This window comes from Cibotium barometz, chromosome 58, assembly GCF_041138505.1.
Source record: "Cibotium barometz isolate CiBa-2024 chromosome 58, ASM4113850v1, whole genome shotgun sequence".
Classification (NCBI taxonomy): Eukaryota; Viridiplantae; Streptophyta; class Polypodiopsida; order Cyatheales; family Cibotiaceae; genus Cibotium; species Cibotium barometz.
In genome coordinates, this window is record NC_141103.1 from 13,102,438 (window position 1) to 13,246,616 (window position 144,179).

The 144,179-nt window shown below is 40.3% G+C and overlaps 3 protein-coding genes across 7 annotated transcripts; 1 reads left to right on the plus strand and 2 right to left on the minus strand.

The window, feature by feature from the left end:
• Positions 1–46,898: 46,898 nt before the first annotated feature.
• LOC147605919 (uncharacterized) lies at positions 46,899–106,685 on the minus strand. 5 transcript variants are annotated; one of them, XR_015265021.1, is made up of 8 exons: positions 106,129–106,685; positions 105,924–105,965; positions 72,998–73,123; positions 72,844–72,904; positions 72,459–72,652; positions 72,208–72,358; positions 47,188–47,255; positions 46,900–47,097 (listed from the first exon to the last, which is right to left on the minus strand). XR_015265021.1 is itself a non-coding variant. In XM_086792412.1 (6 exons), exons 1-6 carry the CDS (start codon positions 106,642–106,644, stop codon positions 72,293–72,295), a joined length of 936 nt encoding a protein of 311 aa, XP_086648538.1. In that variant the 5' UTR covers positions 106,645–106,685; the 3' UTR covers positions 71,980–72,292. The 5 variants fall into 5 exon arrangements, 3 of the variants coding, with proteins under 3 accessions (XP_086648538.1, XP_086648537.1, XP_086648539.1); XR_015265020.1 differs by having other exon boundaries at positions 46,899–47,255; XM_086792412.1 differs by lacking the exons at positions 46,900–47,097; positions 47,188–47,255 and having other exon boundaries at positions 71,980–72,358; positions 72,459–72,583.
• Positions 60,106–61,289, plus strand: LOC147605920 (uncharacterized). The gene is made up of 2 exons (XM_086792973.1): positions 60,106–60,596; positions 60,651–61,289. The coding sequence occupies exons 1-2, from the start codon at positions 60,387–60,389 to the stop codon at positions 60,759–60,761; spliced, it is 321 nt and encodes a 106-aa protein (XP_086649099.1). The 5' UTR covers positions 60,106–60,386; the 3' UTR covers positions 60,762–61,289.
• Positions 61,606–62,453, minus strand: LOC147605921 (uncharacterized). The gene is made up of 2 exons (XM_086792717.1): positions 61,847–62,453; positions 61,606–61,792 (listed from the first exon to the last, which is right to left on the minus strand). Exons 1-2 carry the CDS (start codon positions 62,054–62,056, stop codon positions 61,682–61,684), a joined length of 321 nt encoding a protein of 106 aa, XP_086648843.1. The 5' UTR covers positions 62,057–62,453; the 3' UTR covers positions 61,606–61,681.
• Positions 106,686–144,179: the final 37,494 nt, after the last annotated feature.

Here is a 144,179-nt window from a genome sequence, read left to right on the forward strand (position 1 = left end):
CATACCGAGGCTGGTCAAGACCTGGGTAGGCTTTGTCACGTGAGCCATCCTTTAAACACTCCCCGCCAGCTATTACAACCGAACTTCCCTTAGAAAAACATATACCAAATACTCCCTCCAGCATTCTGGCGTAAGACATTCCTTTAAGAAAACAGGGTTTCTATGCAAGCTTTCAGTTTGATTTTCTTTTGAATATAAGGAGTATTTCTTGAATTAGTATCCCCAAAACTTCTTGATCGGAATTCTGAACTTCATACCAGAATTGATCTACAGATCAATTCGAAGGGTCTCAAACTTAGTTTCAGATTTTGTGGAAGTTTTAAGAGTATTTTTCTAAACTGGTCACATCTTCTTTCCTCGAAATTGACGAAAGAGTTTGGTCTGATTCAAGGTTCCATTCCGATAAGATTTTTCCTGAACTATCTTTCTCGAAAAGGTTTGATAATTCAGTTACTATTTTACGAAATTTCTTTCTTTGAATATACACTTAACTGATTTCTAAATTAATTCCAATGAGGAATAAAATTAATCATTTATCTGAATATTTCGATCTCGATAGATTTCCTAAATTTTCTTTTTACAATCCGTGTGAATATAAAACGATAGAAATTTCTCTCTTAGAGTATTTAATTATTCATTTATCAAATATTCATAGAATTTAAACATAGAATTTAAGAGAATTCTAGTTTTGATATAAAAATTCTTTATGCATCTATTTATGCATAAAAATCAACTTCAATGGGAATAACACTTTTATAAAAAAAATCCTTTTATGCATCTCTTTATGCATAAAATCAATTTTAATAGGAATAACACTTTAAAAATAAAAAGATTTTTTTTAATGCATCTACTTATGCCTAAAAATCAATTTTTTTAAGAATAACGCTTCTATAATTAAAAAATTCCATTATGCATCTTTCTGTGCACAAAATATAAGTTAAAAAAATTCCTTTATGCATCTTTCTATGCATAAAAATTAAATTTAATAAGAATAACACTTTGGTAATTAAAAATTTTCCTTTATGCATCTTTCTATGCATAAAAATTAAATTTAATAGGAATAACACTTTTGTAATAAAGAAAATTCCTTTATGCATCTTTCTATGCTCATAAAAATTAAATTTAATAAGAATAACACTTTTGTAATAAAAAACATTCCTTTATGCATCTTTCTATGCATAAAAATCAAATTTAATAATTAATATCAGTGATATCCATGCATATTCATAGGTGAATATGTACATGGAGTAATTAGAATATTTCTTTAAGATGCAAAAAATGGTGGGAATTACTCTTTTGGAATAACATAAAAACAAATTTTCTTTTCCATAAATTCTGTAAAATTTTACCGTAACCTCCTTTGTATAGCTAACCATTTCTCATTTTTATCATTCTTTATTTAACTTAAATTAACCCAAATTAGATTCATAGAACTCTGTTCTATAAAATTTTCTAAATTCAAGAGAGTAAACACAATAAGAAGAGTTTAATTAATCCCTTACTTAATCTTTCTAGGATTAAGAAAGGCTAGAATTACAAGAAGAGAAGGGGGTGGCCTTTTCCTCAAAGGCATAGCATTTGAATTTAATTCAATCAACTGTAAAACATAAAAATCAAGAAAACCATAGATTTAAAATTTGTAAATAAGTAAGAAAATTAGCTTACATGAAGTAAAAATTAACTTCAATGGGAATAACACTTTTATTAAAAAAATCCTTTTATGCATCTCTTTATGCAAAAAGTCAATTTTAATAGGAATAACACTTTAAAAATAAAAAGATTTTTTTAATGCATCTACTTATGCCTAAAAAATCAATTTTTTTAAGAATAACGCTTTTATAATAAAAAAATTCCATTATGCATCTTTCTGTGCTTTAAAATTAAATTTAATAAGAATAACACTTTTATAATAAAAAAATTTCCATTATGCATCTTTCTATGCATAGAAATTAAATTTAATAAGAATAACACTTTTGTTAAAAAAACTCCTTTATGCATCTTTCTATGCATAAAAATTAAATTTAATAAGAATAACACTTTTGTAATTAAAAATTTTCCTTTATGCATCTTTCTATGCATAAAAATTAAATTTAATAGGAATAACACTTTTGTAATAAAGAAAATTCCTTTATGCATCTTTCTATGCGCATAAAAATTAAATTTAATAAGAATAACACTTTTGTAATAAAAAACATTCCTTTATGCATCTTTCTATGCATAAAAATCAAATTTAATAATTAATATCAGTGATATCCATGCATATTCATAGGTGAATATGTACATGGAGTAATTAGAATATTTCTTTAAGATGCAAAAAATGGTGGGAATTACTCTTTTGGAATAACATAAAAACAAATTTTCTTTTCCATTCTGTAAAATTTTACCGTAACCTCCTTTGTATGGCTGACCATTTCTCATTTTTATCATTCTTTATTTAACTTAAATTAACCCAAATTAGATTCATAGAACTCTGTTCTATAAAATTTTCTAAATTCAAGAGAGTAAACACAATAAGAAGAGTTTAATTAATCCCTTAATCTTTCTAGGATTAAGAAAGGCTAGAATTACAAGAAGAGAAGGGGGTGGCCATTTCCACAAAGGCATAGCATTTGAATTTAATTCAATCAACTGTAAGACATAAAAATCAAGAAAACCATAGATTTAAAATTTGTAAATAAGTAAGAAAATTAGCTTACATGAAGTAAAAATCAACTTCAATGGGAATAACACTTTTATAAAAAAAATCCTTTTATGCATCTCTTTATGCATAAAATCAATTTTAATAGGAATAACACTTTAAAAATAAAAAGAATTTTTTTAATGCATCTACTTATGCCTAAAAAACAATTTTTTTAAGAATAACGCTTTTATAATAAAAAATTCCATTATGCATCTTTCTGTGCACAAAAATTAAATTTAATAAGAATAACACTTTTATAATAAAAAAAATTCCATTATGCATCTTTCTATGCATAGAAATTAAATTTAATAAGAATAACACTTTTGTTAAAAAAAATTTCTTTATGCATCTTTCTATGCATAAAAATTAAATTTAATAAGAATAACACTTTTGTAATTAAAAATTTTTCTTTATGCATCTTTCTATGCATAAAAATTAAATTTAATAGGAATAACACTTTTGTAATAAAGAAAATTCCTTTATGCATCTTTCTATGCGCATAAAAAATTAAATTTAATAAGAATAACACTTTTGTAATAAAAAACATTCCTTTATGCATCTTTCTATGCATAAAAATCAAATTTAATAATTAATATTAGTGATATCCATGCATATTCATAGGTGAATATGTACATGGAGTAATTAGAATATTTCTTTAAGATGCAAAAAATGGTGGGAATTACTCTTTTGGAATAACATAAAAATAAATTTTCTTTTCCATAAAATTCTGTAAAATTTTACCATAACCTCCTTTGTATGGCTGACCATTTCTCATTTTTATCATTCTTTATTTAACTTAAATTAACCCAAATTAGATTCATAGAACTCTATTCTATAAAATTTTCTAAATTCAAGAGAGTAAACACAATAAGAAGAGTTTAATTAATCCCTTAATCTTTCTAGGATTAAGAAAGGCTAGAATTACAAGAAGAGAAGGGGGTGGCCATTTCCACAAAGGCATAGCATTTGAATTTAATTCAATCAACTGTAAAACATAAAAATCAAGAAAACCATAGATTTAAAATTTGTAAATAAGTAAGAAAATTAGCTTACATGAAGTAAAAATCAACTTCAATGGGAATAACACTTTTATAAAAAAAATCCTTTTATGCATCTCTTTATGCATAAAATCAATTTTAATAGGAATAACACTTTAAAAATAAAAAGAATTTTTTTAATGCATCTACTTATGCCTAAAAAACAATTTTTTTAAGAATAACGCTTTTATAATAAAAAAATTCCTTTATGCATCTTTCTGTGCATAAAAATTAAATTTAATTAGAATAACACTTTTATAATAAAAAAATTTTTCATTATGCATTAGAAATTAAATTTAATAAGAATAACACTTTTGTTAAAAAAATTCCTTTATGCATCTTTCTATGCATAAAAATTAAATTTAATAAGAATAACACTTTTGTAATTAAAAATTTTCCTTTATGCATCTTTCTATGCATAAAAATTAAATTTAATAGGAATAACACTTTTGTAATAAAGAAAATTCCTTTATGCATCTTTCTATGCGCATAAAAATTAAATTTAATAAGAATAACACTTTTGTAATAAAAAACATTCCTTTATGCATCTTTCTATGCATAAAAATCAAATTTAATAATTAATATCCATGATATCCATGCATATTCATAGGTGAATATGTACATGGAGTAATTAGAATATTTCTTTAAGATGCAAAAAATGGTGGGAATTACTCTTTTGGAATAACATAAAAATAAATTTTCTTTTCCATAAAATTCTGTAAAATTTTACCATAACCTCCTTTGTATGGCTGACCATTTCTCATTTTTATCATTCTTTATTTAACTTAAATTAACCCAAATTAGATTCATAGAACTCTATTCTATAAAATTTTCTAGATTCAAGAGAGTAAACACAATAAGAAGAGTTTAATTAATCTCTTAATCTTTCTAGGATTAAGAAAGGCTAGAATTACAAGAAGAGAAGGGGGTGGCCTTTTCCTCAAAGGCATAGCATTTGAATTTAATTCAATCAACTGTAAAACATAAAAATCAAGAAAACCATAGATTTAAAATTTGTAAATAAGTAAAAAAATTAGCTTACATGAAGCTTGTAAGTATCCATCTAAAAATCCAGTTCAATTTATGAGTTCTCAATTTATGAAATTCATTTCAAACATAATCTTAACAAGTGAAAACATTATTTTCCAGATTTACTTTAAAGTTTTAGGCAATTTCTGCTGCTATTTTGTAAGTTTACAACAGCGCTCTGATACCAGCTCTGTGGGACCCCTCTGCCCCCTCCGCGCACTGGATTCCCGGTTGCTAGCAGAAGGGAAGTAGCTTCCTCTTGCGTGGGGTAGGGTTTCCCACTCAGGGCCTCGTCCTCGAATGTCCGGACACCAGACTAAACTGGTGGTCATTCCGAAATCAAAACCGGGGAAATTTTCCTTTCTCGGAAAACGGGGGCAATTCCACCTTTTTTATTTTCTTAAACGAATTTTCTAACGTGGTCAAGAGACTAAACTATCCTTCACCTGATTAAATCAGATAGAAGGAAAACTATTACTAACTTAATTTGAGGAAATCAACGCTTTTTTCCTAACCAAAGTCACGCACACCCGTTGATCTACTCATTTGAGAAATTCTTCAGGTTTTTATTTAACTACTCGAATTCTAAGCGTATTCCTATTATTTCAATTTAATTATTAAAACTCCACTGATTCCAGCCTAACGGCCCATGGGTTAGGCACCACCCAACCACTAGAATCGGTAGAACCAGACAATTACTCACCCACCCAAAACTGAATGCCTTTCTTAACTTTTGCCCATGGGTTAGGCACCACCCAACCACTAGAATCGGTAGAACCAGACAATTACTCACCCACCTAAAATTGAATGCCTTTCTTAACTTTTGCTTTCGAATACAGATACGCACACACTCCTCTTTAAAACTTTAATATATAAAATAATCCATTGACAAGCAGTTATTGGTTACATATATCATAACTCAAAATTTCTGTCCAGTCCCATGTTTCTCAAAAAATAGTATCACTCTTCTGGACTCTCTATTGAGACCCACTGTGGTCAGCACAACGAGATCCAGTAAACAGATTACAATAATCATTTTGTCCATCATACATATCTTCCACGACATATGCATGGGTGTCCTAGGCACCGCGAGCCTGTGCATCGCCTGGTCAAAACCCTCCAGGATCCTCCTTAGGTGTCTTGACACTTCACTCAGGGATCGCTTCGTCGACCCTTGCCCATCGTACCGAAAGCACACCATTTTTCAACCATACCGAGGCTGGTCAAGACTTGGGCAGGCTTTGCTGCGTGAGCCATCCTTTGAACACTCCCTGCCAGCTGTTGCAACCGAACTTCCCTTAGGAAAACATATACCAAATGCTCCCTCCAGCATTCTAGCGTAAGAGAGTCCTTTAAGAAAACAGGGTTATGCAAGTTTTCAGTTTGATTTTCTTTTGAATACAAGGAATATTTCTTGAATTAGTATCCCCATTGGAATTCTAAATTTCATACCAAAATTCCTCGAATTCTGTAACGTTGATCCACAGATCAATTCGAAGGGTCTCAAACTTAGTTTCAGATTTTGCGGGACTTTTGAGTGTATTTTTCTAAACTGGTCACATCTTCTTTCCTCGAAACTGACGAAAGAGTTTGGTCTGATTCAAAGTTCCAGTCGGATAAGACTTTTCCTGAACTATCTTTCTCGAAAAGGTTTGATAATTCAGTTACTATTTTACCGAATTTCATTCTTTGAATATACACTTAACTGATTTCTAAATTAATTACAAATTCCAATGAGGAATAAAATTAATCATTTATCTGAATATTTTGATCTCGATAGATTTCTTAAATTTTCTTTTTATAATTCGTGTGAATATAAAATGATAGAAATTTCTCTCTTGAGTATTTAATTATTCATTTATCAAATACTCATAGAATTTCAACATAGAATTTAAGAGAATTCTAATTTTGAGATAAAAATTCTTTATGCATCTATTTATGCATAAAAATCAACTTCAATGGGAATAACACTTTTATATAAAAAATCCTTTTATGCATCTATTTATGCATAAAATCAATTTTAATAGGAATAACACTTTAAAAATAAAAAGAATTTTTTAATGCATCTATTTATGCCTAAAAATCAAATTTTATAAGAATAACGCTTTTATAATAAAAAAAATCCATTATGCATCTTTCTATATGCACAAAAATTAAATTTAATAAGAATAACACTTTTATAATAAAATAAGAATAACACTTTTATAATAAAACAATTTCCATTATGCATCTTTCTATGCATAGAAATTAAATTTAATAAGAATAATACTTTTGTAATAAAACAAATTCCTTTATGCATCTTTCTATGCATAAAAATTAAATTTAATAAGAATAACACTTTTGTAACTAAAATTTTTTTCTTTATGCATCTTTCTATGCATAAAAACTAAATTTAATAAGAATAACACTTTTGTAATAAAGAAAATTTTCTTTATCCATCTTTCGTTGCATAAAAATTAAATTTAATAAGAATAACACTTTTTTAATAAAAAAACATTCCTTTATGCATCTTTCTATGCATAAAATCAAATTTAATAATTAATATCAGTGATATCCATGCATATTCATAGGTGAATATATACATGGAGTAATTAGAATATTTCTTTAAGATGCAAAAAATGGTGGAAATTACTCTTTTGGAATAACATAAAAATAAACTTTCTTTTCCATAAAATTCTGTAAAATTTTGCCATAACCTCCTTTGTATGGCTGACCATTTCTCATTTTTATCATTCTTTATTCAACTTAAATTAACCCAAATTAGATTCATAGAACTCTAATCTACACAATTTTCTACATTCAAGAGAGTAAACAATAAGAAGAGTTTAATTAATCTCTTACTTAATCTTTCTAGGATTAAGAAAGGCTCGAATGTAAAGAAGAGAAGGGGTGGCCTTTTCCTCAAAGGCATAGCATTTGAATTTAATTCAATCAACTATAAAACATAAAAATCAAGAAAACCATAGATTTAAAATTTGTAAATAAGTAAGAAAATTAGCTTACATGAACCTTGTAAGTATCCATCTAAAAATCCAGTTCAATTTATGAGTTCTCAATTTATGAAATTCATTTCAAACATAATCTTAACAAGTGAAAACATTATTTCCCATATTTACTTTAAAATTTTAGGTAATTTTTGCTACTGTTTCGTAAGTTTACAACAGCGCTCTGATACCAACTGTGGGACCCCTCTGCCCCCTCCGCGCATTGGATTCGTGGTTGCTAGCAGAGCGGAAGTAGCTTCCTCTTCAACGGGGTAGGGTTTCCCACTCAGGGCCTCGTTCTCGAATGTCCGGACACGAGACTAAACTGGTGGTCATTCTGAAATTGAAACCGGGAAAATTTTCCTTGCTTGGAAAACGGGGGCGATTCCACCTTTTTTATTTTTTTAATGAATTTTCTAACAGGGTCAAGAGACTAAACTATCCTTCACCTGATTAAACCAAATAGAAGGAAAACTATCATTGACTTAATTTAAGGAAATCAATGCTTTTTTCCTAACCAAACTAGGCACACCCGTTGATCTACTCATTTGAGAAATTCTTCAGGTTTTTATTTAACTACTCGAATTCTAAGCGTATTCCTATTATTTTAATTCAAATATTAAAACGCCACTGATTGCAGCCTAACCCCATCTGGCCCATGCGTTAGGCACCACCCAACCACTGGAATCGGTAGAACCAGGCAATTACTCACCCACCCACCCACCATGATTGAATGCCTTCTTAACTTTTGCTGTCGAATACAGATACGCACACACTCCTCATCATTAAAACTTTAACATAAAAAATAATCCATTGACAAACAGTTATTGGTTACAGATATCATAACTCAAAATTTCCATCCAGTCCCGTGTTTCTCAAAAAACAATATCACTCTAGACTCTCCGTTGAGACCCACTGGTCAGCAAACGAGATCCAATAAACAGATTCCAATAATCATTTCGTCTATCATACATTTCTTCCACGACATACGCATGGGTGTCCTAGGCACCGCGAGCCTATGCATCGCCTGGTCAGAACCCTCCAGGATCCTCCTTAGGTGTCCTGACACTTCACTCAGGGACCGCTTCGTCAACCCTCGCCCATCGTGCTGGAAGCACACCATTTTTCAACCATACCGAGGCTGGTCAAGACTTGGGCAGGCTTTGCCGCGTGAGCCAGCCTTTGAACACTCCCCGCCAGCTGTTGCAACCGAACTTCCCTTATAAAAACATATACCAAATGCTCCCTCCAGCATTCTAGCGTAAGAGAGTCCTTTAAGAAAACATGGTTTCTATGCAAGTTTTCAGTTTGATTTTCTTTTGAATACAAGGAGTATTTCTTGAATTAGTATCCCCAAAACTTCTTTCCGAATTCTGAATTTCATACCAGAATTCCTTGAATTCTATAACCTTGATCCAGAGATCAATTCGAAGGGTCTCAAACTTAGTTTCAGATTTTGCGGGAGTTTTTAGTGTATTTTTCTAGTGTATTTTTCTAAACTGGTCACATCTTCTTTCCTCGAAACTAACGAAAGAGTTTTGTCTGATTCAAGGTTCCAGTTGGATAAGATTTTTCCTAAACTATCTTTCTCGAAAAGGTTTGATAATTCAGTTACTATTTTATCGAAATTCTTTCTTGAATATACACTTAACTGATTTTTAAAATAATTACGAACTCCAATGAGGAATAAAATTAATCATTTATCTGAATATTTCGATCTCAAAAGATTTCTTGAATTTTCTTTTTACAATCCGTGTGAATATAAAACGATAGAAATTTCTCTCTTAGAGTATTTAATTATTCATTTATCAAATACTCATAGAATTTCAACATAGAATTTAAGAGAATTCTAATTTTGATATAAAAATTCTTTATGCATCTATTTATGCATAAAAATCAACTTCAATGGGAATAACACTTTTATAAAAAAAATCCTTTTAAGCATCTATTTATGCATAAAATCAATTTTAATAGGAATAACACTTTAAAAATAAAAAGAATTTTTTAATGCATCTATTTATGCCTAAAAATTAATTTTGATAAGAATAACGCTTTTATAATAAAAAAATTTCATTATGCATCTTTCTATATGCACAAAAATTAAATTTAATAAGAATAACACTTTTATAATAAAAAAATTTCCATTATGCATCTTTCTATGCATAGAAATTTAATTTAATAAGAATAACACTTTTGTAATTAAAAAAAAATCCTTTATGCATCTTTCTATGCATAAAAATTAAATTTAATAAGAATAACACTTTTGTAATAAAAAAAATTCCTTTATGCATCTTTCTATGCATAAAAATTAAATTTAATAAGAATAACACTTTTGTAACAAAAAAAAATTCTTTATGCATCTTTCGTTGCATAAAAATTATATTTAATAAGAATAACACTTTTGTAATAAAAAACATTCCTTTATACATCTTTCTATGCATAAAATTTAAAATTTATAATTAATATCAGTGATATCCATGCATATTCATAGGTGAATATGTACATGGAGTAATTAGAATATTTCTTTAAGATGCAAAAAATTGTGGGAATTACTCTTTTGGAATAACATAAAAACAAACTTTCTTTTCCATAAAATTATGTAAAATTTTACCATAACCTCCTTTGTATGGCTGACCATTTCTCATTTTTATCATTCTTTATTTAGCTTAAATTAACCCAAATTAGACTCATAGAACTCTAATCTACACAATTTTCTAAATTCAAGAGAGTAAACAATAAGAATAGTTTAATTAATCCCTTAATCTTTCTAGGATTAAGAAAGGCTCGAATGTAAAGAAGAGAAGGGGTGGCCTTTTCCTCAAAGGCATAGCATTTGAATTTAATTCAATCAACTGTAACACATGAAAATCAAGAAAACGATAGATAAACTTTGTAAATAGGTAAGAAAATTAGCTTACATGAAGCTTGTAAGTATCCATCTAAAAATCCAGTTCAATTTATGAGTTCTCAATTTATGAAATTCATTTCAAACATAATCTTAACAAGTGAAAACATTATTTTCCAGATTTACTTTAAAGTTTTAGGCAATTTCTGCTGCTGTTTCGTAAGTTTACAACAACGCTCTAATACCAGCTGTGGTACCCCTCTGCCCCCTCCGCGCACTGGATTCCCGGTTGTGCTAGCAGAGCGGAAGTAGCTTCCTCTTCAGCGGGGTAGGGTTTCCCACTCAGGGCCTCATCCTCGAATGTCCAGACACGAGACTAAACTGGTGGTCATTCTGAAATTGAAACCGGGAAAATTTTCCTTGCTTGGAAAATGGGAGCGATTCCACCTTTTTTATTTTTTTAACGAATTTTCTAATGGGGTCAAGAGACTAAACTATCCTTCACTTGATTAAACCAGATAGAAGGAAAACTATCACTGACTTAATTTGAGGAAATCAACGCTTTTTTCCTAACCAAACTAGGTACTCCCGTTGATCTACTCATTTGAGAAATTCTTCAGGTTTTTATTTAACTACTCGAATTCTAAGCGTATTCCTATTATTTCAATTTAATTATTAAAACTCCACTGATTCCAGCCTAACCCCATCCGGCCCATGGGTTAGGCACCACCCAATCACCACTGGAATCGGTAGAACCAGACAATTACTCACCCACCCATAATTGAACGCCTTTCTTAACTTTTACTTTCGAATACAGATACGCACACTCCTCATTAAAACTTTAACATATAAAATAATCCATTGACAATAGTTATTGGTTACATATATCATAACTCAAAATTTCCATCCAGTCCCGTGTTTCTCAAAAAACAGTATCACTCTGGACTCTCCGTTTTGTTGAGACCCATTGGTCAGCCAACGAGATCCAGTAACAGATTGCAATAATCATTTCGTCCATCATACATATCTTCCACGACATACACATGGGTGTCCTAGGCACCATGAGCCCGTGCATTGCCTAGTCAGAACCCTCCAGGATCCTCCTTAGGTGTCCTGACACTTCACTCAGGGACCGCTTCATCGGCCCTCGCCCGAAAGCACACCATTTTTCAACCACACCGAGGCTGGTCAAGACTTGGGGAGGCTTTGTCGCGTGAGCCATCCTTTGAACACTCCTTGCCAGCTGTAACAACCAAACTTCCCTTAGAAAAACATATACCAAATACTCCCTCAGCATTCTGGCGTAAGATAGTCCTTTAAGAAAACAGGGTTTCTATGCAAGTTTTCAGTTTGATTTTCTTTTGAATACAAGGAGTATTTCTTGAATCAGTATCCCCGAAACTTCTTGATCGAAATTCTGAATTTCATACCAAAATTCCTCGAATTCTGTAACCTTGATCCACAAATTAATTTGAAGGATCTCAAACTTAGTTTTAGATTTGGCAAGAGTTTTGAGTGTATTTTTCTAAACTGGTCACATCTTCTTTCCTCGAAACTGACATTGAAACTGACGAAAGCATTGGTCTTGGTCATAGTGTAACTCAAGGTTCGAGTCGGATAAGATTTTTCCTGAACCATCTTTCTCGAAAAGGTTTGATAATTCAGTTACTATTTTACCAAAATTCTTTCTTTGAATATACACTTAACTGATTTTTAAATCAGTTACGAATTCCAATGAGGAATAAAATTAATCATTTATCTGAATATTTTGATCTTCGATAGATTTCTTGAATTTTCTTTTTACAATCTGTGTGAATATAAAACGATAGAAATTTCTCTCTTAGAGTATTTAATTATTCATTTATCAAATACTCATAGAATTTAAACATATAGTTTAAGAGAATTCTAATTTTGATAAAAAAATTCTTTATGCATCTATTTATGCATAAAAATCAACTTCAATGGAAATAACACTTTTATAAAAAAATCCTCTTATGCATCTATTTATGCATGAAATCAATTTTAATAGGAATAACACTTTAAAAATAAAAAGAATTTTTTTAATGCATCTATTTATGCCTAAAATTTTAATTTTTATAAGAATAACGCTTTTGTTATAAAAACAAATTCCATCATGCATCTTTCTATGCATAGAAATTAAATTTAATAAGAATAACACTTTTATAATTAAAAAAATTCCATTATGCATCTTTCTATGCATAGAAATTAAATTTAATAAGAATAACACTTTTGTAATTTAAAAAATTCCTTTATGCATCTTTTTATGCATAAAAATTAAATCTAATAAGAATAACACTTTTGTAATTAAAAAATTCCTTTATGCATCTTTCTATGCATAAAAATTAAATTTAATAAAAATAACACTTTTGTAATAAAAAAAATTTCTTTATGCATCTTTCTATGCATAAAAATTAAATTTAATAAGAATAACACTTTTGTAATAATAAAGATTCCTTTATGTATCTTTCTATGCATAAAAAATAAATTTAATAAGAATATCACTTTTGTAATTAAAAAATTTCTTTATGCATCTTTCTATGCATAAAAATCAAATTTAATAATCAATATCAGTGATATCCATGCATATTCATCGGTGAATATGTACATGGAGTAATTAGAATATTTTTTTTAAGATGCAAAAAATGGTGGGAATTACTCTTTTGGAATAACATAAAAATAAACTTTCTTTTTCATAAAATTCGAGAAAGTTTTACCACCATAACCTCCTTTGTATGGCTGACCATTTCTCATTTTTATCATTCTTTATTTAACTTAAATTAACTCAAATTAGATTCATAGAACTATAATCTACACAATTTTCTAAATTCAAGAGAGAGTAAACAATAAGAAGAGTTTAATTAATCCCTTAGTTAATCTTTCTAGGATTAAGAAAGGCTAGAATGTAAAGAAGAGAAGGGGTTGGCCTTTTCCTCAAAGGCATAGCATTTGAATTTAATTCAATCAACTGTAAAACATAAAAATCAAGAAAACCATAGATTTAAAATTTATAAATAAGTAAGAAAATTAGCTTACATTAAGCTTGTAAGCTCTCCTTTGGCTTGAGGGATTGAGGGTTCTACTCTTGTTTTTGAAGCAAGAGTGGCCACCAATTCACTTTGGAGAGGATTAGGCCAAAAACAATTGAATTATTAAGAAATTCAATGTAGATGGCTCAAGACAGGAGTAGAGTAACAGTGCATAAACACCATTAAGCTTTTACAAAGGGGGAGGCTTCTATTTATAGGAAAAGTGAGCCTCTAACCAAGCAAACTGATTCTAGAATTTTCCACATCAGTTTGGTCAATTTTTGACCATTTTTGGGTCGATTTGGCTTACTTTTTGGAACTAGTTTTGAAATAGGAGAGAGGAGAGATGAAATATCTCATTTTATTGATTAAAAATTGGGGTAATGTGAGAAAAAAGGCGCCTACTTCATGAGGGGAGATCCCCACTCTGAGGTGTCAAAATTCAGTTTTTTTTACTCTTTTCTTTGGTCCTTAGTCCACTCTTCATCTTATGTGAGAATTTGGGGGGTTTTTCTTTTATTCTTCAATTTATCTCCTCCCTACATTTGGATTAATCTTATTGGTCCATAAGAAGCTTAATCCAAATTTTTTAGAAAATCTGGACCCTTAGACTAAGGTCTTTTGTGCACATTATAATTTATTTCTAATGCACCTTAGGAATTTCTTTTTAAACTTCTGTTTCGGGGGAATTTATTTTAATAAGAATGGATATTTTTCCATCCAAAGATATCTAAAAACTAAATTACCTCTCTCTAGAATATTTTCTCTCTCTAGGCCAGGTAGAAACAAGATCTGTTATTATTATGAAAAGGGGATTAATTACAAGGGAAGAAACTGGACATCTTGAGGGGTTGGGAAGGAATCTTACATGTTTAATAAAAATCATTGATTTTAACACCATAAAAACTCATAAATTCATCTATTACAGGGATATTTTTTTATTAATGAAGATGGGCATGTTGCACCCTTCCCCCCTTAAAGAAATCGAAATGTCCTCATCTCGTCCATGAATTGGTTATAATCCTTTAAGAGTGTAGCTTTATCTTCCCAAGTTGCATCCTTTTTAGGGTAGTCTTTCCACTGTACTAGATGTTCTATAAGAGTTCTATTTACGGAGTTGACTTTCTCTAGAATCTATGATCCTACTGGGCTATAATTCAAGGACTCCTTGAGTAGGGATTACAACTTGGTCATCATCAAGAATATGATCGAGACTGGGTACATAAGGCTTTAACAAACTTACATGATGAATACATTGTGGACTTTGATATGGGCTAGGAGCTAGAGTTTATAGACACTTTTACCTAGACACTTGATAACTGTATAGGAACCACAATACCTAGGACTGAGCTTCTTATATTTTCCAAGTGAAAGAGAACTATGTTTGGGTCGCACTCATAGAAGAACTAAGTAGAGGTTTCCTTCATGAGTGGAGTATCCCTAGATTCTTCTCCTTCTCTGAATTTTCCCCTTCTTCTACTAACTTCACCATCCTGTGATAATCTGGATCATGAGATGAGACTTCTTTCACCTTGACCAGTATATGGGATCATTTGGCATCAAAATTGCACTTAAGAGGGCTAATACCACATTATCTTTCCCAAGGAGGAATTTGATGTTGAAGTCATATTCTTGTAGGATTTCAATCCATCTCCTTTGCCGCATGTTGAGGTTAGGCTGGGTGAAGATCCACTTCAGACTTTTGTGGACAGTTATATAAGTTAAAATTTGCCCCCCATCACAAGAGATAATGTCCATAATTTGAACAACTGCTCTAAGAGCTCCAAATCATGGGTGGCATAATTTGCTTCATATTGCTTCAGCTTTTGCGGGAAGTATAAGCAACTGGTCTTCCTTCTTGGCCTAAGACACCACCAAGTTGGCATCAGTAATAACCACTTCAAACTTGGTGAAATCAGAAAGTTTCAGGACTGGGCAGAAGCAATAATGGACTTGAGCTGATAAAAACTATTTTGATGGATTGGCAGCTACACTATTTTTACAATCCTTCTTAAGAAGATCCATCAAGGGTGTAGCTACTAGGGCATAATCTTTAATGAAAATCCTATACCATCCTGTGATCCCCAAAAACCCACGAACTTCACAAACTTATTTAAACACTATATTCGTGAGTTTGGGAATTTCCCAACTCCCATTTTTTGAATGCTAAAAAGGTGGGACCTGGATAACATGCCTATAAGTTTTTCAAAACCATATCATGTGACCTATTGTTGGAAAGCGCTTGGAAAATGGAATCTAGTGAGCTATAGAGCGCTCAATTTGGAGTAACAGTATTCAAGTTATGATTAATCTAAAGATTTGACCATATGTCCCAAACTTATGGGAAATTCCCATATTCCCCAATATGGTGTTTTTAGGGGATGGCCACTCTGATTTAGGGGATGGCCACTCTAGTATATCTTTGACCTTGGTGGGATTTACTAAGATACCATCTTCAGAGACGATGAATCCAAGATACTCAATTTGATGAGTAAAGAAGGTACATTTTCTCTTCTTTACCATAGAGTTTATGTCTACGCAGGCAATTGCAGAACGTAGGGCACATGATCCTCATGCTCTTCCATTAACTTGGAGTAGACTAAGATGTCATAAAAAAAGACAAGCACAAATTCATCCAAGTAAGGATGGAATATATCTTGCATTAGACGGTTGAACGTTGTAGGAGAATTAGTTAACCCAAATGACATTACAGTAAACTCATAGTGGCCATAATGGGTATTGAAGGTTGTCTTGGTGGGTATATCTATTTTTGAGAAAACCTTGGGCCCATGAAGTCTATCAAGAAGCTCATCAATGTGAGGGATAGGATACTTATTCTTGACAGTGACTTGATTTAGCCCTCGATAATCTATGCAGAGGCGAAGAGTGCCGTCCTTCTTCTTTTGGAAAAGAACAGGTGCTCCCCAAGGAGAGCTACTGGGGCTTATAAATCCTTGCTCAATGAGTTGGGAAATTTGCTCCTTAAGTTCAATGGCTTCAGGGAGGGACATTTTATAGGGTGTTTTTGAGATGGGTTGTTGAGCTCCAGGGATCACCTCGATTTCATGATCGACTTCTCAAGGAGGCGGTACCCCTGTAAGCTCGTCAGGAAAGATGTCAGAGAATTCTTAGAGCCAAGAAGGTTCTGTCTCCTTACTAGGTTTAACGGCTTTGTTGAGCTTGACTAGGAAAACTTGTTGTCCCTTACGTGCTCCCTTGAGAAGGTGTTTTGCCTTGACTACCCTAGATTTAGGTTTACCTGTTTTTCCCTAAATAGATACTACTTGGCCATGCTCATTTTCAAAAGTGATAAGCCCCTGGTTACAGTGAATGATGCTAGCTTTGTTTGCAATTAACCAGTCCATCCCAAGGATTCCATCATAAATTCCTAATAATAGGACTCTAAAGTAGCCATGAGTTTGCTCATTACCCAGCTCAAAATCAAGGTTTCCTATAGAGTAGCAAGATACTACTTCTTTTCCATTAGCTAACTCTATAATTATTCTTCTAGTTGTTTTTTGACTCAAGTTTAATTTTGTAAACACCTAGGAGAAAGAAATGAATGGGTACTGCCACAATCAATCAAAAGCTAGAATGGCTTACCATGATGAGTGGATGGGGTTTGGATTACACCAAATTGTTGATTTGGACCTTGATGTTTTACTACCGCATGGACGGTGGTGCGCTCTTCTTTAGCCATTTCCAAGGTTGGTTCTTCACTTATAGTATAGGAGGTTCTAGCAAAACTACTCCTCCGCAGCCTCTGCCACGTCCACACCTCTTGCACCTTGGTGAATAGGGGTTCCATGGCCTTGATTTGCTCTGCCACCTTGGGAAAATGATGTTGCTAGCTTGGGACAGTTGGCCCTAAAGTGTCCCGGCTCATTGCATTCAAAACACAGAGGGCCTTCTCTGGAAGAGGTAGACCCTCTATCCAACCCTCAGCTTCAATTCCAGACTCCAGCTCCTTCCTTCCAGAGTAATCAGGTTCCTTTCCGTCAAAATCAGAGAAATCCCAGAGGTAGACCCTCTATCCAACCCTTAGCTTCAATGCAAAGTAATGCAAAACCTCCGCCTTAGAATAGGGAAAGTCAAAGAGAGATGTTCCTAGATTGGCTGTCCACTTCCAAGGCAGTAACACTGGAAGTGATTGAAGAAGAAAAGGAAAGAGACTATCCTCCAACTGTGAGATGAGGACATCTCGCGTTTTTTAAGTGGGGTAGGATGTAAGATTCCTCCCTCCAGCTTTTGAGGTGTAAAGGTGTAAGAACCTCCCCTTCTGTTCTTGTAATTATGCCCCTCTCTGAAATAGAAGAAAGATCTTGTTTTACCCTGTTTTGGCCTAGAGAGAGAAAATATCTAGAGAGAGATAATTCAAAATTGACATATCTTTGGATACAAAAATCCTCCTAATGTCTAAAATGGATTCCCTTGAAACAAAAGTTCAAAATTAACTTTCTAATGTGCATTAGGAATTAATTAAAAATGGTATAAGGGACCTTAGCCTAAGGGTCCAGATTTTCAAAAAAAATGGATTATGGTCTAATTAAGGTTCTAATGGGCAAATTGGATTAATCCAAGTGTTGGGATGAGATGAATCCAAAGAATAAAAGAAAATACCCAAAAATGAGTAAATGCTCACACAAGATGAAGAGTTGACTAAGTAAAAGGTTTATTAGTTAAAAATTAAGAGATATTAGTATAAAAATAAGATATTTTGGAGAAATAGTGCATTTTTCACACCTTGGTAAGGAGAGGGGGACTCTTGATGTAGGCACCTTTTTCACGTGTGGTTGGATTTTTTAATTCAAAAAAAGGTGATATTTTTATCTCTCCTGTCTCCTAGATCAAACTAGATCAAAAAGGGAGCCAAATTGGTCCAAATCTTGTCCAAATTTAGTCAAACTAAACCTAGAAAATTCTAGAACCCAGTTGGACTTGGTTAGTGGCCTCACCTATAAATAGACCTTCACTCCTTTGTATTTTTTGAGAAAGAATGTGAAAATATCCATCAAGAAAACTTGGATAATTCTTATTCAGAAAAGAGAATTTGGAATCCATGGGAGGATCGAGGATCCAATAAGTAAACGAAAGTTTAGAATTAGTTCTCATTAATGAAGCTTAAGGAATGAAAATACAATACGTAAATGCTCTTTCTGAGTTTTTACTATTCAATTTTGATAAGGTTTATTTTCTCTTTTTAAACCTTAGATTTAATGGGATAAAGAAAAAGTACCTTTAACTAGGTCAAGCAATTGGCAGAAACTTAGAAAAGTCCTATCAGTATTCGCAAGTAGAGAAACTGTACTGAAAGTGGATGTGATAAGATGTGATGTAAATCTAAATAGATGTAGATGGATGTGGATGAATGTGATGAGATGTGAATGGATGAGATGTGATGTGATAGATGTGAATGTGAATAAATGAATGGATGTGGATGAATGTGATGAGATGTGAATGGATGTGATGTGATATGGATAGATGTGGATGGAATGAATGTGATGTGATGTGGATGGAATGAATGTGATGTGATGTAAATGGATGTGAATGGGAGTGATGTAAATGGATGTGAATGGGAGTGATGTGATGTAAATGGATGTGAATGGGGGTGATGAGATGTGAATGGATGTGATGAGATGTGAGTGGATGTGATGAGATGTGAGTGAATATGGTGTGATGTGAATTTGATGTGATGTGAATGGATGAGATGTGAATGTGATGTGATGTGATGAGATGTGAATGGATGAGATGTGATGTGGATCTGGTTAAATATGAATGGATGAGATATGATGTGGATAGATGAGATGTGATGTGATGTGGATCTGGCTAGATGTGAATGGATGTGAAGTAATGTAAATAGATGTGAACGTAATGTGATGATATGTGGATGTGATGTAGATTTGAATGAATGTAGATGGATGTGATGTGATATGAATGGATGAGATGTGATGTGGACATGTTGTGATGTGGATAGATGTGATGTAATGTGATGTGGACCTGGATAGATGTGAATGGATGAGATGTGATGTGGATGGATGTGACGTGATGTGATGAGGATAGATGTGGATAGATGTGATGAGATGTAATATGATGTGATTGGATGAGAATGAATGAAGGACGATGGGAATACATATGACTGGATGTGGAATAAGCAATGTGAATTGATGTAGAAGAATGTGAAATAACGAGAAATGATGTCGAACAATGTGGAAAGATGAGAGTTCGTTAGAAACTGTATTTATGAAACCTATTTTTAAATGATTCAAGAATGCTGGGGAAGCATTTTGACCATCTTGTGAATGAGGTCGTGGAGACCTAAGTGATAAAGTTGCAATAGCTGAGACAGAGAGTCAATGGAGGACGTCTCGCGTAGCAAGGTCCGTCGAGGTCTTGACCAGGCTCGGTTTGATTTAAATGGTGAGCTTCCGGTACGGTGGATGAGGGACCAAGGAAGGGGCCTATGAGTGAAGTGCTAGGTGACCTACGAAGCCTAGAGGGTGCTGACCATACGGTGCTCGGGCTCTAGGTCGTCGAAGATACCCATGCGTGCGTTGGGAAAGAAAATGAAATAAGGAGTTAGAGTTGTTTTCTGAACTCGGGTATGGATCTAGTTGATTGGCCCTGTTGGTCCTCAAAACGGATGTGTCCATGGTTCTTTTATATGGATCTGTTGGTTGATCTTGTTGAGCTTCAACAGAGAGTCCATCTGGATTTTTCTTATGTGATTATACTTACGGGTACTATGAGCTAGGAACTATTGAAAAGGCCCCTGAGTGAACAGGTGATAAGTGTTCTCGTTTGCCAATGATGCCATAGGTACACCAATGAAGGAATGATTGGAAATTAGAATCCAAGCTAGATATTTTGGAGGATTATGATCAGTGATACTATGGTATCATTAAAAGATTATTTTAAAGACTATGAATATCAATTTGTATGAATTTCATCACATTTCTAACTTTTTACTGTTACTTCATAAATTTTTGACATTTTTGGCTTCTCGGTTGATCCACTTTAGCTAATTCTCTCTGATACCAGCTGAAAGATCCCTGTATCCTCTGTGCAACGAATTTAGGGGTGCTAGCAGCGGAAGTAGCACTTCTTGCGCGGGGTAGGGTCCCTCACTCGGGGCCTCGCCCACGTATATCCGGACAAGAGACTAATCCCACGGTTCTTCCAAAATCGAACCCGGAAAAACTTTCCTCGCCCAGAAAACACGGGCGATTCCTCCAGGATATTTTTATTCTAACGTAGTCAAGAGCCTTATCTATCTGAACTGATCTGACCAAACCCGTAAGTCCCATAGTCAGATCAAGGAAAAGACTTGCACTTGGATCATAAAGACCAACACTTTTTTCCTCATTTGAGACGCACAACCGTTGATTCTTTTCCATATAATAATTTTTATCCGGGATTTATTTCATCTATCGTATCATAATAGAATTGAGTCTCGTTTTAGGGATCCATCAGTCCAACCTAACCCCATCCACTCCCATGGGTTAGCCAACCGCCCAACCACTGTAGTGATGGGATCCATTTAAGAATTTGGTTAGGTTTTGTCTTGGGTTACCAGGAAAAAGAGTTCCCAGGCCCCCTAGCCGGATATTCATGCACACTTAAAACTAGTCACACCACTTACACACCCAATATGAAATTGCCTTTTTCACAGATTCAGCTATTTTTAAAACAATGTTTTAATGAAACTATATATAGTATCGCTGACCATAATCCTCCAAAATATCTGGTTGAATCCTAATTTTCAATTTTTCCTTCATCGGTGTACCTATGGTATCATTGGCAACCAGAACGGTCACCACCTGTCCACTCAGGGGGCCTTTTCGTAGCAAATAGTACCCGGTAATATATTCACTTAGAAAAATCAAAATGGAATCTCCGTTGAAGATCAGCAAGATGAACCAACAGATCCATATAAAAGAGCCATGGACTCATCCGTTGAGGACCAGCAAGGTCAATGAACCAGATCCATGCCCGAATTCAGAATACAACTCTTACTCCTTGTTTCAATATCTTCCATGACGCACGTGTGGGTATCTTCGATGACCCAGAGCCCGAGCACCGTATGGTCATCACCCTCTAGGATCCTTCGCAGGTCACCTATTGCTTCACTCATAGGCCGCTTCTTTAGTCCCTCATCCACCGTACTACTGAGAAAGCTCACCATTTAAATCGAACCAAGGGATGGTCAAGACCTCGGCCAACCTTGCTACGCGAGACGTCCTTCACCATTGACTCTCCATCAGCTGTTGTAACTTTATCAGATTGGTCTCCATGACCTCATTCACAAGATGATCAAAATGCTTCCCCAACGTTCTTGACATAAAACAGTCATTTAGAAACAGGTCATAAATACAATTTCTACACCAAACTCTCGTCTTTCCACATTGTTCCCCATCAATCCACATTATTTAATCCACATCCATTTCATATGTATTCCCATTCTCATCCAATCACATCATTTTCATCTCATCACATCTTTTCTCATTTATCCTCATCAGATCTCATCCACTCGCATCTACCCATATCCACATCTCATCACATCACATTCATTCACCTCATCCATTCCTATCTACCCCGATCCACATCACATCCATTTCACCTAACATCTCATTCATTCACATCTATCCTGATTCACATCACATTCATTCATATCCATCACATTCATTCTCATCACCATCCCATCACATACATTCTATCCACATAGCATCACATCACATCTATCCACATCATATCTCATTCATACACATCTCATTTCATTCATCCACATCCATCCAATCGTTCACATGTACGACTACCCACATCTATCCATACATTTACATTTATCACTTCACATCCATTCTTCACATACACATCCACATCCATTCTTCACATACATATTCACATCCATTTTCATCGCATATACATCCACATCCATTCTTTCACATACATCCACATCCACTCTTTCACATACATCCACATCCATTCTTTCACATACACATCCACATCCATTCTTCACATACACATCATATCCATTCTTCACATACACATCCACATTCATTCTTCACATCCATTCTAGTATAAGACAGTTCTTTAAGAAAACAGGGTTTCTATGCAAGTTTTCAGTTTGATTTTCTTTTGAATACAAGGGGTATTTCTTGAATCAGTATCCCCAAAACTTCTTGATCGGAATTTTGAATTTCATACCTGAATTCCTCGAATTCTATAACCTTGATCGATCCACAGATCAATTCAAAGGGTCTCAAACTTAGTTTCAGATTTGGCGAGAGTTTTGAATGTATTTTTCTAAACTGATCACACCTTCTTTCCTCGAAACTGACCAAAGAGTTTGGTCATAGTTTGATTCACTCGAGTCGGATAAGATTTTTCCTGAACTGTCTTTCTCGAAAAGGTTTGATAATTCAGTTACTATTTTACTGAATTTCTTTCTTTGAATATTCACTTAACTTCTTTGATTTCTAGATTCGTTTACGAATTCCAATGAGGAATAAATTAATCATTTATCTGATCTCGATAGATTTTTTGAGTTTTTCTTTTTCAATCCGTGTAAATATAAAACGATAGAAATATCTCTCTTAGAGTATTTAATTATTCATTTATCAAATACTCATAGAATTTCAACATAGAATTTAAGAGAATTCTAATTTTGATATAAAAATTCTTTATGCATCTATTTATGCATAAAAATCAACTTCAATGGGAATAACACTTTCATAAAAAAAAATCCATTTAAACATTTATTTATGCATAAAAATCAACTTCAATGGGAATAACACTTTTATAAAAAAAATCCTTTTTATTCTTCTATTTATGCATAAAATCAAATTTAATAGGAATAACACTTTTAAAATAAAGAATTTCTTTATACATCTATTTATGCATAAAAATTAATTTTTATAAGAATATCGCTTTTATGATTTAAAAAATTCCTTTATGCATCTTTCTATGCATAGAAATCAAATTTAATGAGAATAACACTTTTGTAATTACAAAAATTCCTTTATGCATCTTTCTATGCGTAGAAATCAAATTTAATCAGAATAACACTTTTGTAGTAAAAAAACTTCCTTTATGCATCTTTCTATGCATAGAAATCAAATTTAATCAGAATAACACTTTTGTAATAAAAAAAATCCTTTATGCATCTTTCTATGCATAGAAATCTAATTTAATCAGAATAACACTTTTGTAATAAAAAAAATCCTTTATGCATCTTTCTATGCATAGAAATCAAATTTAATCAGAATAACACTTTTGTAATAAAAAAAATTCTTTATGCATCTTTCTAAGCATAGAAATCAGATTTAATCAGAATAACACTTTTGTAATAAAAAAAATTTGTTTATGCATCTTTCTATGCATAGAAATCAAATTTAATAATTAATATCAGTGATATCCATGCATATTCATAGGTGAATATGCACATGGAGTAATTAGAATATTTTTTTTAGATGCAAAAATGGTGGGAATTACTCTTTTGGAATAACATAAAAACAAACTTTCTTTTTCACAAAATTTTAGAAAATTTTACCATAACCTCCTTTGTATGGCTGACCATTTCTCATTTTTATCGTTCTTTATTTACTTAATTAAACCAATTTAGAATTATAAAACTCTAATCTATATAATTTTCTAAATTCAAGAGAGTAAACAATAAGAAGAGTTTAATTAATCACTTAGTTAATTTTTTTAGCATTAACAAAGGTTGAAATGCAAAGAAGAGAAGGGGATGGCCTTTTCATCAAAGGCATAGCATTTGAATTTAATTCAATCATTTGCAAAACATAAAAATAAAGAAATTTATAGATTTTTTATTAAAATTTGTAAACAAAGTAAGAAAATTACCTTACATGAAGCTTGTAAGCTCTCCTTTGGCTTGAGGGATTGAGGGTTCTCCTCTTGTTTGAGGCAAGAGTGGCCACCAATTCACTTTGCAGAGGACTAGGCCAAAACAATTGCATTATTAAGAAATTCAATGTAGATGGCTCAGGACATAAGTAAAGTAATGGTGCATAAACACCATTAAGCTTTTACAAAGAGCGAGGCTTCTATTTATAGGAAAAAGTGAGCCTCTAACCAAGCAAACTGATTCTAGAATTTTTGAGATCAGTTTGGTCAATTTTTGACCATTTTGGGTCAGTTCAGCTTACTTTTTGGATCTAGTTTTGAAACAGGAGAGAGGAGAGATGAAAATATCTCATTTCATTGATTAAAAATTGGGGGTAATGATGAGAAAAAGGTGCCTAATTTATGAGGGGAGATCCCCACACTGAGGTGTCAAAATTTAGTTTTTTTAATTCTTTTCTTTGGTCCTTAGTCCACTCTTTATCTTATGTGAGCATTTACTCATTTTTGGGGGGTTTTCCTTTTATTCTTCAATTTATCTCCTCCTTACATTTGGATTAATCTTATTGGTCCATAGGAACCTTAATTGGACCATAATCTAAAAATTTCTGAAAATTTGGACCCTTAGGCTAAGGTCCTTTATACCTATTTTCAATTAATTCCAATTGTACATTGGAAAGTTCTTTTTGAATTTCTGTTTCAAGGGAAACCATTTTAGACACTAGGAGGATTTTTATATCCAAAAATATCTCAATTTTTAATTACCTCCCTCTAGACATTTTCTCTCTCCAGGACAAAACAGGGTAAAACAGGATCTTTCTTTTATTTCAGAGGAAAATAATTACAAGATCAGAAGGGGAAATTCTTACACCTGCACACCTCAAAAGCTGGAGGGAGGAATCTTACAATAGCATCCACTTTCTCAGAAGGAGTGCATGTGTGAACTTGTTTTTTTTTAATGGAATATTTTTAAAGGAGTGTGTGTGTGTGAACTTGTTTAAGTGATGAGGGTCAGTAAAATTACAATTTTAATTATGGGTGCATGAGTTTACACTGACATAGGTAGAATCGTAGGGAAAAATGCTAGATCCATGGGATTGGATAGAGCATATGGATCTAGATTAAGAAAAAAAATGATCAAACAGTAGAAAGTGGCTGGTAGAGTGGACTCAAGTTTGTGAGAATTATAAAGAAAAAAATACTTGAAAGAATCATTCACTCTTCCTTATGTAAGGGTTATTTTAGTTAAAATAAGGGGAGTTGATAGAATAGCAAAGTGTTCTTAACTATCTCACTCTGCATCTTTTTTGTTGTCGTTTTCAACTTTTTGGACCCTAGGATTGAGACTTCCCCCAGTCAATGTAATAAAATTTAAAGAAATAAAAGAAAGACTTTCTTGTCCTTAAGAAATCTGGTTATTTAATCGTTGGTAAATATTTTCATACACACAAAGATGGCCCTTGCTCGGCTCAAGATAACTGATATTGCCTGAAATAGTTGGAGAAATTGTATTGAGTCCAACCATTTGAATGAAGATCAACCTTGATGGGAAGATATGAAGACTTACCTCCAATAGAGATTTTTTCCTCCAATATTCCAAGAGTAAAAGATGAATGAGTTCTTGGAATTATCTCAGGCGGGGAAATCCATTGAAGCATACTACCAGTCTTATGCAAGCCTTGTCTACTATGCTTCCACAATGGATGATGAAACTCTTCTTCATTGATTTGTTTAAAGGTTGGGTCTCCACTAGATAGACTAGTAAAGAATGAAAAGCCCTCATCCATAGTTGAGAAGTAGCAGTAATAATGGATGAAGATTTTACACAAGCTTTTCAAAAGGAAGTAACCCAGTAGAAGTCCTTACTGGCCCCTATTTACGTAAATTAAAGAGAAGTCAGGGAAAAGGCTAGAGTCAAGGCTTTGAGGTCACTAGAACTAGAGGAGAAGATTCTTACCCTAGGATGCCATTAGATTTATAGTATCAACTCAAGAAATAATGCAAATGCCAACAAGAACTTGGATAGTGATTGAGAAGCTTCTTTCCATGTGTGCCATGAGACTTGGGCATGATTCAATTCTCTGTAAATGAAAACTTGACTGCATGTAAGTTCAAAACTTGACTGCATGTAATTTCAAAACTTTATCCTTAGGCATACATGGCCAAATTCTTAGAATGGATTAGCTTACTTGGAATCAAGTCGGTAGTACTAAATTCAAAGCTTGACTGCATGTAAGTTCAAAACTTTATCCTTAGGCATACATGGCCAAATTCTTAGAATGGATTAGCTTACTTGGAATCAGGTCGGTAGTACTACCTATTGTCACAAGGAGACTATTTCTTTTATGGATCTTCATGGGAAAAAGAAGAAGGATGTACTGTAGCATGTTTATCGATGCTCTGCCAAAAGATCAAGGTCGAAAGAATACAACTGCCAAGAAAGTTGCATCCTTTAGACATCCCACATATAAAATGGAAATGCATAAGTATGTATTTCATCACCAGATTACCTTTGATAATTGTTGGGTATGACTCCACCCTAGTACTGGTGGATTATATAACAAAGGTTGCTCACCTCTATTGCCCCTCACCTAATCCTAGTGAAAAAGACCTACATTGCATTTGATGTCACTAAAGCCTTTTTTAAGGAGTTACATGGGTTGCCTAAAAGGTAATTAGTGATAGAGATGCTAAATTTACATCCTGATTTTGGACTATTTTCTTCATGGGCACCTCTCTAGATCTTAGTACTACCAACAATCATTTAAAAATATGATAAGATAGAGAGGGTAACCAGGTGTTCAAGGATATCCTTTGAGAATTTTGTGGATAAGAACCTAGGAAATGGAGGAATTATCTACATCTGGTAGAGTTTGCTTATAATTCCTCAAATCACATCGAAGCATCACAATGAGTCTATTTAAAGCACTTTATGGAAGTGAGGCCCCTACTTTCCTACCCTTGGATCCATGAGCATTGTCATGCACGAGTTGCCTCCACTTAGGTCTCATAATTCCTTACTGAGCCCGATGGGTTAATCACATAGTGTAAGAACCTACTCACGTGCCCTTGGGCCCACGACCACTTGGCATGTAAGAGTTGCCTCCACTTAGGTCTGAGAATTCCTTAGTGAGCCCAATGGGTTAATCACATAGCAAAAGGACCTGCATGGCATAAATTTAAAACTCAAATAGCATGGATTTCATTTTTTCTTCACATACAAGAGAATATAGCAAGTAAGAAAAAGTAAACAACAGTGCAAGTATGCTATATTTTGTACAACATGCTCATGCAAGGTTCTTCCAAGGGCTTTCTTCCAAGAGCTTCTTCATTATATATTTTGCAAAAAAGATAAGCATCAGACTCATCAAACCGACACCCATCTATAGGCCACTATGTTGGCCCCATGCTCCTTTTTACTTCACGATGCTTAGACTGTGGGGTCGACCGAGCTAGGGAGCATCATTACTAGGGGGCCTTCACTTGAAGGCCTCTCTCACCAACAATAAGCTTGAACACCCTAAGGTTTCTAATCCTAACCTTCTTGAGAAATGTGGTGCCATTGAGCACAAGGAAGAGGTAGGGAGTGAGTATGAGTAGCCAAGCAAGAGCAATGTATAGCATGAAGCCGCCTGAGCAAAGGGAATTATCCCACATTGATGTAAAAGCCCAAGGGTGTACCTTCTCATATAAAAGGGAGCCATTTCAAGCATTAACATATCCCTTTCACTTATCTCAAGTCTCCTTATGAACCTAAGCTAATTCATCTTGGTGTCTAATTGTACTTGAGTGCATCTTAATTAGCACACACTCATGATGAGTCTTATTCATTTTTATCCATCTTAGATTAGTGTTGTCATTACTGTAGGATTAGTTTATGATTAGATAAATATTTTATCATTAGGAGAGCTTGATCCATGATTCTTAACATGGTATTAGAGCCTAGGTCTAGCTCTCTAAATGCATTGGTTTAATTACCCTTAATTGCTTACTAATCTTCTCCCATTAATCTCTTTACGCCATTCACTACTCAATTCTTCACAAGCCTATTTCACATATACCGTCTCTTGTATCTCCGAGAACTCTCATTGTGAGAGAGGCATTGAGCTTGAAGATTATTAAGAGCTAAATCCTTAACTTGAGGAGCTCAATAAACAAGTGGTGATTTCTTGTAGGAAAGACCAAATAGAGCTCAAAGAAGGTCCCAAAGCGGCACAAAGGTGCTGCCTGCACACAGTAGTAATGTGGGTGAGGAAGCCAGCAAGGGAGGCCAAAGAGTCAGATGCTACAACAGCAAACCAGCATGATCATTTGGGAGCATAAGCACACAGCTGTGAGAGACCTTTGGTAGTGGCCTGTAGCACAAATACAGAAACCTACAATCCTATCAGCCCCGCCGTTGGCGACCTCCACACTATAAGGTATTACTATTTTTACGTTTTGAAAAATAAAATAAAAGCTAAAAATTTCAAAGGTTGAAAACCTTATTATCTTCAACGTGGCTGTTCACATGGTTGCATACATGGACATGCCTCCATGGCAGCTTATTAAATGCTTTCACACCCTTATCATGGGCATCATGTGCTACATTAGCATAGGCTTTATCACCATTGGCACAACCATCATCAATCTAACCTTTGTAAGTCGCCAATATGAGCAGGCATGTGTGATGTGTGAGTTCAAGGAAGAGTGCATCTCTCCAAGTATGTGGGTATCTTGCCTCGACTATGAGTCAAAAACAGGAAATAAGTGTAGCCAAATGAAAATGCAAAAATATGTTGAATATGTGTTAAGTGGCAGCAAACATGAAGGCTACAAGAAAAGATACAACGAGGAAGAAAGAGAAGCGACAAAAGTCTGACATAAAAAATTCATCTCACTACCCATTTCTTAAACAAAAATTTGTTGTAAAAAATCCTACTTCCTATAAAAAATGCTTGTAACCAGCCTCTGGGACCAATGACGTACCCAAGATGAAATTCATCACTCACGTAGAGATAAATTAGCATTAACACTAGTTTGGTAGTGTGAGATCCCACTGCCTTCTCTGCGCACCGAAATTTCCGGTTGGTAGCAGCGGAAGTAGCTTCCTCTTGCGCGGGGCAAGGTTTCCCACTCGGGGCTTTGCCCTCGAATGTCCGGGCACGAGACTAATCTGGTGGTCATTCCGAAACCGAAACCGGGAAAATTTTCCTTGCCCGAAAAACAGGGACGATTCCACCTTTTTGAATTTCTTAACGAATTTTCTTACAGGGTCAAGAGATTAAACTAGCCTTCATCTGATCAACCAGATAGAAGGAAACTATTACAGACTTAACTTGAACAAATCAACACTTTTTTCCTAATTGAATCAGGCATAGCCGTTGATCTATTCATTTGAGAAGTCTCAGGCTTTTATTTAACTACTCGAGTTCTAAGTGTATTCCTATTAATCAATTCTATTATTTAAACTCTACTTATTCCAGCCCATGGGTTAGCCACCGCCCAACCACTGGATTTGATAGAACCAGACAAGTACTCACCCACCCATAATTGAATGCCTTTCTTAAATTTTGTTTTAGAATACAGATATGCACACACTCCTCCTCAAACTTTAATTTATAAAACAATCCATTGACAAACAATTATTGGTTATAGATGTCATAACTCAAAATTTCCATCCAATCCTTGTTTCTCAACAAAAACAGTATCACTCTGTTCTCTCTGTTGAGACCAGACGAGATCCAGTAACAGATTACAATAAACATTGGTCCATCATACAATATCTTCCTTGACATACGCATGGGTATCCTCGGCACCGCAAGCCCGTGCATCGCCTGGTCAGAACCCTCCAGGATCCTCCTTAGGTGTCTTGGCACTTCACTCAGGGACCGCTTTGTCGGCCCTCATCCATCGTACCGGAAGCGCATCATTTTAACCGTACCGAGGCTGGTCAAGACTTGGGCAGGCTTTGCCGCGTGTGAGCTATCCTTTGAACACTCCTCGTTAGCTGTTGCAAACGAACTTTCCTTAGAAAAACACATATATCAAATGCTCCCTCCAGCATTTTGGCGTGAGACAGTCCTTTAAGAAAACATGGTTTCTATGCAAGTTTTCAGTTTTGATTTTCTTTTGAATACAATGAGTATATCTTAAATCCGTGTCCCCAAAACCTCTTGATCATAGGTTTAAATTCCAAAACAGAATTCCTCGAATTCTGTAACCTTGATCCTCAGATCAATTCAAAGGGTCTCAACTTAGTTTCAGATTTAGTGGGAGGTTTGAGTGAATTTTCTTGAACTGGTCACATCGTCTTTTCTTGAAACTCACGAAAGAGTTTGGTCTTGGTCATAGTCTGATTCACGTTTCGAGTCTGATAAGGTTCTTCCTGAACTATCTTTCTCAAAAAGGGGGTGATATTTCAATTACTATTTTAGTGAATTTCATTCATTGAAATATTCACTTAACTGATTTCTAAACTAATCACAAATTTTGATGAGGAATAAATTAATCATTTATCGAAAATTCTGACCTTGATAGATTTTTTGAATTTTCTCATTACAATCTGAGTGAATATAAATGATAGAAATTTCTCTCTTAGAGTATTTACTTATTTATTTATCAAATACTCGTAGAAATTAAACATAGAATTAAAGAGAACTCTAATTTTGATACAAAAATTCATTATGCATCTATTTATGCATAAAATCAATTTAATAAGAATAACACTTTTAAAATAAAAAATATTTTTTGTTATGCATCCTTCTATGCATAGAAATTGAATTTAATGAAAATAACACTTTCATAATAAAAAAATTTTATTATGCATCTTTTTATGCATAGAATTTAAATCCAATGAAAATAACACTTTTATAATAAAAGAATATCCAATATGCATCTTTCTATGCATAGAAATTGAATCTAATAAAAATAACACTTTTATAATAAAAGAAAATCCTTTTATGCATCTATTTATACATAAAATAGGAATAACACTTTTAAAATAAAAAGAATTTCTTTTAGAATGCACAAACGGTGGGGATTATTCTTTTTGAATAACATAAAGATAAAACTTATTTCCACAAAATTTAAGAAAATTTTGCTATAACCTCCTTTGTATGGCTAACCATTTCTCACTTTTTACATACTAAATTTACTTTAAAATTTATCCCAAGATGAAATAAAGCACTCTAATCTAATCAAATTTTCACTTCTAAAGAGTAATCAATAGGAAAAGTTTAACTCAATTTATTTATTACTCATTTTAGGATAAAGAAAGGCTGAAACTATTAATGAAGAGAAGGGGGAAGCCTTTTCATCAAGGCTTAACGTCCATATTCACATTAAAAGCAAAGAATGAAAAAACCATAGATTAGAATTAAAAAAAGTTAGAATTATTAACTTACATGGAGTTTTGTGAGATTTCCTTTGGCTTAAGAGATTGAGGGTTCTACTCTTGTTTGGATCAAGAGTGGCCACCAATTCTTTGTAGAGGAATCAATCAAAAACAAGTGAATTATCAAGTGAATTCAATGTTTTTGGCTTTGGGGAGGAGTAGAGTAACAGTGTATAAACACTATTAAGCTTTTACAAAGGGGGAGGCTTCCATTTATAGGAAAAAGTGAGCCTCAAACCAAGCAAACTGATTCTAGAATTTTTCAAATCAATTTGGTTAATTTTTGACCATTTTTGGGTTAGTTTAGTTGGAACTAGACTTGAATTAGGAGAGAGAAGAGATGAAATATCTCATTTTTTTTTATATTTAAAATGGAAGGCAATGATGAGAAAAAAGGCGCCCTCCACTCTTCATCTTATGTGAGTATTTACTCATTTTTTTGGGGGGGGGAGGAGGAGGGTTTTCTTTATTTCTTCAATTTATCTCCTCCCTACATTTGGATTAATCTGATTGGCCCCTCAGAACCTTAATCTAAAATTTTCAGAAAATCTAGACCCTTAGGCTCATGTCTTTTTAGCAGATTATAATTTATTTCTAATGCACCTTAGGAAATTCTTTTTAAACTTCTATTTCGGGAGAATTTATTTTAATAAGAAAGGATATTTTTCCATCCAAAGATATCTAAAAACTGAGTTACCTCTCTCTAGAATATTTTCTCTCTCTAAGCTAAAACAGGTAGAAACAAGATCTTTTATTATCCTGAAAAGGGGATTGATTTACAGGGAAAGATACTGGACATCTTAAGAGGCTGGAGAGGAATCTTACATTCTCTCCCACTTGAAAAACACGAGATGTCCTTATCTCGCAAACTGGGGATAATCCCGCATCAATTCAGCTTTTTTCTCCTGGGTGGCGTCTTCAAAAGGATAGAACTTCCATTTGACTAAGAATTCTCTCAGAATTCTGTTCCTGAGGACCTTCTCTCGAACATCAAGGATTTCTTCAGGTTGGAGTTCCATCAGCCCTTGGGTTGAAGAAGTTAAGAGTTCATTCATGAAGCTTGTCGAAAAATGCAATCCAGAATCTTGACGTGAACTTTGGATCTTGGTCACTTACTATTCCCCTCAGTAGGCCATGCAATCTGAAGATTTCCTTGAGGAACAATCTGGCCACATCCACTGCAGTGTAGATTTCTTTACTGGAATCAGATGGGTAACTTTGGTTAGTCTAACAACTACCACAAAGATGGAGTTGTAACCTGATTGCACTGAAGGTAGTCCAGTAATAAAATCCATACTGATACATTCCCACTTCATTTGAGGGATGTCTAATGGATGTAACTTCCCAGGCATTTTTACACTTTCTGCTTTGACTTTCTGACAATTCAGGCATTGACTCCTACCATATAGACACAAGGAGTAATTCCCGACAGATGTGGCTTGAGATTCAGAAGAGGTTTGGTGATGTTTCTTTCATTAAGATTACCAAGTTGAAGGTGGATCTTGAGAACATTTCCATCAGTGAATCTAACAATATCACTAATAAGATTGGAGACTTTACTTGCATCAATCCACAACTTGAAGAATATGGAAGTGCAATCAACGACCTAATCCACAATTTTCTTGGTAAATTGCCTCCCTCTTTTGATTCCTTCAAAGATCATATTTACTTTTGCTAGCCTCTTCCATCTTTTGAAGAAGTTGTGAGTTATTTGCATGACAAGTGTTTGATGAGAGGCAAAGGAAAGTCAAAATATACTTTTGTTGACCAAGATAAGGGCAAAAACAAAGGAGGATGAGGCGATAACAACAACAACAACAATAACAACAAAGTTACCAAAGGAAAGGGCAAGAAGGATACTACATAGGCTAAAGGTAACAAAACCTTGGAGTGTTTTTATGTGGAAGATTTGGCCATACAGAGTAATGGTGCTTTGCTCAACACATGATCGTTCTTGAGTAACCAAAGTCAAATACAAAGCCAAAGATAACTCTCAGGATTCCAACAAGGATTATAATAAGAACAAAGGTAAGAAAAAGGTGAAGGATGAGGGCAATGCCAAAGTTGCATATATGGAAGTTTACATATTCTCCCCCTACCTCTCCACAGGATACTTTTCTCATGATCAGAAATATAACTTCTTCCAGACATGATCACAGATATAACTTCTTCCAGAGAGGTTAGTGACACACCAATAGAGGTTGAGTGGGTCAATGACATCGGTATTTCTGCCATATGACCAAACATTCATATATTTTGCAGGATTACTAGCCGCTCTCCTCTTTGGTTGGCATTGGAGATGACTCTTCCTTATCGATTCTTGGTATTAGTAATGTTTTTCTTGGTTCCTTTTCTACTCTCCATGAAGTTCTACATGTGCCTCGGCTTTTAAACAACTTGTTTTTAGTTCACATGGCTTCTCCGAAAGGGACTTGGAGTTTATTTTGATGATGAGGAGGTTGAGGTCATTGGCAGAAAGACACTGTCAGCTATGGCCAATGGAGTTCATGATGGAGTCCTCTACAAAATCACAAATTTCTCCTCATAGATTCCCTCATTCAGCTCTCATATCCTTCAAATATTCTCTCCTTCTCATGCCTTAGCCTCTGTTGATGAGACTTCTTTGTGGCATTCACACTTTGGTCATGTACCTGTTTCTGCTTTGTAAAACATTTCTTCCCAGCAGTTGGTTCGTGGTTTACCTAAGCTCCCTCAACTACCACATATATGCTCCTCTTGCATGTTGGGAAAAACATCACAGAGATGCTTTTCCAAAAGGAGGCTACACATTGGGCTACATGAAAGCTTGATCTTGTACATGAAGACTTGGCTGGACCTATGGAGGTTGAGTCCCTTGGAGGGGCTAAGTATTTCATGCTTTTGATGGATGATTTTAATTGGAAAGTGTGGGTATGCTTTTTGGCTTGGAAGTTTGATGCTTTTGCCAGTTTTAGGACTTGGATAGCCATGGCTGAGAATTAGTCTCACTCTATAGTTTCATTCTTGTGGACTAACAACAAATGTGGTGAGTTTGTTCCCTAGGATGAGTTTCTTGCATCAAAAGGTATTCAATGGGGCAGACAATAGTTCCTTATACTCCTTAGTAGAATGGAGTAGTTAAGAGGAAAAATAGGACCGTGAAAGAGATGACAGGATCTTTATTGCGTCATTCTGGTCTTCCCCCTATGTTTTAGGGAGAATCTATGGCTACTTCTATTTATCTCATAAACCGCTCGAGGAGGCATTTTTTGCATGTAAGCCATATGTATCACATCTTTGTGTCTTTGGTTGTGTTGCTTTTGTTCATGTCCCTGATAAGAAGCAGACTACACTTGCCCCTAAGTCAAAGAGGATGATTTTCATATTGTATAGCTCAAGATCCAAAGGATACTAGTTTTCGGATCCAAATGTGGAGGATATATCTCGAGATGCTTGGGTTGATGAGACACTATTTGGACTTGATTCTTCTTCCATGACCTCTTTTGAGCTGAGTTTGGACCCATTTCCAGTCGATTTTGGTTTTCTCATTCACCACAGTGAGCTTCTACACCCGTTAGTGACTCTGGTGCCTTTAGCACCAATTCTGTCCGTTGTACCCTTTGTTTTAGCCCCAGTATCTGCTATGTCCATCCCCTTACATAGAGCTGGATTGCCTCCTACATCATCTCCATCAGTATGTGTAGCCTCTCCATTATCTTCTCCACATTTGGCTGCTACATCTCCACATTATTTGGACTTGATTCTTCTTCCATGACCTCTTTTGAGCAGATTTTGGACCCATTTCCAGTCGATTTTGGTTTTCTCATTCACCACAGTGAGCTTCTACACTCGTTAGTGACTCTGGTGCCTTTAGCACCAATTCTGCCCGTTGTACCCTTTGTTTTAGCCCCAGTATCTGCTATGTCCATCCCCTTACATAGAGCTGGATTGCCTCTCCTACATCATCTCCATCAGTATCTATAGCCTCTCCATTATCTTCTCCACATTTGGCTGCTTCTTCTCCATCCACTACTATCATAGATGCATCCATTTCTGTAGCAATACCTTATTCTTCTTTTAGATTTGAGAGTAGTTCTTGTCCACCCCAGTGTGTCCAACAATTATTACAGGACTCTGGCCTTTTGATAGTAGCCAGTTGCATTCTCATGCATCTACTTCATCTTCGAAACCTCAGAGATCTTCTCGGCTTGTTTCTTCTAGCCATACCGTGAATCATGCTCTTATACGTACTCTATATGGTATTGATGAGATTGAGTCTCGAGAGGAGGTCCTTGCTTTGCTATAGTGCTAACAAGCTATGTAAGTCGAGATGTATTTTATTGAGTGGAACAAAACTTGGGAGTTAGTTCCATGCCCATGACATCGGAAGGTCATTGGTGTCAAATGGATTTTGAAATTCAAGTTTCATTCTGATGGTACTTTGGATAAGTACAAAGCTCACTTTGTTACTCATGGTTATACTCAGAAAGCTGGTGAGGACTTTGATGAGACGTTTGCACCTACAACCAAGTATACCACCATATGGATTATTTTAGTCTTGGCTGCTCATTTTGGATGACCTGTCTTTCAGATGGATGTTCATCTACTTTTCTGAATGGAGATTTAAAGGAGGAGGTATATGTTGTGAAACCTGTAGGATTTGTGAGTTAGGGACACATAGATCATGTTTATTTATTGCAAAAGGCTCTATATGGTCTCTCAAACAGGCACCTGTGCTTGGTACCAAAAGATTGATGCCTTCTTGATTTCCCTTGGCTTTGAGAGAGGTTATCCAGATTCAAACCTTTATATCTTTCTCTATGATGGTGATATTTGTATCATTTTGCTATATTAGAATAGAAATCTAAGTGCAAACACACGTGAGATTTTGGAGAATGCCACTATGTACATGAAGATAGTGGGCAACTTGATCTACATGATGATCACTAGGCTAGACATGAACTACATGCCACTATGTATAAAAAGATAGTGGGAAGCTTGATCTACATGACAATCATCACCAGGCCAGACATGAACTACATAGTTAGGTTAGAGAGTCACTTTATGCAAGTTTATCCAAATCCACTTTTGGATAGTGTAAAGGCACACACTATGCTATGTGAGTTCTACAATGGATTATGGCCTCTTCTATGAGGCTGGTATACAATTACATGTGTATGGATACACTGATGTAGATTGGGCTCGTATGGATACACTATGCAAATTGGGCTCGTAGCATATTGGGGACAAAAGATCTACTATTGGATATGCACAAATATTACCCGAAAAACAAATTGGGACAACAATGCCATTGGGACACTGAACCAATTTGGTTTGCCCACTCTTTTTATTTTTGCAAGAAACTATTATCTTCACCCACTCCCGTTCATCCTCTATTAGCTTCTGTAGAGCAAAGTATTTGGATTTGCAAGACCAAAATGTTGCATAAGAAAAACTGGTTGAGGTGCATTTGGAATGGTTGGTAGGGCTAGTGGTTGCTTTGGCACTTGGAGCAAGGATTATGGTGCCTTAATCCAGTCTACTGGGTTTCCTTGTTTGGTACCAACAATGGGTTGTATTGTGGCAGTTTGTACACATACCCCTTGATAAAGGGTTTGATAAATAGGACATCAATGCTCCAAGGCAAGGTCCCTTAGCATGTTTCAAATGTCAAGGCCCTCATCACAAAGTGGCTGATTACCCATAATGAAAGCCATCCTAGAAGCTATAGCTAACCCACAGCAACTAGTTTATTATCCTTTAATCCAATAACTCTAAATTCTACAAAGTGTAGTATTGATTAGTGACTACCCTTTTAGTGACTACCTTGTTCTAGATTTCACAAAACCAAATAACATGGAATTATTCTCTGTGTACAAGAACAAGCTAGAGTTCTTGTTCAATGTAGTTGGAATTATTCTTTGTGTAAAAGCTAGAATTCTTGTCCAATGTAGTTGGAATTATTCTCTATGTACAAGTTAGAGTTCTTGTCTAATGTAGTTAGACAAGAATTATTCTTTGTGTACAAGTTAGATTTCTTGTCTAATGTAGTTAGATTAGCATTTGAGGAGCTTATGAGCATCTTACACCTATGCTCATCATCACCATAATAGCTTACATGTTTCTCTATAGCATGAGTTGCATCAACTTTAGTAAGCTCTAGCCAACCACAATAGTCACATTAGATGATTGTAGAACACAGGGAGAAGAGAGACGCATAGTGCAACAAAATAGCTTATAGTGGAAGGATCGACATCAACATTGAGTATATGGTGGCCCCACCACTATATACTTGTTGAGATTTGAGGTGACATGAGAGCTAAACAGAATGTGATGAGAGTTGAGAATTATCCCACATTGATGTACATCACCAAGAGTGTACTTTTCATGAAGGTAATAAAATGTGTAGATCTCAAAAAATCCACAACATTACCTCAACTTGCACAAAGGAAACAACATCACCAACAAAGGTACCAACCTCTACATTGTAAAGTCTAGCAAAAATGAGTGCCTACATACCTACTCATTTCTCAAGGGTATTATGATGGTAACTCCACCATATGGGTGCCCAAAGCCATCAAAGAAAGAGTAGCCTTGCCACGCACTTTTGTGTTAATTTCCCCTATGGATGTGTTTTTGGGAGCACCCAAAACGGACCATAACATCTACCTAGACCAGTGCCATAGACTCAGCCTAGCCCCATCCAATCCCATGGGTCTCCCCTTCCACTCGACCACCACCATTTGTGGAGAGCATATGGAGCCGATGTGCACTAAAACACCCATAATAGAAATTGACATTTAACTCACGACCACTTAATAGAGTTCACACATGCACTCCTATGAGAACAATTCTTTTCATAAAAACATTATATCATATAAATATTTCACATAACATCCATAAGTTCCACATATCAAATCACATACCACAAAGTAACATATCACTGACACATCATCATCACATATCTCCTTACACCACCATGATTGTGATCCTTAATAAGATGGCACACATTGCCAAGCCTAATCATTCTTGGATCTCAAGGGCACTATCGTGCATGGAGGAGCCCCATATATGTCTCACATCTACCATAGTTACCAAATCCCACTATCAAAGAAGCCACTTCTTCACCAAGTCAATTGCCAATCCCAAAGCTCGTATACTCTAATATTTAGTATCATGTGCCACATATGTCTAGTACCGGAATACATACTTAGTCACTATCCACTCTACCCCACAATAAATATGGAGCTACTTTTCTTAACCATCAAACCAATTGTGCCAAGATCCTATCCACGTTCTTCCAAGAGGGGTCAAGGTCTTGGACGACCAACTTCATGTGATGCACCCCATGGATGACATCCACACAACAATCCATAAACATGTGTGGTGTCTTCATAAGCTTTCACAAACAAATAACACATATACATCATATGAATATAATGTCCAAATAGTAAAACTTGATTTCAAGCAATAAGAGATATCACATCTCTCTAGTCCGATACTCTAAGTCGAATTCCTCCAACCATATATATATCCTAGTAAGGTATTCTTAAGACGTTCCTTTTTCTAACTTCTTGTCAATACTCTGAGTAAGTCGAATTCCTTCAGCCACATATATATCCTAGTGAGATCTTCTTAAGACGTTCCTTTCTGATTTCTTGGGATTATATCCAAACTCCCTTAGCATATTATAAATCTTTAACCACTAGTGAATTAAATTTGTACACACTAGTGAGCATAAGATAATTACTCTCTTTAAACTAATGTCTTTAATTAAGATAATTTTCCTCTTTAAACTAATGTCTTTAATTAAGATAATTTTCCTCTTTAAACTAATGTCTTTAATTAAGATAATTTTCCTCTTTAAACTAATGTCTTTAATTAATTAAGATTTAACTATATATAATTTAATTAATTATCTTTCAAGAGTTCATCCAAATCTCCTCTAGCCATGTTTTCATTTTAAATCTATACATCAAGGGTATCATCATTTGTTTTAATGTGGTATACAAAGGGTATACATATTTTTAAATTAAACTAAGGATGTACAATCAATTTAGGACCTTAATATACTACATTCTTGGGAACAATGCAATAAATGAGGGTCTAATTTATCATAAGCTTTCATTCCCGTAGAAATAACAAGCAATTTACAAAAGAAATGAGGGTCTAATTTTTCATAAGCTTAAATTCCCATAGAAATAACTAGCAAATTACAAAAGAAATGAGAAAATTTTGCATAAAAGGGTTGCATTACCTTGTTAATTGAATTACATAGGTGATGTGGAGCCCAATGTAGATGAGATAAAGGCCTCCTCCCTCTAAGAAGCCCATGAGTTATTCTAAAGATCCCAAGGAGCAACACAAGTCCTAATCACACTACTTTTGATGTCAAATGAGTACTCTATGCCTAGGTTATGCACTTATGTACACCAAAAGCTAGTACTGCAGTGAATTCTATGCAAAAAAGTACCCTTCCTTGCAAAAGAAAAATTTGTGTATTTAAAGTGAGCTAGGGGGTATACTTAAAAATGATGATTGGGCACTACCAATATACTCACATGACTAATATATGTAGCCCACCAAAAATCTATGCAACTAGACCTTAATATTCATACAACCAATCTTTTTTCATGCAATTAACTATCCTCACATGCATCGTGACCTCTCTTAAACAAAATTGGAGTTTTCTATTAGTTTCAAAGCTTATCCCATTATTGTGTATTTAATTTGCACCCAAAAATTAAACCTTAGGCTTTACACCTTACCCATTCAACCTTAGTCCGAATGATATGCACTCTCATTTACAAGTGCCAAGGCTATTGTTTTCACACCTAAGCACATGCTTTATTTTTATTTCCATGGAGATTTTATTAAATTAAATTTTCATGGATTAACTCATTTATTTATTTCACAATGTTTTCTAATAGCATTTTTTCTCTCTCTAAACCTAATATGTGATGGGGGGATGTAGATGTCTTAATATGTGCTTGGGTGGTGCACACGTGCGCATGGGAAGGCCCCAATAAATTTATGCACATTCTAGCTTGGCCAAATAAATTAAATTATTTATCAAAATTTATTTTTCTTAGACTCCAAAGTTTTTCTCATTTAAATGCACACCTTCTCTCTTTAGTTCTATATTCTCTCACTAGAATGTGTACCATAGAAAGAGGAGACTACAAAAAGATGAAGCATACAAAAAGTTCCAAAAAGATGAAGCATAGTTAAGTTCTATACTCTCTCACTAGAATGTGTACCATACGAAGAGGGAACGGACAAAAATATGAAGCATGTGAAAATTTCTAAGTTAATTTATTACATATGAAGAAGAATCTTACAAAAGGATGAAGCACAAGAAACATTCTAAGGGTTACCATTTGTGACCTAGTGGGCATCACCACCACCATGAACATGATACTGCTTGAGTTCATCATGGGAAAAGAGTATAAATCCCCAGCCTAATCCCTTACCTCCATCACTCAAGTGCAAGATATACCTAAAAAGATCCCCCTCACATTATTCGATAAGTTATAGCAAGGACAACTAGAAAGCTAGGTCAATCTCCTCATGCAATGTTGAGATAATCATGCCCAAAAAGTCAGCTATGCTGACGAAGGTCTTGTGACATGCCATTGTGACAAAGACCTTACACCACCAGTGTCAAGGTTGAGAAAGTAGATTTCGGATGACTTGCTTCTATTTAACAAGCCAATATTTGGGACTTCACAAACAAAGAGAGAAGGCCAAGAAGGATGGTTCTAGCACTTTTGCCTCTGAAGAGAATGTGCCTTAATATAGCCCACCATTCATTAAGAGCTTCTAATAGTTCAATACCCACTCCCTCTCAAGAAGAATAAAAATAAGAGGCCCTTGCTCAAGAATAGCATCCTCCATCTCCACCGTCAATACAACAAGCAAAATTACACATGCAGCTCCGCCAGTGTAGAAACAATCGCAACCTATCCAAGGGCATCACCTAGAGAGTCCAAATTTACATTCTTGCCTCTACCTCAATGGCCCATACCTCTCAAAAGCCCTCCCTAAGATGCTACTTAAGAGAGGCTCTCCCTGAGATTACTTATTAAGAGAGTCTCTCATCTTTGTCTTTCACAGACCCCCTTTATTTCCAACCATCTTTTTATCAATACTAGGTTGATCACCCAAATTCTTGGAGGTGATGATGGTTGGCCCTTATGAGCCATGTTGTAGATATGTCCAAGAATTTCGTGAGTCTCTAGCACCAAGAATTAAAGGATAAAGGCCATTGGGAGAGAAAGCTCAATTGTTGCTACTAAGCAAAGTTTGATGCCCAAAATAAAATAAGATCAAGATGAATGTAGGAAGCTTCAAGAGGAGGACATTAGAGTCCAAAAAAAGAAGAAGAATCTTGTAAACAAGCTAGTGGCCACTAGAGTAGCCTGGGAGGTAGAGAAAGACAAGGCCATACAACTTGAAGTATAAGTTTTGGCCAACAAATTTGCCAAGCAGAATGACAAAATGATGAGGATGATTGAAGAAGCCTTCACCACCTTGAATCCATTTAAGAAACTTCATGATGAAGACCATATGAAATGGAAAAACAAAGAGGCGGCCTACAAGGCTGACCCCTAGTGAATTGAAAAGACTTGCTAGTAGAAGCTCCACAAGGAGAGCAAAGAATTTAAAGATAGAGTAACACAATCTTGACGAGGACAAGAACCAAAAATTAGACATGCTCCTGATTGTGGTGGCCAACTTGGACTCATTGAGCCATTATATCCCATTCATCATTGGCCCTAGACCTCTCGCACAAAAACCTTGTCCTTTATCTTCTTTAATTCAACATTTTCGTCTTTGACTCGTCCAACATGCCCCTTTCCAAGCCATCACCACCAATTTTGATACCACCACCCACCCAACCCTCACCACCCTCTTTTTTTTTAGACAAAGCCCTCCCCTTCATCAACCACTCCCTTTTGTATTGTCTTCCATCCCATCCTCTTATCATGCACCTCCCCTTCATTGATCATTTCCTTTTATATTGCCTTCCATCCCACACTTATCATGAACCTCCCCTTCTCATCAACCACTCCCTTTTGTATTTCCTTTCATTTCACCCTTTTATCATGAGCCTCCTTAGCTAGTGTTTTTTTATTCCATTGACCTTTTTGTCAAGGAGGAGACCTTTTTAGAGCTCAATTCTCCATCCCCTATTTGTATTGTGTACAAGCACTTGGAGCGCATCAAGAGGACTGATAACGCCACCATTGAAGACATCCACATGGAGTACCTCAAAAGAGCCCACCGATGAAGAAGCCAAGGAAGCCAAAACCTTCATTGCATCTTTTCATCTGCTCACTCTTTTGCTCTTTGCAACCAACCGACATTTGTTATTGAAATCCTCAGCCCTCAGGAGAGAGGCCGAGACAATTGGCAAAGATAACAATCAGGATCAAGTTCAAAGGATTGCTTTTATTATGGTAAACCAAGTCACTTTGCAGCAGAATAACGCAAGAAGCAGTGACATAAAAAGTGGCAGATTGCAACAAAACAATTATGCATCTTCAAGCAAACTGGGGCTGAAGATGGATGTGAGAAGTTTTTTGTTATACAACACATGTTGAATTTAGTGAGACTACATATGTATCTAAAACTGCTGATGATATATGATATATGGATTTGGGAGCCTCTACCCACATGACTAGTCATGGTGAATGGTTTAGAGACGTCAAAATTTTGAAAAAACAAAGTTATGTAGAGACATGGGATGACATGGCTCATCCTATTACTCACATTGGGAATGTGCCATTGGCTATGCAAGATGGCAAGATGTACTTGGTCGATGTACTTCATGTGCCTATTAACATAACAAAGAATTTGGTTTCTATTCGACAGATGGTTGAGCAGGGTGCATAGCTTAAAGTTTCATGCTTGAAACTTTAGGCCGTAACAAAGTTCCTTCCTTGGAACTTTGTTTATATCCTAAAGGCTCAATCTCAGCAAGCTTAAATGTGTAATGGTCCCTTCTAGATTACAATGCTTGCGTAGTGTCCTTTTAAAATAAGGATGCATGGTTCAAATGATATATCTATCATGTCTTCAAATGCGACTACAAGATCCACAACAATACACTTATGCCAAACCTAACATAAAATGTTGGATGACAAACGCAATAGCAAAGAAATTTGCACCTCTCCCAAAGCTAGAAGACTCTAAGAATTGGATGCACATCCTAGCTATCATAGACATACTTCCAAAACACACGGGTATAAGGTTCGCTACGGCTAACGGGTAGGAGATCACATCCCTCCACATGCTTAACGTCGTGTGTGTGCCCGATGTTACAAGCCATAAACTTGTGAGCGTTAAAGAGGAAAGACCATTACAAGAAAACCACTCCTGCAAACCCCATAAATCAAATGGATTCACAGGAAAGGAGGTTTACATCTTCCCGATAGAATCGGAAGAACATTGACTGAGATATGTGAAAGCTATTAACGCACATTCCTACTTCTGCCAAGTTTCGCAAAAGGAGCTCGACAAGTTCCCCATTCCAGTTAACAACATGATCACAAAGAAAGAAGAGTCATTTGATTCCCAATCCTAACCTTAAAAGCTTTGCTGCTCTACATGCAAAGCACGAAACAAAAAATTAGCACTAGCCGAGCAAGAAGCCAAAAAGATAATGGAGAAGGAAAGCGCTAAAGCTGAGGAGACTAAACAAGTCTCCAAACACTTCAGGGCCTACAAGGTAGGAGACTATTTTGTACAATAGGAAAAGACCCAAAGAACCCATGATGGGAAGCCAAGAACATCTTATGATGATCCGGCCACGATCAAGGAAATCAATCTGACATGCCCAGGGGAACATCCAAAACCCATCTATATAGGGGAAGACCACTTTGCAAAAGACGAGAAAAATCTTATCGCCCTCCTCACAGAATTCCAAGATTGCTTTACCTGGAAGTATACGGATATGAAAGGTGTACCTCCTAAAGTGGTCAAACACACCATCCCCATGGTGGTCGTGGGAGCAAGGCCAGTGAAGCAAAGAGCATACCCTATAAACCCCAGATACTCCAAGATGGTCCAAGAAGAAATTGATTGGCTCATAACTGTCGGATTCATTTACGAGATAGAGCACACTGAATGGATCTCACCTATAGTGATAGTGCCCAAAAAGAATGGAAAAGTGAGAGTGTGGACCTCAAAAAGGTCAATGTCGCCACGATACGAGACCACAAACCCCGTCCACCGCCACTGTTCTTGGTGTTGATGGAAAACTTAACGGAACTAATTATCCTCTCTAGAAGTTTAAGCTCTCAAGGTTATCTTATTCTCCTATGAGCTTTGGGACACCGTTATTGGTGTTGATGTTCACCCCCCCACCAATGAGTGGTAACCCTATACCACCTACTACTAACCTTGGCCTAGATTGGAAGGGATACAAATGTTGTCCATCAACCTTGTCCTTGCTTGGAGATGAAGGGATGCAAATACTCTCTTTGCCATTATCACTGGCATGGAAGATAACATGCCTAACACAAAAAAGATGTAGGATAGTCTATTTCCAACCATAGAATAATTTATCACTAACATGGAAGATACCATGTCTAATGCAACAAAGATATAGGATAATCTATTTCCAACCATTGAATAATGTATCAATTTATCGAATTGTGGAGAAACCTTTAATGTAAATACTTTAATTTGACATAAGTCTAGAATAACCCTTAAATTAAATTATGAGTGAAAGGAAGTAATTAAAAGCATTGATTTTTTTTATGAATTTAGGGTTGGCCCTAGGCCTAGAGAGAAAATAACTGCTAGAATTGGTATGTAAAATTCTTACAGATAATAAAGAGAAAATAGCATTCTGATGGAGAAAAATATCTTAGTTCAATTAAAAATTGCTAGAATTGGTATATAAAATTCTTTCTAAGAATTAGTCCAAGTTCAACCAAAGAATTCTAGAGAGAGAACTTTAGAATGAGAATTCTAGAGAGAAGAGAAAACCCTAGAGAGAGAAAGAGAAGTGATCTTCTATGCAAGTAGGATTAAGATCAAGATTAAGTCAAAACCCTAGAATTGACTCTAAAAAATTCAAGTTGAATAAAAAACAATGGTTAGATTGGATCAATCTCTGCCAAGGAAAGTATACTTTTAGAGAACAAATGTTTTGATTAACCCTTAAATCAAGAAATTGAAAATACCTTAATCAAGTGTAAGATTATATATCTCAGAAGCAAAGTCTTATGTATCCCAAAATAAGCCAAATTCAATGACTTTTAATGGTGAATAAGAAAAAGAATCAAAGTTAAGGACATGAAAAGTAGGGATTGATGTGTGTAATTAGAGAATAAATCTTTCAGATTTGTGAACATCAATATTATCATCGATTTTTGCATTCCTGCTAAGTATCATTTCCACAATCTACACTTTGTAATTTTCATATACTTTGCAAGTTTCCATCATCATCTACTTACAGCCATTCCGATTGCATTCAGTTTGAGCTAGTCTTAGACATTGGCTCTTTACTCTTCCCCATGTTCCTCTTCCTCGCCCTAATAGAGAAGATTTGGAGCTTGTTGTTAGTCTCTGCTATTAGACACTTTGTTTCTATGGCTGAAAATGCTTCTGCATGTAAAGTTGGCACCCTTCGTACATATCGAGGAAGGAGTACATGTCAAAGGAGTTTCATGTATATATGTTTGAAAGAGGCATAAAACATCAATGCACAGTGCCTTATATACCTCACCAAAATGGTGTGGCTAAGAGGAAGAACAGATTTTTCATGGAGATGGCATGTTGCATGGTTAAAGACCAAGATTCGCCTCATGCTTTTTAGTTAAAGACAGTTGTGTGTGCCACTTGTGCTAAACAGATGCCCCACCAAGGCCTTGCAAGCAATTATTCCTTATGAAGCTTGAAATGGCAAGAAACCCCCTACGGCTCATTTACATGTTTTTGGTTGTCTTACTTATGTTCTTGTGCATGAGCAGCAACGCAATAAACTAAATGATAAAGACTGTAAAATATATTTTTGTAAGATACAGCTCAAAAAACAAAGGATATAGACTTGCTACAAATCGGATTTTGGTGAGTAGTGATGTTAGTCTTTGTTGAAAACTCAATTTAGCCCATGATGTTATGTAAAAAAATAGCAAAATATATGCTCACAAAACATCTTTGAGACACTCCTGCCTTTGTACAATGTCGAGCAGCCATATGTAGAGCAAATGAATGCTCAAAAATGTACTCCAAATCAACCCATACTAGCTGAAAATCAACTCGAATTTCAATCCATAGATCAACCTATTTACGAAGCAATCATGGATGATGGAATGGATGAGTAAAGAGCAACCATACAAGCGTCCAAGAGTATGCCGAAATGGTTGGCACACACATAGCGGGACAGCAATTAGCTACTCTTTTACCTGGCAAGACACATGTAGGTTCTCATCATGCATCTTATTCTTTTTTAGATTATGCTCTTGTTGCCAGTATATGTAATGAAGAGGAACATGTTTCCTTTCAGAAAGCATACGGAAATGATCATTGGATGCATGCCATGCACGATGAGTACAAGTCAATCCTAAAAAATGACACTTGGAATTTAGCTAATTTGCCTTACAGTAAAAAGGCCATGGATACAAAGTGGATTTATAATCTAAAGCGTAAAGCAGATGTTAACGTTGTGATCACTACAAGGCAAGGCTTGTTACAAAGGATCATACTCAAGAGAAGGGCATAGATTATGACGGGACCTTTGCACCCACGTCTCGTATGACTACAAAGGATCATACTCAAGAGAAGGGCATAGATTATGATGGGACCTTTGCACCCACGTCTCGTATGACTACAATCAGGTGTATTATTGCATTGGCAACGCATCATTGTTGGAATGTATATCAATTGGATATCAAGACTGCCTTCTTAAATGGTGACTTGCATAAGGAGGTTTATGTATCTCAACCTCATGGTTTTGTTGACAAGAGGTAAGAATTTAAAGTATGCAAGTTAAGAAAAGCATTATATGACTCCCATAGTATGGTATGAGAAGATAAAATACATACTTAGTTGCAAATGATTTTTACAACAGTCCAACTGAGAGTACCGTATATGTAAAGAGTAAAGATTGTTTTTGGTCATCATTTTATAAGTTAATGGCATGCTGGTCAGAGGCCCTAATGAGGAGAAGATTTAAGCCTTCAAGGTTGAATTACATTGACATTTGAGATGACAAATTTCACCTCATTGCATTATTATTTGGGAGCACAGTTTATGCAGTGTGATGATGATATTGTGATGTTGCAGTCAAAGTACATACAGAGACTGCTTACACAATTTGGTCTTGAAGACTGTAAGCCTATTGCTACACCAGTACAAACAGGTGTTAAGATTAGTCTCCAAGATGCAAGTGAACCATTTGATGCATCACTTTATCAGCAAGATGTTGTTGGAGTGGTCGTCTCCACTAATCTGGGTGCTTCTCGATGTTTTTGCACCTCAAGGACCTCTGCCAAGCTGGGAAATTTTCCCTTATTTTTTGGGGTTTTTTTTCATTTTTTACACCTTTTTCTAGCATGTTCCCTTTTATGCTCGAATCGGCCTGCTTTATCGTGGGCTCTCTAGGTGCTATATAAGCATGGGCTTTGCCTCCAGTTCTATTATCTCACTTTTCGCATATTCTTAGATCTTGGCTGTACCTACGGTGTGCCTCGTGCTACCTACTCCAGCTTTGTAACCACCTTTTGGTGTATATGATCTTCCTTCTCTTCCTGTGCATCCTGTATTTGTGAACTTCAATTCTCTTTCATTGTTTGGCACTTTGTCATGGTATTAGAGCGGGTTCAAGACTGAGGATTTGCTAGATAGCACCTATATCTATTTCTTCCCAGAGAAGGTGGACTGCGTTTTTAATCTTCAGGCTAAGTTTTCGTATGGAGAGTCGTAACTATTTGGCCCTCCTAGCTCATTTGACATGATGGAACTCATGCCTGGACTCATGGACAGGTTGATGGATACATGGGAACAGGGTTCCTAAAATTGGCATTGGACAAAGCACCATTCTTGGTCAAAAAGCAACAAAAAGCAAAAAGCCAAACTATGTTGACCAAAAGCTGAGGGCACCATTGGAAAGTGGACATCGAATTGGATCAAAAAGCTAAAAGCTGCTTTTTCAAAAAGTAGCTCCAAGGCGAAAAGGCAAGGCCCTGAAGTTGTAAAAGCACAAATCAAGAACTTTGGCTATTATTAATAATATTTAATAAAGAAAAAGCAAAAGCAAGAAGATAAAACAAAAGCAAAGCTTGGCAAAAGCAAGCACCCCTATCAAGTATATAAGAAGCTGTTGGGGTAAAGGCGTTATGCCCACCCTTATAGTGTGTACAAGCCATGGTTAGTTAGTACGAAAGGTACGATACGGTACGGTACGATAAAATACGGTACTAATTGGTACCTTAAAATTTTTTGAGGTACGGTACGATATTAGTACGTTTTTTTTAAAAAAATACTTCCTAAACTTAAAAATTGTAGACAAGAAGTTACAAAATAGTAGAACCATGAACATAATGTCATCATGCCATTAGAGTACAAAATTGCTACAAAAGGATAGGCCAAAAACTCATGGCATGGGCGACCGCCAACATGCGTACATACATGATACAGTATACTACATACTACAATACATCATCGATGGGCTAGAAGGAGATAGATGCCCAATGCCTAGAGAGCTATAACATATCAAAAGTCTACATCATCACCAACATCTGCATGATCATCAACATGATCACTACTAGAGTGTCCATCAAGAGAGTTCTCTGAAGAGGACTCTTCGAAGGTGGACGAGACACTCTAGGGATCATTCTCGCTAAGTAGGTTGCCATCATCATCAAACAAGGGCTCTCTAGGCAGTGGGGTATCATCATGAGGGGGCAATGGAAGCTCACTATAGAGCTCTATGAAGATTGCCTCCTCCTCCTCATCGGGCAATATGATCGCTTGCCTAATATGGCAATGGCAAGTGCACACGCTCCTGACAAACAGCTTCCTATAGGCTGCAAAGGGCGATGAATGGCTCTCTAGAAGACTGAAATTGCTCCACGCAACAACAACAACAACAACAACACCACCACACCCAAAAAAAAAAAAAAAAAAAAAAAAATCCGTACGGTATCGTACGAATACGTACGGTACGGTACCGTACGGCAGGTACGTACGATTTCAGTCGTACGACGTACGGAACTAACCCTGGTACAAGCCCATAAGTTATAGTACATAGTACACTTAGTACTTTTAATGTACTAAGTGCACTATGTGTACTAGTGCAATATACATGTGTGATAGGGGAGTCACACACTCATGCCTCATGAGTTGACTTATCCCCACAACTCTCTCTCTCTCTCTCTCCCTTGCTTCTCTGTGTATGTCTCCCACATGAACTCTTAACCTAACCCTGTTTTCTCCCCATCAACTGGTATCAGAGCTAGCAGCAAGTGACTGGCTTGGGTGTGTACACGCAGGCGGAGCAGGTTTCCTGCAGTACGAATAGCCTTGGTGAGAGCCTTAGCGTGTTCATGGCAGCTTGCCACGCTGCTGCAAAGAAGCTGTGCTTTCAGGATGTCCAGTCGGCATGAAGCGCTACAAGGAGTAATACAGCAGCCGAACAGTAGGCGTCAACAGTAGGCGTCAACGGCAGGCTTGGCGAATACGTGTAGTGCTATCCATTAGGTGGCGGCGTTGCATCACACGCAGGCGAAGGCGCCAGCGCTAAGCGAAGAAACAAGCGAATACTTGAGTCGAGCGTGGAGCAGCGAACTGAAGTGATGGCGAATACGTCAGGCGGGCGTTAAGCGAAGGCAGAGCTACCGACTTCGCCTAGTCGCCATCGCCTAGTCGCCAGCGCCATGTAGCGTTACACAGCACTTCCTCGTGTGGAAACGAAGAAAGCCCCATTACCATAGCCAGCCCACGTGGCTGCCCAGGCTGCCCAACCAACATACGTGGCTGCCCAAACTGCACAGCCAGCACACGTGGCTGCCCACAGCCAGGTGTGGCTGCCCAGCTGCTCCAGAAGCTGCCCAGCACCGAAGTTGCCGCCACCACCGCCTCCATCTCAGCCTGCAAGTCAAGAAACTCAGAAAAATCAGAAATTTCAGAGGTATTTGCCTTTAATATTTTGGGAATTTCTTATCAATTCAAGCAATTGAGCAGGTACAGGTGCCCAATTGCTCAATTTTTGAGCAAAATTGGCAAAATTGGGTGACATTGGTCACAATCAGGATCAATTTGCAGGAAATTGGTCAAATCAGGATCAATTTGCAGGAAATTGGATGTCGAAATTTGGGGCTTTTGATGTAATTGTGCAATTAAGCACTCATACATGCTCTATGATGTGAAAAATCGCACATTTGGGCAAAATTGCAGCAAATTGCAGTGCAAATCAAGGGGCTTTTGTGCCGATTTGGTTGATTTGCATGCAGGCAATCGCATTTGATGCTGTGGATAATGTGTTGATGCCTTACAAGCACTCAAGGTGCCTGTAAATCAAGGGGCTTTTCAAGTTTTCATGCTTGTTGAGCTTGGCAAAGCAACAGGCAAGACATTTCTGCCTTGAATCCTCAAAAATCAGCTTGCAGTCAAGGGGCTTTTGCCCAATTTCTGTTCGGGACTGTTTTATGCAGTGTACAGGACTGTAAAAGTCTGATTTTCACTCATTTGGACAGCCAGGAGAGCATTTATTGCTACTGTACCTGCTGGTACAGATTTGGCACAGCTTTGTGCATGTTTTGGCATGGCTGTACACTATTTTGAGTGACCAAAAGGTTCAATTTCAGCTGCTGAACTTGCCGGTACAGGTTTGGTACATCATTGGTGAGCACTTAGTACTGCTGTACAGTACTTTGGAAGGGCAAAAGAGCACATTTAAGGTGCTGTCCAAAATCTGCAGCAACCAGATTTTGGTGTTTTCATCACATAAAGTGGGAGAAAAGTTGCATTCTTGCTTCCGCAGTGGGAGATAAAGCTTGGGAGAAAAACTGTGAGCACTTTGTGTGCTTTTGGTGCAGTGTTTGCACATTTTGCAGGGAGTCAGGCATTGACAGGTTGCATATTGCTATGGCAACCACAGGTGAGAGCTCTTCATTGCTTCACATCAAGAAGCTTGAAGGCTCGCATAATTATGATATTTGGCAAACCCAGTGCTACAATGTGTTGCTCCAGAAAAAGCAGCACAAGCCTATCAAAGAAAGGGGTGTAATGCCCGCTTCTCTTACAGCTGAAGAGTGGGAAGATATGGATGAGCTGGCAAGATCTACTATCATGTTGTCTGTGTCAGATTCATTACTTTTCAACATTCGTGAAGAGAAGACAGCTTGGGGAATGTGGCAGAGATTGCAGGACTTGTATGCCCAACAAAGTGCCTCAAGCAAAGTGTATTGGTTGAAGAAACTCATAGGCCTTCAGATGAAGGAAGGGGCGTCTGTGACAGCCCATCTCAATGAGTTTAATGGTATTGTCAGCCAACTTATAAATCAAAAGTTGGCAATGGACGATGAGTTCAAAGCCACTTTTTTGTTATGCACTTTGCCAGAGAGTTGGGACACATTCAGGACAGCCACTAGCAATTCGAATGCTATGCTGTCATATGCAGATGTTGAGGGTGCTCTTCTTCAAGAAGAGATGAACAGGAAGAACAACTCTGTTGGAAAGTCCAATGCAATGAATGCACGTGGGAGATCCCAGCAAAGGGGTAAAAGCCAAGAAAGGGGAAGGAGCAAGTCTCGCTCCAAAAAGGATTTGGAATGCCATTATTGTGGCAAGAAGGGACACATTAAAAAGCAATGCTACAAATGGAAAAATGATCAAAAGGAAAAGGGAAAAGGCAAAGACAAAGAGAAAGATGAAGCCAAAGATGTAAAGCCAAAGGGCAAAAGTGGAGTCAAGATTGAAGAAATCAATGTGTCACATGCAGGTGGCAGTGAGGATGAGGTCCTCTTTACGTCTTCACTTGATGCCCATTCACTTCTTACAGGTGGTCATGGTATGCACTCATGGATCATTGATTCAGGTGCCTCCTTTCATGTCACAGGTTGCAGAGACTTGTTTGTCAGGTATACTGCTGGCAATGAAGGAGTGGTTTATTTGGGTGATAACCATGCATGCAAAATTCTTGGCAGAGGTGATGTGAGGCTTGTATTTTCAGATGGCTCACAGCTTATGCTCCATGATGTCAGGCATGTGCCTGAGATCAAAAAGAATCTGCTTTCTACTGGACAGCTTGATGATGCTGATTATGTTACCACATTTGGTAGTGGAAAGTGGAAGATTTGTAAGGGCTCACTGGTTGTTGCCAGAGGCTCCAAGGTGGACACTCTTTATTTCATGCATGCAGGTGTTTGTCACCATGCTAATGTAAATGCAACCGAGCTGCCGGAAATTTCTATGTGGCATAGCCGGTTGGGACACATGAGTGTCAAGGGAATGGAGCAATTGTCTCGTTTGGGTTACTTGCCTTCTCTAAAGTTTTGAAGTTTTCAGTTTTGTGAGCATTGTTTATATGGTAGGCAACTACAGTGCCCCCACAAGATAGCTTGTGCATACAGATGTATGTGAGATGCCTCAGCTTTCTTTGGGAGGGTCAAAATACTTTGTGTCTTTTATTGATGATGCCACACGTAAGGTGTGGGTTTATCCTCTTCGTTTGAAGAGTGATACATTCTCAGTGTTTCAGAAGTTTGTTGCTCATGTTGAGAATCAAACAGGCAAAACACTGAAGGCTTTGCGTTCCAACAATGGTGGAGAGTACATGTCCAAACAGTTTCAGGACTTTTGTGATGCTAAAGGCATCAAGAGGGAGCTCTCTACTCCTTATGATCCTCCACAAAACGGGACAGCAGAGAGGATGAACAGGACCATACAGGAGAAGGTCCGTTCTATGTTGTCACATGCTGCATTACCTCATGGTTTTTGGGCTGAAGCTGTTATGACAGCCGTTCACCTTATAAACAGGTCACCTAACACGAGGCTTGGTGGGAAAGTGCCAGAAGAAGTATGGACAGGGAAGCCTCCGTCATACAAGCACTTGAGAGTGTTTGGTTGCGTTGCGTACGTGCACATACGCAGGGAAATGCGCACCAAACTTGATCCTAAGTCTCACAAATGCATATTCCTAGGATATGGTGACAGAGGTGAAATGGGGTATAGACTTTGGGATCCCATGAATAGAAAGATCATACGCAGCAATGATGTCATTTTTGATGAAACATGCATGTATAAGGAGCCTGCAAGGCAACAGGAGCCTGGCCGAGTCATCTTTGATGATGATGGACATCATGGACAACAACAAAGGGCTGTAAATCAGCCATTACAGCAGCAAAACCAGCCCTTAAATGGTGCTGAAAATGGTCCAAATGGACAGCCAGAGATGGCAGAAGATATCCCTATGGATATACCACAGTTGGAGGAGATACCGGGCATGATTTTTCAGCCTTATGGCATGGAACAGGAGCCACCAATGAGTGATATGCAGGCTGGACAGCAACCTGCAAATGATGGTCATTGGGTACGGAGGTCCACTAGACCCTCCAGAGTCCCTGACAGGTTTGTTCCAGGGGTTGACTACTTGATGCTCACTGACTGTGGGGAGCCCTCATGTTATAAAGAGGCTTTACAGAGGGCAGACAAGGCTCTATGGGAGCGTGCCATGAAGTCAGAGATGGATTCTCTGCATAAAAATGGAACATGGAAATTGGTGCCTTTGCCTGCAGGCAAGAAGGTTTTGCCATGCAAGTGGGTTTACAGGCTCAAAATTGCACCAGATGCAAAGCCAAGATACAAAGCCAGGTTAGTGGCTAAGGGCTTCAAGCAGGAATATGGTGTGGACTTTGATGAGATCTTCTCTCCAGTGGTCAAAATGACCACACTTAGAGCTGTGTTGGCTTTGGTTGCACATGATGATCTGGACTTGATTCAGATGGATGTGAAGACTGCTTTTCTTCGCGGTGATCTCCATGAGGAGATATATATGCAGCAGCCAGAGGGTTATGCAGTAAGTGGAAAGGAGAAGCTTGTATGTAAGCTGAAAAAGAGTCTTTATGGGCTCAAACAGGCACCAAGAGAATGGTATCATAAATTTGATACATTCATGAAATCTCAGAAATTCAGGAGAAGTGACATAGATCACTGCTTATACACCAAGAAAGCTTTGGATGGCAGTCTACTGATCCTCATCTTGTATGTTGATGATATGTTGATTGCCGGGAAATCTCGTAAAGAGATGGATGCCTTGAAGCAGAGGCTGCATCAAACCTTTGATATGAAGGATTTGGGTGATGCAAATCACATCTTGGGTATGCGGATACTTCGGGACAGAAATCAGCATGTGTTGTATTTGTCTCAGAAGGAATACATTGGCAAAGTCTTGCAGAGGTTCAATATGGACGGGGGGAAGAAGACTAGTACTCCTTTGCCTCCATATGTGAAACTCAGTGCTATGGACAGCCCACAGTCAAATAGAGACAGGGCTGATATGGCCAAGATTCCGTATGCTTCAGCTTGTGGCAGTCTCATGTATGCCATGGTTGCTACTAGGCCGGACATTGCATTTGCAGTGGGAGTGGTTTCTAGATACATGGCCAACCCTGGCAAGAAGCATTGGGAAGCAGTGAAAGGTGTCATGAGATACCTGAAGGGCACACAGGATATGTGCATTTGCTTTGGCAAACAGGATGCATTAGTGCATGGCTACACGGATTCGGATTATGCCGGTCATCCAGATAACCGGAAGTCTACTACCGGTTATGTATTTACATTCACAGGAGGTGCTGTGTCATGGATATCCAGGATGCAGAAGTGCACTGCCTTATCTACTACAGAGGCCGAGTATATTGCAGCCACAGAGGCTTGCAAGGAGGCATTATGGCTATCTCGGTTAGTGGTTGATTTGGGCTATACAGGGGATATTCCATTGTTGCATTGTGACAGTCAGAGTGCCATCCAGTTGGCAAAGAACCCTGTCTTTCATGCAAAGACGAAGCATGTGGATGTGAAGTATCACTTCATCAGAGAGGTGATAGAGAACAAGCAAATTCAGCTTGTTAAGATTCATACGGATGATAACCCGGCTGATCTGTTGACGAAGAGTTTGCCTCCGGAGCGGTTTGCTCATTGCAGACACTTGATGGGCATTGGATGAGGCCATTTTCAGCCTTGATATGGCCTTGTATATTATCATGTACATGCTGATTTTTTCTTTTCCTTTACTTAAGGGCACTTTGCCTTTAAGTGGGAGGTTGTTGGGGTAAAGGCGTTATGCCCACCCTTATAGTGTGTACAAGCCCATAAGTTATAGTACATAGTACACTTAGTACTTTTAATGTACTAAGTGCACTATGTGTACTAGTGCAATATACATGTGTGATAGGGGAGTCACACACTCATGCCTCATGAGTTGACTTATCTCCACAACTCTCTCTCTCTCTCTCTCTCCCTTGCTTCTCTGTGTATGTCTCCCACATGAACTCTTAACCTAACCCTGTTTTCTCCCCATCAGAAGCTTGTACTCTCTTGCAAAGATCATAAAAATTTTGGAGAGCCATCTTGGAAGGCTTGATCATCATCTTCATCATCAAAATCTCCCTCTCCACCCTCAGCCTTTGCCCTGTCTGTAGAGCTGCCTTTGCCAGCTGAACCACTAGCAGTGCCACAGCCCCAGAGCCGCTTGTCGCCTACCGCCGGCACCCAGAGCCCGCCGCTGCCGACGTTTCCATTGCCCTAGAGCTAACCCCAAAGCCATCTCCGTCGCCTGCTGTTGGCTGCCGCCCTCTTTGCTACGTCCATCAACACCACCTTTTAGCCGCCTTTTTTGGAGGGTTGCCACCCTTTGAAGAAGCACCACCTCCTCTCTTGCGGTGAAAGAAGCTTGCACATGGAGAGCTTGGACATGGAGAATTTGGGCATGGAACTTGAACATGGAATTTGGGCATGAAACTTAAACATGGAACTTGGGCATGAAGCTTGGACATAAACATGGAACTTGGACATATAGCTTGGGCATGAAGCTTGGACATGAACATAGAACTTGGTCATGGAACTTAGACTTGGATTTAGATCTGAACTTGGATTTGGACTTGGATCTGGACTTGGATCTAGACTTGGATTCATTGGATTTGGATTTGGATTTGGATCTGGTACTAGCCCGGTGAGAGATACTTGTGGGTTATTCCCGTGGTGTGCTTGGCATCAGAGATCTTGTGCCTCGACTTGGATATCCTACATCGGCATATTTGTTTGTTTTGTATTCATTGATTGTACTGGTCCTGGCCAGCATGCCCGTGGATTGTTCCTGAATAAATTCTTGAGAGTGGACGGGGCCTATTCCTCGCTTATTGTAGTGTATTGTGCAAGATCCCTATTCCCTTCTCTCTCTATATCTTTATGTCTTGGACACATGGTTGAGTCTGTCACTACACGCCCCACTAGGCTTACAAGAGTTGCCACACCCACCCAAACTAGAACGTCAGGTTCTAGTTGCCACACCCACCCAAACTTCATCGCGCATCAGGAGACTCTCGTCTTCACACCTCTACTTTTACCTCAGCTTATGCTTTGGCTAGTGGTGGTTGGTTTTTGGTTGTGTTTGTTGGGGTAAAGGCGTTATGCCCACCCTTATAGTGTGTACAAGCCCATAAGTTATAGTACATAGTACACTTAGTACTTTTAATGTACTAAGTGCACTGTGTACTAGTGCAATATACATGTGTGATAGGGGAGTCACACACTCATGCCTCATGAGTTGACTTATCCCCACAACTCTCTCTCTCTCTCTCCCTTGCTTCTCTGTGTATGTCTCCCACTTGACCTAACCCTAATTCTCCCATCAACTGGTATCAGAGCTTAGTGATCCCTCCCTCTTCCCTCTTCTCCTTGATAGCTGAACGAGCTGCTTGCTTTGCTGCTGTCATACAACAGGGCATCAACACTCGCAGCAAGGCCTGCAGGGCATCAACACTCGCAGCCATTTCTACGTGTAGCATAAGCCACAAGTCTGCAGTCGTGTCAGCGTTTCTGCAGTACAGGCACGCAGGCGAGTGTGGTAGCTCTACACGGTGAAGCAGCGCTGGCCCTTCAGCGTGAGCAGCGAGTGGATACACAGTCGACTACAAGCGTGTAACGCACGGGGTGTAGAAGGCGCTAGGCGAAACTGAAGCGCCAGGCGTTGAGCGAAGGCTGCTGGGCATATGGAGTCGGCCGGCCACCTAGTCGTGTAGGCGCTAGGCGAATACGTCAGGCGGGCGTTAAGCGAAGGCGAAGCTGGAGGCGAGCTCGTAAGCGTGTGTGTAAAAGCATCAGGCGGGTGTGTATACGCAGGCGGAGAAGGCTGCGTACCACAACCGGCGCCACACACAACAGCCGCAGAACTGCAGAACCCTTCCAGGGGGCCCTTTCGCTCGCTGGGGAACTGGTGGGGCTGACGCCTTCTCTATCTATACGACGATGCCTTGGAAAGAAAGGCTTCTTCGAGCTCGCTTTCTGCGCAGTTTTCCAGGGCACAAAGGCTCTTCACGACTGCCCCAGGCAAACGTCAAACCGCAGGCGCATCAAAGCATCAGATTTCTGCACAGAACAGCAGCAGCATCATTCTCCCTTTTCTGCAACAGCATCAAATTTTCAGCAAATTGAAGAAAAATCAAAAAATTAGAGGTATTTTGCTTCAATTTCGGGAATTTTTATGTCCATTATTTGCAATTGAGCAGATACAAGTGTCGAATTGCTCAATTTTTGAGCAAAATTGGCAAAATTGGGTGACATTGGTCACAATCAGGATCAATTTGCAGGAAATTGGTCACAATCAGGATCAATTTGCAGGAAATTGGATGTCGAAATTTGGGGCTTTTGATGTAATTGTGCAATTAAGCACTCATACATGCTGTATGATGTGAAAAATCGCACATTTGGGCAAAATTGCAACAAATTGCAGTGCAAATCAAGGGGCTTTTGTGCCGATTTGGTTGATTTGCATGCAGGCAATCGCATTTGATGCTGTGGATAATGTGTTGATGCCTTACAAGCACTCAATGTGCCTGTAAATCAAGGGGCTTTCATGTATTTGATGTATATGTGGCCAGGGGGAAGCATCGTGAACACTCTGGATGCCTTCATGTGCGTCAATGTACCATGTATGATCAGAAATTGATCTCAAATCAAGGGGCTTTTCAAGTTTGTATGCTTGTTGAGCTTGGCAAAGCAGCAGGCAAGACATTTATGCCTTGAATCCTCAAAAATCAGCTTGCAGTCAAGGGGCTTTTGCCCAATTTCTGTTCGGGACTGTTTTATGCAGTGTTCGGGACTGTAAAAGTCTGATTTTTACTCATTTGGACAGCCAGGAGAGCATTTATTGCTACTGTACCTGCTGGTACAGATTTGGCACAGCTTTGTGCAAGTTTTGGCATGGCTGTACACTGTTTTGAGTGACCAAAAGGTTCAATTTCAGCTGCTGTACTTGCCGGTACAGGTTTGGTACATCATTGGTGAGCACTTGGTACTGCTGTACAGTACTTTGGAAGGGCAAAAGAGCACATTTGAGGTGCTGTCCAAAATCTGCAGCAACCAGATTTTGGTGTTTTCATCACATAAAGTGGGAGAAAAGTTGCATTTGTGCTTCCGCAGTGGGAGATAAACTTTGGGAGAACAACTGTGAGCACTTTGTGTGCTTTTGGTGCAGTGTTTGCACATTTTGCAGGGAGTCAGGCATTGACAGGTTGCATTTTGCTATGGCAACCACAGGTGAGAGCTCTTCATTGCTTCACATCAAGAAGCTTGAAGGCTCGCATAACTATGATATTTGGCAAACCCAATGCTACAATGTGTTGCTCCAGAAAAAGCAGCACAAACCTATCAAAGAAAGGGGTGTGATGCCCGCTTCTCTTACTGCTGAAGAGTGGGAAGATATGGATGAGCTGGCAAGATCTACTATCATGTTGTCTGTGTCAGACTCATTACTTTTCAGCATTCGTGAAGAGAAGACAGCTTGGGGAATGTGGCAGAGATTGCAGGACTTGTATGCCCAACAAAGTGCCTCAAGCAAAGTGTATTGGTTGAAGAAACTCATAGGTCTTCAGATGAAGGAAGGGGCGTCTATGACAGCCCATTTAAATGAGTTTAATGGTATTGTCAGCCAAGTTATAAATCAAAAGTTGGCAATGGACGATGAGTTCAAAGCCACTTTTCTGTTATGCACTTTGCCAGAGAGTTGGGACACTGTCACGACCCTGTGTTTTCCTCTGGACAAGATGCAGATGTGCACGGGGACATGGTGGACAGTGTGAATGGCATCAGGTGGGAGTGAAGATGGAAGCCCATGTGTGGATAACCCCATGTGTGAAAGGGGGCAAAAGAGACTTTAATTTAAAAAGGTTTTATAACCTTTGGTGGGGCAAAATTAAAGTTATGAAGGTTTCAAAGCCTTGAGAGACCCCAAGGCAATTTTTAGAGACTACTCCACTTTTGGAGGCTCTGGTCTCTCTCTTGCTTCTCTCTCTTGCTTTTGGGGAGGCGTGCAACTTCTCATGCGTGGAAGGGAGGAGAAGTGGGTCGACTGCATGTTTGCTGCAGGAACAGGCTGCGCATATCAGGCTGCTGCTGGTACAGGCGGCGCAGGCAGGCCTGTACGACTGTACGGACAGCTGTACGGACAGGACAGAAACTGGTGCTGGACAGTTCTGCTACAGGCGGCGCTGGCCAGATTTGGTTGTGCAGGTACAGGCGCTTACAGGCAGGTGTACGACTGCAAGTACAGGCGCTTACAGGCAGGTGTACGACTGCATGCACAGGTGTACGGACAGGTACAGCTGGTACAGGCGGTTGCTGTGCGACAGCTGATACAGGAGACAGCTACACACGATTTGGTACGGGTGGTTGCTGGTGTCGACCTGTTCGGATAGTTGGTGGCAGGCGTGTGCTTTTTGGAGGACGCCGTGCTTTTGCAGAAAAGTAGACAGAGGCTGGTTTCTCTGGACATAAAGGTGAACAAGGGCTGGTTTTCCATGAACATAGACATCATGTCGATGGCGTTCAACTGATGGAACTTTCAGCTTCTATTTGCTTTGGATTCGGGACTGTTTTGGGACAGTTTATGGGCTGTTTTTGTTTGGTTGCAAATTCAGCTATGTGCTTGGGTTTTTGGCTGCAAGTACAGGTCATGTGGTTATGTTTCTTGGCATGGGAGTGAAGCAAGCTCGCATGGCTGTGTGCTCATGGAGCAGATTGTTTTCTCTTGCTAGAAAGGAACAGTGGGAACTACAGCTATGGGCATCTCTATGTTGCCAGATGTTTCATGAGGGAACAGGTAACTAGATGTGTGCCGTTGTTGGCGAGGAAACATGTTTGTGGGTTTCTCCAGGAGATAGGTCACATGCAGGCAGAAGGTACAGGAGTGAACACATGTATGGTACAGCCTTGCTACTGATAGGACAGGGGACAAGAGATCCATGACAGAGATGGATAGTACCCTTGGAAGGTAGAGAGGGTTTGTACAGGTGTGTCAACTGTATAGTATGCTGCCATGCGAGCTTGCTTCACTCCCATGCCAAGAAACATAACCACATGACCTGTACTTGCAGCCAAAAACCCAAGCACATAGCTAAATTTGCAACCAAACAAAAACAGCCCATAAACTGTCCCAAAACAGTCCCGAATCCAAAGCAAATAGAAGCTGAAAGTTCCATCAGTTGAACGCCATCGACATGATGTCTATGTTCATGGAAAACCAGCCCTTGTTCACCTTTATGTCCAGAGAAACCAGCCTCTGTCTACTTTTCTGCAAAAGCACGGCGTCCTCCAAAAAGCACACGCCTGCCACCAACTATCCGAACAGGTCGACACCAGCAACCACCCGTACCAAATCGTGTGTAGCTGTCTCCTGTATCAGCTGTCGCACAGCAACCGCCTGTACCAGCTGTACCTGTCCGTACACCTGTGCATGCAGTCGTACACCTGCCTGTAAGCGCCTGTACTTGCAGTCGTACACCTGCCTGTAAGCGCCTGTACCTGCACAACCAAATCTGGCCAGCGCCGCCTGTAGCAGAACTGTCCAGCACCAGTTTCTGTCCTGTCCGTACAGCTGTCCGTACAGTCGTACAGACCTGCTTGCGCCGCCTGTACCAGCAGCAGCCTGATATGCGCAGCCTGTTCCTGCAGCAAACATGCAGTCGACCCACTTCTCCTCCCTTCCACGCATGAGAAGTTGCACGCCTCCCCAAAAGCAAGAGAGAGAAGCAAGAGAGAGACCAGAGCCTCCAAAAGTGGAGTAGTCTCTAAAAATTGCCTTGGGGTCTCTCAAGGCTTTGAAACCTTCATAACTTTAATTTTGCCCCACCAAAGGTTATAAAACCTTTTTAAATTAAAGTCTCTTTTGCCCCCTTTCACACATGGGGTTATCCACACATGGGCTTCCATCTTCACTCCCACCTGATGCCATTCACACTGTCCACCATGTCCCCGTGCACATCTGCATCTTGTCCAGAGGAAAACACAGGGTCGTGACATACCCCCCTCTTGAAAAATGGCAAGCGTCCTCGATTGCACTCAATGGCACAGTAAAGCATCTCGTGAGCAAAGATACCCCATATGGCAGAAACAATGGCCTTCCAATGCATCTGGATGATAGAACAATCATCGTGCACAATAAGCCACACTGTCCTCTTGCTTGTTCCTTCAGAACCTACAGCAAAAGTCTAAAACCAAATGGAAACACGTTACCTGTGTTAGCCAAAAACAAAACCATGCATCATTCTACATATGACACACATATGCATGACACACATACATGCATTCGCAAACAATATGCTCCTCAAAATGCTCTACCTACTCCAAAGTAACAGTCTAAGGGCTGCTCGCAAGCCTTACGCCCATGGGCATCCCGCAGGACCCACGACTGAAGGTACAACATGAGCATATGAAAGCACGCAATGCATCCAAACACTACATCTACCAAGTACTTTCCCACATATGTTCTCATGGCCATCCCGCAGGAGTTACACCCAGTGGTGCATCCATGAACATAATAAAGCACTTGATGTATCATACCAATATACATGCAGCACATGACACAATGCAGAGTATTTCCCAATGTATTCTCAATGATACCAGGATCCAATGGCACCAGAATACAAAAATACCTCTACCTCAAAAAGTGTATGCGTACATGCACAAATAGAGTTCGATCCATATTTCCATGAACCAAACCAACTCTAGGACTGCTCGCAAGACTTATGTCCTCCATAGAGTTGTCCATAGTTGCAGTTAGAGTTCCAGGTGCGCGCGACTGTGAACCATACCCAACTTTACCATCTCCTGTGACTAGTACACAATATCATAGAAGTCCCATAAGCAGATGTACTGTCAGCCTCAGTACCTTCGGGTGAATACAAAGATGTCACCAAGCGACTCCTAGATAACAAATGAGCCTGTCTGTAACAACAAGGGAGCGGAGGTGCTACCCCCCTCTTGAGCATCAGGCAATGCTCCAGACCTATGCTCTGCTGAACCTGAATGAGCCGTAACAAGAGTCGACTCCAACTCATAGGCATCAAGATAAAGCTGCAACTCCTGAGGTGAATCTGCTAAGTCACCCTCCTCCATCCACTTCGCATCCATCAGTGAACCTCCTCCATCCACTTCGTATCCATCAGTGAACAGCTCTTGAACTTCACAGGATAGCGACGGAAACTTTACCCTGTACCTAATGTGCCAGAATATGCTCAGGAATAAGAACCTCGTCAAGTTCCTCCACTTCCATCTGAGCCTCATCTGATACATCCTCAGGCACCCAAAAATTGCACTCCACCCAAGTGGTAAGCACAAGTCTTCGATGAAGCATAGTAGATCACCACAAACTGTCTTCCGAACCCATGAAGCCTCTATGAAGATACGACTAGTGACTAACTGTCGAATGCCATAGCCTTCAACGCATCTCCTGCACCATAACACTTCAACTGCTTCTTGTTCCTGGCCGACTACTTCTTGTCCTTGGTGTCTTTTCTCCTGAACTTCATCTTCAGCTCTTGCTCTTCACCTCATATAGGCAAAGACACAAAATCCTGTACTGTGTCCTGCACTTCCTTTTCACTTTCCTCATATTGAAGCTTTTGATGTGACTCTCATGAGACAACCACGAGCTCACCCCCTTAGGAAAGTTGGCGATTGTCCCGACCAAAACAACCACGGACTCGCCTCCTTGAGAAAGTTGACGATGTGTCCCGGCAACGGAACCTTGTAAACCGGCCTCTAGAAACCAAAGGGCGGTGGAACAAACACTCGCACATAAAACACTTCAACACCATTGAGGACCTAGAAAAGGAAAACAAACAGGGGGAGCTAGAGTGCTCCTGCAAAAAGTACACGGACACCGATTGGCCCCAAATCGCAGTGGCGCCCCTTGCGGTATTTCTTTAATTGATTATAAGAGCTTTGATTACAATATAAGGCTGGGAACTCAACCGTCCCAGTAGAACTCCTGAAGCCTGCAAAGAACCTGCATCTGGCTTCTAATCCACACGGCATCCACAAATAAATCCAGCCATTGTTCACATCGAAAGACTCTTTCACATTGAGTCTGCATACAGAAGCTTTCTCCCATGATCAAGGCTGCCACAACCATCCATAGCCTCTCACACTATGAACAGCATCACACCCTGACACATCCAGTGCTCCTACATCACAACACAGACTCCCAAACTGTCTCTCAGAAGAGAACTCACATCACAGCACTGTGTGCTCATGGAGCAGATTGTTTTCTCTTGCTAGAAAGGAACAGTGGGAACTACAGCTATGGGCATCTCTATGTTGCCAGATGTTTCATGAGGGAACAGGTAACTAGATGTGTGCCGTTGTTGGCGAGGAAACATGTTTGTGGGTTTCTCCAGGAGATAGGTCACATGCAGGCAGAAGGTACAGGAGTGAACACATGTATGGTACAGCCTTGCTACTGATAGGACAGGGGACAAGAGATCCATGACAGAGATGGATAGTACCCTTGGAAGGTAGAGAGAGTTTGTACAGGTGTGTCAACTGTATAGTATGATGTGCTGTGATGTGAGTTCTCTTCTGAGAGACAGTTTGGGAGTCTGTGTTGTGATGTAGGAGCACTGGATGTGTCAGGGTGTGATGCTGTTCATAGTGTGAGAGGCTATGGATGGTTGTGGCAGCCTTGATCATGGGAGAAAGCTTCTGTATGCAGACTCAATGTGAAAGAGTCTTTCGATGTGAACAATGGCTGGATTTATTTGTGGATGCCGTGTGGATTAGAAGCCAGATGCAGGTTCTTTGCAGGCTTCAGGAGTTCTACTGGGACGGCTGAGTTCCCAGCCTTATATTGTAATCAAAGCTCTTATAATCAATTAAAGAAATACCGCAAGGGGCGCCACTGCGATTTGGGGCCAATCGGTGTCCGTGTACTTTTTGCAGGAGCACTCTAGCTCCCCCTGTTTGTTTTCCTTTTCTAGGTCCTCAATGGTGTTGAAGTGTTTTATGTGCGAGTGTTTGTTCCACCGCCCTTTGGTTTCTAGAGGCCGGTTTACAGACACATTCAGGACAGCCACTAGCAATTCGCATGCTATGCTGTCATATGCAGATGTTGAGGGTGCTCTTCTTCAAGAAGAGATGAACAGGAAAAACAACTCTGTTGGAAAGTCCAATGCAATGAATGCACGTGGGAGATCCCAGCAAAGGGGAAAAAGCCAAGAAAGGGGAAGGAGCAAGTCTCGCTCCAAAAAGGATTTGGAATGCCATTATTGTGGCAAGAAGGGACACATTAAAAAGCAATGCTACAAATGGAAAAATGATCAAAAAGAAAAGGGAAAAGGCAAAGACAAAGAGAAAGATGAAGCCAAAGATGTAAAGCCAAAGGGCAAAAGTGGAGTCAAGATTGAAGAAATCAATGTGTCACATGCAGGTGGCAGTGAGGATGAGGTCATATTTACTTCTTCACTTGATGCCCATTCACTTCTTACAGGTGGTCATGGTATGCACTCATGGATCATTGATTCAGGTGCCTCCTTTCATGTCACAGGTTGCAGAGACTTGTTTGTCAGGTATACTGCAGGCAATGAAGGAGTGGTTTATTTGGGTGATAACCATGCATGCAAGATTCTTGGCAGAGGTGATGTGAGGCTTGTGTTTTCAGATGGCTCACAGCTTATGCTCCATGATGTCAGGCATGTGCCTGAGATCAAAAAGAATCTGCTTTCTACTGGACAGCTTGATGATGCTGATTATGTTACCACATTTGGTCGTGGAAAGTGGAAAATTAGTAAGGGCTCACTGGTTGTTGCCAGAGGCTCTAAGGTGGACACTCTTTATTTCATGCATGCAGGTGTTTGTCACCATGCTAATGTAAATGCAACCGAGCTGCCGGAAATTTCTATGTGGCATAGCCGGTTGGGACACATGAGTGTCAAGGGAATGGAGCAATTGTCTCGTTTGGGTTACTTGCCTTCTCTAAAGTTTTGAAGTTTTCAGTTTTGTGAGCATTGTTTATATGGTAGGCAACTACAGTGCCCCCACAAGATAGCTTGTGCATACAGATGTATGTGAGATGCCTCAGCTTTCTTTGGGAGGGTCAAAATACTTTGTGTCTTTTATTGATGATGCCACACGTAAGGTGTGGGTTTATCCTCTTCGTTTGAAGAGTGATACATTCTCAGTGTTTCAGAAGTTTGTTGCTCATGTTGAGAATCAAACAGGCAAAACACTGAAGGCTTTGCGTTCCAACAATGGTGGAGAGTACATGTCCAAACAGTTTCAGGACTTTTGTGATGCTAAAGGCATCAAGAGGGAGCTCTCTACTCCTTATGATCCTCCACAAAACGGGACAGCAGAGAGGATGAACAGGACCATACAGGAGAAGGTCCGTTCTATGTTGTCACATGCTGCATTACCTCATGGTTTTTGGGCTGAAGCTGTTATGACAGCCGTTCACCTTATAAACAGGTCACCTAACACGAGGCTTGGTGGGAAAGTGCCAGAAGAAGTATGGACAGGGAAGCCTCCGTCATACAAGCACTTGAGAGTGTTTGGTTGCGTTGCGTACGTGCACATACGCAGGGAAATGCGCACCAAACTTGATCCTAAGTCTCACAAATGCATATTCCTAGGATATGGTGACAGAGGTGAAATGGGGTATAGACTTTGGGATCCCTTGAATAGAAAGATCATACGCAGCAATGATGTCATTTTTGATGAAACATGCATGTATAAGGAGCCTGCAAGGCAACAGGAGCCTGGCAGAGTCATCTTTGATGATGATGGACATCATGGACAACAACAAAGGGCTGTAAATCAGCCATTACAGCAGGAAAACCATCCCTTAAATGGTGCTGAAAATGGTCCAAATGGACAGCCAGAGATGGCAGAAGACATCCCTATGGATATACCACAGTTAGAGGAGATACCGGGCATGATTTTTCAGCCTTATGGCATGGAACAGGAGCCACCAATGGGTGATATGCAGGCTGGACAGCAACCTGCAAATGATGGTCATTGGGTACGGAGGTCCACAAGACCCTCCAGAGCCCCTGACAGGTTTGTTCCAGGGGTTGACTACTTGATGCTCACTGACTGTGGGGAGCCCTCATGTTATAAGGAGGCTTTACAGAGGGCAGACAAGGCTCTTTGGGAGCGTGCCATGAAGTCAGAGATGGATTCTCTGCACAAAAATGGAACATGGAAGTTGGTGCATTTGCCTGCAGGCAAGAAGGTTTTGCCATGCAAGTGGGTATACAGGCTCAAAGTTGCATCAGATGCTAAGCCAAGATACAAAGCCAGGTTAGTGGCTAAGGGCTTCAAGCAGGAATATGGTGTGGACTTTGAGGAAATCTTCTCTCCAGTGGTCAAAATGACCACACTTAGAGCTGTGTTAGCTTTGGTTGCACATGATGATCTGGACTTGATTCAGATGGATGTGAAGACTGCTTTTCTTCACGGTGATCTCCATGAGGAGATATATATGCAGCAGCCAGAGGGTTATGCAGTGAGTGGAAAGGAGAAGCTTGTATGCAAGCTGAAAAAGAGTCTTTATGGGCTCAAACAGGCACCAAGAGAATGGTATCATAAATTTGATACATTCATGAAATCACAGAAATTCAGGAGAAGTGACATAGATCACTGCTTGTACACCAAGAGAGCTTTGGATGGCAGTCTATTGATCCTCATCTTGTATGTTGATGATATGTTGATTGCCGGGAAATCTCGTAAAGAGATGGATGCCTTAAAGCAGAGGCTGCATCAAACCTTTGATATGAAGGATTTGGGTGATGCAAATCACATCTTGGGTATGCGGATACTTCGGGACAGAAATCAGCATGTGTTGTATTTGTCTCAGAAGGAATACATTGGCAAAGTCTTGCAGAGGTTCAATATGGACGGGGGGAAGAAGACTAGTACTCCTTTGCCTCCATATGTGAAACTCAGTGCTATGGACAGCCCACAATCAGATAGAGACAGGGCTGATATGGCCAAGATTCCGTATGCTTCAGCTTGTGGCAGTCTCATGTATGCCATGGTCGCTACTAGGCCGGACATTGCATTTGCAGTGGGAGTGGTTTCTAGATACATGGCCAATCCTGGCAAGAAGCATTGGGAAGCAGTGAAAGGTGTCATGAGATACCTGAAGGGCACACAGGATTTGTGCATTTGCTTTGGCAAACAGGATGCATTAGTGCATGGTTACACGGATTCGGATTATGCCGGTCATCCAGATAACCGGAAGTCTACTACCGGTTATGTATTTACATTCACAGGAGGTGCTGTGTCATGGATATCCAGGATGCAGAAGTGCACAGCCTTATCTACTACAGAGGCCGAGTATATTGCAGCCACAGAGGCTTGCAAGGAGGCATTATGGCTATCTCGGTTAGTGGTTGATTTGGGTTATACAGGGGATATTCCATTGTTGCATTGTGACAGTCAGAGTGCCATCCAGTTGGCAAAGAACCCTGTCTTTCATGCAAAGACGAAGCATGTGGATATGAAGTATCACTTCATCAGAGAGGTGATAGAGAACAAGCAAATTCAGCTTGTTAAGATTCATACGGATGACAACCCGGCTGATCTGTTGACGAAGAGTTTGCCTCCGGAGCGGTTTGCTCATTGCAGACACTTGATGGGCATTGGATGAGGCCAGTTTCAGCCTTGATATGGCCTTGTATATTATCATGTACATGCTGATTTTGTTCTCATCTACAGGCATATTTTTGCCGAATTAACAGCCTCTTCTACCTTTTCCCACCCTTTCTCTCCCTCTTGCTTCTGAACCCTCTCTTTCTTGCCTTCATCGCGCAACGGGAGGGACTCCCGTCTTCACCCCTCTACTTTTACCTCAACTTATGCTTTGGCTAGCGGTGGTTGGTTTTTGGCTATGTTCTCATCTACAAGCATATTTTTGATGAATTAACAGCCTCTTCTACCTTTTTCCCACCATTTCTCTCCCTCTTGCTCTGAACCCTCTATCTGCAAGCTACGTTCTCTTACACTTCCCAGGAGTTTTCATGCAGAGGATGGCTTCAAATACTTTCACCATTCCCCACTTGGAGAAAGACTCCAAATTTATTGGCTCCAATTATCTCCAGTGGAAGGATGCCATCTTTAACCTTCTGGTGGGTCTTGATCTTTGGCGGTTCGTTAATGCTTCTACTCCAAAGCCCGACCCCACAACTAACTCATCAGACTGTGAATTCTTGGACCGGCATGGATCTTCGGACTCACACAGTCATCTCCTACAACTTGAACCATCAATCTCTCTTAGAATTTTCCGGTATGGATAAAGCTAGCCCAAACCTCTGAGGAATTATGGGATGCACTTGCATCTCGTTTTCAGCGTAACACTTATAGCCGCAAGCTTCATTAAAAGCTCAACTCAATGAGTTGAAGATTACCGAGACGGATGATGTCATGGCCACAGTGCAAGAACTCAAGAAGATCTGTCAACAACAAGCCAACATTGATGTATTATCAGTCAACTTAGAGTCCAAAAGCTCCTCCTTGGTGCACAGTGGCAATCTTAATCTCGATACTTCGGCATTGGAGAGAAGGAAAATGCTCAAAGTTTCTACAATAATGAGATACACCAATGGAGCTAAGGGGTATCCTTGCCATAAAGAGCGAGAAATCTAAAAGCGCTCACCTTGACATCCACAAGCAAGCGGACTAGTGTGAGCTTCTCGATAAAGGCAAGATACACCTTTGATCCAATCTTGAGAAAATCACATGCATGCGAGAGTACCCTCCACGAATTCCCAATCCACTCTATCATAGGCTTTCTCGTAGCAAGATTGCCAAAGCTGATTACTTGTCTTGGCCCACTCTACCACCTCCCAAAAGGAAAAGATTTTATCAAAGATGCTTCTTCCTTGGAGGAATCCATTTTGTGTGTCATGAATGACTATCTGTAACACTGGCAGCAATCTCATGCTCACTGCCTTGGCAAGAATTTTATATACAATCCTAAGCAATGTGATAGTCCTCGAGAGACTAGGCAATGTTAGTGGTGGATAAGACCCTCGGTAAGAAAAGGAGGCATAGAGCCCGCGTTCCACATACCTTGTAATGCCATAGTGATCTCATCCTCAATGTCATCCCAAAAACTCAAGAAAAACATGGGAGAGAGGTCATCATTCCTAGGACATTTACCATGTGGTGATGTCTGAATCGCATGTTGTTAACCCTCTCTGACAACCTTTCAGATGTAGATGTCGATCACCACACCAATTTTCACCTCATATAGCCATGGACGTTGGGATTGCAACCTTTCACTCTTATAAGCCCTATTTTGTATATCTAGCATGCGCGATCGACGATTGTCTATGAAAGGAATGCCACGCGATTAGTCAGTGAGAGTACATGCTTTAGACTAGGTGTTTACACAAGCCTGGGCAATCTTGGGTACCCAAGATCCTATTTTTTAACTATGACCAGCCATGTATGAACACTATGGGCTAGGTGCTCTGCTGCCTAAGGGCTTGCATCCCTCAAAGCCCCCTAAGGATGAACTGAGCTCGGACCTGGGAGGGAACCACCAGAGGCGGTCTCCTGAACTAGTGCCGAGGACAAGCTCTGGCAAGATGTCCCATCTACCTGCATATGAAGCATTGGCCTAGAAGGCCAAAGTACTCTAATCTCTGCAGAATGGGATCTCTCCGAAGGCAAGGAAGAGATCTAACGTGCGGCAATGTCTCCGGAGAAGCAACACAGATGCGAAGGGATGGAATCCCGGCTGCCCGAGTGAGGGCCGAAGCAACAGTGGAGGGGGATTCCATCACTCTCCCAATGGCTCCACCAATCACCGCGAGAAGAAGAAGGTATTCCTTCCTGAGGCCTAGGAAGCAGATTGTCATGGGAAAGCTTGAAACGCCAACCAGTGGGTCAGATGCTGGGTCAAAGCCGTGCTGCCACCTCACAGAGAAGGCATGGGCCGTACGCAGTGCACTGGGGCTCAACTGCATGACCCTATACTCTATCTGACACCATTGGCGAGTCAAACTCAACCTAGTAGTAGCCACGCCCCAAAGGATGAATATCAGTAATCTTTACAGGCACTCCAAGAAGGCTAGCCTGTAAAAGATCCCTGAGATCTCCACGCACCGGGCAGCTACCAACAATCTTGCACACTAGAGTGGAAGCCTCTAGGGATGCGATTGTCGAAGCGAGGAGCTAGAGGTCCGCTTCTAAGAAGGATAGGCAAGCGATGGCGGCCTCGATGGGGGATGACGGAGCAGCTGCCATGGAGTCATCCTGAGGGGTGAAGACCAAAAGAGGCCGAAACTTGCTGAAGGATAAAATGCCCAAGAACTGGAAAAAAAATGCCAGCTGAAAACGGAGGGGACAAGGCGAAAAAGGAGTGGCAAAGCCGAAAGGGAGACGGGGGAGAGGGACGGGAGAGGCTGCGGGGGAGGGAGAAGGCAGGGGAACAAGGGACAGCGGGTAGGAAAAGAGGAGGGGGGGGGGGCGCTCACAGCTCCAACGACCAGAGAGCTGTGCTATTTGTACTTGTTTTGACATACCATGGATAGCATTGTATCACTTTGGTCTCATAGACCCACTGGGTCTTTAGGAGACAATATCTCTCTCTCTCTCTCTCTCTCTCAATAGTCAACAAGGCCTCAAATGTTTTAAGAAAATCTCTTTTTCCTAATTCAATCATGTGTTCCCCTCAGAGGGATAAGGAAACACCCATGTAGGTGTAGATTTTTCTTCACCTAGAGCAGCTGAGAAAGAATAAGTCTGTTTCTAACAGCAGCTAACCAGAGTGCCATTTTCTGTGCAGCACAACCCTCAGCTTAACACATTCATCTTGATAAGCCTTTGGTGATATATCCACCAGAATTAGGAAGTTACCTCACTGAACCAAATAGTTGTTTGCTTGACCTCCCTTGTATATCAAACAAAAAAGAATGTGGCAGCAGGCTATCCCATAGCTGGTTCAAGCTAAAGGCATTTTTAGCATGTCTGTGCGCCCAAAAATACCTTGAAACTCAAGAAGGTCCAACTGCCACAAAAGGAGGCATAGCTTGTTAGAGTTGAGATAATCCACTGAAATTTCAATCGAAGCTACAGCGGGGAGGATTGAAACTGACTTCTTTAATTACCTGCCCATCTTTATTATGATCAAAAATGTCTATCATATCTATAATCTCCTGCTTGCTCCAGGTGAAATCATGTGAGAGTGCGACACGTTCCAAATCTGCCACTGATAACTTGCCTTTTCCTTGTTCTGAAACATAAGTGTAGGAACCCATTATAGCTAAAATAGTTCCAATGCCAACACTACTACCCACTTTACCTGTACCCGTAGAAACTATCAGCTTATACTTCAAAGATCTCACGTACATCAACAGAACACAACTCCCTCAAAAGCACATGTGACTGGGAATGTGAACCATACAGTGTAAAAGGTAAACAGCTGCAAGCCACGTTACACCAAATAAGATTTTCAATTAAGAAACACCAACCAATACAAAACATAGAACTCACCATCAATAAGTGAAAATATTGCAGCTATGTCATCATTGGTAAATTGCTGCTCCAGTCGCCCCTGCCATCAACACACATAGAGGAATGATGACTGGCTAGAATAACACTCACGTTCATCATTTTAGTGTCAGAAAAGACTTCAATATGCAAGTACCTTTTTCTGCTTCTTCATCTTGTCATTCTTATCAGATACTTGTCTCTTATTTCTACGAGTTTGCAAAACTCTGCTCCTTACACCAGTTATGTCATCCACTGGTGCTTCTAGAGAAAGTGCCAACGCCTGTAAAGTTTTTAAACTTTCTTTCATTCATTGATGTCTTCTGAGAAGGGATCAAAACATGGGTACAAGAAAAGAAACACGGATATCTACTATGCTTTCTTCATTGAAATAAATAGACCATAATACATAGGCAAGATTACAGAAAAGCACAAAATAATGTGTAACATGCAGAAGCTTGATGAATAGACTCAATTACTTCAATGGACAGAATTCAGCAAGCTTTCGTGATGAAGATAACGCACAAGATAGAGAGATATGTGCAGAAATAGAGAAAGAGAGAGAGAGGGTGAGTCGGACACAGTATGAGGTTGTAGGGCCCCCACTACAGATGGTGTATTTGCTTTATTAGAATGATGAATCAATAACGCAAATTCTGTAGATCTTCTGATCTGATTCTTGACCTTCAACCTTCATCTTGGCTGTAGTTTTCTCCTTGGCTGTCCTGGCCCTTGGAATGCTCCAGCCCTTTGTGAATTATGAGATGCCTCAAATGAATTCTAGACAATGCTTATATAGTTCTTTTTATGATGATCGGTGGGTTCATGAAAAGAGTCAGCCTGTTAATAAACTACCACAACCTGAAAAAAGTGTCTTTTTAATGTGAGCTTTTCACACCTGCAGCTGGCCGCTTATGCTGTGTGCTCTGGCTGCCTTCTGCTGCTTCATGTGCGGGCAGGACCAAGGTGGAAAGGTACATAAGGTACGGTATGAATCATGTACGTAAGGTGTTGGGTTTTATGCTGTGTATGCACCCACAGGAGTGCTAGTGATCATCAGTAGGTTACTGGGGCACTTTTTACTTCAGTTAGTGGAGGTTTTTTCCCCCAGTTTAGTTCATTTTCACTTATATGCAGTTTATAAGTGTTTTGGTCCACCCGGCACATTTATGGCCGGTCATGTGAACACTTATCCTTGAGGGGTCACTATCATGTGGCTTGTACTTCATATTTTTCTATCATTGAGAAATCTACAGCAGTCGTGTTCACTCCCTGCTTGTTTTCCATGTCTGTTTTCTTTCTGTAAACCCTAACCCTAACCCTGTGTAGTCTTCAATTGGTATCAGAGCAATTGAAGTTTGGCCCTTGCCCATTGCTGTACACTGCCTGCGCTCAGCTCTACCCGTACATCAAACGTACAGCATCCGTACAAGCTTTGTGTTGCTGCAGCCCGTACAACTGTACCAGTCCATATCTGAGCCGCCATCAGTCACACGTGCGCACTTGCTGTCCGTACTCCCATCGGGCGCCGCCTTCAGCTTCAGCCGTGCGCACAAGCTGCCCGTACATCCAGTCGCACGTCGCCTGCAGTTACGTATGTGTACCAGCCCCGTACTGTATGCGTACGTGTACCAGCCTCGAATAGTCAGCGCCGCCCTCCGCTTCAGTTCCAGTCAGCGCACGTGCATCAGATTCGAAAGACTGCGCCTGTCATCAGTGCTGTTGTACCTGCTACGTACGCTTGTACCTGCATACAGCTCGACTGCAGCTGACGTGTACCTGCTGTGTATCTGGTGTTCCTGCTCCGTACCTGCAGCTTGTCAAGCCACCGTACGCCTACGCCTTCAGCGCCAATAGTACAACTGTGCGCCACCTTTTGTGCAAGTCGAAACCTGCTTCGAAGTCTGCGCCTCTGTACAAACCTGCGCAGGACAGTACCTGCTCCGTACCTGCACAGTACAGTCGAACAGAACCTGCAACTTCAACATTAAACTGCAGTTTTAGTCTACTGCTTTCGTACATGCTTCAGAACAGCACCTCGACTGATTTGCTGAGTACCTGCACAATACAGAAGTGGTAAGCATTACATATTTTGAATACTGGGCATTCTTATTTTTCTCTGTGAAAAATACAGGCACAAAAGGCAGATTTTCTAGCAAGAAAATATACAGATTCTAGCACAGTTTGGGTGCAGCAAATTTGGGCATTTTTGGGGCATTTTGGCATTGTGTACGCCATTTGCTGCCCTACTCAGTCATTGGTGCATTAAGCTGCACATTCAGAGGATTGAGAGTGCAGGCAGATTTGGGTAAACTGTATTTAGTGGAGTACAGTTGTTATCAGGGTTTTTGCTTTTGGGTTTTTTGGTAAACAGGTACAACATTGTGCGTAAAGCATAATGGCAAATCAACAGCAAAGTGATGTATTCACATATTTGTCTAAGGAAGACAAATTGGATGGCACGAACTACTCCTTGTGGAGTTTTATGCTGAAAAATGTGCTTGTGGCAAAAGGTCTTTGGGATTTTGTTAGTGGTGATGAACCACGTCCAGGTCCATTGGCTCCAGAGACTCCTCCCCAAGGGGGTGCTCGTGGACGAGGACAACAGGTACAGGCTCCAGGACAGCCATTGCCTGTTCAGAGAACAAATGCTCAAAAGACATGGGATGCCAGGGATGCACAAGCATTGTCACTCATTGCATTGTCAGTTCAGAGGTCCATTATACCTCATATTCGTTCAGCTGGCACTTCACAGAATGCATGGGTGACTTTGGAGCAGATGTATGCTGCTCGTAATGAGGCTAGGATCTCATTTTTGAAAAGAGAGCTGGAAAATCAGAAAATGAATGAAGGAGATGATATGTCGAGCCACTTAAACAAGCTGCAGGATTTGAGAGAGCAACTCATCAATGTGGATGAGATTATTCCTGAGACACAGCTTGTGTCCACCATTTTGCACTCTTTGCCAAGATCTTACTTGGCTTTCCATACCTCTTTGAACCTCAGCATGAGGAATGCTGTTGAACCCCTCAAGTATCAGGAACTTGTTGCTCTCTTACTACAAGAGGAGCAAATGAGGAAGAATATGAATATGAACACAAATGCTGAACAAGCATTTACTACAGGTCAAAAGGGAAAAGGGAAATCTCAGCCAAAGAGTGCAAATCAAAATTCAGGTGATGGTGGTTCTTCACAGGATACCAAGAAAAGTAATGGACAGCCCAAGAAGAAGGGCAAATGTCATTACTGTAAGAAGCCAGGTCACTACATCACGGAATGTAGGAAGAGGATTGCCAAAGAGAAGGCAAAAGAAGCTGGGATGTCTGTTAATGATGCTCCTAAAGCTCCTCCTGAGACTGCTTCTTTTGTTGAGGACAGGGATTACTGTTTCTATACATGCAGCTATGATGCCTCTTGGTCTTCACAGGCACTCAGTATGACAGAGCATGCATGTACTTGGTATTTTGATAGTGGTGCCTCAAAGCATATCACATCTCGCAGGGATTTGTTTAGTCATGTTGGCCCTGCCCCTGTTGGCAAAACTGTTCAGTGTGCCAACAATGCTTCATATCCAGTGTGTGGCATTGGGGAGATTCAGCTTACAGCCATTGATGGCTCCATTCTCCGCCTTACAGATGCCTTATATGTACCAGGGATAAAGAAGAATTTGTTGTCCATTTCTTCTTTAGCACATTGTGGAATGCAAGTCCATTTTGATGATGATAAATGCATGGTCAGAGACAAAGCAAATGCCTTGACCTTGATACTTACTGGTACATTATGTCATGGACTTTATGAGTTGGATGCATTTCAGCCAGTGGATCAGTCTGCTTATCATGCATTCACTCTTACTCCAGCTATGGTTGATGCGGAGTTATGGCATGCTCGCATGGGGCATGTAAATTTTGGTAGTCTTATGCTTATGCAGCGACATAATATGTTTACAGATCTACCTCTCATGGAGAAGCCTCCAGATCACATTTGTGAAGGATGTATTTTGGGAAAAATGCACAGGTTTTCCTTCCCACGTGATCAGGCTCTAAGAGCAACTGCAAAGTTGCAACTTATACACAGTGATCTTTGTGGTCCCATGCAGACAAAGTCATTAGGTGGTTGCTTTTATTTTGCAACATTTATTGATGACTTCTCTCGTATATGCTGGGTCTATCCTTTGACACAGAAATCACAGGTATATGATGCATTTTTGGCCTTTGTAGCACTTGCTGAGACAGAGTCTGGATGCAAGGTGAAGACTCTCCGTTCTGACCGAGGGGGGGAATATATGTCACATGTGCTGAATTCTTTTCTTGGGAGTAGAGGTATAAAACATCAGTATACTACTCCTTACACTCCACAGCAGAATGGGGTTGCAGAAAGGAAAAATCGGTCACTCGTGGAGATGGCCAGATGTATGCTAAAGGCAAAAAGACTACCACATATCTTTTGGGTGGAAGCAGTAATGTGTGCTTGTCATATTTTGAATCGATGTCCCACAAAGGCATTGGTTTCTATTACTCCTTTTGAGGCTTGGCATGGCCGCAAGCCTTCTGTATCGCATTTTCGTATCTTTGGGTGCCTTGCATATGCACACATACCCAAAGAGTTGAGGAGGAAGCTTGATGATAAAGCCACAAAATGCATTTTTGTTGGGTATAGCCGTGAGAGCAAGGGCTACAGGTTATATGACCCACTATCCAGGAAGATATTTATCAGCCGGGATGTGATTTTTGATGAAAAATCAGAATTATCCATGGCTGGTTATGAGGCAAATCAAGCTGAAAATGATGTATTTGAAGGTCTTCTACCCATGGAGTTTCATTCCACAGTTGGTGATCCAACTCATGAGGGTAATGGACAGCCAGCAAATGATGTAGGTGGTGCAGAAATTCAGCAGCCAAATGAGCCAGAAGCTGAACCAAATATGGGACAGCAGGCACCACAGGTCAGACATATACCTAGATGGTATTTGAGGACACTACAGGACAGCCATTTAGAGGGTCCTCTTGCTGGTCGTACTCGTAGGGAGACAAGGACCAATGAGCATGCACACATCATAGATTTGAATCTGGTTATGGCAGCCAGTTTACAGGATGATGATGAGCCTGATTCATTTGTGGATGCACGAGATAATGTGCATTGGAACAAAGCCATGCAGGATGAGATTGATTCTATTAAAAAGAATCAAACATGGGATTTGGTTGATCTGCCCAAAGGCAAGAAAGCCATTGGTACTAAATGGGTCTACAAGTTGAAAAGACATGCAGATGGATCCATTGACAGGTACAAAGCCCGTCTAGTTGCAAAGGGCTATGCACAGAAGAAGGGCATTGATTATGAGGAGACATTTGCTCCTACATCCCGTATGTCGACACTTAGGTGTGTCATTGCACTTGCTGCACATCGTGGTTGGGTTGTTCACCAGTTGGACATAAAGACTGCATTCCTACATGGAGACCTCGAGGAGGAAGTTTATGTATTTCAGCCCATGGGATTTGCAGAACATGGTCATGAGGGGAAAGTATGCAGGCTGAAAAAGGCCTTGTATGGTTTGAAACAAGCTCCACGAGCTTGGTATGCAAAAATAGATGCTTTTCTACTCACTCAGGGATTTGTGAACAGTCCATCAGAGACCACTTTGTATGTGAAGAAAGAAGAGACAGATCTGCTGGTCATCAGTCTTTATGTGGATGATCTCTTGCTCATGGGATCAAATGATGACAAAATTGCAGCATTTAAAGAGATACTGCAACAGACATTTGACATGTCTGACTTGGGCCTTGTACATTACTATTTGGGCATACAGTTTGTGCAGGATAACAGAGGCATTGGGTTGTTGCAATCACGTTATGTTGCTAAACTTCTGGAGAAGTTTAAATTTCAGGATTGCAAGCCTATTAGTACTCCTATGGAGCCTGGGATGAAACTGTCACTACAAGATGACAGTGTTTCCTTTGATGCCACTATATATGCTCAGGCTGTTGGGTGCCTCATATACTTGTGTAATACAAGGCCAGATATTCAGTATGCAGTCTCTCAGTTGAGCAGATTCATGCACAGCCCACGGTTGTCACATTGGCAAGCTGTGAAGCGTGTATTCCGTTATTTGCAGGGTACCTTGTCTCTTGGGTTGCTTTATCCTGAGGGGGGTGACATGCAGCTACATGCTTACAGTGATTCAGATTGGGCTGGTGATTTTGATACCAGACATTCCACTAGTGGGAATTGTTTCTTCCTTGGCGCTTCATGCGTTTCTTGGCTAAGCAAGAAACAGACCACAGTGGCCACTTCATCTTGTGAGGCAGAGTACAGAGCAGCCTACACTACTACTGTTGAGTGTGTTTGGCTGCGTCGTCTTATGACTGATATGGATATTTCAGTGGAGGAGCCTACACCTATCTATACTGATAGTCAGAGTGCCATTGCTGTGGCCAGGAATCCTGTGTTTCATGCTCGCACGAAACACATTGAGATTCACTATCATTTTGTTCGGGAGAGACTCCAGGCAAGAGATATCAGTCTGATCTACTGTCCTACAGATCAGAATGTGGCAGACATCTTCACCAAGGCATTACCACGTCCGAAATTTGAAGCATTCCGCAATGCTTTGAATTTGTTTCCTTTTGGTGGATGATGTACAGTGATCACATATCACTCCAGGGGGGTTTGTTGGGTTTTATGCTGTGTATGCACCCACAGGAGTGCTAGTGATCATCAGTAGGTTACTGGGGCACTTTTTACTTCAGTTAGTGGAGGTTTTTTCCCCCAGTTTAGTTCATTTTCACTTATATGCAGTTTATAAGTGTTTTGGTCCACCCGGCACATTTATGGCCGGTCATGTGAACACTTATCCTTGAGGGGTCACTATCATGTGGCTTGTACTTCATATTTTTCTATCATTGAGAAATCTACAGCAGTCGTGTTCACTCCCTGCTTGTTTTCCATGTCTGTTTTCTTTCTGTAAACCCTAACCCTAACCCTGTGTAGTCTTCATAAGGTACGCATTCAAGTACGGGTTGAGATCTTGAGGTACGTTAAATACGTAAAAAATATACTATATAGTGTATATATATATACAGAAAAATGAATGCAAAACTGCAAACTTTAAATTTGAAAAACAATTCATTTTCATTTCTAAACAACACAATTACCAAAATGAAAGCTATCAGTAAACAAAAGCATGAATAGGTTTCATGAAATGGAATCACTCAAACGTTCAGTACCCATTACTCAAATGCCACGGGTTACATATTATAAGCAATCAATCAAAATTTAAAAGTTAAAAGCTAGTTTACTATCTAGAGAAGCCAAAAAACATTAGTTGTAGTCACTAGTGTCACTATCACTGCACATTGCAAAGCGCTCAATGATCAATCCACTTCATTGCATTGCCTACGGGTGGATAAATAAGCAGCTACAAGCGGCACCTATGGGCGGTGAAAAATCGATAGCTACGGAAGGATCTTGGACCAAAGGCCAGTCAGAAAGAAGGGGGAGGGGAGGGGGATAAAAAAATATTTTTAAAAAAAATGCCACGTATGGATCCGTACAGTACCATACTATACACTAAAACGTACCTTATCATAAGGTACGTACGTACGGACGCAATCTTGTGTGGGACTTGCACACCTGACCAAGACCATGTACAGGACTTGGACACTTGACCTTGGATGTCACCATTTGGCCACCCAATTGGTCCACCCGTGCTTTCTCATCATGTATGTACATTGGACTGGTGTCCATGGTAGTTGTATATGCCGTGGATTGATGCCACTCATGTGATACTGTGGACTTGGCTTTCCGTTGGGACTTGTGCCTCCATGTACATGCCCGGAAACGCTTGGTGGATTGGTGTTCCATTGGGTCTGGTACCTTGTGTACTTGCCTAAAGCACGTCTATTTTGATATAGTCTCATGAACGGGGATTGTCCATACCAATGTTGCATTGCATAGCATCTTTATGTGCTTACAATTAAAATTGCATTGCATAGCATCTTTATGTGCTTGCTTGCAATTAAAATTGCATGCTGTTTTCATGCTTGCTTGACCAATGTGTAGTTAGCGGTAAGGGGACGCCCGCCCGCAAACCGTGCGTGTGAAACTGTCTGCTAACATAGTTATGTGGCATGTGATAGGTGGTAAGTATTGGTCATAAACCTAATCTTAGGAGTTAGCACTAATTTATAAGTGAGTGTGTACACACTTCATTAAGTTTTGGGCGACCAAAACTCACTTATAAATTATGACCAGCCCGGTATTCATACACACTGATGTCGCGAGGTGGACAAAACCCAATGTCAAACGCCCAGACTTTATCCCCTTTGTACAAGGAAGTAACCAGCCATGTGTCCACTCTAGCTTACTCCACAAAGCACCTGCATGCCACCTACACTGGACAACTCACCACCTCACTCCTCCTCCTCTCTCTAGAGATTGGCACCTCCTTCATGAGGGCTGTTGGGCTGCATTTTCTGCACATTCTCCTTCCCTACTCCATATCCAAGCTTGCTAAGGTGTTTCTCAAGCTTCCAAGAGTGTTTCCGGGTGCTAATCACTCTCCTACATACTCCCAATGATTGAAATTCAGCAAAACAACTCTCTTTATTGCTGTAATTTCTGGTCTTTTTGCTGAAAAACCTAACTTCAGCCCTCCTTTCTCAAGTTGAACCATAGGGGAAGCTTTCCCAAGGTTCCCTTCATCCTCTTGAAGACTTTTGTCGCGAAGAAATGCGACAAATCGAAGATCTCGTCACTCCAAGGACTTAACCGAATTACAAGATCACATACCCTGTGTAGTGTTCTCTTGTCCTACACCAACAAGGTCTAGTCTAGTGTTCTCAATCAGAGTCACTATTCCCTTCCTACTCAAAGCATCGGCCACAAAATTGGCCTTTCCTAGAAGGTACTCGATCATGCCACCAAATTATTGATAATTTTGGCTCCAACGGTACTCATGATCACTCCGATGTGCACTTGGCATAGTCTGAAAATAGCGCAATGCCTGATGGTCAATGGGAACCTCAAATTCTCGCCCATAAAGGAAACGCTTCCAAAGTTTTAGGGCCTGAATCACTCCGAGGATTTCTTCCTAATCATAGACCGAGTAATTCTTTTTTGCGAGTAGCAGCTTATGAGACATGTAAGCTACTCGATGGCATTCTACTATAAAACAACTCCAATCACGATGTTACATCAATGATTACCTGAAATGGCTCATCCCACGAGGCCAGTGCTAGACAAGGAGCCTATAACAAAGCCGCCTTGAGATTCTTGAATGCCTCCAAAGCTCCTAGCGTCATTCGGATCCACTGCCTTCTAGTCTTGACACCCCTAAGCAAATCTGTAAGATCTGCCGAGAGGTCAAAGAACTTGTCAATGTGGGCCTGGCATATGTCCACAAATGACCGAATACCATAAGCTGTCTGCGGTATCTCCCAATTGACTATCTCGATTATGTATCCAAGGTAGTGAGAATCTCGAAAAGATAAAACTGGGACTTTTTCTCATTTACATAAAGATCTTTGCTTTCCAGCAACTTCAAAACCTTCTCCACATCAATGTCATGCTGCTCTACCATAGCTAAAAATATAAGTATGCCGTCCAAAAATATGAACATACACTTCACAATCAAGTCCCGAAATATCCGCATCATCATGCAATTGAATGTGGCCGGGGCATACGTCAAGCCAAAAGGCATGACCACAAATTCATAGTGGGCCCGTTACATATGGAAGGCTGTCTTGGGAATGCCCCCCTCAACAATCCGAACCTGGTGGTACCCACTTTCAAATCTAATTTCGAGAATACCTTGGCTGTAACTTGGTTGAACACAATGCTAATCAATACACTTAAATACACTAAGATTTTAAGGACACTTGCTCAAGTACAAGAAGTAAATTGCTGAATTGACAAGAGACACGCAATGAGCCGGAACGGCCGACCCCTCCCTTGAGTAAATTGTATTACTATTGGAGAAATTCAATACATAGCTTCACGGGCATCCATTGCCAAATCCTCCATGCCAATGCATATGAAATTCAGCAATTAGAAAACAAGGGTATGTCGATGTAGATCACCAAGGAGCTGCCTTGATGCCCGGCCCGACTTCAGTGCCCATATTCTCTACCATTGGCTCTACGTTCTACCAAGCAAGGTAGCAACATCTTCAAGAGCACATAGGACAAGAGAGATACTACACAGGGCGGCTAAACAAGGAGTCCTGCCCTTCTACTGAGTAAGTAATGACAACACATTGTCCAATTAGCTTACCAGTCTTCATAGAAGTTGTTGCAAGCGGAAGCCTTCGCGTTGGAAGCTTTAGAAGTGTTGATATCTTCGATTTGCCGCAATCCTTCGCGACAAAAGTCTTCAAGAGGATGAAGGGAACCCTGGGAAAGCTTCCCCTATGGTTCAACTTGAGAAAGGAAGGCTGAAATTAGGGTTTTCAGCAAAAAGACCAGAAATTACAGCAAAAATGAGAGCTATTTTGCTGAATTTCAGTCATTGGGAGTGAGTAGGAGAGTGATTAGCACTTGGAAACACTCTTGGAAGCTTGGAAAACACCCTAGCAAGTTGGGTATGGCTATGGAGAACTTGGAAATGGAGAGAAATGGTGGAAAAACAGAGTTTTCAGCCTCCAAAAATCCTCATGAAGAGAAAACACGAATTTTCTCTTAATAAGTAAGTGAATTGGGGTCCAATCAGGTGAGAGGACATGGGGAGATGCCCATTTATGAGTAAAAGGGGAGGATCAGGTCCTGGACATTGAGTCTTGTCCGCCTCGGGACTTCAGTGAGTGTGAACTTGGAAGCGGTCATAATTTATAAGTGACTTTTGGGCGCCCAAACTTTAATGAAATGGGAACGCACTCACTTATAAATATTGGCTAAGTCCTAAGGGCTATTTGAGCCTAGATTGGGTAATACTTACCACCTGTTCACATGCCACACAACCATGTCAGCAGACAGTTTCACACGCACGGTTCACGGGCGGGCGTCCCCTAACCCGAAACTACACATAGGTCATGCAGGCATGAAAACAGCATGCAATTTCATTTGCAGGCAAGCACATAAAGATGCTATGCAATGCAGCATTGGCATGAGCGATTTCCGTTCATGAAACCATATAATACCAGGCGTTTCCAGGCAAGTATATGCGATACCAGACCCAGTGGAAAGCCAATCCTCCAGGCGTTTCCGGGCATGTACACAAAGGCACAAGTCCCAGCAGAAAGCCAAGTCCTCCAGGCGTTTCCGGGCATGTACACAAAGGCACAAGTCCCAGCGGAAAGCCAAGTCCTCCAGATATTCCGGGCATGATAACATCAAGTCCCAGCGGAATATCATATCCAACTATACAGCATGACACATGTCAATCACATGCATAGGCACATTCCATAAGCCATGGACACCAATCCAATATGTACATAGTGTGAAAGCAAGAGTGAACCATTCGGGTGGCCAAATGGTGACATTCCCCCCCGCTTCTAAACAGTTGTCCGCAACTGAAATGCATCCAAATATGTCTGAAGCACATGCGGGCAATCTTTGAAGAACTCTTCATCTACCCATTTAGCATCAATGGGAAGATAGTTCTTAAACTTCACAAGATAACGCCTCACAACTTTGCCAGCAGCAAGCTTGCGTTCCTTGTGATACACAATCTGCTCTGGCTGCAAGATCTCCTCAAGCTCATCCACTTCTGGTGGATCCTCAATGACCATTTCACTGGGCTCCGGCCCTACATACTTTCGAAGGAGACTCACATGAAAAGCATTGTGTATGTGCCAATGACTAGGTAATGCCAATCTGAAAGCCACTTCATTGATCTTCTCGATCACTCGAAAAGGCCCATAGTACCTGGTTGCAAGCTTAGGATATGCACCCTCTTTGCCAGGCCTCTTTGCAAGTCTTGCTTTCTCAAATTTCAGCGATACCCAATCATTCTCTTTTGCTTGTCGACAGCCTTTTTATGCTTGTCTTGTGACCTTGCAATGGCTGTCCGCACCTGAGCAAAAGCAATATCCAAGTCTCTTACATACTCATCAGCTGCAAATATCTCATCCTTTGTGCGAAGGATGGGTGGCAAAACCACCTTACCATAAACAATCTCAAACGGGGCCTTTCCCGTAGATGCATGCACTGTGTTGTTGTATGCAAATTCCACAAGCGGTAAGTACTTCTCCCAAGAAGACTTCTGATCCGCCACATAACATTTCAAGAGATCCAACACAGCTGAATTTGCAGCTTCACTTTGTCCATCCGTTTGAGGGTGATAAGCTGATGAGAAGTCCAATTTGGTGCCCATATTATCAAATAAGGCCCGCCAAAAGAGACTTGTAGTCCTGGGATCTCTATCCCCCACAATGGGCTTCGGCATTCCATGATGTTTGAACACTTGTGCAAGATATATTTTAACCATATACTCAGCTTTGATGGTCTTTTTGACCGGCAAGAAATGAGCTTGCTTGCTAAACCTGTCCACAATTGTCCAAATTGCATCATTACCTTGTTGGGTACGTGGCAAGTCCATAATGAAATCCATTGTAATACTTTCCCATGGCTGCGTGGGAATAGGCAATGGCTGAAGCAAACCTGGTGCCTTTTGCCTATCAAATTTGACCTTTTGACAGGTGATACATGCACGTACATGTGCCTCTATGTCCTTCCGCATACCTGGCCAAAAGAAATACCGCTCAATCATGTGCGTAGTAAGCATTATGCCTCTATGACCAGCATATGGAGGAGCATGGCACTCATCCAAAACCTTTTGCCTCATGTCACACACCACACATAGGCAATTATCTTTCATGAGATAACCCTCTTTGATCACATATGAGGCATGTGCATGACCAGCCATCAAATCAGTCCAAATAGTGGCAAAATCAGCATCCGTATGATACAAATCACACATGGTAGACAAGTCCCCATGAGAGGCAACCAAGATAGCTGCTACATACGGCTTTCGTGACAATGCATCGGCCACTACATTCTTCTTTCCCGGGGTGTGCAAGATCTGAAAATGAAACATAGAGAGGAAATTGGCCATCCTCATATACTTCTCTGATAACTTAGTTTGAGTAAGAAAATACCTCAAACTCTGGTGATCTGTCTTCACAGTGAAATCAGCCCCAAGAAGGTAATGTTTCCATATAGTAAGTGCATGAATTACAGCCAAGAGCTCTTTCTCATATATGCCAAGAGATAGCTCCGCATCATGCAACCTACGACTCTCATAAGCCACGGCATGTCTCTCTTGATTGAGGACAGCCCCTATGAAATTTCCAGATGCATCACATTCCACACAAAAAGGCTTTTGCAAATCCGGAACGATCAACACTGGACCGTGAGTAGTTGCATCTTTCAATTTGAGGAATGCATCTCTCTCTACATTAGTCCATTTGAACACGGCCTTCTTCTTTGTCAAATCATGCAAAGGAGAAGCAATCCATGCAAAGTGCCGAATGAACCTGCGGTAGTAAGAGCATAATCCAAGAAAACTACGGATCTCATGCACCGAACTCAATTTGGGCCAATTCCGAATTGCATCAATCTTTGTAGGATCCATCCGCACTCCATCTTTGGACACAATATGCCCAAGATAATGTATCTCTGACAAGAAGAACTCACTCTTCTTTGCATTTATGAAGAGTTTATGCTTATGGAGCTCTTCAAAAACCAAATGAGCTTTATGCTCTTCTTCGGTCTTCGAGAAGACTAGGATGTCATCAAAGAAGACACCTGTAAATTTCCTGTACCCACGGAATATGCGATCCATCATTCTATTGAATGTAGCCGGGGCATTTGTAAGACCAAAAGACATAACAAGATACTCATAAAGCCCAAATGCTGTCCTGAAAGCAGTTTTGTGTACATCCTGAGGCACTACACGCACTTGATGATATCCACTCTTGAGATCAATTCGGCTAAAGCATGCCGATCCATCCAACTTGTCAAGGATGTCGTCTATGCGTGGAATCGGAAACCGATTCTTGATGGTAAGCTTATTCAAAGCTCTATAATCCACACACATACGAAAGGATCCATCCTTCTTTTGAACTAAGAGGACGGGTGAACAATATGGAGAAGAGCTTGGCTAAACCAAACCCTTCTCAAGAAGCTCATTCACTTGCTTCATGATCTCCTCTTTTTGGGATGCACTTACACGATAGGCTGGCCTATTAGGTGGTGAGCTACCCGGCACAAGATCAATGCGATGATCTTCCGGTCGTGCAGGTGGTAACTCATTTGGTAACTCATCAGCAAAACAATGATTGTGCTCTTGCAAAAATTTCAGCCTATCATTACAAAGAGTGTTTACATGTACATTATTTTTCTCAACAGGATCTCGTACAAAAATCAAGTACGCAAAAATACTCTTTTTCATTACTTTCTTAATTTGTACATGAGATACAAGGGGAATGGTATCACCCTCTTCACCAGCATCAATTACATGTTCTCGGCCTTTATGCATGAAGGTGATCCTGTTAGTCTTGTAAGCCTTGCACGGATCAATACGTGTATGCCAAGGCTTTCCAAGCAATACATCACAGCCATTCAAAGGCGCCACAAGAAAATCCTCATGATCCACATAGCCTTGAATGTGTATGCGCAACTTGCCAAAAATAGGCATGACCTGCACTTCTCTACCAACAAAGGCAGCCCCTACTTCAATTTGAGGACCCATGTCCTCCACTTCAATACCCAAAGCAGCTGCCAACTGAGTGGATATGAAATTTTCAGATGGACAATCATCAAACATGAACAAAGCGGGCTGATCCTTGAGTTGTCCCCAAGCTTTGCATACAACCCTATCTTTGCTATCATGTGAAGTGTTGCCCTGCACATCTGGAACCATATGCACATTAGGCTTCGGTACATTAGCATTTTCAGCTTTGTTCTTCTTATTTGGGCATGCTCTTGCCATGTGCTCAGTGCTGCCACAAGTAAAGCATTTGCCTTCACGCATATATTGCTCCTTCTTCTCAGCACTAAGACCAAAGTTTGCCGGCTTATAAGAGCGCTTTTTAGCAAACTTATTTTCAGCTTTTGGACCTGATTTGGCTTGGTTTTGGTCCCTTTTAGGTGGCTGTCCATCATTTTGCAGGTTTTGGACAGCCCTCTCTTTGCCTTGAAATGAGGGTTTAGCCTTATTGGATCGACTCAATTTGAGTTCCAATTGCTCGGTGGCGGTGGCGGCTGCGATTAATTGGTGTAAGGTATGACTAGGATACATTTGTAATCCCGCTTTGTACACGGGTTGCAATCCCGATTGAAACCTTCTCTTCCTTTCCGCCTCGGTGACATGCATAAATGTAGAGACCTCCAAAAGCACTTTCCAAAACTTTTGTACATATGCATTTACCGATTCCCCCTCATTTTGCTTTACCCAATCCCACTTCATTGTTATCTCATTCAATGCATTGAGAGGCAAGAATTGAGCATAGAACCTCTCCTTGAACTCTTCCCATGATCTAACAGGATTTGGTGAGAGCTTCTCCGTGAGCCACCAATGGGCAGCAGTGCCTTTCATGAACATGCTTACATGCCGGATCATGGATTTTTGAGTGAAATCCTCATCACTGAAAGCAATATCAAACTGGGCAATAAAAGCAAGAACCTTTGATGCATCGTATTCCCCATGATATGTGTCAAACTTCACAGATTTGTCTCCCGCTTTGAAGTCACGAGACTTTGATGCATGTGTGTGCATCTCAACATGTTTTCCCCCATGTTTGTCCATTGGGACAGCCCCTGTGACTAGCATCATTTTTGGACCAAAAGGTGATACATAAGGCATAGATACATGTGCCCTGTAAGCACGAGGCATGGCTGGCCCCTCAACATGCATTGATACATTTTCAGCCATAACTTCTCCCTCACGAGCACACTCGAAGGCATGAGTGGCATGAGAGATATGCGGAATACCTGATACGCGGAATACCTGCACCAACAGAAAATTGCAGCCCATGTTGCATGTGTTGTGCATGCACATTTTCAGCCGGCAATGGCATTTGACATACATTTTGACCACTGCCATAAACATTGTATCCTTCACGGGCTACATGAGGTATTCCTGCATGGCGTGAAGTCACTGATTGTTCCTCTCCCATCGCATGGAGATTCATCCTCTTAGACATAAGTTCTTGTTCGGGCACTTGTCGGGATTCCAAGACATGTGGGATGGTTGCCTTTTCTGCATAGGCATCCTCGGTACGAGCCAAGTATGCACGTGCTGCATCCCTCGGTTGCATGTGCAACTCTTGAGCAATCATTGTCATTGCATGATCCATATAAGATTCAGCTTTCTTGGCCTTCAAACGATCATGTACCAATGGATCCTCGCGGCGATAGAGATTCAATTCTTCTTGTTGTGCATGGAGAAGAGCCTGCATACGAGTAAGTTCAGCCCTCAAGACTATGGACTCTTCTTCTTACATCTTCTCTTTGCCACGGGACGGCTGTCCCACATATTCATGTTCCCTATTGTGCACCACATGAGTTTGCTCATCTTGTAAAGCATTGGAGGCATGCATTTCATTGTCCCTGCCTCTTGTATTAGCATCTCCAACATTCATTGTATGGCTGTCCATAATATGGACTCCGACGCTTCATCATCTTCGAGCGAGGAGGCAGTTGGCTTCACCGCGAAGGATACCCGGGAATGGATTCTTGACAGTGGTGCTTCAAGGCACATGACTCCATCCCGTGACTTCTTTCTGGATCTGAAACGGCAGTCAGGTCGCATCTTTATTGGTGGCGACAACTCCACTATTCCGATACATAGTGAGGGCCGGATGGAGATTATTCCCGACGGCAAGGGAGGCAAGCATGCTTCCCGTGTTCTTTATGTCCCTGCTCTGGGTTTTCATCTTCTGTCAGTGCATGAAGTATGCAAGACTGGCTTTCGGGTGGAATTTGAGGAGCATTCAGTTGCTCTACGGGACCGTGAGACAGGCCAGGTTGTTTGGGAAGGCGGTGTGGAGAATGGTATCTACAAGCTCTCTGCACTCTCCTCGTTGACAGGTTCTCAGGTCGGAGATCTGTGGCACTTTCGTTTTGGCCACTTAAATGTGGATGCATTGAGGCGAGCTTTCCGAGACCAGATGGTGGTTGGCTTGCCAGATGTTGGCAGTAGGCAAGGGCGTTGCAGTTCTTGCATACGTGGTAAGCAACACAGGGAATCCTTTCCGAAGCAGGCTTCCAGGCGGGCTTCGAAACCATTGGAGTTGATTCACATTGACTCAACAGACACCATCTTTGGGAGGATCTCTCTACTTTATGCTGCTTGTTGATGATTGTACCAGATTCACGTGGGTCTACTTTCTTTCTCAGAAGGACCAAGCTTTTGCACGGTTCAAGGATTGGCACGTGATGGTGGAGAAAGAGTCTGGATTTCAGGTCAAGACTCTCAGGGCTGATAAAGGAGGTGAATTCTCCTCGACTATATTTCTCAGATTTTGTGCAGATCATGGCATCAAAAGGGAACTGGCCAATACAGGATCGCCTTCGGAGAATGGAGTTGTCAAACGCAAGAACGGGACTGTGGTAGAGATGGCGAGGACCATGCTGGAGCATCGTGATCTTCCTCGTCCACTTTGGGGAGAGGCTGTGGCAACGGCTGTCCATATCCTCAACCGATCTCCGACGACTTCAGTACCCCATATGACTCCATTTGAGGCATACTTTGGCAGGAAACCTGATGTCTCGCACTTCCGTGTCTTTGGGAGTGACGCGTATGTACATATTCCCAAGAAGCAGAGGGGGAAGCTTGACTCCAAGTCCCGCAAGCTTGTATTTGTGGGGTATAATTCTCTTTCCAAGGGATACAGACTGTATGATCCAAACAGGAACGAGATTGTTGTCAGCCGGAATGTGGTCTTTGACGAGCATGTTCCAGTATCCATTGTCGAGGAGCCGCCACTTCTTGGAGATCCAGAGGAGTCTGATGATGATTCCCATACCATTATTCCAGTTGATCAACCTCAGTCAATACAGGAGGTTGAGCCCGCAGCTGGAGTAGAGCCCCCGCGACCACCCACAGGAGGCTCCACGATCTGTTCGAGTACCTAGGTGGTTGTTAGACACCCTTCGAGAGTCAGGTGTCACGGAGTTACCCTCCGAGTGGACCACAGAGGACGGCCCTCAAAGATCACACAGAGTCCGAGATAAAAGCAATACAACGGAGCTTCTTCAGGTGAACTATGCTTTCATGTCTCGTATTATGCGGGACAAGGAGCCCACTTCTGTCAGAGAAGCCCTTTCACAGGATACTTGGAGGAAAGCCATGCAGGTGGAACTTGATGCCATCAAGAAGAACAACACTTGGGAGTTGGTTCCAAGGCCGTCAAAGCGGTCAGTCATTGGTGTCAAATGGGTCTTTAAGACCAAATATGCGTCTAATGGGTGGGTCAGTGGACAAACACAAAGCCAGACTGGTGGCTAAAGGTTATGCCCAGCAGCCAGGCATCGACTACGAGGATACCTTTGCACCGACAGCACGGATGTCCACGATTCGGACCGTTCTTGTCCTTGCTTCTTCTCAGAGGTGGCCCGTATATCAAATGGATGTAAAATCTGTGTTCCTTAATGGTGACCTGCAGGAGGAGGTGTATGTTGAGCAGCCTCCAGGCTTTATTGTTCCAGGATCTGAAGGGATGGTTTACAGGTTACGTAAGGCCTTGTATGGTCTTAAGCAGGCTCCCAAGGCTTGGAATCAGAAGATTGATTCCTTCTTTGTTCGGACTGGATTTCAGAGATCGGTTGTAGATCCAAACCTGTATCTCTTTCGGGAACGCGGCATGGTCACGATTATCATCCTTTATGTGGATGATCTCATTCTCACTGGCGGTCATGTGGAGCACATTGGAGTGACGAAGACTGCCTTGTCAAAGGAGTTTGAGATGACCAACTTAGGCTTACTCCACTTCTTTTTGGGATTGGAGATCTGGCAGACCCAGAGGGAGTTTTTCGTCTCTCAGCAGCGGTATGTTCATGAGTTGCTTGAGGCCAAGCCTATTACTTCGCCGATGGACCCGGACACAAAGTTAACCGTTACTGATCCTTGTGAGCCAGTTGATGCCTCGCAGTACCGGAAGTTGGTTGGTTCATTGATCTGGTTGCTGAACACCAGATTGGACTTGAGCTTCTCCGTGGGGCTGTTGAGCTCTTCCATGCAGACGCCATTGAAGTCTCATTGGGACGCAGGATTGTAGATCTTGCGGTATCTGCAGAGTACGAAGGATCTAGGACTCTTTTACACAGGAGGGGATGGAGTCAGGCTCCAAGGTTGGAGTGACTTAGATTGGGGAGGAGATCCAGACACGAGGAGATCTACTTTAGGATACAGTTTTACCCTCGGCTCAGGAGCAGTTTCTTGGAGCAGCAAGAGGCAGCCAACTATTGCCCTCTCTTCGACAGAGGCAGAGTACCAGGCTGCTTGTGGTGCTGCTTGTGAGGTTGTGTGACTGCGGAGGCTGCTAGGCGAGATTGGGTTTCCACAGAAGGAGCCCACAGTCATCCAGTGCGATAACCACAGTTGTATAGCTATTGCTCGGAACCCGGTCTTCCATGCCCGGACCAAGCACATAGAGATACAGTATCACTTTGTACGTGAGAAGATCTTGGCTGGTGACATCTTGCTACTTTATTGTTCGACGGAGGACAATGCGGCGGACCTCTTCACGAAGTCTCTACCTCAAGCTACGCTCAGGCGGCACTCCAGCTCCCTTGGGTTGATTTCACAGCCAAGAGCTGAGAGGGGGTGTTAGAAGTCATCTCCTATCTATTTTTATACACCAGGGCCTCTGTTGTGGGTGTGCCCGCCCTGTATAGGTGTTTTATCATTTTTTCTCACTCCCCGTATTTTTCCCCTATTTATCCCCATTTTTCGGTGGTGCGGATGGATGCCAGATGTTGGCAAGAGCTTCTGGTGGCTAGCCGACTGTCCATTCAGCAGTCGTATGGCTGGCCGACTGCCCAATCAGCAAGCGTGGAGTATTTACTGCTGGCCGACTTGCTTTCTGCAGTCGTGGAGTTTTCTACTGCTGGCCGACTGCTTCATGCAGTCGTGGAGAGCCTGTTGGGTGTTGGACTCACACACTCACACACACAAACCTGCACATTAGGGTTAGGTGCAGGGTAGAGAAGCTCACACACAGAAATGAGAGAGAGAGAGAGAGAGAGAGAGAGCCAAAAGTGTGGTATCCACAAAATGCAAGTCAACCCTTGCATGTGTGCCACATCCATATAATATAGAAGTACAAAATATTATATGTTAGAGTGTCCTTTCACACTTGATGTCCAAGGGGAAAAACCACATGGGAAAAAGTGCCCTTGGTTAAGCCCTGTTCACACATAGCACTACCATAAGTGAGCATATGCCTACAAATCCCCCCTGTAGTGGAAGTGTGAACCTGTACAAGGTAGCAGATCACTCTCTGTATGAGAGTAAGCCCAAAGCTTTGCGGAAAGCTTCAAACTTTTCTCGAGGTAAAGCCTTTGTGAATAGATCTGCAACATTATCCTGTGTAGGGCAATAAGATAAACTGATCTCCCCTGCATGTAGCCTCTCTCTGACATAGTGATAATGAATCTCTATGTGCTTGGTACGTGCATGAAATACTGGATTTCGTGCCACGGCCATAGCACTCTGGCTATCAGTGAGAATGGTGGTGGGTGTCTGCTGACACTCACGAAGATCAGCCAATAGTCTCCTCAACCATACACAATCTACTGTAGCTGTAAAGACTGCCCTGTACTCAGCCTCACAAGTAGATGTAGCAACAGTGGGTTGCTTTTTACTCAACCAAGATATGCATGAGCTGCCAAGAAAAAAAACAATTCCCACTGGTGGATTGCCTGGTATCATAATCACCAGCCCAATCTGAATCACTGTATGCATAAAGCTGCAAGCTGCCCCCCTTGGGATAGAACAAACCAAGATCCAGGGTACCCTTAAGATATCGAAAAATGCGTTTGACTGCTTGCCAATGCTTTGTGCCTGGGCTGTGCATGAATTTGCTCAACAAAGACACCCCAAAAGATATGTCTGGCCTCGTGTTACACAAGTAAATGAGGCATCCCACTGCCTGGCTGTAAAGGCCGGCCTCAAAAGGCTCTCCAATATCATGCATAGTAAGCCGTACACCTAATTCTACTGGAGTAGAAATGGGCTTACATTCATCCATGTGAAACCTTTTTAGCAAACTTTTTATGTACTTAGTTTGCTGCATAACAATGCCATCTCTACTCACAAAAATCCTTCGTGTAGTTGGATTATAAAGACGGTATCCTTTGCTTTCATTGCTGTAGCCCACAAAAATGCATTTAATTGCTTTGTCTCATCAAGCTTTGTTCGGAGTTGTTCTGGCACATGTGCATATGCCAAACACCCAAATGTACGCATATAATCCACTGTTGGCTTTCGGCTATACCAAGCCTCAAATGGTGTTATGGTTTTCAAAGCTTTTGTTGGACACCTGTTCAACACATGAGTTGCACACATTATAGCTTCCATCCAAAATTTGTGAGGCAACTTTTGTGCTTTCACCATGCATCTTGCCATCTCCATGAGAGATCTATTTTTCCTCTCAGCTACACCATTCTGCTGCGGTGTATAAGGCACAGTACATTGGTGTTTGATGCCCTTTTGAAGCATATAATCCTTGAATGCATTTGACATGTATTCTCCACCTCTATCTGAGCGGAGTGTTTGGACTTTACATGCACACATATTTTCAGCCATTGCTACAAAGTGTCGAAAGCATGTAAACACATCTTCTTTTGCTTTCAAAGGGTAAGCCCAAGCAAACCTGGAGTAGTCATCAATGAATGTGACGAAGTAAAGATGCCCCCCTATGGATGGTGTCCGCATTGGACCACATACATCACTATGTATGAGCTGTAATTTATTTTCAGCTCTAACAGCTCCATCTTTGGGGAATGGTTTTCGTTGCATCTTTCCCAAAATACACCCCTCACATACATGTCTTGGTGGAGACTCAAGAGGTGGCATATTCTGCAAAAGCATCAAACTCTGAAAATTTACATGCCCAAAACGAGCATGCCATAGCTCTGCATCATGCATAGCAGGAGTGTGGGCAGCCACTGTATTTGCATCATAAGTGCGCTTGTCATAGCTGTCCAGCTTATACAAGCCTTTGTATCGTGTTCCAGAAGTGACTATTTCATAACCCTTTGATGGGTCTTTTACCAAACACTTCCCATCTTCAAATTCAACCTTTAAACCTTGGTCGTTTATGGCTGAGACGGAGAGCAGATTTTTCTTTATTCCTGGAACATACAATACATTTTTCATACATATATTGGCACCATTGGCTGCAATAAGTATGACATTACCAATTCCCTTTACTGGATATGTGGTATGATCTGCACATGATACAGTGCGGCCATTTGAAGCATAAACCAAGTGCTGAAATACATCTTTGCATGAAGTGATGTGGCTCGAAGCACCACTATCAAAATACCATGATGCATTCTGTCTGTCAGATGCAATGCAAGACATATCAGTGTCCGAAGCACTTGGTGTGTCACTAGTGCATGTGACCAAAAAAGTGTACTCTTCCTGGATTACATTAGCTGATTGCTTTGCTTTGTCATCCGAAGAGTCTGCTACTACTGCATTGCCTGCTTCTTTCTTTTTCTCTTTTGCAATCCGCTTCCTACATTCACTGATGTAGTGTCCAGGCTTATGGCAGTAGTGACATTTGCCCTTCTTTTTGGGCTTGTTTGCATCCCCTCTGTCAGACTTTTCACCACTAGAAGAGGGCTGTCCATGACCAGCCTTGCTAGACTGTTGTCCCCCATGCTTAAAGCTCTTTGCTTTACCCTTATCCTTGGCTGTAAATGCCTTTTCTCCACCACGGTTGCTCGATATGTTTGCTCTTGTTTGCTCTTCCTGCAAGAGTAAACCCACGAGCTCTTCAAAAGTGACGGGATCACCACCTCCTCTCATCGAGAGGTTGAGAGAGGTGTGAAAGCCCAAGTAGGAAGGCGGTAAAGAATGAAGAGTGTTGGTGACCATCTGTCTGTCTGGGATAACCTCATCAATGTTGAGCAATTGTTCCTGCAAATCTTTCACTTTGGTGAGATGATCTGCCATGGAGTCACCCTCATCCATAGAAAGAAGATCCAATTGCCTCTTCAAGTAGGCAACTCTTGCTTCGTTGCGTACCTGATACATTGCTTCCAATGTGTCCCATGCAAGTTTCGATGTCTTGCATGAACGAATGTGCGGAATAATAGTCCTTTTCACTGAAAGGGCTATCAATGACATGGCCTGTGCATCTCTAGAGTCCCATCTCTTCTGCTCTTGTGTGGGAGCAGGATCTACATCAGGAGCTCTTTGAGCACCTCCCCTTTGAGGCGTAGCTGGCTAAATGGTATGTGGGCGTGTGTCATCACCACACACGATGCCCCAAAGCCCTTTGGCTACCAGCAAATTACGGATCATAAAACTCCAGAGGGAGTAGTTAGATCCATCCAGCTTGTCCTCCTGGGTGAGCACACCAAATACATCCGTAGCATTCTGTGCCATGTCAACAAAGTATAGCTGCAAGCAAACCAAGCACCAATGTGCACTGCCAGGCAACCAAATGTCCTGCGCAAATGTATGCCTGCAAACCAAAGCAAGTGTAAACCTGCACCAAATTGTCCAATTACACTCAATGTATATACATACGCGACAAATCGCAGCTGTAATGCCCAATTACATGCTCCAATCAGAAAATCCCCAATTTTTATGCACTCCAATCGCTTCAATGTGCATCTAATTGGCCAATTTTCACAAAAGCCCCAAATTTCTGCAAATGTAAGAGCTCCAATTTGCCAATTTTGACCTCAATTTTGAAAACCCCCAAATTTCTGCAAATAAGAGAGGTTCAATTTGCTGATTTTGACCTTAATTTCGAAAACCCCCAAATTTCTGCAAATTAGAGAGGTTCAATTTTTCCTGAAATTGAGAAATCCCCCAATTTGCCTGAATCCACCACCTGCAATCTTTCAAATTTTCCTTGCATTTTTTTTTTTTTTGGGTTTGCTGAAACACAGGTACCTGGGCAGCCGGGAAGACCTTGTTGAAGGTATTCGTTGCAGGTGAAGGCGTTGGAGGGAGTGTTGTTGTTGTACGTTGCAGAGGACGGATGAGAGCAAACGACCAACCAGAGGCGGGCAGGCGTGCTGGGCTTAGTCGGAATGTTGGGTGTTAGAGCAAGCGTGCTGGTGGCGTGCAGGCCAGGCAAGCGTAGGTAGAGACGGGCGCTGGGAAGGTGCCGGACGAGCTAGGCGGAGGGTGCGAACACGGCAGAAGCGGAAGCGGGCTCAGCGCTGGAGTCTGGCAGGGTGTGCCGGCGGGCTGGGACCAGCGCGGATGCGTGGAGGCCGAGGCAGAGCAGAGACGGCCGGCGGGCCTTGGACCAGCGCGGGTGGCCGAAGTCGTCTGGTGCTGGTCGAGACGGAGCAGGACCGGCGAGCGAGCGAGCCGGCGGGTGGAGACGACCTGAACGGAGAGGCGTGGACGGAAGTGGTCGGCCGGAACAGAACGGCGGGTCGAGACGACGCTGGGTGAGGCGACGGCGACGGAGGCCGAACGGGACAGGAGCTGGGGCGCATTGGGACGGCGTGGCGGCTAGTCTGCAGGCGTCGACGGAACGGGATGGAGGCGCCGGAGCAGGACCGTGACGGAGCAGAACGGATGGAGCGCTGACGGCCAGGGTGCTGGAAGCGTGTAGGCGCCAGCACTGGGACGCCGGCTGCAGAGGAAGCGCCGCCTGGGAGGCTGGGCGGAGGTGGTGGGCTCCCCACTAGTGCCGCCCGATTCTGGTGGCTGGAGGGAGGAGCGTCGACAGAACCGGCGGACGGAAATCCACAGTCGACGGAATCCGACGGACGGAAAAACGCAGGCGACGGAATTTGGCAGCCTGTGGACGGAATTTCACAGAAATTTTTCCAGCAGCAGTTTTCCAAGGCCAGCTCCCAGCTCCCAGCTCTGATACCAAATGTTGGGTGTTGGACTCACACACTCACACACACAAACCTGCACATTAGGGTTAGGTGCAGGGTAGAGAAGCTCACACACAGAAATGAGAGAGAGAGAGAGAGAGAGAGAGCCAAAAGTGTGGTATCCACAAAATGCAAGTCAACCCTTGCATGTGTGCCACATCCATATAATATAGAAGTACAAAATATTATATGTTAGAGTGTCCTTTCACACTTGATGTCCAAGGGGAAAAACCACATGGGAAAAAGTGCCCTTGGTTAAGCCCTGTTCACACATAGCACTACCATAAGTGAGCATATGCCTACAGAGCCACTAGCGCTGGCCGACTACTTGCATGGGGCATATAAATAGGCCCCATACCCCCCACCACTTATTCATTCAGTTATTTGCGGGATCTTGTGTGTAGAGGAGAGTTTACACACCTATTTCTCTGTGTTTCTTGTGCTGTCTATTTTCTGCATTCTACTTGCTCTTGTCAACCCAAGTTTGGTTATCATTTCCGCTGCATATTCTGACAGAAACAACTAGGTTTAAGAATGACAATATGGTATTATAAAGCTCAGTGAAACATACATCTGAAACGTAAAGAGATCAACTAGCAAATAAAAACTGCAAACAACGAGCATTGAATAATGCACCTTATGGTTGCCTCATAGAGCTTCACCTCTAAAGTTTGCTATCTTTCCCAACATACTGATGATATTCAAGTGGCACCAAATAATGCCAAAGAGCAAACATGGAGCCATGATGACTAGAGGGAGAAACTTGCTTAAGTAAATAAAAATGGAATTAGCTAAGCTATTATGCACTAAAAGATACAAGGCTGTGAATAAAGCAAGAAAACCTTTTCTAGTCCTCTCTCGACTATTAAAGTCTGCTGCACGAAGCCCTGGACTGATCTGTGTTGATTGCTGCTAGTCAGTCTGCTTATGACGAGTTCCATTCAGTGGTGCATATGATGCAGCAGCATTATGAAATGCAGTTGTTGATGGAGAGGCAGTGGGCACCTAGAAGAACAGAAACTTTGGGCAAAAGGGTAAAAACTTAGAGAAAATCCAGCAGCAGCAAGGAAGCAAGCTTGATCTAAACTTGCAATGTTTGAGAGACAAGACCCTCTTGTTATAAGGAGGCTTTACAGAGGGCAGACAAGGCTCTTTGGTAGCGTGCTATGAAGTCAGAGATGGATTCTCTGCACAAAAATGGAACATGGAAGTTGGTGCATTTGCCACAGGCAAGAAGGTCTTGCCATGCAAGTGGGTTTACAGGCTCAAAGTTGCACCTGATGCAAAGCCAAGATACAAAGCCAGGTTAGTGGCTAAGGGCTTCAAGCAGGAATATGGTGTGGACTTTGATGAGATCTTCTCTCCAGTGGTCAAAATGACCACACTTAGAGCTGTATTAGCTTTGGTTGCTCATGATGATCTGGATTTGATTCAGATGGATGTGAAGACTGCTTTTCTTCACGGTGATCTCCATGAGGAGATATATATGCAACAGCCAGAGGGTTATGCAGTTAATGGAAAGGAGAAGCTTGTATGTAAGCTGAAAAAGAGTCTTTATGGGCTCAAACAGGCACCAAGGGAATGGTATCATAAATTTGATACATTCATGAAATCCCAGGATTTCAGGAGAAGTGACATAGATCACTGCTTATACACCAAGAAAGCTTTGGATGGCAGTCTATTGATCCTCATCTTGTATGTTGATGATATGTTGATTGCCGGGAAATCTAGTAAAGAGATGGATGCTTTGAAGAAGAGGCTGCATCAGACCTTTGATATGAAGGATTTGGGTGATGCAAATCACATTTTAGGTATGCGGATACTTCGGGACAGAAATCAGCATGTGTTGTATTTGTCTCGGAAGGAATACATTGGCAAAGTTTTGCAGAGGTTCAATATGGAGGGGGGGAAGAAGACTAGTACTCCTTTGCCTCCATATGTGAAACTCAGTGCTATGGACAGCCCACAGTCGGATAGTGACAGGGCTGATATGGCCAAGATTCCGTATGCTTCAGCTTGTGGCAGTCTCATGTATGCCATGGTTGCTACCAGGCCGGACATTGCATTTGCAGTGGGAGTGGTTACTAGATACATGGCCAACCCTGGCAAGAAGCATTGGGAAGCACTGAAAGGTGTCATGAGATACCTGAAGGGCACACAGGATATGTGCATCTGCTTTGGCAAACAGGATGCATTAGTGCATGGTTACACGGATTCGGATTATGCCGGTCATCCAGATAACCAGAAGTCTACTACCGGTTATGTGTTTACATTCACAGGAGGTGCTGTGTCATGGATATCCAGGATGCAGAAGTGCACTGCCTTATCTACTACAGAGGCCGAGTATATTCATAGTTGTCACGGTACGAAAATACGATACGGTACGGTACGATACCGTACGGGAATATTCGGTACGATATGAAATTTTGGGATACGGTACGATAAAATACGGTTTTTATTTTTTACACTTACAAGCTATGGAGCTTCAAGCTTGAATGTGAGGGAAGGTTGGGAGGGGAGGAGTCTACAGTGCTTGAGAAACCAGTACATGGATATGTCACATGTGTCTCTCCCGGTTGGATCTCCCGATTGTCTCCAAAAAAGAACCTGGATGGGTAATGCAATACCAAAGGACTCCCAGTGTAGCGTTTATGACTAAGGGACCATCCTTGCACAAATACGAGGAGTGCATCTAGGGTGATAAGTTTAGGGACTCCTCTCTAGATCAAAATGGCCATGTCCAAATGTTCTCCCTTGTGCATAACTTGAGAATCTAATTGTCTAGCCTACCTATACCAGGGATCCCCAAGTGATGTAGCAAGATTCTCTCATCCTACCAATCAAGTGTACACTACCAGTCTACCTCGCCAGATTTTTTAGGTCTCTCCACAACCCCATATGGAATACTGAGTGGACACGAAATACTACACAGGGTGGCTAAACAAGGAGTCCTGAAAACAATCACTCGCAGGTATAGATAACCTGGTGTTCCATACGCATTTCTGCTACACATAGTTTATAGGCATTTCGGCCACCAACTCACACTACCCTCTCAAGTGCCCATGTTCCCTTCCATCTGCTCTCTATTGTTCCACCCACACATGGTAGAAACAATCTTCAAGAGAGCACGTAGGACAAGAGAACACTACACAGGGTATGTTGTGCTTGTCACTACCCTTTGACGTGCCCATGGTTCCCTTCCATCTGCTCTCTATTGTTCCACCCTCACATGGTAGAAACAATCTTCAAGAGAGCACGTAGGACAAGAGAACACTACACAGGGTATGTGAATCATGAGTTCCATAAGTCCAATGCATCCCAAATAAAGGGAGCCAAAAAGAATAATCCATCCCAGTAAAAGGGAGCCATAAACATAATCCATAAACCTGAGGATGGATCCAAATTCCTAGAAAAGAAGTCCAGGAATCCATACACCTGTATACCATAATCCTTGTATACCAAAACTCTTACCACATACTCCGTGCTAACCACACACCTTGGAGTAGAGGCGGACTTTATCCATAAAAGCATCATATCCATGAGATATCCAAAGATTTCTTCTCTATAAACTCGGACAGATTCGTCCATAGAAATTGCTTGTGAAGCCCAATATCTATATAAATCTCGTCCAAGAAAGAAATCTCCATAGATATAATCCATCCCAATAAAGAGAGCCATGAAAAGAATTCATTCCATTAAAGGGAGCCATGAAAAGAATTCATCCCATTAAAGGGAGCCATAAACAATGTTTCCTTGAAACCATCTCAAGGCAAACAACAACACCTTTCTCCTTGCATAGCTATACAAGGGTTAGTGAACATCAAAAACACTTCATAGTAAATAGCCAAAGCACCAACTTTGCAAACTCAAAGTATACTTAGCTTTTCTTTGCCAGGTTGGTCATGAAGCCAGAAGAAATATCTCGTCACCATATCCTTAAGATATCCTAAGATATATCTCCATATAGCTTGCCTGTAAGCTTGATAATATAATCCACAATATCCATATGGAAAGAGTGCTAAACGTGTGCGCATAAAGCCAACTCCATACTTCCAAGATAAATTTTGTGAATTCATAAATCCTTAGACCAAGCTGTCTATTGCTCATGCTCTTGCTTCATAGGCTCTGAAGTGGCTGGCCATGCTTAATAGCAATGATGGTAAGTGTGGTCCCCACTCCAGATCTTTTCTCTTCCTTATTGATAGAAGGAAGCCTCCGCTTCCAAGAAAGCCTATGCTCGGATACCAATGAAACTCGCAGCGGGTGCTCGGGGGACTAAGGCCTTTGACACACTTGTTGATACCATCAATGCATATTAAAACATTTAAACATCCTGGAGTCCACCAGACCTCTTTCAGACTGGGAAATGTCCAGGCTGGTGACACATTGTCTCTTTGTGTTTGCCGCCGCTTGCTCAACAAGGCGTTTCTCCTTGTCAAGCATAGTGGTCCGCAAGGTTTCGGAGGATGGAGGTGTGTAGTGAGGACCGTACTCGCCAATCTTCTTCACCATCGTTTTGAAGTAGTCGGACCTATTTATCATTTCAAAAAAAAAGAGGGTAAGTAATTAGAATGGCAAAATGGTGACCCGTGAATCGTGACTCGTGAGACATGATGATGAAACTGCTCTCTATTGCTCCACCTACAAATGGTAGAAACAATCTTCAAGAGAGCACGTAGGACAAGAGAACACTACACAGAATATGAGGACAAGAGAACACTACACAGGGTATGTTGTGCTTGACACTACCCTCTGAAGTGCCCATGTTCCCTTCCATTTGCTGTCTATTGTTCCACCCACATGGTAGAAATAATCTTTAGGAGAGCACGTAGGACAAGAGAACACTACACATGGTATGTCAAACATGAGTTCCATAAGTCCAATGCATCCCAAATAAAGGTAGCCATAAACAATGTTTCCCTAAAACCATCTCAAGGCAAACAACAACACCTTTCTCCTTGCATGGCTATACAAGGGTTAGTGAATATCAAAAAACACTTCATAATAAGTGGCAAAAGCACCAAATTTGCAAATTCAAAGTATGCTTAGCTTTTCTTTTCTAGGTTTGATCCTGTGACATGAGGATTATGAACATTGTCTTCACACAAGAGTGTGAAAAAGCCAATGCTCTGATACCAATGAAGCTTCCAAAGGTCCCGGGGGTTTCGCGTAACACTTGACCATTCATGCAATTTAACACTGAAATCGGCCACAGCCTTAAACATATGCCACTTAATCCACAAAACTGTAAAAGAGAGATGTGCACAACTGACGCCGCATAGAGGCCAAAATGGACCGACCCCCCCCCCCTCCTCCCCCCCCCTCCCCCCTTCCCCCCTTGGAGTATATGATTACCCAAGGAGAAATATAACATGTACAAGGTTTGAGGGCCTTACTCTCCCCACGGGAGATGCCAGATTATCCACATACAAACCATAACACAATCCAACACGAGGCAACCATAAAATTCAGCTGGTACACAAGTTGTAGAAATGCCGAGCCAACAATATAAACCATATACCTCCGCGTGGGTACTGATTCTTCCCCAAAAACCACGGGTCTTCATGCAATAGAGTTGGTACAGCAAGTACAACTCTCCATTCAACCGGTACAAGTACAAGGACTGGTACAACACAAGTGCAGTGGCTAGTACAACCGGTACATTGGCTCGTACAATGGCTGGTACAGTAGGTACAATGGTTGGTACCATAGGTACAAGGGCTGGTACAGTAGGTACAAGGGATGGTACAACAAGTACAGTAGCTGAAAATCATAATAAAATGATTAACTGCCCTTGCCTTCGGTATTTCTTTGCGATGGAAGCCTTCAAAACAGTCGCCAACAGCCGGTATACTTCATGGGCAGCCTTCAAGAGAGAGAGAGAGAGAGAGAGAGAGAGAGAGAGAGTAACCATCATTAGGGCAGCCTATAACGGTGGTGAAACAAGAGAGCCTCCCTTAATGAAGAGAGAGGGCTCCAATTTATAGATTTGGGCCTCCCATGAGCTAAAATGGTAAGAGAAGCTATAATGACAAGTGGAGAGACACAATAGCTAAAGTAAAAAGTGTGAGGCCATTTGTCTCACTTTGATCCACTTTCTAACAAGTATGAGGCCACTTGTCTCCGTTCGATCCACTTTCTTGCCACATGTCCCAATCTAAGAGATGGGTTCTCCCATAATCTTTACCTTTAAAAAATACCCCAACTGGCAGACCTTCTGCCAAATGTGCTTTAGCATGTCTTCCCATTTGCTCAATTCCAGACATCATGACGCGAACGGAATTTCCATTGGAGTCGGGCCAAAAATAGCAACCCTCCTAGATTTTAGGAGTATGATCCTTTGTATTCCAAGATAATCCCCCATTCCCAAAGCTTATACTTTCCAAAGATTTAGACGTCCTAGAGTCCACCAGACCCCTTTCATACTAGGAAATGTCCACGCAGGTGACATGGATTGTCAAAGGGGACATCCCGAAGACAGCCTTCCGCACTGAATGGGCCCACTATGAGTTTATGGTCATGCCCTTCGGTCTAACGAACACCCTGGCAACATTTAACCGCATGGTGATGCATGCATTCAGGAACTTGATCAAAAAGTGTATCTTTATTTTCTTGCATAACATACTGGTTTTTTCAGCTACAGTTCAGCAACATGACATTGACTTCAAAAAAGCGATAAAATTGCTAGAAAGCAATGAGTTTTATGTCAATGAAAAGAAATCGGAGTTTTATTTGCTCAAGGTTCATTACCTTGGATATATAATTAGGGCCGAAGGCATCCGATTAAATCTCACCAAAGTGTTAGAAATTCTAAATTGGGAGATTCCAAAATTAATGTACGATGACAATGTACGATGTACGATCATTTATGGAGATTTACCGAGCATATTCCATCCACATCGACAAGTTCTACAATCTCTCAACAACAGTTGTCACAAATCTGCTCAAGGGTGTCAAGACCCGTAGGCTTTCAAGGATCTCAAGATTGCTTTAGCAAAGGCTCCTTGTTTAGCGCTTGCCTCATGGGGATAATCCATTCCAAGTAATCACCGATGCGAGTAACATCGCCATTGGAGCTGTGTTACAACAAAATGGTCATCCAGTTACTTACATGTTGCGTAAGTTGATTCCTACATAGATCAATTACTCAGTCTATGATCGGTAACTCCATGGAGGTGCTGAAGCATTGGAAACATTTCCTATATGGGTGTGATTTTTAGATTCACAAGGATTATCACTACTTTGCCCTGGCTTCAAACGATGCCAAGTACGCAATGGAGTAACCAATAGCACCGCTGGAGCCATATCTTTCAACAATTCAGTACCATGATTGCGTATCTTCCAAGCAAGGCCAACCCCATGGCCGATGCATTAAGCAAGAAAGGAACGACTCCATATGAGGCGGTGTTTGGAAGATCGTTCCAATCATTATTGACCAAGACATCATCTTCAGTGCTCGACACTAACTAAGTGACAAAGACTTACCACGCCTGCGCGAAGGCTAGGAGGACCAAAGCACAGGAGGCCTATTCTTGACAAGCCAACAAGGACAGAAGGAACGTGGAATTCTCCGAATGGGAATTGGGTATATCTTATGTACCTAGCACTAACCCTCGGATTAGGGACTAATCCAATAGGGATAGGAGAGCCCTGGGATCTTGTTTATGCCTGTGTATTAGATAATCCTTTGGGGAGTCCCTCATAGTATATCTTAGGATTACGAAACAAAGGCTGAAAAATGTGGGCAAGCAATGCCCCAAGTTGTTGTTTCAGAAGTCACACATCACATAACAATTATCATAAAAATTTGAAAGGACCATGGCATCTACGCCATGATCCTTGAATTTTTTATTTTTATTTTTTGGTCTTCTATCACAAAACTACTCATGAATTCGTAATGCGTTTGGTTTCATGGACCAATGTCCCCATAAACATTAAAATCTCTCTCTCTCTCTCTCTCTCTCTCTCTCTCTCTCTCTCTCCATGTTTCCCTGTATCTACTACTGCCTTGTTGAAAATGTAGAACCCAAGAGATACTAAATAAGAGGGTAAAGGTGGAGGCTGAACCTGTTGAAGAGCCTGATCTTCGTCATCATCAGCATTGGCATCCTGCCAAGGCAAAGCACAACATTATTTCGTTGAAGGAAAAGCACATGCATCTCAGATTACGCCCCGGCAATGGACAAAAGAAATTAGTTCAAATAAAACGATTTAATGAATCTGCAAATCAGTATATGGCACATGTATCAAACAAGGTTAGAAAATGGGGAACCTGCTGGATGCCCGGGCATGTTTCTTCTTCATTGTTGTTGGAATCATCAGTATCAAAGCCACTGCCATTGTCGCTGGGCATGTAGTCGTCATCCTCCTTGCTCTTCCTTTTGCTTGATCTTTTCTGCCGCCGCCCGGGCGACGGCAGGGACCGGAAAGAAGAAGCTAGGGTAGGGAGATTGAGGGCTGCAAGCTTTACAGCATTCTCTTTGATTCTGTGATCTCTCTGCTTCTCGTAATCTGTTAACAACAGATGCCCTTCATCGCCATCTCTGTCAACTTCTTCTTCTTCTTCTTCTTGTTCTTCTTTCTCTTCCGCTTTGCCTTGACCATTAGATGGTTCTTCTGCTGCTGCTGCTTCTTCTTTCTCTCCCGCGTTCTCCTGTGGGAGCCGTTGCGCTGGGTCTTCTGCTACTTCTTGCTCTTCCTGCTCCGGCTGCTGCGCTCTCGCCTGTTGTGCTCTCCCCGAGCGCCTTCTCCCTTGTCTTCTCCTTTCTGTGGCCCTGGTTCTTGTCATCCTGATGAGGCCCCTGAACGTAACGTTGCTTCGAAGTTACCTGTGAAAGAATAACGGGGAATTTTTCTTGTATTTTTAAAAACCAAACCTAGGGTTAATCTTGATTTTCAAGGCAGCATTTTAATATGGCTTGAGGTTTAGGGGGTAGCTCTAGATATGTTACAATGTAGAATCTAGATTCTAAATAGATAATATTACTACATAATAATAATATTAAGCTTGGGATTTTCTAGCAAATCCATGGATCCCTACATTATCATTTGAAGTCAGGAGTCGGGACATGGAGAAGGTTAAGAGAAGATAGTGTAGAATATAGGAGGCTAGAGAGACTCGAGAGTGCGCTCAACATTGTCCTCCATAACCAGCAAAGGGTAGGAGCCGCGGTGTTGTTCCATTACGCTAAGCACTTTATCTTGGAAGCTTGACTTCTTTTTCTATATTAGATGGTAATAACCAAAGCAAGGTGTGCTACTTTTACAGAGGTTGACGCCAGAGTTGAGACGATGATGCAAGGTCACATACTCACAAGTTCTCATATTGTTTAAGACAACAAAAGGCTATGGTGCTATAGCTTGTAAAACTGTCGATTTGAAGTCTTTATATACAAGGAGGCTGCATTGTGTAGGTAGAAAAAGACAAATCAAAAGGAAGGGATTAATCTCGCTATTTCATGGTATTTGTAAATCGTAATGAAGAGAAAGCATTGGAGAATGGAGAATTACTAGATGCCCTAGTTGACAAGATAGCAATGAAGAGGAAGTGTCAGTACTTTAAGACTCAAGCACCGTATAAGTGAAAAGCTTGAAGTTTGAGAGATACACTTGCAATTGGCAGAAATGTAATTAGTCGAGAGAAGTATCCAATGCTATTGAGATTGGCACACATTGTAATGTTACAATGCTCAAGTACAACCGCATGTGAAAGAGGGTTTAATGTATAAAACCTTATCAAAACAAAGCTTTATGATTGCTCGAATAATACAAAGAATGTGGATGCACCTATGTGTGTATCTATTAAAGGTCCACCTTTTAGTGAGTATAGCTTTACTGATACAATTCAGTTGTGGAAGAATACTGCTAAAACAAGTAGCCACATCTATGGAGAAAGTAAAAGGTATTTTCTTTATATCTTATACTACTATTTTTTTATTTTCTTTATATCTTATAAATACTATTTTTCTATGCAAATTCACATTTTACCTTGTATATGATTTGGCTTCTCCCTTTTACTAATTGTAGAGTGGATGGAGTGTTGTGCATTTGAATTCTGTAAATGTTGGTTCAAAGTTGGTGAATTCTCTTCAATTGAAGAGAAGAGATGGTTAGCTTTCTATGGATGCTTTTGGATTGCCAAAGAGGACACCCATTATGTACATTGTTGTTGAGAGTGTGTTGTTACTGCAAATTATTGTTCTTGAGAGTTAGTCTCAGTATTATATCATTTTTTATGATCTATGTGTAATGTTATTTTCACATGCTTGGTTAAGGCTCATGAGCTATGCATTTTAAGTAATTTTCTCTCTTCTTAACATGTTCTTGTAAGTAATTTTCTCTTGTATTAACACGATCTTGAAGAGTAGAGATATTCATCATTCAAGTCTCTCCTTAATATTCTAACATTTAGTATATGCTACACTCTAGAGAGAGTGAATACATTTTATGTCTTGCAAACATTTAGTATATGTTTGATTTCATGTTACACTCTAGAGAGACTAAGTATACAGATTCCATGTTACACTCCAGAGAGATTGAGAATACAATGTACATGTTTTAGAGAGTGTTTGTGATGCAAGTTCTAGTGACTGTTGACATGGCCCTGGAGGGTCTTTTGTTGAAGGGCAGCCAATCTTACTACTAAAAGTTGATTTCGTTGTAGATACAACTAAGCATTATCTTTTGTGCACTCTTACAAGTTACACCATGTATGCACTATTGATAATTTTTGCTATTTTTATTGCTTGAATTCATCCTTGAAAAAAAGAGTGAGATCTTTGGTTGGTTTAATAAAACCAAATGAACTTTTTTAGTTCCTTTAGAAACCGTTTGGCTTTTAAAAATCTCAACTGAGATTCACAGTAGAAGGTTTTTTAATTGGTTTTAAAAAAAAACATTTTTTGAAAGCACTGACATGCACTACACCGACTAAAAAAGGTTGCTTTGAAGCAAAACCTAAAAGCCATGAAAGATTGCAATGTTTCTTGTGATTTGGTTCTCTCTGTTAGATATTTGGTAGTACTTCATTATGAGGCCATGCACTTATGCCATGGGAACTTTTGTCCCACTAGGTTTTTTCCCATGGCCATCCAGGCATAAATGGGCACCTTAGGGTTAGCTAGTATATAAGCAACCTCATTCATAGTTCAAAGCTACTTACGCATTTGTACTTTCTCTTTGTACATGTAAAGAGCTTAATCTCTCTCATTTGAGCTTGCCAATCTCTCTCATTTGAGCTTGCCAATCTCTCTCACCTTCTACAACCTCGTGTTCTTATCTTTGAGCATTGCGTGTGTGTGGGCCCAACTCTCCATTTTGTGTGAACCAACAACAGTATCATAGCAAAGCTTTCCATAACTTGTTTTTTTTGGTTTTCTCTACACTGTGTTCAAGCTTTCCATGGCTTATGTTTAAGCTTTCTATAGCCTTTTGGTTTTACAGCTTAGGTTAGAGCTCTTCAAAAATGGTGGTGCAACTTGAAGCTTTCTTTCACAAGAAGTTTCTCATTCGTGAATCAATTTTTTGTTCATGCTCTTTTAGTTTAAGCAACAACCAATTGTAATTGATTTATACAAGTGATTTAGCATCCATAAATAACTCCGGCATAGTAGCACACAACAATCGACGAGTTTTCATAGGTGGATCATTTTGCTCACAATCGGATCATTTTAGTAGCGTAATCGCCAAGATCTTGGATTGTTCTCTACCAAGGGGTGTGATTTAGAACTATAAGCCTTCAGTGATTCTAGGTAGGGATTATGATACATGACAATCCACATCTGTTTCTTTCTTGGAAATTTGTGTATATCTTGGCTAAGTAAGAAGCTAAGTAAGAAGTAACCAAATGTGACAACATCATCTTGTGAAGCTGAATATAGAGCAACATTCAATGTGACAGTTGAATGTGTATGGTTGAGAAGATTGATGAAGGATTTTTGTGTCTAGCTGAGTTGCATTCACTATGACAGTTGAATGTGTATGAAGATTGATGGAGCATTTTTGTGTCCCTTCAGACACCCCTACTCCTATTTTCACTAAAAGTCAGAGTGCAATGACGGTTGCAAAGAATCTTATCTTTCATGCCAGGACCAAGCACATTATAATGCAGTATCACTATGTCAAAGAGAGACTCCATGCATGAGAGATCAATCTGATCTATTACAATACACATGGAAATGAGGCATATCTTTTCACACTAAAGCTTTGGGCCTCTTCGCTTTCAGAGACTAATCTGCAATCTCTATAAACCTTACAATTGTACTATAAGGGGGTTTGTTAGATATTTGGTAGTACTTTACTGTGAGGCCATGCATTTATGCCATGGCCACTTTTGTCCCACTAGGTTTTCCCTCATGGCCATCTAGGTGTAAACGGGCACTTTAGGGTTAGCTAGTATATAAACAACCTCATTCATAGTTTAAGGCTACTTTCTCTTTGTACTTGAGAGCTTCATCTCTCTCCCCTTTAAGCTTTCCAATCTCTCTCTCACTCTATACCCTTGTGTTTTGATCTTTGAGCATTGTGCGTGTGAGTCTAGCTCTCCATTCTATGTGAGCCACAGCGTAGATCTACTTGAGTTCAAATTAAGCTTTGGTTACAAAATCCTTCAAGGTTTATCTCCTACAATATAAAAACAATAATTCTTCTTCTTCTCCTTTCTCTGTGCTTAGTTTCTTCTTCTCTCTCCCCATACTTAGGGTGAGGGCATTGTGCTCACTCTTTGTCACTTTGCAAAGCACAGAGTGGTGTTTCAAAGGATAGACTCTCTCTCTCTCTCTCTCTCTCTCTCTCTCTCTCTCTCTCTCTCTCTCTCTCTCTCTCACACACACACACACACACACACACACACACAAACTCCTGTCTCTTTTTGCATAGGCACCTCAAACCACAATCTAGGGGTTTCCCTCTCTCTCTCTCTCTCTCTCTCTCTCTCTCTCTCTCTCTCTCTCTCTCTCTCTCTCTCTCTCACTCACACACACACACACACGAACTCTTGTCTCTTTTTGCATACACACCTCAAACCACAATCTAGGGGTTTCTCTCTCTATCTTTCCATGCATAGAAATTAAATTCAATGAAAATAACACTTTTATAATTAAAAAAATTCTATTATGCATCTTTCCATGCAATGTCTGTGGCCTCCACTTTAGGTCTCACCAATAGATTTAGAGGCGAAGGATGGAATGGCATGGAAAGAGGAGGGTAGAGCACTAGGTTTCTCTAACTTTTAGCATATTAATTAAATTTTGAGTGAATAGATATATAAGATATTAAATTTTTATTTAATACTCTTTAAATAATAATATGGAAAAAGAAAAAACTCATTTTAATATCTCCTCCCTCTCCCTTTTTCTCATTTGTCTCTCCCCTTCCTCCCTCCTCTCTTTGCTCTATCTCTCTCCCTCTAGCAGCAAACAAAGGTAAGCCTCATGCAACATTAATGCTAACCAATCTAATTAGCAAGATGATCACGGAGAGATAACCCCAACCACTCTAGAAGGTTTGATTCATACAATTGTTTATCATTATATATATATATATATATATTCTCTCTCTCTCTCTATCTATCTCTCTCTCTCTCTCTCTCTCTCTCTCTCTCTCTCTTTCATTAAAATTTGGGTTCAATGGCAATGCCAAATTATATAAATGGTGATCAAAGGTGATTTTTAAAAGGTTAAAATTGTACTGATTGTAGATTTAAAAGGATGTCATGAATGAGGTGAGGTCATGTGCCACACAAAGTATCCACTTGTGGTTAGACAAGGATGGATAAAGATAGTAGTGGGAGATAAGGCCAATGGCATATATATATATATATATATATATATATATATATATATATATATATATATATATATATATATAGAGAGAGAGAGAGAGAGAGAGAGAGAGAGAGAACTTGGTGTGTATGTAATGTAGGGAAGTTGCTTTTAGGTGTTCTTGATATCGTAAGGCCTCTAATTATTACTGTGATTGGGTGCACATAAATAAGTGCTAATTTTTTGTTGTAAATAAAGTATTTTACTTTTGAGTTTTTATTGGTGTGATATATGTCCAAGAGTATCTGAATGCTAGTCGGCTAGACGAATCTTGAAATGAAGCTTGACAAGGAATATATAGACAAAAGAAGGTAAGCATCACAAGTTTAAATGCCATAACCATCATTTCCATGAAACCAAGTGGCTCCAACTCAAAGTCTATACAAGTGGGGCCACACCCAACATGCCTATCAAAAAATGCACAAGCGCTAAGTAAGAGATGACCAAAAGGAGACGCTCAAGTTAGACAATGGATAACGCATAATGCATGCATGACACATAGACATGGGAGGAAATTGTGAAGTCTCCATCACTTTCTCTTGAATTTTTAAGTAGAGAAGAGTCCATTTTGGAATACATAGGGCTTTGCAAAAGTGTGTGGAAAGTATGTGGGATTTCACCCTCTTTATGCCTCACACTCTCTGGAAATTTTGAGTAGAGAAGAGTCCCTTTTGGAATACATAGGGTTTTGCGAGAGTGTATGGAAAGTATGTGAGATAAAGAGGGTGATGAGGGCATGTGTCTCTGTGCACTGAGTTGGGGGTAAATTGTAGAATGGACAAAGAAATTTGTTCCGTAAAAAAACTTTAAGGTAGATTGCATGTTTAATATCTTGAGCTAAATAAAATATTTTCAAGGACTGTCTTTTACATATGATTTAGGACTTTGAGTAAACGATTTTGGTATGTTAAAAGGGCAAGAATTACAAGTCATACCTTTGAAAATCAGAGAATCAAGAGGGCCAAATTAGGTTCTTCTATGCATTCCTACTTTAGAAGCTCTTTATGAGTTTATATCTTTGGCCTTAGAGGTTACTTCATAGATCCATCTTTTGGACCAAAATAAGGGGCATAAAGAGGTAAAATTTGGGGGGAGGGGGTTGGAAGGGGATTAGGTGCATAAAGAGTTAAATTTTGGGGGAGGAAGGGGGTTAGGTGCATAAGTATTTGTAGCAAAACTCCCTTTAAATCATGGCTTTTAAGTGGGGGGAAAAGTGGACATTTTTAAATAGTTTTGGGAAGAGGAAGACATAGTTATCTCATGCCTAGTTTTCCTTGCTTCAAGTGACTTAAGAGGGGGTTTTGGATTGATTAAGAGGCTAATTAATTTCGTAAATCTCTAGTTGTGACCAACATAAAAGAGTGTATTAGATTACTAAAATTGACTAAGACATGTGGTTCACATCATGCATTGTGGACTAGGGTTAGTGCCTTTGGATTAAAAATAATTTAGGGACTTAGATACAATTGTACCTTTTGGGAGTAAAAATCGAAGTTGTGAATAATTGGATAATATGTGTTGAATCCATTGTCAAGGCCCCCATGAATGTGTGAGTGTATTGATGTGGCACAAGAAGATTGATAGACTAATTCTATCCTAATTGCATCAAAATGAACCCTATAGAGTTTGAAGTGTATGTTTGGAATAAAGAACTTGGGGGCTCCACTTGTTGGATATTTTCAGAGGCTAGTAAGTGTCAAGTGGTGTGTGAACACCATTGGACACTTAGGTGTGAACACCCTCTTATTAAGAGACACATAAGGTAGGGCCTTGGTGCCTATATAAAGCATTGTATATGGTGGAAGTATTATTATAATATAATCATTTTTGTGTCATGCAATAACTCTCTCTCTCTCTCTCTCTCTCTCTCTCTCTCTCTCTCTCTCTCTCTTCCACCCATCTATCTTTGTGCACCAAGTCACCAGCCATGGCTTGATCTCTCCATCTCTGTTCCATTCACATTCTCTCATGGTTGAATCCATGTTCACCTACATAGTATCAAAGCCACTTTAACTATGTTTCATTCGCCATCATCACTCCTTGTGAAGCATTGGTCAAAGGCAGCTTACTGTTATGTACCTAGAGCTAATCTTTGAATTAGCGGGCCTAATCCAATAGGGTTAGGGGACCTTGAAAATAGGAGATAGTAGGCAGATAAATAGGGCTAATGTTCATAACTAATAAAACTAGGATACTAGCTATCTATAGTTGGTTAGCTATTTATAGCCACAGTTATCACTATATAATTGATGCCTTGGTTATTATTATGTAGTCAAATGTGCGGTGCCTTCTAATTGGCGTGTTCCTGGACTATAGTTTCTACTCCTGCCATGAACATGGAAGATTGTAGATAGTCTTATTGAGGGCTCTTGTGAATGAGAAGGCTTTGGAAGTATGGGGATGCTAGTGCTATGGTGGTTGGCATGTATTTGTGGCACAGGGGTGGAACCTTAGCCCCTAACCAAGGTTGGATTGAAGTATTGATCTTATGGTTGGGTGGCGAGCTTACCTGCACCCTTTTTATTTAGTTTCTCTAATCCTATGTTGGACTATGTATATGTGATTTTGGTTAGATAGGCCTAGGAGGCATCTTACCCTTGGTATTAGAGCAACCTAAACGCAGAGTCTACAAAGGTATGTGAGTCTTTCATGTTTAATTTCACATCAAGATTCTTATGTATTTCTCTCAACACTATAGTTTGCTTTTTATCTCATAAGAAGTATGATTTTAGGGTTACTATCACGTTTGTGTGTGGATTTTGGGAGAGGGGGAATAGAGATAATCATACGCATAGGAGATGCGCAGAAGACACTAGTTTTCTCTCTGGTTTAACTCCCTGAAGGGCTATGATTTTGTACTTAGATGATATTTCTAACATGTTTTATAAACATGTATGCAAGGGGTTGGGGTTTAAACCTTAAAACCTATAGTCTTTTATCTATAGGTTTCAAGGTTCAAACCCTAAAGGTTGGGGTTTTAACCTTGAAACCTGTAGGCTGGTTATAGCCTGTGCGTAGAAGGTTTGTGTGGGCTTTTGATTGTAGGTTTGTTCAACATTTTAAAGTTAACACACATCCTCCAAGTTTCATCTTTTTTATGCTTCAAATCTCTCCAAGGGGGTTTACTCTATTGAGTATGTCCCATCCGGAGATATTTTGATAACTATCGGGCAATTTCATCCTCTTTAAAAGCACTAGAGCTCCCCAAGGGGATTTACTCTGTTGACGAATATGTCCCATCCTGAGATACTTCATCTCATCCTCTTCCAGTTGGCTCATTATATAAGGTGTAATACTCATAGGTTAAGACCCTAGAATTAAATCAATTATATGGCTAATTGATTGACTAGGCAGTGAACCATGAGGTAACTCTGCATGTCTCCTAAACATTTAACTTGATGTTTGGGAGACACATGAAAAATATCAATAAAATTTGCCTTGATGTTTTCTAACTTATGTGTCTCCCGAACATTAACTTGATGTTTAGGAGACATGTGAAAAACATCAATAAAATTTACCTTGATGTTTTCTAATTTATGTGTCTCCTAAACATCTACCTTACTAGATTTTAAATTAGAAGTAACATTCTGATGAAAGGGAATCAAGAACACACTGAACCACTTTATAAGAAAAATATGAACTTTGTATAATATTATGAAATTCTACATAGTTTACAAGAGTAGAGGGTGGGACACAAAAATCACCCTTGAGATAAATTGGAGCATCTTTCACTAAAAAAGACAATGTATAACTCTTCTACTTTACATGAACATCATGGTTATGAAACCATTCTTTACCTATAATGATATCTAACCTATCTAGATTCATCAACAAAAATCTAGACTATTTGAATAACTCTGTATAGATATAGGCAACTCGGTCACACATTTGTCCCATATCTATCCAAGCCCCATAGCCTAATTCACATGGTAGACATGATCACTTGGCTGGGTCTCCACTCTCGATTTATGCACCAATTCAGCATTATTAAAGTTGTGAGTGGTATCAAGATCAAATAGGATGTGTACAATTTTTTGCAACACTGATTCATATATACATATGAGATCACTGGGTCCAAATATTACCATACTAAAGTTACAATCCATGTAAGAACTATGATCAAGCATTGTGGTATCAAAATGAAAGTACCCTTAGGGTTACTTGTTATCTCGGTCAAGTGAGCTCCCTTAGGCTTTTGCCTTTTCTGTGCTTTAAGGGCATCTCCCTTTCCCAATGGGTCATTTGGCCACAAATAAAGCGCTAGCCCTCCTTAATGTTATGGAGGCTCTGCTTGGTCCTCTAAGTCTTCTTGGAATTGGGTTGACCATAAGTCAAGATTTGATTCTGAGTTGTGGAAGCCTTCACAAACCTAAAATTTTATTTATGTTTGGAATCCGGTTTTGAGTTGCCTGAACTTTTTTGCTTCTATAACAAATGGTCCTTTTACTCTTACTAGTAAGTGTCTCTTTGTAAATCATCTGGTTTTGAGTTTCTTGAACTTTTTTGCTTCTAATAACGAACGGTCCTTTTACTCTTACCAGTAAGTGTCTCTTTATAAATCTTTACAAAATGGACAGCATCTAAGTGTTTTATAAGTGTTGTTCCTCACTTTAAGCTTATGATTTGGTATGATTGCATTCATATATGTCACCTTCTCTGCAACTCTATAAACTTGTGGAAATAGGTGTCAAAAGACATGGTCTTCATAGACAATTTTGTAAATTTGGATACCATATCATACTCATCCTTTGCCAAGAGGAACTCATCCTTGAACATCTGCCTTCTCCACCATGACAAGGCTTTCCCTTTCAAGAGACCTTGTACCATATGAATTGTCTGAGCATCCTGCAAAGGATGGAATTCAAAATGAAAATTTTGACAAGGCTTTCCCTTTCAAGAGACCTTGTAACATATGAATTGTCTGAGCGTCCTGCAAAAAGGATAGAATTCAAAAGAAAATTTCGCCTATTAAGTCATACATCACTTCTTGTGTTCTCTCCTTCCTCTCCCCCAAAAAACCTTTGGGGTGAACATAGAAGAAGTTGTTGAAATATGCCTTACAAGTGCAGGAGTAATCACTACCACCTTCTGCATTATAGTGATTTGCTAATGCAATAGAATGATCTCCTTTCAAAGATTGACCATCTCACTTCCATGGTTCTTTAGGGTAGAGATTTGTGCTTGGAGATTCGTCATCTCATTGTCGTAAGATTTATCCACCACATTGATCTCATCCTCTTCCACCCACTGAGGTATGGTGGGGCCAAGGTCAGTATCATGGCCAAGTTCCCAACATCTATCCCTATGTTCCCACTCATCATCCGATAAATAGTTGGTAAAGGAGAGGTGTCACCATGGATATAAGAGATGGAAGAGAGAATAAAAGCAAGGGTATATTTTTGTTACTATAAAAAGAAAGGAGGTTTGATATGTGCTAATGCTGAACTTTCAACAAAGCAAGGGAAACAACTATATAAACTTTAGGTAAAATCTGATACCATCAAGTAAAACCACTTACTAAAGCTTTCCTTAAGCTCCGTGTACAAGAAGAGAGGTGCAAATCATGCTCTCCATTGTTTTGCCCCACGTGTTTTGACCCATGCTGAACGTATGGAAAGATCTTTGTTGGAAGTATGTTATATACTCAGAGCTAATCCTTAGATTAGTAAGCCTAATCCAATAGGCTTGGGATTAGGAGATAGAATACAGATATAGAGGGCTAAGGTTCATAATTAATAAAACTAGGCTATTGGCTATCTATAGCAAGCTAGCTATTTATAATAAGTGATGCGTTGGGTTATTATTATGTAGTGAGTTGTGTAGTGCACTTCAGATGGCTATATTTCTAGACTAGAGTTTCTACTCCTATCATGGACAAGAGTTTCTACTCCTATTATGGACCTCGGGGGGTTTACCTAAAAATATGTAAGTATACCATGTGAGTTCAAATGAACAGGTTTTCTAATTCAAAAATTTAAGGTAAATTTATAGAAATGCATTTACAGAAGGGGTTTTTTAAATCGATTTTGAAATCAAAAAACTCGTAAGCCCATAAAGAAAAAGGGGTCATTTTATTCATGAAAAATTCATAGGTAAGTGACTTTTTAAATACCCTTGAACGCATGTGATACATAGGGTTTCTTAGTAGTGCACTCCCCGAGTCATGGACATGGCATATCACAGATAGTCTTACTGAGGGCCCCTATGTGGGCACTGATGGTATGGGATGCGAATGTTGATTAGCATATATTATGGAGTGGAACCTTAGCCCCTAGCTTAGGCATGGATCAAAGGATTTATCCTCCTACGGTTGGGTGGTAAGCTCGCTTGCACCCCTTTTAGTTGGTTTCTCTAACCTTGTGTTGGACTGTGTTTAGGAGATCTTATTTAGATAGGCTTGGGCAGGCCTCTTACAGTTGCCACTCCCAAAACACAAGCATCTACTAAAACACAAAATGCAAGCATTTCCTATGTTTAGGAGATCTTAGTTGGACAGGCCTCTTACAGTTTCCACTCCCAAAACACAAGCATCTACAAAAACACAAAATGCAAGCATCTCCTATGTTTAGGAGATCTTAGTTGGGCAGGCCTCTTAGAGTTGCCATTTCCAAAACACAAGCATTTACAATCAGTTCATACTAGCCTTTTAGCGAAGCCTCATAGCTAGATAGAGTAGCCTACCATCCACACTACTGGTTGCCATCTATATTATTGCCACATTATTGGTTGCCATCTATATTACTGCCATCTTTTCCTGTGCTGCATTTTTTAAACCGTGTTTTTCTTGCTATTGCCATCATCTTTGTTGCTTTTTTCTCTGAGCTATGCATCTATGATTCATGTCCTCTTTGATTTTTTCTATTGTCGTCGCCATTATCTTCGTTATATTTTTCTCCCGAGTTGTGCATTTCTCATCAGTACAGCCCTCTCTCTTTACAAGGCAGCTCTCAGCCATAAATGCAAGCTATGGAGAGGTCTATGTGTAGTCGATAGTGCGTATGAAGCAAAACATATGTCTAACGAGCTTGTAGAAGCATAAATATACATCACAAAGCTATCCAACAAAAGCTACATTAGAGGGCTAGCATTCAGTATACAAATGCCACCTCAACATGATCATCTCTTATAGATTCCCTTCAGCTTCATAAGTTTTAGAGAGTAGCACACATATGGTAAAATTAAATCTCTCATTCATCAAGTTTGTAGATTTTTTATTTTATTTTTAGTAACAGGAATGTTGATTAAATCATTAAATTAGAAGCATTGCCTTGGCAAAAATTTGGGGCTTTCACCAAATAGAGAAAAGTTATCAAATTGAAGCTCTGGAAGCCTAATTACAGCTTTTACCCCATCGAGAATTTGGGGATTTTCTTAGTTGAGAAAGTCATCAAATTGAAAATCTTGCACCAAAATTTTTTGGGGCTTTTTCATAAGAAAGCCTTCTACATTAAATTGATCCAATATAACTTCCAAATCGGGCATTAATAGGTACCTTGCCTTGGCCCTTGTTGAGCCTAAAATGATGGCCTAAGTGTCAACCACCTGGCAATGATGTTGAAAGAAGATCTTCATTGAAACTGCACCAACATGTGGAGTTTTTCACAGATCTTCTAATTATGTATGAGTTAACAGTTCTCTTCCTAGGATGTCCCTCAAAATCTAAATATGTTGTAGTCATGGGTTCTTTGCTTGGGAAGTCTCCCTAAATCTCAATATTTTTATGTCTTTTTTGTAAGCCTTGTTTCTATAAAAGACTCGGCTCCTTTTTATTTTACTTTCCCTACTTAGAGCTAGGAGATTGTCTATCAATAGACTGATGTAGGCATTATGTATGCTCAAGCTCTTGTATCAGGCCTGACATGAGAGTTTAAGGTGTTGGCATCATATTAAAGGTCTCTCTCTTAGATGACACTCCTTCACTTTGAAGGGGGGTAAGTAGGATATTTTAGAATCTACAATTGGTGTGTGAATACTTTAGGTGTAAACACCCTCTTATTAAGAGACCATGAGGTAGGGCCTTGGTGCTTGTATAAAGAATTATATGTGGTGGAATTATTATTATAAAATACAATCAGTCTTGTGTTGTATAACATCTCTCTCTCTCTCTCTCTCTCTCTCTCTCTCTATATATATATATATATATATATATATATATATATATATATATAGAGAGAGAGAGAGAGAGAGAGAGAGAGAGAGAGAGAGAGAGAACACATACGTATGGGGGTAGCACAAGTTTGTATGCTCGGTCCCAAACCTTTCTTGTGAATACATCTTGGCCCATAGTATCTTAGTGATAATTTCTTTTACTTCTTTAAGGAATTTGATCTCCTCTTGTTTCAAACTTGAATGAACACCATATTCCCTTATTCAAACTTGAATGAACACCATATTCCCTTATTCAAACTTGAATGAACACCATATTACCTTATTCAAACTCATGGTTGGACCTCTTTGTATCTGCACAAGAGAGACTATCCTTACTCACTCCAAAGTGACACATATTCACAAAATATATATAGCCTCAACATGGGCAAACCATTCCAACATGGATGTGGTCCCAACATAGACATAGCCCAACATGGCAAACATAGCCCTAACATGGGCAAAACATCCCAACATGGACCAAACTCTACAAAGCCACCTTAACATCAACATTAGTAATCTTTACAATACGTTCATATTAACATTTATATAATGCATGAAAGCCCAAACTCGCATCATTATTCCACGAGATCCCAAAAAGGTATACACCACCCTTAGAGATCATATAGTCTAGTAGCCTACTGATGACAAGTCTGATGAACTTGTCAAACCAACCTCTTTTCTTTCCCACAGCATATTGGAGGGGGTTTAATGTTCCTTGGCGGTCCACTTTTTCTTCTTAACTTTGTGATTTTGGAGAATCTCCCCATGTGGTGTAGGTAAACATGGTTTCAGCCAAGACAGAGTGTGAGAGGAAGAAGAGATGGAGAGATCAAACCATGGTTACTTGGTGCATAGAGAAATATATATATATATATACAACAAGTATGTACCTAGACTTGAACATATGTTAGACGACGAACAAGTGTTCTCTCAGCTCAAGGTTAAGTAGAAATCAAACATGAAGCTATCTTAGACGTCAGAGAGAAACCACTTAGAAAATAGAACCCTTTGAGAATGCTTAATCAAATGGAAGCTTTATCTAGTTGAAAGTGTAACTTGGGAAAAGGAGGCATAGTTATTAAAGGACTATCCCTAGCTTATTATTATCAATATGTAAGTGCAAGATTATCAATAAAAAGGTTAATTTCTATGTGTAAAATGGGGAGAGAAAATATTCTAAGGCTAGGAACCTTTAGGAGATATGTGTGTGTGTGTGTGTGTGTGTGTGTGTGTGTGTGTGCATGCATATATATATATGTATGTATACACACACACACACACACACACACACACACACACACACACACACACACACATATGATGCAAAGAGAAATTGGAATCTGGAACCTTAAAAAAATTATAAGGACTCCCAGGGTGTGTATAAGTGCATATGTGCACTCTACACATCCTTAACTCATGTGCTAAGGATGTGCACCCTACATATCCTTAACTCATGTGTTCCTTAAATAGAAGGTTTATATGAAAAGAGATAAAAATATGTGGAGCCATTCACATCCAAGTTTATTTTGTGGTAAAGGGATAAAATCATGGTCATGAGTGGTATGCATGTGGAATCGTGCACATCCAAGCTTATTTTATGGTAAAAGGGATAAAAGCATGGTTAAAAGAGTATTATGTATGTTTATTTGCCAAAAATCAAGGAGAAAAAGCATTGAGGTGGATTATTATGGCAAAGGGCTATTGTGAGCCCTCCAACCACCACTTTCTAGAAAAAAAAAAAGAGATGGGAGGGAAATTTTTCCATGTGTACTTCTACATCCCTTTGGAGCTCAAAATCATCTTGTTTTCAGAACTGTAATTGAATTTGGGAACATCTAGCTTAACCACTTAACCAAGTTCAATTTTGTAATACAACAAGTACTGTCAATACTTTTTCAGCATTGGGAAGAGATTTTATTAGGCATTTTTTTAAAGCAAGAAGGAGGCCCTATTTCAACATTTATTCATCTCCAAACTTAATTTAATCAAAGGTATTTATGCCCTCATTAATTTGTCAATTCCTAACCTTTAATTGCTTTAAAATTAAATTTTTAATATGATATTTCAATCCTTAGTGAATGACTAGTCAAGTTATAATTTTTTACACAGTTACCCAAAACGTAGTGTAACCTTAGAAGCTTTTGATAAAATACTCATAGATGAACCATACCTAGTACTTTTTATTGATTTTGAAGCTCTAGATGAAATAGGATGAGGGAAAATAATATATATTTTTAAATAGTTTAATAATTTTGGGAGTTAGAGAAGAAGCATGTTAATTAAATAGACTCTAGAGAGATAATATATGAATAGAGAGAGACTTTAGCTAAATGACCAAATTATGAGCATAAATGATGAGTTCTCTAAATTGACCTTAATCAACTTAAATAGTATGAGGATCAAGTTATTCAAAATTTTTGGACCATAGACATGATAAACACAAGAGAGATAGAGTAAGAATATATTGAAAAAAGACCTAGATTCATGTAAATAAGTGAGAATAGTTATTAGATGCTGAAGATAAAAAGAATTAACTTTATCAAATCAATAAGAATCAACTTAGCACTTAATTCTAGAGAAGTAAGTTTTAAAATATAGAGAGAGGTTGATCTTTTGTCAAAGGATTGGTGATCTTACTTGCATAGGAACAGGTTTGAAAAGGACACAATTAAGATTACATGAAAGTAAGTAAAAAGGGAAAGAGAATGGGAGATTGGTAAGTAAATCATTCAAAATTTAGAGAGATAAAGGAATGTAGGGGATTTTTTACATGTGCAATGTTCAGAAACCATGAGCTATATTAAGAGTAGCATTGTTAAAAGTATGTAGATTCTTTAAAAGTGTTCATTGAATTAAATGAGATTAGTTTTCAAGACTGCCATATGTATGTACTAGGTTATCATTGATGAACCTTAGAATAAACAAAGTTTTTACAGAGACAAGAGAGAGCATTAATGACTGTATATACTAGTTATAGTAGATCCAAGGCTATGATAAGAATAACCCATGAATATCGAATCATCTAGGATTAAAAGTGACAAGTTTAATGTGTTTGGATTGGTAAAAGTGAAAGGTCTAATGTGGTTGGATTAGTAAAAGTCTTATGAGATAAGCCTTAATGGAACTTACAAACCCTAGAGATGGATAAGAATATTAGATTATGTATTGAGGTGGTTAAGGTGGTTTCCCTAACTAGGTTTAAAAGTGACAAGTCTAATGTGGTCGGATTAGTAAAAGTCTTATGAGATAAGTCTTAATGGAACTTACAAACCCTAGAGATGGATAAGAATATTAGATTATGTATTGAGGTTAAGGTGGTTTCCCTAACTAAGGTCACGAGTAAGGCCAAACCTTATAAGTGGGTACCTAATGGTGGACCCGAGACAATTGAACCAACTAAAGAATTCCAATGCAAAGAAGAGAATACTATGTTGAAAAAAGTCGGAGTGAGATGTATTACTTGTATGCAAATGTTTTTCATTGTTTTCATACTTATTTTTTAAATTGGTTGGTGGCACAGGGTGAACTCCACATTGGAGAATGTAGAATCTATGGGGGTACCACACAAGCTATTTTTTCATGTGAGTTACACCCATGGGTTAGCTCATGTGATGATGGTCGGCCGGGACCTTGACCCCTCCACGATCAAGGTGTTAACAATCCTAAAATGGGATTGATCATGGTGATAGACATAGATTAAGCAACATAATTAAGGTGGGTTATACCACACTAAAAACTCCATATGAGAGAGAGAGAGAGAGAGAGAATGCAGACTCAACACTCAATTCTCTTGCATATTACAAATGAACCATACAATGATATAGGCTTTCTAGCCTTATCCCACTTTACACATCATCATCCGTGTGGCACTCCCTTTTCCACTCTTTTGGTCAACACACACACCATTCAATATTACATGTGGCATTCTCATCTTACCACAATATCTTGCATCTCTAGGGTGCTTTCACACACTCAACCAAATAACCCATTCATTTTACATTGCACATTTCAACACCCCTTCTCAATGTAAACTTGGGTGTCTGCATAAAATCTCTCCAATCAATTTTATCACTCACCTCTCACCTCCAACCAATTTGGCATTGCCAATCTCAACACTCCCCCTCAATGCAAATTGGAGTGTTCAACAAGTGTGTGTGCATGTGTCTAGCCAACCTAGACACAAAGTCCATTTTTAACATACAATCCTTTATATCCTCAACCTTTTAACCGTAGGACCTTCAAAAATGTCTTGAACTTATTCTACCTAGCTTACTTGTGTGCCTACACTGGATTATGACCATCATTGATTGATTTACAAATCACCCAATCCATTCTTTCAGATCTAAGCAGGAGGTGCAGCCTCGTGTGTAGCCAACCTGACCCAGCTGAACCTCTTGCCATGCATCACCTTCTTTAACTTCCTAGCGTGAAGTTTTAATCCATACAAATCTCTCTCTCTCTCTCTCTCTCTCTCTCTCTCTCTCTCTCTCTTATGGAGTACTTAGTGTGGTATAACCCACCTTAATCTTATGCTTAATCTTGTGTCTATCACCATGATCAATCCCATATTAGGATTGTTAACATGGTATCAAAGCTTGGGTGGGCTCTTGGTCATGGTGAATATTTATGTATAGATTTCTTGGTTATGTGTTCATTTGATTAAGCATTATTTTCAGTTTATTATGGAAAAAATTAGCACACACATATTATCTTTTGGATTTGCATTGTGAGGATTTGAGAGAGATTTGGAGATGCCATTCTCAAGTTTGAGAGGAGATTTGCATCAAGGAAGGTGCAAATTGCAGTTGCAACATCGAAGGTTGGTTTGTTTTTTATATTGCCTCAATATTTTTGGTTATTGAGCATGGGATAATGCTCTTGTGGAGGTGCATGCTTGTCAAGATGATGGCAAGTGATATGGTGGACTCAATGGAGTTCACATGTGTGTACATCAAGAAGAGGATGCACTTGTGAATGTTGCTCAAGGAGATGAGCAAAGTGGTGTTGGGCTGATTTGCAGCTCATGTTGGAGCATGTTGTAAGGGCATGGCTCATGGAGTTCACTCATGGAAGATGGGAAATGATCGGTGGAAGTCATGGAGCTTTTACCACATGTGGCATCTCTGTTTCTTGCACGAGACCACCTTGGATAAGCAACCTTGAAGAAGTTGTATGCAATGAGAAAGGCATACACATTGGAGCTCAATTGTGAGCTCATCCTGGCCATAATGGTGGTCAATATGGATCTCATGGAAGAGGTTAAGGAGGCAAAGTTTTGTAGCAAGTAGAAGTTGCATTGACATAATGAAGGCAGGCTGAAGCATTGTGTACCTGGACTGCATATTTTTAGGGAAGGATACAACTGGGCAGAAGGTAGAGATGCAAACAGTACAAACTCCTTGGAAAGGTCATGGCAGAATAAACAATCCCAGCTTTCAGGTCTTTCAATCCCTCATGGTATGGTAAGCTCACAGGCTGTGTGGCTACAGCCACACAGCTGTTGGAGAAGAAAGAAACTAGAAACTTGGAAGCAAATGCAAGGTTTTCTCCAAGACAGAGAGATTTGTATGGATTAAAACTTCACGCTAGAAAGTTAAAGAAGGTGATGCATGGCAAGAGGTTCAGCTAGGTGAGCAGTCGCTCGTTTGCAGAGCACAAGGCAAAGAGGAGTGAAGCTACTGGAGAAGCGAACAGCACAAGAGAGCACACCCAAAGCAAAAACAGCAGTGAAGAGAGAAAGAGCCACAGGTACACTAGTTTAGATGGAAGCAGCACACAAGAGCTTCAGAGAGAAGCAACAAGATGGCAAAGAGAAGTATGAGAGAGGATAAGCTTCAGCAATAAGAGAAGAAGCCAGCTATGGGCAGGTGCGAACTGCAGGTGCAGGGCAGCAGCGTGGAGAAGACAAAGCATGTAGTTAGAGTTTTGGATGAGTTGCAGAAATAGCTTGGCATGCACATCAGCGCATTCAATGCATGGCTTCTTGTCGTTTGGCGTGTAGAGAGAAGGATTCAATGTTCAGCAGTATAGATGCCAGTGAAGAGATTCAAAAACAAAAGATGAGGATATTCACTTTTTTTCTCTTTTCTTTTAAAATGTTCATTTTAACCCTTAGCCATTATAAGGGTGCATTCACACACAACCAATTTTCAAAGTTTTTAAGAAGATGTTCACACACACATCGAGGTTCCCTGGCCGGTTGCGACCAAAATGGATTGTATAATTTTTATTTTTCACCCAAAATTGATGAAGGGCAATCGTCCACAAGCCTACGTGCTCAAAACAAAAATTTTGTAATCACCCATGGTATGAGGGTCGCCCTGCTCGAGCTCACCTAGAAGCTCGAAATGGTTGTTGCATGATGTGTGCATGAGCGATGCACGTGTGAGGTGCATGCGCATGGGTTGGTTTCCACCCGCCGAACTTCTACATTCAAATTGGACTCAGTGGTTCCACTGTGAGCGAGTTGGCTCAAAATGGACTTGGTGTAAGATGGTAGACACGCGCACACATGATTAGTTGATGGACACTCCAATGTATCATTGAGGGGGTAGAGGTAGTGATTGCATTTGTGCAATGCTATATTGATATGGGTGATGGATGATGGGTGAGTTGTGGAACACCTTGATTAAGAGGGGGTGTTGAGAGATGTAATCGTGGTGTTGTGTGTATGTGGGAAAGCACCCTAGAGGTGCAAGATATTGTGGCAAGATAAGAATGCCACATGTAATATTTTATGGTGTGTGAGTGTTGACCAAAAGAGTGGAAAAGGGAGTGCCACATGGATGATGATGTGTAAAGTGGGATAAGTCTAGAAGGCCTATATCATTGTATGGTTCATTGTGAGAATGAAATAGAGATCAAGTGTTGAGTGTGCAATCTCTCTCTCTCTCTCTCTCTCTCTCTCTCTCTCTCTCTCTTATGGAGTACTTAGTGTGGTATGACCCACCTTAAACTTGTGCTTAATCTTGTGTCTATCACCATGATCAATCCCATATTAGGATTGTTAACATAAGCATGGGTAAGATTTTGGTATGTCTAGGGGGGGATAGGGTAGGCGGTCTTTATAAAAAGGGTGAGGTGTGTCGTGAGGAATCTATCCTCCATGGCATCATGGGTAGTAGGTTAATGCAGCCATAGTTGAGGGGGTAGTATGATTGCGGCCAACCCTTCACTCATGAGACGTGCCTTAGAGATGACGAGCTCCTAGGTACTAGTGAATCTAGGACATGTAATGAGGAATAGATGATCATGGTTGGACATTGATTAGCCGAGGATCGAATCCATGGTAGATTGATTAACTAAGGGTTGATGAGATGAGACCATGGGGGGCCATCCCAATTATTGAGGAATTAGAAGAAAAATAATTTATTTTATTTGTAGATATGACATATTATGTAATTGAGATCATTTATATTGCTTTAAATGAGTTGCTTTTCTTTATTCATAGTTGGAATTGTGTGTATGAGTGAAGATTTCATTTTTTGATTGTATGGTTGATTTCTATATGTTGAAGCTGGGTTGAGAAATCCCTTGTTCCTAGGTACATTCCACCCTTAATGCTCTTAAAAAGGGGTTTGAGGGCTAGACTAGATTAGTTAAGTTTGAGAATACCTTAGATTTCACCATAGCTTAATAATAAGTCATGGAGTATTCCTCCTCAATTTTTAAGGTGGTTACTTACTTGTTGAGCCTCGAGGAACCGTCAAGTAACCAGCCTTCATAGAGGTTATAAAGGAAAGCCCTAGGATTAGTGGAAAACCAAAGGAATCCCCCTCTTTTCTTAGATAAGGGTATCTTTTAGTCAAGTATGAGAAGCTGCTAGGATAATCTTTTACTTAGGATATTGTAGTGAGAGATCTTGAGTGAGTTACTCTACCCAAAATAAGAATAACTTCCGTTGGATTTTATAGTACAAATAGGGGGCAGTCCTCGCGGGAGAATCTTGTGAATTTTTCTCTCGTGGGATATGTTGAGATATCGAGCTCATCTAGTGAGGCGGTGGACACTGATGACCCGCCTGGGGGATAGGCCCCACACTTACACCACTGGCATGGTTGGTGAGATCATGGGTGATATGCGGCCAGTGGGATGACAGGCTGTGTGATATCCATTCTAGAGACTGGCATAGTTATAGCACCAGCTCATTTAGTTGGGTTCACACTATAGAGAACCCTAGTATGTATTTGGTTGAGTACTCTTATCTTTTTATATGGTGTGTTGAGTGTTGAGTGAAGATGAAGAAGATTTTCAGCCTCTCACCTTGTGTGTTCTCTTTTAAGGTTTTGTGAGTGTGTGTGTGCTTGCAAGAGCTCAAGCTCTCTTCTCCCCTGTATCTTTTCATGGTATCAGAGCCTGGTTCATGGTAAGGGCTGAGCTGCAAGCAAGAGAAGCATAGGAAGTGGTACGAGGGTAAGAGCTTCATTTACTCTTCCCTATTTGTGTTGGCAACTACACCCTTGTTAGGAGCTCTACAGGTTGGCGAGAATAAAGCTATAGGGCAACTATATCATCCTATTGGACAGGATTTTTCAGGCTGAAAATGCATTTCGGGCACGTTACGACCTCTGTTTTTCAGAAAGCATGCAATTTCGAGCACTGCGGGTAAGTCATCGATTCTCTGCAGAACTTTGTTTTAAGAACTGCAGGAAGACAGATTGGTTGTGCACACATTGTGTGTATTGCAAGGAGGTCAACAGTTTCCATTGGGTTTATGTATGCACATTGAGGTCACAGGTTGTGACATTTGAGTGTAGTACAGTACCGCTGGAGAAAATACAGCAGTTTGTGCAGGACAAACCAGAGTGCTGTTTTTGGTAAATTTGTGTGTCTAGCAAGACGTCAAATGATGGCATAAAGCAGATTGTTGTTGAGAAGCTTAATAAGAATAACTTCCATGCTTGGAGGTTCAAGTTGACAAATTTCATGATGGGAAAGTGTTATTGGGACTACATAGAAGGTGAGCATGAAGAGGCACTGGAGATAACAGAGATCAATTCGACTGCTGTAGATGTGAAAGAGTTCAAGGATTGGAACCAAGGAGCTAGAAAAGTTATGTATTGGCTCTCTATCAGTATATAGGACACCATGATTGGGCACATACAGGATGCCAAGTCCCCCAAGGAGGCGTGGGACACCTTGGTAAAACTCTATGAAATGAATACCAAGGCACGAAAGATACAGTTGAAGAATGAACTTCATACTATGGAGAAAAAGAGTATGTCTATGAATGACTATGCAGCATTGAAGATCAAGGGTATTGTGGAATCCTTGCATCTATTGGCGTTTCAGTAGATGATGATGATAAGGTGGAAGTCTGTCTACGTAGTCTCGGGCCACAATACAAGGCATTCAAGACATCTATTCAGACTCGGGAAAACATTCCCAATTTCACAGATTTGGTGTCTATGTTGATTATAGAAGAGAAGAGCTTGGGTGAAGACCAACGGTCTTCACAAAACAAAAACAGTTCAGAACAACAGGCCTTCTACACAAGTTCAGGAAGAGGATGAGGTAGAGGAGGCCGTGGCCATGGACGTGGCCAAGGAGGTGGCCGAACAGGTAATCAGAATTATGGCCAGCAGGAGCAGCAACAACAACAGTCCCAGAATTCACAACAACAAAAACACGCAGGTGGAAGAGGTCAATTCAAAGGCAAGGGGAGTCAAAGAGGTTGTGAAAATTGGCAAAGGTAGTATAATGATACACGTGGATGCTTTTATTGTGGTAAGCTTGGACATGTGCAGGTAGATTGTTTATAAGAAGCAGGCTGACATGCAAAATGGAAAATTGCAGCAAAACAACTATGCATCCTCGAGCAGAAACAATGAGGATAATGAAAGGTTATTTGTTATGTAGCATGTCGTTAATGCCATGTTTGAAAATGTTGAAGCATCACATAAAGATGATACATAAAGATGATGTATGGTATGTTGATTATTCAGGTGCTTCGAGCAACATGACAAGTCATGGGGAGTGGTTCAAGAAGATGAAAAACCAGGTTTTGTGGAAACAGGGGATGACACTGCTCATCCAATTGCCCATGTTGGAGATGTGCCATTGTCTATGCAGGATGGCAAAGTGAAGTACTATGCAGATGTACTTCATGTTCCAAACATAACAAAGAATCTGGTTTCAGTTGGCCAAATAATTGAGCAAGGTTTGCAGGTTTGGTTTAACCCTGATGGTTGTTATGTTGAAGACTTTAAAGACAAGTGCAGGTTGGTTGCAAAATGCAACAGAGTGGGCAGAATGTTTACATTGAGTGTAAACATGCCTGAAGTGAGTGCTGCGATGCTTGCAAATGGTTCATGAATTGTTGCAGCAGACACAGACATTTGGCATAAAAGAATTGGACATGTGAATGTGCAGAGAATGAAGTCTATGTAGACTAAAGGAATTGTGATAGGGCTGCCAAAGTTGAAAGTTGAAGGTATGCAGAAAATATGTGAAGCTAACCAATTTGGAAAGCAAACAAAGCATGTATTTCCACGTGACAGAAATGTGAGCAGAAATGCACTAGATGTTGTCCATTCAGATATATGGGGTCCTATGAAGACCATGTCTATGGGAGGCTGCAGGTATTATGTGACATTTATTGATGACAACACAAGGAAAGTGTGGGTATACTTCATGAAGGAGAAGAGTGAGGTATTCACTCATTTTCAGAATTTCAGAGTTATGGTTGAAAAGCAAATAGGGAAATATGTAAAGTGCCTAAGATCAGATGGAGGGGGAGAGTACTTCTCCAATGAGTTCTCTGAATTTTCGAAGAAGAATGGTATTCGGAGACAGTTTACATGCAGATACACTCCGCACCAAAATGGAGTTGCTGAGCAAAAAAATAAGCACATTGCTGAGATTGCGCGAGCATTGATGGGAGAGAAGAATATGCCGCATAGCTATTGGGCTGAGGCTATTTTTATAGCAGTTTACATCATGAACACGACTCCAACTGCAGCCATACATGATGTAACTCTAGAAGATGTAACTCTAGAGGAGAGGTTTACTGGCAGAAAACCTAATTTGTCTCATCTGAAAGTCTTTGGATGCATTGCATATGTGCATGTGCCAGATGAGTTAAGAACTAAGCTGGATCCAAAAGCTGAAAAATGTGTGTTTATTGGATACTCCCTTGAGCAAAAGGGATACAGGTGTTATAACCCTGCTACTACTACAGGTGAGTTGAGGGTAAGCAGGGATGTTTTTTATGAGATGAGCAGCTAGTATGCAACTGAAAAAGAAGCTGTTGGGGCTAATGTGAGTGGAAATGTGGTTGCACAGAATACAAGTCAAAGCAATCACAGTCTTTGAGTGGACCAGGATAGTCCTCATCTAGTGGTTCAGTTGATAGACCATGGAGTGGCCAGGTTGCATCATAATACCAGTCCTGCAAATGTGATTAGTACATCACATAAAGGCAAAGAGAAAGTGGTTGAGTCCCTTACTATGCCTGACATTTCTGCAGGGCATTCTCATGTTGATGGAGAGTCTAGTGGCTCAGAGATGAGCCTTGATAAGGATCTTAGGATACAAACTATGAGAACACCTGGTGTAAAGAAGGCTATGGAAGCCATAAATGCAAAGCTGCGAAGATCTTGGAGAGTGAAGAATCCTGTGCAGAGGTTTACCTATGATGGTTATGTGGCACATCACTATACATATATGGCAAAAGTTGTGTAGGTTGTAGAGCCCACATGCATTGATGAGGCTGTTGGAAATGTGTGTTGGGAGAAAGCTATGGATGAGGAGATGGATGCACTATATGGAAATGAGACTTGGGATTTAGTGCAATTGCCTGAAGGCAAGAAAGCCATTGGATGCAAGTGGGTGTACAAAGTAAAACATAACAGTGATGGAAGCATAAGTAGGTACAAGGCTAGATTGGTAGCCAAAGGATATGCGCAGACATATGGCATTGATTATGAGGAAATTTTCAGCCCAGTTGTTGCCAAGATGGCAACAGTGAGAGTTGTGATAGCAGTGGCTGCGTCAAAGCAATGGTCTTTACATCAGATGGATGTAAAGAATGCATTCTTGCATGGGGATTTGCAGGAAGAGGTGTATATGTTGCAGCCACCTGGTTATGAGGATGTGAGTCACCCCGAGCATGTTTGCAGGTTGAAGAAGGCCTTGTATGGCTTAAAACAAGCACCAAGAGCATGGTCTGACAAGATTTCTGAATATCTTGTCACTATTGGCTTTCATGTAGCCAATGCAAATTTCTTGCCGTATGTGAGACACAGTGATAGAGGGGTTGTGCTTATTGTCATCTATGTAGATGACCTGATCATTACGGGGGACCATGATGCAGAGATCTTTGATGTAAAGATCTTGCTTAGACATAAGTTTGAGATGAAGGATTTGGGGGAGCTCAGATATTTCTTAGGCATTGAGAGGTGATTAAGTCACCGCATGGTATTGGATTACTGCTGCAGAGATAGTATGGCTTGGACATGTTGTCCAAGTATGGTATGATAGGATGTAAGCCTATCTCAGTGCCATTGGATCAGAATGGCAAGTTCAGTGCAGATTCAGGAGAGATTTTGGAGGATCCTACTATGTATAGGTGCATAGTAGGGAGCTTGATCTACATGACGATCACTAGGCCAGATTTGAGCTATGCTGTTGGGTTGGTGAGTCAGTTTATGCAGGTTCTTCAGAAGCTGCATTTGGATGCATTGAGACGCATACTGAGGTATGTGAGGTCTACTTTGCATTGTGGACTATTTTATAAAACTGGATAGAGATATGTGTACATGGGTACACAGATGCTGATTGGGTTGGTAGTATCTCAGATAGAAGATCTACTAGTGGCTTCATGTTTTCTTTCGGGAGTGCTTCTGTGACTTGGAGCAGCAAGAAGCAGCCTACGGTTGCTCTATCCAGTATAGAGGCTGAGTACAGAGGTGTTGCTATGGTAGCATGTGAGGTAGCTTGGTTGAGAAAGCTACTTGCAGATTTGGGTCTATCAATGGATAGACAAGTTGTCATTTTTTGTGACAACATTAGCAATATACAGTTGGCCAGGTACCTAGTTTTTCATGCTCGCACGAAGCATATAGAGATCCACTACCATTTTGTCAGAAAGAAGGTTTTGGCAGGAGACGTTGACCTTGTTTATGTCAGCACCACACAGGATCAAGTCGCTGACATCTTCACCAAAGCATTGGGTACAGAGAAGCTCTGCAGATTTATGGCTTCGCTTGGTGTACATGAGATGGAGTTGAGCTCAAGGGGGAGTGTTGAGATATCGAGCTCATCTAGTGAGGCGGTGGACACTGATGACCCACCTCTGGGGGATAGGCCCCATACTTACACCATTGGCATGGTTGGTGAGATCATGGGTGATATGCAGCCAGTGCGATGACAGGCTGTGTGTGACAGCCATTCTAGAGATTGCATAGTTATAGCGCCAGCTCATTTAGTTGGGTTCACACTATAGATAACCCTAGTATGTATTTGGTTGAGTACTCTTATCTTTGTATATGGTGTGTTGATGAGTGTTGAGTGAAGATGAAGAAGATTTTCAGCCTCTCACCTTGTGTGTTCTCTTTTAGGGTTTTGTGAGTGTGTGTGTGCTTGTTGCAAGAGCTCAAGCTCTCTTCTCCCCTGCATCTTTTCAGGATAGAGGTACTCAAGATTTCGGAGCCTACCACCTTTATTGAGAAGACAAGGGAATCCATATTCGATGGAAGCCATGCAATAAGAATACGACTCCATCCTAAAAGAACACACACACACTTGGCACTAAGTGGATCTACATGGTAAACACAGAGTTGGTGGTATTGTACTTTGGAAAAGTACAAGGAACAATTGGTGTTTGCTAAAGGTTTTACATAGGTTAATTTTTTTTAAAACTTTTATGATACTTTTTCTCCTATAGCCAAGCTAACCATAATTCATACCATTCCTAGATTGACAACTTGCATTGGCAGCATAGGGGGATGGAACGTCCTCCAAATGGATGTAAAAAATATACTTTCCTCAATAGATGTAAAGTTTTCTTTCCTCAATAGAAAGCTCAAGGAAGTGGTATATGTGAAGCAACCAAATTTTCTTTCCTCAATAGAAAGCTTAAGGAAGAGGTATATATGGACTAGGGTTTGTGGTTCTGAATTTTGAAAGCAAAGTTTTCGGGTTATATAGAGCAGGGGGGCTGAAGCGAGCCTCGCAAGGATGGTACTAGATAAGGGATCACCAAAAAAGATCTCACAAACACAACAGATGCTTAGTGCTACAGAGTTTGAGATGATAGATCTTAGGCTCATGCATTATTATTTGGGGATTGAGGTCTAGAAAAAGCTAGATAAGAGTTTCATCTCTTAGTTATTAGATGAGATACTCAAGCTATATAACATTTTCATCTCTTAGTTATCGGTGAGATACTCAAGGCATTTGGCACGACCAAATGCAAGGCAGTACCCTAAGGGAGGTAGATCTGAAGTTATCCATTGTTGAAGACACTTCAAACCTTGTGGATGAGACCTTATATAGAAATTTGGTGGTAATCTTATTTTATTGTGTAATACTAGAGCAAACATTAGTTTTGTTGTTAGTGTTTTGAGTAGATTCTCCAACAACCCCAAGGAGAATCATCAAAAAGCAAGTATTCAAAAGGTAGTATGGCATCACCTATGTTGTGTGAATAAGTCCCTTATTAGATTTTTTCACTCAGATTGCATGGATGATTTGGACACCAAGTGTAATAATAGAGTATTGGTTGTCTTAATTTGGGATGCACTTTTTGGATCAGTAGAAGACAACCCACATTTGCATTCTCATTGATAGAGGCTTAGTATAAACCTAAATGCTTTAGATCATGTGAGGCATTATAATTGAGGAGGATTCTACAAGATATGGGAGTGGTGCAGAAGTAGTTTTGTAATGTGACAACTAGAGTTACATGGCCATTGCTTGGAATCATGTGTTTCATGATCACGCAAACACATTGAGATTCATTGTCACTTTGTGTGCGAGTTCATCATCTGTAGGGAGGTTGAGATGGTCATAGACATCTTCACAAAGGATCTTAGTAGGGACTAGATGGAGTGGCATCTTTGTCGACTCGGCATCAAACCACAGAGGTAGCTCACCTTCGCACAACTGGTGGGTGGAAATTGAGGGGGTGTTGGATATCAATGCTCCAACAACCTCATATTGTACTATCCAGGCATCGAGGCTAGTTCATGTCTGTATGGCCCCCCCATTATGAGGAGTCTCCATGTTGAGCAGCTTGGCCACCCACCATCTTTGTATTCACACTAGAAGAAGGTGGCCTAGGAGACCAAATGGTTTCGAGATGGCTTGGATTACTATCAAATAGCTACATACTACAATAGATCGCTATCTCATAATACTCTTTGGACACCATGTTTTGACATTGTGAGGCTTGAAAGGGGCCCAAGATGAGCTCAGATGGGTGTGGGAGGAGGAAGGAAAATTGTGTACCAATTTCTAGTTTATCTTTATGGGTCTAGTCTACATTGTTGATGGTGACACCGATTATGACTACAGACCTTCATAGTTATGTTATGGTCCCCTTGCATATACATGATTATATAGATGCACATTAGCCCCTTCTCCATAGAGTTCATCAATCATCATTGTGGGTTTGCTCCTTGGCTTCTAGTAGCATATAGCCTCCTCCATCTTTTTGGTTCTAGATCAACCCCCATCAAAACTCCCTTCACAAAAATAGCACATGGGTATGGTGCTTTGCCATCTCTTGTATCACTTCAATGATATAGTATTTTTCTCTATATTATTATGTAATTTAAGTTCTAAGTTTTTGTGATGTGAAAGATCCTACTTCTTTGAGTGTTCTCTTATATACACTGCACATTGTATCCTCTTAAATGAGTTTGTCTATGGAGTCTTCAAGGAGAAAGTAAGGAGAAAAGATGGTTGTAGAAGCCTAAAAATCTAAAAACACGTAGATGAAAGAAGGAATCAAGGAGAAAAGACTAGGAAGGAGGATGAAAGGAAGAACATAGTTTGAATTAGGCAATGAAGGTAAAAAACACATAGATGGTATCTTGGTAGGAGATTATGAACCTTAATTATGGCTATAGAGGCCAAAAACACTTATTTTGATGTCATAGGTAGGTATGGGGAGAAAGAGGGGTTATGATATAGGGGAAAACTAAAATTTTAAAATTTAAAGGTCACATTTTTGTCGAATTGTGGATGTGAGGGGTCCCACAAGGAAAGTGATTTAAAAAGGAGTGAAAAAGACAAATGGGGTTGCAGGAGTATTTGAGGGGATGGTCTAGGGGGGAGACAAATACTTATACTCCTAGATTATAGGTAACATACCTAAAATTTGGGGCAATGAGCTTTGAGGACTTTATAGTTCTAGTGGGATAAAATGTGCACTCTGCCTTCCCTCCCATTAGTTCACCTCAATATTTTTCTCATTAGGAAAGGGATTAAGAACTAAGTAAAGAGGCCATTTCTTAGTATGTTTCTCCCCTAATAGGTACAACACCTTGGTAAACATTTGCAAATTCTATATCTTTTTTTGGTGAGCCTTGCATGTTGTGTGAATTTTATTGTAAATAATACTACGCATATGTATTTTTAGCTCTCTTTGAAGTATCCTCTCATAGACTAAGCTGATGGTTTTATCTTCCAATTCTTTTACTAAATTGTTCATTTTTCTACACAATTTGCCGTAACTTTCTTGGAAGTCTTGCAACCTACTTTGGACCTTAGCTTGTTCCTTTTCTTGAGCTTTTTCACATTGGTGTTTCATCAAAGACATACCACCAGCGAATGTCCAATTTTAAGGCCTCATTACAATGGTAGTTGTAGCTTTTGTGGGTGCTATGGTCACGAAGCTCAAGATTTCCAAACATGCCTGTAGGCTATTGCCAACACAGTGAGACCACATCTAGCCTTGTTGCATCGCAAAACAAACACTAGCCCCCGTCAGTCCAGTAACAAATCAACCACCACCACCAAGAGTGAAACCTCTTAAGTAAGATTTGAGGAGCCTACTGATTACTAAGAATATGTGGTGGATATCGAACCCATTCCTCACTTCTTTGAGGACCTCATGGAGCTTCATCTAGACTATTATGTAGTGGATATAGGAGAGGGGTAGTCAAGCCAGTTTACCAACTTGCTGCTATAGGAAGGGCGGGACATCAATGAAATGGGAAGGAGAATGCCTCTTAAATATTACCATTGTCAAGGTCCCCATCGAGTTTCAAAATGCTGCTATAAAGCTTCCTCAGCTCAACCAAATTGTGCCTTCAAACATGCCACTGGCTACTTAACAATGTTATCATCGTCAAGGTCCTCATTGAGTTTCAAAATGCCCCTATAAAGTTTCCTTAACTCAACCAAATTGTGCCCTCAAACATGCCACCAACTACTTGTTGTTGTAAACGTTGTGTTATAGATCATTGGATTAAAGACTACCCCAACAAATCTATGAAGATAAGTCCATAGATGGCACCCATCATCACACCCCTAAACATGATTGGGGTATATAATCAAACACAAAGATAGATCTTAAAGAATTTAGATCCCACACCTTTGAATGCTATCAGCCAGCTATACAATCTCATAACCAACATATTCTCGAGCAACGATCTGTGGCCTAGTAGAGTCTAAGAAGAAGAAGGGTCATAGGAGAAAAAAGTCAATTAAGAATGGGAAAACAAAAGATAAATTTAGGAACACCTCAAGAGCCAGTCTTTATTAGGGACCTGGATGAGGACTCAAACTTCTTAGACATAAGGGCCAATTATGAACTTGGGAGGGAGATCACACCCAAAACCATAAACACAAGAAAGGAGACCCCAAAGAACCTTTGATTCTTGGAATTAAATCACACATGGCAAAACTGGGCTCTTATCTTGACCCTCAAAAGGAGATTTAGGAAGTCTAAGAACTCTGTGATTTAGTTACTAAAACACAAGAGGAGATAGATGTAAAGTCCAAGCAAGCAAGAGTCTCAGATACTATACACCCTCGTACCTTAAAACGAGACGACTACTGAGACTCACAAACCCTTGGATGTACCCAGTGTCATCATGGAAGAGACTAAGGCCTGCACCACTCTCGTAGTTTGATCATTGATTAGTTCAAGGGACAATTACCATATGGAAACCTTGAGACCATCTTGAAGATGGATTTTCCACTCACCAACACCTTTCTATGTGGAAAGGAGGTCATGAGTTTGCCCCACTGAATATCCCCAAATTGTTGGATTTTATGGCCTCACAAACAAGTACAACGATAACCTCCCAGGATTAAGTGGAGATCTTGAATTGTTTAAAGTAATGAGAACATGGAGAACTCAATGTAGGATTACCACCATTTGCTGACATGCATAAGACATGTCCCCACTATCTATGGAGACACCTTGAGTCGTGCTCGAATCAACAATCCCAATGAAAGAAGAAAATACCAAATCTATGGTGAAAATTCCACTTAATATACTCGAAAAATACTTTGAAGATGATGAATCTAATGCAAGGGTATCATAGTAATGGGAGTCCTAGATGGTGGTGTGGGAGTGAGCATAATCACCAAGAAATGATGGGGGAAGATGGAAAAACTGCGTTTGGAAGTCTCAGATATCATTGTCAAGATAACAGACGAGATTGTTGCCAAACCTATGGGGATTTTACGAGATTTAAAGATTAAGGTTCTTAAACATCAAGTTAAACATACTCATTGTTATGGACTTTTTTAAACAACCCGAATCATATGAGATGATCTTAAGATGCCCCTTCATGAAAGAGGCAAAGATGGTGCATGACTGGTCTAAGAACTGTGTCTACCTCTAATTTGATGATTCCATCATCAGGGTTGATCTTGTGGCTCATGTACATCCTATGGGTAGTGGTGGAATTTTTTAAAATCATTCGGACACCACCACTCATTAAGCCCGTTGTTGCAATACTCCTATACTTACATAGAAGAGACCGATGTAGGGAAGAACACACTCTACAAGGATGCTAAAAAATAAGCTATTGAGCCTAAAGATGATCTAAACTAGATACATATGATGACTACAATCGATAGCTAGGATACAATAGGATCTACATGGGTTACACTTGACGGTAAAGAGCTCCCCAAGGTTGTGCCATTATGAATGACTTGTGCTCTGCATTTCAATGTTGAAGGGATTGGTTATAGTTTCGGTTTCACTTCCCGTGATTTCTCTCGATAATATCTCTTTTTTGCTCATAGTATTTGAGAGTTGGTGTCGCTTCCGCCTAAAGATGATCTAAACTGGATACATATGATGACTACAATCGATAGCTAGGATACAATAGGATCTACATGGGTTACACTTGACGGTAAAGAGCTCCCCAAGGTTGTGCCATTATGAATGACTTGTGCTCTGCATTTCAATGTTGAAGGGATTGGTTATAATTTCGGTTTCACTTCCCGTGATTTCTCTCGATAATATCTCTTTTTTGCTCATAGTATTTGAGAGTTGGTGTCGCTTCCGTCTATGTTTCAAACTTCTCACCACCATTGATGCCTGTGTCAAAGTCGTCCCATGTGAACTCAAGTTCACTATAGGGAGTAGCTATGAATCTGATACTAAATCCCAATTTGGAGAAAGGGATGAGGCTCCTCAAAGAACCAAGGAGTATCTTGAAAAATGGTAGAGACATAAATGCTATGCGGCCAATCATCATAAAAGGATACAAGAGAGGACAACTACTACACAATTGCTACAGTATGTTGGTGCATCCGATGCACATCGCAAGTTTATTGACAAATGGGGAGATGAATTACAAAAAGTTATGTATTGCAGCCCTCCTCCCACTAAGTTGGTAGCCAAAATAGATGTCACCAATGAACCAAAGCTTAATCGTTTTGCTAGAAGGAAGAAGAAAAAAGAGTTGGCCCAAAAAGAGAAGGAAGCTGAAGCTGCAGCTAAGGAGTCAAAATTGGAGGGAAGAGGAAATATGACATAACAACCAGATAAAAGATGAATAAACAAGTTGAAATGAATCAACACTATTATTGAAATGAGTTGAGGTACAACTTGAAAAAGATGCAAGGGAGAAGAGAGCTTGAGCTCTTGCAAGCACACACACTCTCACAAAAACCCTAGAAGAGAACATACAAGGTGAGAGGCTGAAAATTCTTTTTCTTCTTCACACAATAAAAGAGGTATACAAAGAAGATAAAGTGGATAACACACATAATAGAGTATGTACAAGTGGTCCATAATGTGAACATGCTAAGAGTGGGTAGGTGTGGACTAGTGGGTGTAGTCTAGTTGTGGGCAGCTGTGGGCAGGTGTGGACTAGTGGGTGTAGTCCAGCTGTAGAATCTCTGGCGAAAGATATGTCGGTGCTAGCTACCAAACCCACTAGTGATATAAATGTCAAATGGTTATGTAGGCACCTCGTGAGTGTCAGCTCATGTTGAGGTTGACATCTCAACACTCCCCCTCAAGCTCAACTCTAGCTCATGAACTCCAAGAATATCTCAAAATCTGTGGAGCTTATCAGCTCCCAAGGCCTTTGTGAAGATGTCAGTGACCTGATCCTGTGTGCTAACGTATACCAAGTCGATGTCGCCTACCAAGACTCTCTCCTTGATGAAGTGGTAATGTACCTCAATGTGTTTCATCCGCACATGGAAAACAGGGTTCTTGGCCAACTATATACTTCTAAGATTGTCACAATATATGATAGCCTTTCTCTCCACATGCAACCCCAAATCAACAAGTAGCGTGTGTAACCAAGCTATCTCACACGTTGCCACCGTATAGCTCCTCTGTACTTGACAAGGCATACGGGCTGCTTCTTGTTGCTCCATGTCACAGCAGTACTCCCCAATGAAAACATAAATACACTGGTAGATCTCCTGTGTCTGGGATGCTACCTGCCCAATCTGGGATGCTACCTGCCCAATCTGCATCTGTGTACCCATATAGCTCTAATGGTACACCTTTTGCATAAAATAATGCATAATCAATAGTGGCCCTCAAATACAAATACCAAAGTGTGTATCTTGACAGTGCGCATCGCACACTATCAAGATGTGGTTTGCGTAGAACTTGCATAAACTGGCTCTCTAAGCCAACAGTGTAACTCAAATCTGGCCTGCTGATCGTGACATAGATCAAACTCCCCACAATCTTCCTGTACATAGTGGGATTCTCCAACACATAACTTGCATTCGCACTAAGCTTGCCATTTTGATCTAATGGCATGGATATTGGCTTACAATCAGCCATCCCATACTTGGACAACATGTCTAATACATATTGTCTTTGTGACAGCCAAATACCATTAGGTGTGCAAATGACCTCAATTCCAAAAAAGTAGTGCAAATCTCCCAAATCCTTCATCTCAAACTTCCTTTTGAGAATACTTTTCACATGCTCAATCTCATCCAAGTTGTTACCCTCAACAATAAGATCATCTACATAGATGGTGATGATCACAATAACCTTATCACTCTTGCGTATATATAAAGAGTGATCTGCATCTGCCATATGAAAACCAATAGTGACAAGATACTCAACAAAGCCTTACGAATCTTACATACATACTCTGGGTGACATGTATCCTTAAAACCAGGTGGTTGATCCATGTACACTTCTTCTTACAAGTTGCCATGCAAGAACGCATTTTTTCCATCCATCTGATGTAAAAACCAGCCTTTAGCTGTAGCCATCATAATCATAGGTCTCACAATTGCCATCTTTGCAACTGGGGGCAAATGTCTCTCATAATCAATCCCATGTGTCTGTGCATATCCTTTTGCTACCAATCTAGCCTTGTACCTGCTTATGCTACCATTACTGTTATGTTTCACCTTATACACCCACTTATACAGGCAATAGCTTTCTTGCTTTCAGGCAATGGCACCAAATCCCAAGTCTCATTTCCATACAATGCATCCATCTCCTCATCCATAGCTTTCTCCCAACACCCTTTTCCAATAGCCTCATCAAAACATGTGGGTTCTATAACCTGCACAAATTTTACCATATAAGCATAATGATGTGCCACATAACCATCATAAGTCAACCTCTGCACAGGGTTTCTGACTTTTCCAAATCTTTGTAACTTTGCATTCATGGCTTCCATAGCCTTCTTCACACTAGGTGTCCTCATTGCTGGAATCCCAGGCTCCTCATTAAGGCTAATCTCCGAGCCACTAGACTCTCCACATCAAAAGAGAATGCCCTGCAAAATATCAGGCATACCAAGGGCCTCAACCACTTTCTCTTTGCCTTTATATGATGTACCAACAACATTTCCAGGACTAGTATTATAACGTAGCCTGCCACTCCGTGGTTTATCAAAAACAGAACCGCTAGATGAGGACTCTCCTGGTCCAGTCAATGATTGTGATTGTTGACTTGCATTCTGTGCAACCATGTTTCCACTTACATCACCCCCAACATCTTTTTCAGCAACATACCAGCTGCTCATCTCATCAAATACAACATTCCTGCTTACCCTCAATTCACGTGTAGCAAGATTATAGCATATGTATCCCTTTTGCTCAAGGAAATACCCAATAAACAAACATTTTTCTGCCTTTGGATCTATCTTGGTACGTAACTCATCTGGCATATGCACATATGCAATATATCCAAAAACTTTCAAGTGAGACAAATCAGGTTTCCTGCCAGTAAACTTCTCCTCTGGCATTACATCATGTATGACTACAGTAGGAGTCCTGCTCATAATATAAATTGCTGTAGACATAGCCTCAGTCCAATAGCTATGCAGCATATTCTTCTCTGCCATCAATGCTTGTACTATCTTTGCAATGTGCTTGTTTTTTGCTTAGCAAGACCATTTTGCTACGAAGTGTATCTACATGTAAATTGTCTCTGAATGTCATTCTTTTGGAAGAATTCAGAGAACTCATTGGAGAAGTATTCTCCCCCTCCATTTGACCTTGGACACTTCACATGCTTTCCTGTCTGTTTTTCAGCCATTACTTTGAAATTCTGAAAATTAGTGAACACTTCACTCTTCTCCATGAAATACACCTATACTTTCCTCATGCGGTCATCAATGAATGTTATGTAGTACTTGCAGCCACCCATAGACATAGTCTTTGCAGGACCCCATACATCTGATGCACAACATCTACTCACATTTCTATTATGTGGAAATACATGCTTTGTTTGCATTCCAAATTGACACGCTTCACATACTTTTTCTGCATACCTTTAACTTTAAACTTAGGCAACCCTCTCACAATTTCTTTATGCATAGAATTCATTCTTTGCACATTTACATGCCCAATTCTCTTATGCCAAATGTATATATCTGCAACAACAACTCCTGAACCATTTGCAAACATTGCAGCACTCACTTCAGGCATATTTACATTTAATGTAAACATTATGCGCACTCTATTGCCTTTTGCAAACCAACCTGCACTTATCTTTAAAGTCTTCTACATAATAACCATTAGGGTTAAACCAGACGTGCAAACCCTACTCAACCATCTGACCAACTAAAACCAGATTCTTTGTAATATTTGGAACATGAAGTACATCTACAAAGGTACTTCACTTTATCATCCTGCATAGACAATGGCACATTTCCAACATGGGTAATTGGATGAGAGTGTCATCTCCTGTTTCAACAAAACTTGGTCTTTTAAGACTATTCATTTCTTTGAACCACTCACCACCATGAGTTGTCATTTCTTTGAACCACTCACCATGAGTTGTCATGTGGTTTAAAGCACCTGAATCAACATACTATACATCATCCTTACATGCTGTTATATCATTTCCAAAAACAGCATTGACTACATGTTGCATAACAAACAACCTCTCATTATTCTCATTATTTTTGCTAGAGGATGCATAGTTGTTTTGCTGCACTTTTCCATTTCTCATGTCACTTAGCTTCTTATAGCAATCTGCCTGCACATGTCCAGGCTGACCATAATAAAAACAGCCTCGTGTATCATTATACTACCTTTGCCAATACCACGACCTCGTTGACTCCCCCTGTCTCTAAACTGGCCTTTTCCACCTGTGTATTGTTTGCGAATCCTGGGACTGTTGCTGCTACTGACCATAATTTTGATTACTTGTTCGGCCTCCACCTTGGCCATGTCCATGACCTTCTCTACCTCATCCTCTACTTGAACTTGTGTAGAAGGCCTGCTGCTTTGAATTGTTTTTGTTTTGTGAAGACTATTGATCTTCACCCAAATTCTTCTCTTCAATGATCAGCATTGACACCAAATCTGTGAAGTTGGGAATGTTCTCTTGAGTCTAAATAAACACCTTGAACGCTTTGTATTACGGCCCGAGATCACGTAAACACACTTCCACCTTATCATCATCATCAACAGAAACACCAATAGATGCAAGGGATTCCAC

Coding starts and splice junctions, on each gene's coding strand:
- LOC147605920 (XM_086792973.1), top strand. CDS start 60,387: ATGCGTGGAAGGGAGGAGAAGTGGGTCGACTGCATGTTTGCTGCAGGA. Junction 60,597..60,650: donor GTACAGGCGCTTACAGGCAG/GTGTACGACTGC, acceptor CTGCATGCACAG/GTGTACGGACAGGTACAGCT.
- LOC147605921 (XM_086792717.1), bottom strand. CDS start 62,056: ATGCGTGGAAGGGAGGAGAAGTGGGTCGACTGCATGTTTGCTGCAGGA. Junction 61,793..61,846: donor GTACAGGCGCTTACAGGCAG/GTGTACGACTGC, acceptor CTGCATGCACAG/GTGTACGGACAGGTACAGCT.
- LOC147605919 (XM_086792411.1), bottom strand. CDS start 106,644: ATGACAAGAACCAGGGCCACAGAAAGGAGAAGACAAGGGAGAAGGCGC. Junction 105,966..106,128: donor CATGCCCGGGCATCCAGCAG/GTTCCCCATTTT, acceptor TTGCCTTGGCAG/GATGCCAATGCTGATGATGA. Junction 72,905..72,997: donor AGATGAAGAAGCAGAAAAAG/GTACTTGCATAT, acceptor TGTTGATGGCAG/GGGCGACTGGAGCAGCAATT.